The 106,928-nt window shown below is 37.4% G+C and overlaps 1 protein-coding gene and 2 long non-coding RNA genes across 3 annotated transcripts; 2 read left to right on the forward strand and 1 right to left on the reverse strand.

Moving 5' to 3' along the window:
• Window positions 1–16,331: 16,331 nt before the first annotated feature.
• Window positions 16,332–20,693, reverse strand: LOC129057679 (uncharacterized). The gene is made up of 3 exons (XR_008522384.1): window positions 20,183–20,693; window positions 18,678–18,726; window positions 16,332–18,315 (listed from the first exon to the last, which is right to left on the reverse strand). It is a non-coding gene; the product is annotated as an uncharacterized LOC129057679 (long non-coding RNA).
• An 11,605-nt stretch (window positions 20,694–32,298) lies between these two features.
• PPP3R1 (protein phosphatase 3 regulatory subunit B, alpha) lies at window positions 32,299–105,529 on the forward strand. Its single transcript, XM_009237235.4, has 6 exons — window positions 32,299–32,959; window positions 67,724–67,763; window positions 95,564–95,740; window positions 96,951–97,010; window positions 97,612–97,796; window positions 103,370–105,529. Exons 1-6 carry the CDS (start codon window positions 32,957–32,959, stop codon window positions 103,415–103,417), a joined length of 513 nt encoding a protein of 170 aa, XP_009235510.1. The 5' UTR covers window positions 32,299–32,956; the 3' UTR covers window positions 103,418–105,529.
• Window positions 63,040–66,264, forward strand: LOC129057680 (uncharacterized). Its single transcript, XR_008522385.2, has 2 exons — window positions 63,040–63,709; window positions 63,843–66,264. It is a non-coding gene; the product is annotated as an uncharacterized LOC129057680 (long non-coding RNA).
• Window positions 105,530–106,928: the final 1,399 nt, after the last annotated feature.

The following is a 106,928-nucleotide window of genomic DNA, read 5'->3' on the forward strand; positions in this document are numbered from 1 at the left end:
CTCTAATGAGTTGGCGTGAACTTGTGCTTGTTCCTGCCTCAGGGAAAAAGGGAAGACAGGCTTAAAGCTGCTAAAATGCTTGGAGAACATCCAAAGAGAAGCTTGACACAAATGCAATGTATTAGTGAAAACAGCTTGGGCCTGGCTAAATAGTGGCTATTTTAACAAAACAAACATATGGGAGTTGACGACAATTGTCCTTACAAAGAAACAATCTAGCCCTTTACACAGAGCTTGATGCTTCTTTATAGTCTTCACAGAATTCACTTCCCTGTTGTTTTCCTTTTTTTTTTTTTTTTTTTTTTTTTTTTTTTGAGACAGAGTCTCCCTCTGTCACTCAGGCTGGAGTGCAGTGGCACAATCTCAGCTCACTGCAACCTCTGCCTCCCAGCTTCAAGTGATTCTCCCGCCTCAGCCTCCCAAGTAGCTGGGACTACAGGTGCACCACTACCACAGCTGGCTAATTTTTGTATTTTTAGTAGAGATGGGGCTTCACCATGTTGGTCAGCTGGTCTCAAACTCCCGACCTCAAGAGATCCACCTGCCTTGGCCTCCTAAAGTGCTGGGATTACAGGCGTGAGTCACTGCACCCAGCCAACTGTGGTTTTCTCAAACTTATTCTGGTATCTATTTATTTTCAGGAGTGCCTGGAACAATGACCCCAAGAGATCTCTCTTACATGTGAATGTGAAGAATAAGCACATTCTTCAATGTGTGCCATCATGAGGAACAAATGTTCTTTTTTTTTTTTTCCAAATTATTTGCTTTGCATTCTAGGGGAGGGCTTCTCACAGGCCATCAGAATTATTGGGGATGCTTGTTAAAATGTAGATTCCTAAACTCTACCTTTTTAGACCTGTTAAACTGAGCAAACTCTCTGAGAGTAAATCCAAAGCAGCTGCATTTTATTAAGCACTTTAGGTGATTCTTAACATATTAAAGTTTGGAAAACACTACCCTAGGGTTTACTCACTGTACACCTTCTTATTAAAGTTCAGTTATTCATTCAATAAGCATTCATGTGCCAGGTCTCCTGGGGGCAGGAGATGGCAATAGGAGTGTGATAAGTAATCAAGTTGCTTATAGACAAATAATTACAATAAAATGAGGCAAGTGCTATACTAGAAAAAATAAAAAATACATCAAAGCATAGAGGAGGAGTCTGTGGGAATTGGAGGCAGCTTCATAGATGATATTTGAGCTGCTTTCAGGCACAGAGAAGGTACTGCAGGGTATTGGCATGTGAAAATACATGATCCACTCTGGAAGAAGAAACTCTGTGTGGCTGGAGCATAGGGAAGAGAGAGGCATGGGCTGGGGCGGGGCTATGAGGAGCCTTCTACACATGCTGAGCAGTTTAAGTTTATTTCTACAGAAAGTGGGAACCAGAGGAAGTTTTTAAATATTAAATGATAGAATGATATTTGAGTTATGAAGCAATATTCCTGGAGGCAGTTTGGAGGCAGGAGATAAGAACAGAGTCTTCTGCAGTGGTGAGGGGTGGGGAAGTTAAATGAGGATGATGGCAGCTGGGGTCTCTGAGGTGGAGTAACAAATGATGAGAGGACAGGAGGGAAGGAGGAGGTGGGAAGCTGACCATGTCTGATAAAGGGTAGTCTGAGTCAAGAACCTCATCCAGGGAAGGCATTTTCAATAGCCAGATAACTCTTCCAGCTCAGAATCTGAAAGCAGACCTGATACTTGAGCTTATGAGCAAATCCTAGTGTCTGGGCCCATTAGCAATAGTTTCTACTGTGCTAGAGAATACATTTAAAGATATTTGTTAAGTGAAAAACATCACCCATAAGATATATGATTAAATGATTCCATTTATGTTTTCAAAATGTTAAGCGCATGGAGAGAGAGAGAAAAAATGGGGGAGAGAGAGAGGCTGAAATTTGAGGAAATGCATAGGAAAGGCACTATTAATAAGGAAGAAGAGTGGGGTTGGGAGAGACTGGAATTGAAGGACCCTTGACAATTTACTCTGAATTCTTGTGCATGTTTCAATTGTTTTAAACAATGAGTTTTATTGATGCATTGCTTTTAAAATTTTTTAAAGCAATTTTTAAAAAGATGCTTACACATCTTCTTGGCTACCACTAGGTGGTACTAGTGGCAGGACAGATTGGACAGCTTTTAAGCTTCCTGTGTTCATCCATGACACCTGCATATCCATCGAATTTTAGACACTTGCATGTGGGTTTAACTTCTTAACTTTATAGAGTAAAACAAATACCTTTGCCAATTATTATTAGCATGTGTCTTCAGAGCTTAGGGGTCAAGGTCCACAGACTATTTTTCTTTCTCCTTCAGTATAACATATAGTATTTTCTGTATTTAATTTGTATCAAAACATTTGCAAGTGTAAAAAAGTGTTCTTTCTGCATCAATCTAAGCTGCACACAGTTTGGTTCACATATATCTAGATATTCCTCAGGCTCTCCACTTTACAATGATATTCCCAATCCAAATCTTAATCACATGCACAAAAAGAATGAAACTCTGTGCTGGCACCATTCACCTGTTTTCCCTAATTCCAAGACTGGCTTTTCTTTCCTACCACTTACTTTTAATTATTTTAGGCTGTCATGTTTTCCATCACCTCGGTTGACATGGCAGGAGACAAAAGTGTTGCCACAGCCTCTTTCTACACACACCCATGTTTATTGCAACCCATGATAATGCAGCATTTGTGATTTCACTTCTGGGGGCTTTTTTTCCTTTTAAGCAGGGTTTATTGCCTCTTATATCATGGAATAGTCTGAACTAGCTACCGTATTTTCCTTTGTATGAAAACAACACTTCATTCCAAAACGAGATTCCCAATACTAGAGTTTCCATAGTCTAAAAGGGACACAGTGACAACACTCACATGATCTACTAAGGATACCCACGGGGCCAGCCTGGCACACACAACGCTACTCAGTCCTAATAGGTGCAAAGCCAAGAGGTGCCTGCAGTGGCTCTGACTTGGCTAAGACATGCTCCTGGTTGTAATCCTCACTGAGTACAGCATGATTCTTCACCCCCTTACCCCACCCCACCCCCAAACCCCGTCACCTCCAGCAGGGGCAGTTTGCAGAGTCAGTCTTTGGATGGAACCCAAGAAGAAATTGACCAAGGTTATACAGTTGTATTTGACATTCCCTGAGTGGTCACTTGAGCCACCAACAAATACTAGAGAAGAAAGTCAGGAACATTCCATGCATAGGATATTAGCTATTAAATGGCTATTAGCCACTATCCATCATTAATAATAATGAAGACTATTTTTTGTTTGTTTATTTGTCTTTTGAGACAGAGTCTTGTGCTGTTGCCCAGGCTGGAGTGCAGTCGTGCCATCTCAGCTCACTGCAACCTCCGCCTCCTGGGTTCAAGAGATTTTCTCATGCCTCAGCCTACTGAGTAGCTGAGATTACAGACACCCACCACCATGCCCAGCTAATTTTTGCATTTTTAGGTAGAGATGGATTTTCACCATGTTGGCCAGGCTAGTTTCAAACTCGCAACCTCAGGTGATCTGCCCACCTCAGCCTCCCAAAGTGCTGGGATTACAGGCGTGAGCCACTGCACCTGGCCATGAAGACTACTGTTTACTTGAACTGTTGCTATTTGCCAAGCCCTGTGCTAAATTCTTCATATATTTTCTCTTACTCAATTTCTTCAACCGCCCTGAAAAGTAGCATTGTTGCTACCATTTTACAAATGTGAAAACACGGACTTGGAAAGGTTCAAGTGATAGGTTCAGGCTTATCTATTTTCAAACCTTGTCTTCTTAATTCCTATCCTATTCTGAAGACAGTTAAGGGCTCTAATTGTTCAGAGATTTTTGCGTATCCCCATTTAAAAGACTGCTGAGGACCTTACTTTCTTCCCCCTTATCCCCTAGTTCACTACTCTTTTCAAAGGACAGAGACAAGGTCAAAGCAAAAAAGTAAATGTAAACCTATCCATATGCTTTGTACTGACATTCAGCCTTAGTTATACATTTATTTGAACACAAGAACTATACTTTTCTATATTACATTTGTCTCCCTTCAGCACCTCCCATAATGTTCTGCCCACAGCAGTTTCTCAACACTCTGTTGCTTCAGTAACTGGCTGGCCCCTTGTTCACATTTGGGGTCGAGAAGGTTAGTGATGGGATATAAATCAAAATTTGTGTTTTTCTGTAGGTCAGATTATTTTGACCATCTGATTTCCCTTACCATGAATCCCTGAAAATTAAAAGTAAATTGATCTCCAAATTTAAATATTATTTTATTAGATGAGTCTAATTTTATTAGCTGAGTCTCATTTTATTGTTTTGAGAAAAATTAATCAAGAGTGCTTGGGGCTGAAAGTAGTAAACAAGAATAAATCTGTCACGACCTTCTCTTTTCTAAGAACTATGAGCTGGAACTTGTTTTCATGATATAATTAGGTAGGGATTTCTGTGACTTAATTTAAAAACCTGATTTATAATCACTTTTATTTTCAAAACAGTTTTTTTTCCACTTTCTCTCTCTCTCTGCCACCCCTGAATGAACCTGGCTCTGCTTCTCCAAATTCAATGATGTCACGTTAGCAGGGAGCAAATTTGAGACTGCACAATTCCCATCAGCTATTAGTTAGGGAGATCTTTTGATCTCCAAGGTCTAAGTTCAATTCTAAAGGCTATGTTTTCTTTTGGACCTATGTGGTAACTCCTATTAACAGTAATGGGTGTTACACATGAACGTACAGAAGACTGTATACCCCTAAGATTTGCCCAAGCATGAATTTCATGAGGCCAAAGTAAACACATTTTTTTACTTTGGCACCCTTCCCTTCCAGGTTAGGATAAATGTTGGCACTTGGATAAGATTCTAAATGATGAAATGCCAATGCATGTTGCTTCTGCATATGTCATCTAAAGTATGTGGCTTCTCAAAATGGATGCCCTTCTTCTCTGCTCAATGCTTGGCCTGGCAAGCCATTGTAACCCTGACAGAGGGGTAAAAAGACATTTCTAAACAAATATTTTCCCTTTCAGATATCATACAGCTTGTGTCAGTGAGTGAGATAAACCCAGTCCTAATGTGCTAGTCTCAAATGCTTGTATCCCAGTCTACTTTCCATTGATTTGATCAATATCAGATACTCTGACATCCTGAAATGAAAAACAGGTGTGAAAAAAAGAGGACTGAAATATGAATAACAAACTGTTCAAGACGAGACAGCCAGTTCTAGAGAGCTGGCCCCACTTGCCTAAGAGATGTGTACCAACGCCAAATAAGCCAAAGTAAGAGGCAGACTTGTTTGTATAGTATTTAATAGGCCCCAGAGGGAAAGGGAAGCCCGCTGAAACAATTTTTTTTTTTTTTTTTTTACTTTAAAAAAATACCTGGCACATAATATGTACAAATGAAACAATCTTGCCTAATTTGTTTTAGGTTCTTTATTTCACGTAACTCATGATTTAGAAAGGTCTCTAAAATGTGATGATTATAAGAACACTCATCTTCCAAGACTCTTAAAATACATTCTAACAGCTTTAATCCTGTTGCAGATAGAGCTATCAGTAGCAGCAATTAGCATGTATTTAAATTCAATAATTTCTGCATAAAAAGGACTTTACTGACATTTATAAATTCTTCCTCTGACAAAGTAGTGAGAAAGAATGTGATTAATAGTAAGATGAAGACTCTTTAATTTCTTCTGAAATTATTTTTAAGGACGTAAACAACTTGCCCTTTTCTCTGCTAGTATTAACCTACAAAACACAAAAAGTCAACTCATGGTTACCTTTTCAATACTGTTGGCCTCAATTCCTGACTCAGGAAATAATATAAAGCAGTTCAACTGGTTTTGTCTTGTTTGAGAAACTAAAATTAAAATCTGAGGAGTTATTTAACTTTAAACAGGAAAGAATGTGGTCTTTCAAAAATAGTCATACAGACAGTTTTCCAAATGTGTAAACCTTTTAAACTTAGTACCAATCTAAAAAAGAAAAGAAAAGGAAAAAAAGGTCCTTAAAAAAAGTGCATGTGTTTTGGGTTTTTTGTTTTTGTTTTTACATCTTTCTCTAGTTGCAACTGGAAACTGTAGGTTTTATTCTCATCTTTCAGATACTGGCATGTCATAATCTCCTCTAGTGAATGACTACCTAAATTACTATATCCATAAATACTCTAGTGGAAAAACATTTGCAAGGCTTATTTTCAGAAGTACACTGCAGTACCTCGATATTGGCCAAATTCAATTTTATTTTTCTGTATTATAACTAGCAATTTCAAGGTGTTATTTTATACATCAAAACTCCAAAAGTATGACAGAAAGGAGCTTATACATATGCTAAATAAACCAGTATTGCAGTGTAGTATGGAAAAAAAAAACTATCCAATGATGGTGAATTCTGTTTCTTTATGCTACCCAATAGTGGTAGTCAGGCAGCCTCTAGCATTTATTCTTGGCTAGGAAAAGTGATGTTTTGGAAAATAAAATTTGGGCAAATGTATGTTATACTGGCTCTTGACACACTCAATCTCTTTTTGTTTTTTAAAAATCATAAGTCATAGTCCAGTTATCAAATTATCAAATTTTTAGCCTCTAAAGAATTGCACTGGGTGGTTGTCAAAGTTAACTGAGTTGAAATCAACATGGCTAGTTCTGGTTTATTTCTTGGATTCTTCTAATCACAAATTATCTGATCAAATGTGTAAATGCACAATATTAACTGAATGCTAGAATGAGTAAATTGCTCAAACATTGTATTAACCATTATACAACATTCTATATTAGTCACTGATGAATGTATGACTGGGAGGAGTATTATGTTTCAGCCAATAAGTCCTTATTGAGTGCCCTCTATAAACTGAGGAGGTAGGACAGGAGAGGCGATCACAAAATAATTCCTAGACTACCTTAGCAGTAACAACTATTGAAAAAAATTATAAAAGTAAAATCACAATAAAGCAAATCTATTACCTGCATGGCCAGGCGTGATGGCTCACACCTGGCCATCACTTTGGCCTAACACTTTGGGAGGCCAAGGCAAGGGAATCGCTTGAGTCCAGGAGTTCGAGACCGGCCTGGGCAACATGGGAAAACCTTATCTCTACTAAAAATACAAAAAATTAGCCCAGCATTGTGGCACACCCCTGTAGTCCCAGCTTCCTAGGAGGCTGAGGTGGCAGGATCACTTAAGCCTAGGAGGTCAAGGCTGCAGGGAACCATGACTCCGCCACTGCACTCCAGGCTGGGCGACAGAGTGAGACCCTGTCCCAAAAAATAAAATATAAAAAAAGTACTTATCCGCTTAACGGAGAAATCTGTTTTATCTTCCTTGTTGCTTTCAGTCTTTATTGTTCTTATCAAATTCCATTTTCTAATCTATCTACAGGAACAATTTGACGCTTACTAAGTAAGTGTAGATCTAACTAATTGAAGTGTTAGCATTACCAACAAATTGTCATTGCACATCCTGGAAACAAAGAGCTAACATTTGGGAAGGGTGGGTGTCGCAGTAATATACACAATCCACTCTAACCTCACACATATATCAATCTAAAGGGAAGCAGAAGTGTTTTTATCCGTAAGGAATGAGACTCTTCATTTTTTTTTTTTTTGAGACGGAGCCTCGCTCTGCGGCCCAGGCTGGAGTGCAGTGGCGCGATTTCGGCTCACTGCAAGCTCCGCCTCCCGGGTTCACGCCATTCTTCTGCCTCAGCCTCCCGAGTAACTGGGACTACAGGCGCCCGCCACCACGCCCGGCTGATGTTTTGTATTTTTTTTAGTAGAGACGGGGTTTCACTGTGTTAGCCAGGATGGTCTTGATATCCTGACTTCGTGATCCGCCCGCCTCAGCCTCCCAAAGTGCTGGGATTACAGGCGTGAGCCACCGCGCCCGGCCGAGACTCTTTTTAAGTTGTAAATACATAGGGTTCAGATTCCAACCTCTTGGGTTCCTTTTTCTGGCTCAGCAACTTCTTCCACACATCCCCAGGGTGAGCTGCTTGGTCTCATGGAATCAGTGTCCCTGCCTGCTCAAAGGGGAGTGGGGGTAATAATGCGTTTACCACAGGAGTGTTGGTTAAATTAATTAGTATTTATTATGTGCTCCATTAAGGTCCTCAGGTGATATATAACTTGACAGTTATATGGCACCTGATCATTGCTTTAAGTTTTGAAAACAGTCCTTGGTTTTTAAACCCATGGAAGAAATATAACAAATCTTTAGGCTTCCAACAGTAGGATTAAGCATAGGAATATTTTAGCTTTTCTTTCTATTTTTCTTTTTGAGATGGAATTTCCCTCTTGTTGCCCAGGCTGCAGTGCAATGGCACGATCTCAGCTCACTGCAACCTCCGCCTCCCGGGTTCAAGCAATTCTCCTGACTCAGCCTCCCGAGTAGCTGAGATTACAGGCGCCTGCCAACACGCCCGGCTAATTTTTGTATTTTTAGTAGAGATGGGGTTTCACCATGATGGCCAGGCTGGTCTCAAACTCCTGACCTCAGGTGATCCACCTGCCTCCACCTCCCAAAGTGCTAGGATTACAGGCAACAGCCATGGTGCCCAGCCCATTTTAGCTTTTCTAAGAACAATTATTTTCCTGGGGTGAAAATATCAGCAGGTTACAAAAACTTATTTCCTTAGCTTTAGACTATGAATAGAATAGCTTTAATTTATAGTTGATGAAAGCAGAAGGAAGAAAGTTTTATAAAAGCCATTTTAATGGCTTATTCTGCCATCTTCAGTGGCATTTTAAAGTACTCACAATTGAAGGGAAATTGGTTCATCTTTTTTACAATTATTTAATTCTGGCATTTAAAAGAAACCCAAGAAGTTATTTAGTTGAACTCCTTTGCTTACTATAATAGTACTAAGCACCTGCTCTTCAAGACAACATTCTCGTTTTATAAATGAGGAAACCAAGATTCAGTGAACTTAAATCACAGTGCAGAGAATCAAACCTCAGACGCCATTCTCTCTCTGCCACTTCAGACACCACCAAGAAGTTATACTTAAAGCTGCCCTGTACAGAAAGGAATTTCTTCTCTTCTTTATTCCTATTCTGTCTCTCTCTCTTTGAACTTAAAAACTAAACCAATTTTTTTTTTTTTTTTTTTTTTTTTTTTTAAGAGAAGAGATCTCACCATGTTTCCCAGGCTGGTCTCGAACTTCTGGGCTCAAGCGATCCTCCTGCCTTGGCCTCTCAAAGTGCTGGGATTACAGGCAAGAGCCACTGTCCCCAACCTAAACAAAGATATTCTAATGGAATCTCAGTTTTATCCCCAGAGAGCTTATGAGTGCCCCCAAGTCATCAGTTAAAAGTTATCTTGAAAGACAAGTAGTTTAAAAACACTCTTAAAAGACACTTCTATACATTGTTATTGAAGAAACAAAAGCTACATATATCCTTTTTTTGAGAATTAGTTCACTCAGTTTTGGTGGTGTTTTAATATCAAATTAACATGAATACTCTATGGTCAGAGCCTTTTCAACTTTGTATTGAAGTATGTGGTTCCCCCTTACCCACGGGGGATATATTCCGAGACCCCCACTGGGTGCCTGAAACGGCAAATAGTAAAGAACCCTATAGATACTGTTTTCTCCTATACATGCATAAATTTTTGATAAAGTTTAATTTATAAACTAGGCCTAGTAAGAAGTTAACAATAACAATAACAAAATAGAACAATTCTAACAATATGCTGTAATAAAAGTTAATGTGGTCTCTCTCTCACAATATCTTATTGTATTGTAGGTTAGGCAACTGAAACCGTGAAAAGTGAAACCATGGGTAAGGGGGGGACTACTGTACAGACAGAAATAAAGTACACTTATTTTTTGAAATATCTAAAATCTATCCCATCTTCACTTTGTAATGAGTACATATCATTGCCATTTCATATCTCAGAGGAATGTACTATGTGTACTAAAATACTCTAATAATGAATAAATTAGCCTGCATATCTGAGTACTTTGAAAGTTTAAGCTCCATATTGAGATTAAAATATTATTAGTAAAGTATTATTACAGCTATGATTTCATTTTAAGAAATAATGATACATTTTTCTTATGGCTTTGGTCAGCAGGCAAAAAAGATAAAGATAATGTTTAAAATTGAACCTGGGCAACATAGTGAGACCCCATCTTGAAAAAAATAAAAAACAATTTATTGGTCATGTTGGCATGTGCATGTAGTCCCAGCTACTTGGGAGGCTGAGGAGGGAGAATTGATTGAGCCCAGCAGTTCAAGGTTGCAGTGAGCCAGGATCACGCCACTGCACTCCAGCCTGTGTGACAGAAACCCTGACTCTTTAAATAAAATCTCTGTAGGCACCTCTGTATGCTATCATTGTTTCTTAAAACAATGATTATAACTCACATATTGTATGGATGTGTATAAAATTTTGTCCATAAAATTTACCTCTAAATAAACTGCAAAAATCATCTGTCTTGCCCATTATAGAAAAAATATGGTCTTAAAGTCCAGAAGGACCCAAGAATTTGAATAATAATTCAGAGGAGTTCATGCCAAGTTGATATCCATCTTTTCCTTTAATTTTGACTCATTTATTTCTATTTAGCATTCACTGACAACCAAATAAATGGAGACACTTGGCTAATTCATACCACTGTTCTAAGATAGTAAATATCAGACACCCAACTGCAGAGGCTTTATGATGCTGCTGGCGGGAACATATAAGTTATTGAAACATTCTCCCTGAGCAAAGGTTTTTATTATTATTTTTGTTTAATTGTAGCTCATTGCACTACTCATCTCTAGACAGTGAATCAGCTCAGCCCTACCTTTAAATTGGACAGAAGGACATAGGCCACTAAATGTCCTGCTCTATACCAAGACCCTAATTAAACAAAAACATAATAGCCATTCCTCACATACCTCGAAAGACTAATGAGGCTTTAATCCCTATTCTCAGTGTCGATTGTAGCAGGAACAAGAGCTGAGCAGCCTTCTGAGTATTGAGTCTCAGCGGCGCAGTTCCCTCCTGGAACAGCAGAGAGCTCTGGCACCATAGGGCCATAGGGCTCTGGTACTACTAGCAGGAAACACCCTGAGAAGATTCCTGAGGGACCGAATTCAGGGTTTTTTTCTGCCTGGTGAAAAACATAATTCTTCTCCATCAATCCCCTTAGGATTTTTCCCCATGGAGTAACATATGACACCAAACTGACCCCACTGAAGAATGAGTTAGCTGAATGAGAAAGAAAAACAATGTCTCATAAAGTTACTGATTTTGCAACCTCAATAGTTTGAGTTTAATTTGCTATCAGAAGTTGATTAATTATAATCTTTCAGAGTCGATTCCCATTTTTACCAATATAGCACTGAAATGTGGCTCTAAGTTTTCAGGAAAAAAAGTCACATTTTTAAAGTGTATTAAATGTAAATGCAGATATTAACTAAAGAGGTCATAAAAACTTTCTTATCTAAGGTGTTTGTTGAGAATAACTCGTTTATGAAATTTACTATAACCCAATATGATGATTTATTTAAATCATTTGATTTTCTAATTTTTTTCTTTAGAGTTGAAATTTTTACACTGTCTCAGATCTAAAAAAAATATGTATTTACAAGGAAATACATTTCATATTTTAAAGATGAGGTCTTGCTATGTTGCCCAGGCTGATCTCAAATTCCTGGCCTCAAGTGATCCTCCTGCCTCAGCCTCCCAAATTGTTGGGATTACAAGGGCGAGCAACTGTTCCTGGCTTACATGGAAATATTTTTAAAGGTCTGCATCCTATAAACACTTTATGGTCCCAGAACTTAAACAAACAAACAAGCAAACAAAAAAAAATCAATTAAAAAAAGAAGATCACCTCCTTTGAGAATAAAAGTGAAAACAATTTTTTTTAAAAGAAGAAGGAGTGAAGGGTGGACAGAAATTGGAACTGATCTATTGGTCATGTAATACATTTTTCCTGCTAAATCAGACAAGAATTCTGTTAGGTTGGTACAAAAGTAATTGCAGTTTTGCCCTTACTTTCAATGGCAAAAACCGCAATTACTTTTTTACCAACATAATACGTCAGAAGATAAAAAGCTATTCCAATTTCCCTTAAAAATACATGCTGATACTTTAGCAACTCCCATGGTAAGAAAGTGTTTTAGTGTATCTAATAATAATAATAAAGAATAAAGGGTCATTATCTACACGGAAAACCCAAAAACTAAATTTATAGAGCAACTAAAAATAAGAAAACAGAACATCTGTATGAATCTATTTCAGAGATGAAGTCTCTTGACTATTTCAAAAGAATCGGTCTCTCACACACTCACTAGGTTTCTTTAACTTCCCTAGTTACATAACTGATTCTGTGACTTGTAAACAAACAGCCCCATTGCTTGACAATTCTGGATCTGTGGGTTTGTACTGCTGTTTCCCTGTGGAGGCTGAGAGCTGCATAATGATTTATTCTTTCCCCACTCCCTGCCTTCTTTTCCTATTTTGCACTCTCTTTTTCTTTTTTTCCTTTTTGTCAAAGTCAGTTTAAAAAAATCCCAGGGAACTAAATGTGAAAACAAACCCTGGTGTTATAAAATTGAGGCCACCAATTTAAACACCGTAGGCATAAGAAGTGCAAAACTTGAGGGTCTCATAGTCAGATGAGCTCCCCATAGCGACACTGTAAGTATGTATGCAGTGTTTTTCAGCATCCCCTGGCTTCCTAACTATATGCTTTTGTATAAGGTAGCTTTGATTCCCCTGATTTCCCACGCATGAAACACTTGCTGGCTTCAAAGAGAGCTCTGTATGCAAAAGACACATGGGGGTGTAGTTCAGGAGGAGAATGGGGATAGTAGGCAGAATGTGGGTGAACTAACATTTGAGTCTGTGTGTTAATTCCAGTGCTACCTTTTGCTGGTATGCCCCAGTTATAACTTTGACTGCTGGCAAACTGGAAGCTTTCTAAATTCGTTATTAAACCTAATCAATTACCTATAATTAAAATACATCTGATTCCTCCAACGAGAAGTTAGATTTCAGATTGGTTGTTAGGTTGTGAATTTATTTTTGATACTGTACATTAAGTATGATTTATAATATGAGGTCTTGCATTTACCATTACTGTGTTGCTGATGGAATCTTCAAGAAAATTATTATTACATAATAATTTAATGCATGTAAAGCACATATAGGATAAATTAAGTATTTTGAGTTTTAACAATTTAGAAAATAATTTGGTCATAAGTGAAGAAAGACAACAAAGCCTTTAAACATCTTCAACAATTATACAAAATTTACCACTAGTTCTCCTTTTGTGTTTGCTATTTTAGGAGATTTGTGTTTCTAAATATATCCAAACCATTTTCTCTCCCATTTGTCTTCTATTCCTCCATCATTCTGGGCATTGAAAATAATTTCTATGCCAAGGAATCTCTTGAAACATTAGAGTCTAATCTACTAGTGACCTTTCTTCTTCAAAGACAGAAAGAAAGAAAGAAAGAAAGAGAAACAAAGAAAAAGAAAGAAAGAAAGAAAAAAGGCCCTTGTACATATTCTATTAGCTGCATCATGGCAGAAATAAGGATCTTTTGAAATTGCAAAAGGCATCTTTGAATGCTGTCTTTGGAGGTTTGGAGGTTTGGTGGTTTCGTCTTATTCCGAGGAATAAAAGCAATTTGTGATTCAGAGATATCTGATGATCCTTTTTACAAAATATTATTATTTTTTTTTTTAGAGACAAGGTCTTGCTCTGTCACCCAGGCTGCAGCGCAGTCGCGCAGTCATAGCTCACTGCAGCCTTGAACTCCTGGGCTCAAATGATTCTCCTGTCTCAGCCTTCCAAGTAAATGGTGATCACAGGCATGCATGATGATCCATTTACCTGTCTTCCCTTTTAAAAATCATTTTGTGGCCAGGCGCGGTGGCTCACACCTGTAATCCCAGCACTTTGGGAGGCCAAGGTGGGTGGATCACAAGGTCAAGAGATCGAGACCATCCTGGCCAACATGCTGAAACCCTGTCTCTACTAAAAAAATACAAAAATTAGCTGGGCATGGTGGCATGTGCCTGTAGTCCCAGCTACTCGGGAGGCTGAGGCAGGAGAATCACTTGAACCTGGGACATGGAGCTGAGATTGTGCCACTGCAGTCCAGCCTGGTGACAGAGCGAGACTTCATCTCAAAAAAAAAAAAAAAAAAAAAAAAAAAAAAATTTTGTTCTGGGAACATTTTTATATTGGTATATTATTTAGATTTATTTTTAAAATATATGTTCACATGTGTATTTTGAATAAGAATGCCTGATTCACTCTGACATTGATCCATGTGATTCAGGTTGGAAATTCAGTTCTGTAGCCAGAAGACTAAAATGATATTCTGAAGTAAAACGGTTGCTGAGCCCAAGAAATTAAGAGGCTCTTCTGTGTTCCTCTTAGAGGCTGCAGTTGGACCTTGTCTGGTTTTGCCCTGCTAGGTTTCAAAAGGTCTGCTGGAAACAATAGAAGCATAGACCTTTAGAAGTGGAAGGGATGAAGCTTAGCCTTCATCTCTTCTAAGCTTCTCAGTTTAGAGATGAGAAAAATGCATCCCAGACAGGGACTGTGATTTTGAGAGGAGTGTTTTCTATTTTTTGCCCTTTTAGAAAAATTTTTTGGGCTGGGCGTGGTGGCTCACGCCTGTAATCCCAGCACTTTGGGAGGCCGAGGTGGGCAGATCACTTGAGGTCAGGAGTTCGAGACCAGTCTGGGCAACATGGTCAAACCCTGTCTCTACAAAAAGATACAAAAATTAGCTGGGCGTGGTGACATGCGCTGTAATCCCAACTACTTGGGAGGCTGAGGCATAAAAATCTCTTGAGCCTGGGAAGCGGAGGTTGCAGTGAGCCAAGATCATGCCACTGCACTCTAGCCTGGGCAGCAGAGTGAGACCCTGTCTCAAAAACAAAAGAAAAACTTTTTGTTAGAGTGGAGGTCTGGCTCTGTTGCCCACGCTAAAGTGCAGTGGCACGATCGTGGCTCACTGCAGCCTCAAACTTCTGGGCTCAAGAGATCCTCCAGCCTCAGCCTCTAGAGTCACTGGGATTATAGGCATAAGCCACTGCACTGGACTTTTTGCTCATTTTAAAAAGCCATTTTTAATTCAAGTTCACATTAACAATATTTACATCCGGCCGGGCGCAGTGGCTCACGCCTGTAATCCCAGCACTTTGGGAGGTCAAGGCGGGCGGATCATGAGGTCAGGAGATCGAGACCATCGTGGCTAACACGGTGAAACCCTGTCTCTACTAAAAATACAAAAAAAAATACAAAAAAATTAGCCAGGCATGGTGGCGGGCGCCTGTAGTCCCAGCTACTCGGGAGGCTGAGGCAGGAGAATTGCGTGAACCCGGGAGGCGGAGCTTGCAGTGAGCGGAGATCGCGCCACTGCACTCCAGTCTAGGCGACAGAGCGAGACTCCATCTCACAAAAAAAAAAAAAAATTATATCCTACCAATGGACTGGGACCCCAAAATGTGCTGTGATTGCTCTATCCACATGGTGGAGAAATTGGGGCAAAGTTTTAGTTTGTTCCCCTGAAAGGACTAAGAAAATGCAGAGCAAAATACAGAAAAAAACTTAAAGACCTGGATTTGATTCACCAACCTCTGTATTTATAAAACACATTATCTGATTTTAAGAATGCATTGATTACTTCCTTCCATAAGAAGTCTCTTATTTTTAAGAGACCAGATCTCACCATGTTGCCCATGTTCAAGTGCAGTGGCTATTCACATGCACCATCACAGCGCACTGCAGCCTTGAACTCCTGGGCTCAAGCATTCTTCCTGCCTTAGCCTCCCAGTTAACTGAGATTACACATCTGCACCACTGCACCCACCTCGGGACCCCCTTTCTCATTTTATAAGTCTGATAAACCAATGAGTGATCTAAATTCAAACACATTTGAAAAAGCTGAAGAGCAGAAATCAGATTCAAATACTGAATGTTAAAATACCAAAATAAGATTTAATGATGTTTAGGACTGATCTTCATCCAGCCTTTGTGAGCATTTCTGAGGCATTTGTCCTTCAAGTAAACATCCTATATTAACTGATGTTTGATAGATTTTAGGATGATGAAATACGCTAACTGCTTTGAATTCAGTTTTATACATCACTCCTCCTTAATTACAGGCCTGCCATCCTCCAACTGTGTTACTGTGAGAAGGACATCTATATGATGTTCTACTCAATCCATATATAGAAGCCACAACACCGCAAGCAAAAATGTTTCTTTTGAAAACTGTAAGCGACTTAAAATATATACACTTGATAATTTTGAAATATACAAATCAAAATAGAGATATATTCTTAGGATATCAAAGTCTGGTGTTCCAAATGCAGAGGCCCATTTTTTTATTCGTATAAATTTGGGGATACAAGTGTAGTTTTGATACACAGATATATTACATAGTAATGAAGTCTGGGCTTTTAGTGTAACCATCATCCAAATAGTGTATGTTGTACCCATTAAGTAATTTCTCATCCCTCACTCCCTTCCCAACCCTCCCATCCTCCCAAGTCTCCAGTGTCTGTTCTTCTACACTCTGTGTCAATGTGTACACATTTTTTAGCTCTCACAAATGAGAACATGTGGTATTTGACTTTCAGAGTTATTTCATTTACGATAATGGCCTCCAGTTCCATCCATGTTGCTTCAAAAAACATGATTTCATTCTTTTTTATGGCTAAGTATATATGGTATAGATATACACCATATTTTCTTTATCCAATCATCCATTGATGGAAACATGTTGAGTCTACATCTTTGCAATTGTGAATAGTGCCATAGATACCTACAAGTGCAGGTATCTTTTTGATATAATGATTTCTTTTCCTTTGGGTGGGATTGCTGGATCAAATGAGAGTTTTATTTTTAGTTTTCTGAGAAATCCCCATACTGTTTTCCATAGAGGTTGTACTAATTTACATTCCCACCAACAGTGTATAAGTGTTCCCTTTTCTAGCCAACATGTTTTTTTTTTTTTTTTTTAAATAATAGCCATTCTGACTGACATAAGATCTCATTGTGGTTTTAATTTGCATTTCTCTGATGATTAGTGATGCTGACCATTTATATGTCTCTTTCTGAAAAATGTCTGCTCATGTCTTTTGCCCCCTTCTTAATGTGGTTACTTGGTTTTTGTTGTTGAGTTTGAGTTCCTTGTAGATTCTGGATATTAGTCCCTTGTCTGGTGCATGGTTTGCAAATATTTTCTCCCATTGTTCAGGATGCCTGTTCACTCTGTTATTTATTTTGCAGTGCAAAAGTTTTTAGTTTAATCAAGTCCCATTTGTCTATTTTTGGTTTTGTAGCATTTGCTTTCGAGGTCTTAGTCATGAATTCTTTGCCAAGGCCAATGTCTGGCAAAGTTTTTGGTTAGGTTTTCTTCTAGTATTTTTATATTTTCAGGTCTTAGATTTAAGTATTTAATCAATCTTAATATTTGTATGTGGTGAGAGATAGGGGTCCAGTTTCATTCTGCATATGGCAATTCACATTTTCCCAGCACCATTTATTGAATAGAATGTCCCTTTCCCAATGTATGCTTTTGTCAATCTTGTCGAAGACCAGTTGGCTGTAGGTAATTGGCTTTATTTATTTCCAAATTCTCTATACTGTTACATTGATCTATGTGTCTATTTTTATACTAGTACCATCCTGTTTCGGTTACTCTTGCCTTGTAGTATAATTTGAAGTCCAGTAATGTGATGCCTCCAGCTTTGCTCTTTGTGCTCAGGATTACTTTGGCTATTTGGGATCTTTTTTGGTTAATACGAATCTTAGAATTGTTTTTTTCTAATTTTGTGAAAAATGAAGTTTGTATTTTGATAGGAATTGCATTGAATCTGTAGATTGCCCTGCTTTAGGCAATATGGCCTTTTTAACAATATTGATTCTTCCAATCCATGAGCATGGGATGTTTCCATTTGTTTGTGTCATTTACAATTTCTTTCATCAATGTTTTATAGTTTTCCTTGCAGAGAGCTTCCACCTTCTTGGTTAAATACATTCCTAGGCATCTTGTGTGGGTTTTTTTGTTTTGTTTTGTTTTTTGGAGCTATCCTAAATGGAATTGACTTCTTGATTTTGTTCTCAGCTTGGTTGTTATTGGTGTATAAAAATGCAACCGATTTGTGTACACTGATCTTGTATCTTGAAATGTTACTAAATCACTTATTAAATCTAGGAGTCTTTGGAGGAGTCTTTAAAGTTTTCTAGGTATAAGATCATATTGCTAGCAAATAATTTGACTTCCTCTTTTCAAATTTGGATGCCTTTTATTTTTTCTCTTGCCTGATTGATCTGGCTAGGATGTCATATGTATGTTGTTCTGTAAAAAAATTATGTCACAATTTAAGGCTGATTATAAGTACCCACATTGTCATTGTAAATAAATGAAAGCTTGCCATGCTAAGATTTTGATAATCAACTTCAGTCTGCTTCTATTTAGGAGCAAATTGTTTACCTTGATTTAAAAACTTCCCTTATCATTACAAATTAAGAACAACTTCAAAATGTGGATAGCACCTCAAGTAACAGAACCAACCTAATAAAAAGTTCCAAATACGAAATCTAAGTTTTAAATGAAATTTGTGTCGAAAACCAACATATCACCATAGTACAACTTATTATCATCTAGCCTTTAAAGAAAGACTTTCAAAAAGAATTAAAATGGACTTTCTGAATAGTTACCAGTTAAGGATAATGTTGTTTTCAGGAAGGAGGTATTTCTTTCAGCTTTCTGTATTGGAAAGAGTGAAATACAAATGATAATGTTAAATAGAAAGTAATGAAAAGTTTTATGAAAATCACTAAGATCTCTGGCTTTTGTTCAATAATGACCCTATTAATAATAAATAGTAAGTAAATAATTCCTTTAAAAATAAAGGCTTTAACTTATAACATGACCTCACCCACATCCCAAATGCTCTAGTAGCCTTTCCAGATAAGAGAAGAAGAGGTCTGTACAAAGGCCATTAAAAAAAAAAAAAAAAAAAACTCTCCCTATTCTGTTTTCTTATGTTTCCTTTTTTAGGCTCTTTCATTTATGAGCTGCTTATTGCCTCTTTTGATCTCTATAATGGGCTTCATGGATTTTATTAAAAGAGTAACAGTTAAACTTGTGAAACTGGAGATATGAGTAATAAAAATGGATTTTTAAAAACTTTTTCTTCTCAGATTTTCATTTCACTACCTTATTCTCAGATTTTCATTTCAATTACTTCTCAGATTTTTATTTCAATATCATATTTTATATATACAACCACCAACTTTGAAATAACAAAACAGTATTCAGCAGGATTACATGTTCAAGCAATGGGTCCAAAGCATGATTGTGGTTTAAACAAAAAAATGATAGTTTAAAAAATCATTTTCTTACTCCACATATCTGCTTCCCATATATCTTGGAAATACACTTATTTATTTATTGTATAAGCAATATTGTAACTCTTAAAAAATTTACTGTTGCATATTACCATCTAATGAGTAGAAACTTATTTGGAAACAATAGAGAAGATTGTATTTCTGCCATTTCTGCATAATAGCCCAAAATGTTCTAAATGAGAAAACGTTGATGAATTTGTGGTCATGAATGTCTTAAAATGTCTCCATGATTTGACTGTTTTGACAAAGGCAAAGAAATTGGACCATTATTTCTCTTCTCATGGCAACTTCTGGGCTTATTGGATGACAGACAAATTGCTCAAGTCACTGGTAGCTTTAGTATGGCCTTCTGGGACTGTTCTTTATGGAGGGAATTGGCTTTTATTTACACATGGTTCTTAGGCTTAGGTTCAGGTACCTTGAACCACTGTTACCAAAGCTCTCCAAAACTTAATGCGTTATGTGAACACAAGATTTGATGAGAGAAACAGTTACAAAACAGCATGATCCTATTTTATTTAAAAAAGAAAATGAAATATATAATGAAATGTATAATGCATGTGTACGCACACCTGCACCCCCCCACCCCATAGTTATGCACCAAATGGCAGTATAACATAGTGGTGAAAAGGTTGGGTTTTGGAGTCACACAGATCTAGGTTAAACTTTCAGCCCCAGAACTTAATCTTCACTCTTCTCAGACTCAATCAACTGAGAAGACTTAAAAATAGCACATGGTAGAGGCTTCAAAGTGCTTAAAATTGTGTCTTTATAAACTACAAATACTCATTCCCATGCTCTTCCAGCCATACCTGTGATTCTTCGTTCCACACTAACGAGCCAGGCTCAGACCTCTCAATGCTTCTGCACCAATGCTGGGTCCCGGAGTACGCTGTTGTGGTTCAAAGTTCTTAAACTCAGTATTCACAGTGTCTAACCTGCCTACCCATCACTATCTAAACATCCTGTAGATCTTTTTTAGCCAATGCCTATGTTACTCTATTATAAGAACATGCCTATCTCTATCACTCCTTGATTTGAGTCTTCTGAGACTCCTCTCATGACCTCAACTTCATAAATCCTTATTCTTAAACACATATCCTTTGAACACCAGGATCTTTTTGTTTGAGTCTCCAAAGACGAATCTTCTTCTCAAAGCATCTTCTAAAGGCAAATGATTCAACATCTTTGGTGTCCAGATTAATGCAGTTTTATTGTACACTAAGAATAACCATTACTAATTAGACACTGGATATTTACATATTTAGGTTTAATTTAAAATGAATACCATTATGCAATGTTTCATTTTATGCCATCTCTCTTTATGATATACCATTAAGAAGAGTTTCTTGTGTTGCTGTATAACTTAGACAGATAAAAATAAGCTGGGTGTGGTGGCTCATGTCTGTAATCCCAGCACTTTGGGAGGCTGAGGCGGGCAGATAACTTGAGATCAGAAATTCCAGACCAGCCTGGCCAACATGGTGAAACCCTGTCTCTACAAAAAATACATAAATTAGCCGGGTGTGGTGGCACGTGCCTGTAATCCCACCTACTGGGGAGGCTGAGGCACGAGAATCACTTGAACCCGGGAGGTGGAGGTTGCAGTGAGCTGAGATAGCACCACTGCACTCCAGCCTGGGTGACAGAGCGAGACCCTATCTCAAAAAAAAAAAAAGAAAGAAAGAAAGATAGATTAAAAATAGGAAATGTAGTCACATTTAAAGAAGGACCATAGGGTCTAATGCTTCTAAATTAGAAGAAGGGTCTTTTTTCTATAACATCAGTTTTTGTGATGAAAAGCAGATTACAAAATATCATGGTAGGCAGTACTCTTACTTTGCAATTTATCCAATTACATGACGGGGGAGGTTCTGTTCAGTCATATCAAATGCTTACACAGCATTGTAGACAGCACAATCAGTTTTAAAGTGCTTTCTGTTACCTGCTTTCTGCAAATAAAACCATCCTCTGGCTCTTGGGTGGATCCACTATAATTGCTAATTTCAGTGCTTTATAGGATCTCATAAAAAGAATCAAGGATAGAAGACTGGGTTGGAAACAGGTGTAGGTTGGGGATTTCAAACCTCAGGATTTGAGATTAGTGTAGGCAAGAAAGGGATGACGACCAGAAAGTATATATAGCTCGAGCATGAGTTTCTGGAAGGACCTGATCGCAATTGTTATGCTGGAGGCTCTACTGCTTCTTCACTCTTCACACTTCACTATTCCCCATTGCTTTTTGCCAAGTCTTTTTTTTTCTTGGCAAACCATGCTTATACAGATGCTGACAATGGGAAAGGACAGGTCCCTGCTAATTGTAAATACACTGATTTATAGTAAAAGTAAGAATCTTTTCTTCTTAGACAGGGTAACTAATGACTATAGTGATGTCTTGGAACTAAAATGAGCAGCAATTTTGATATATAATGGGAAAAACAAATTGAAACTAAGCAAAATCACCATTGACAAAATTTGTGCCTAAAATGGAATGGGCCCTGAAACTCTCTTGCTTTTGAATATAGGTAATTTGTTTACATGTTAATGCCTCTCTTCCTTCAGATTTGTCACTTGAGTGGTTAACAGAACTCTTTCTGATTTTGTGAGGAATTGAAAATGCTCTTTAAAATCAAAGAACACGTGGAATTCACTGAAAAAAAAACGTATTTACCAAACATTTCATTTTTATTCAAAAATATACAATTTTAAATATCTTCTTAGAAATGCAACCAACTTCCCCATTCTGATAAAATGCACCAAATGTATTTACAGTGCAATTTTCAGCTCTGACCTTGAGACTTTTAGCACTAGTGCAATTTGCCATTTATGCAAAAATAAATTCTTACAGTATTATAAATTTTATATATCTTATACAAATTTATAAATTATTTTCAAAAGAGTAGATTTTTTTAAAGCACACTGATTAATTGTAGTGATATAATTTTGAACAAGGAGGCATGGCTCATTTACTATATCTTAACAATTTACAATATCATATATATATAAATTATATCCTATGTATTTATTTCTACAAGTATATTTCTTTGAAATATACCTTTTTGATTACTTTCATTTTCCTGGAAATTGAAATTATAGATAATATGCTAGTGAATATTTTGAGTTTTGTTCCAACAAGTTTGCCCTAAAATAAAAAACAAATGCATATGACAAGTTTAATTATTACAAAGGGAACCGATATAAGCAGTCAATTCTTTTTTATAAAAGATATTTCTAATTTAGAATATGCACAAGGAATAATCTATTCTACCAGGAAAACAGAAGGAATTAACTACCTAAAATTTAAATCAGACTTGTAACTATATCTAGTTATGATGTTACCTTTGTTGAAGCAAATCCTTCTATTACATTGATAGAACATAGATATAGAGGAATAATGTTGCAGTTACCTTTAGGTACAAATAAGTGGCTGGTTTTATTTTCTGTCAATTACTTTACTTAGGGTGCCATAGAGAGAAAGAACAATATGATATAAAATTTTGCATAAAATTTTTTTTTTTTTTCAGATGGAGTCTTGCTCCGTCCCCCAGACTGGAGTGCAGTGGCACGATCTCGGCTCACTGCAAGCTCCATTTCCCGGGTTCACACCATTCTCCTGCCTCAGCCTCCCGAGTAGCTGGGATTACAGGCACCCACCACCATGCCCGGCTAATTTTTTGTATTTTTAGTAGAGACGGGGTTTCACTGTATTAGGCAGGATGGTCTCGATCTCCTGACCTTGTGATCCACTGGCCTCGGCCTCCCAAAAAAATTTTGCATAATTTTTAGAATGGTGTATGTGCTTGGATAGAGAAATGCTGTACAGCAATGTATATGACATAGAGAACATAACCAGATGCATATGTGGTTTATGTGTGTAATTGGTAGAAATTATAACAAAATAACACATGCAGTTGACCCTATATCATATGACATTTTCAGACCATATTATCTTCAGCTGTTTTTAAAAAAAATCTCTGAAGACTTCATTTGTCAGCTGTATGGGTAGCTCATTATGTGGTCTTAATGTAGTATTTGCATACATTACTTGACTCTTCATTGAAAAAATGATGGATACATTAGTTTTGCTTATTTTTAAGGTAAAAATGAAGTTTTCAATGAATTTGGTTATTCAATAGTAGATAAAGTAGCCAATGTCAAGTAAGACTTAATTAACCCATGTTCTGTAAGTAAAAGTTTTTTTAATTTACTATTTTACCTTCAAGTCTAGTCATTGAATATATATATGCAATTTTCAGCATAGAAGTCATAGATTAATAAGAAAAAATAGTTCTCAATTAACTATGATACCTATATATTAAGCATATGAGCTCTTTAGTTGTCATCTGTGTGTTGTATTTTCTCCCACATATAGGATGAAAAATAAACTTTAAAAATGCCACAAACAGAATCAAAAGTCAAACCATAAACTTGGTGGAATCATCCTAACAAATGTATGGGGATCATATCCTTCATATACAAAATGTATAGACAAATTTCCTCAAGAAAAGTGGGCACTGAACAGGTAAGTCACAGGGATATATTCTTAGTGGTTGATGTAAAAGATCAAAACTTTGGAAAAATGTTCAATATTACCATAAAACCAATAAATGCAAATTAAGATGAGATGCCACTTGTTTAAAAGCCTACATTTAAAGGAAATATCAACATATAGTTTGCATAGTTGTGGGAAAATGGGTGCTTCTTGTTTTTTGTAAATTCTTGGATAATAATTCATTTAGGCAGAAATCCTGTCAATGGGGGTAAGCCCCCTAGGGATAATAAAATTGATAAAATTATAGATATTAATCACGTTAGTTTGTTTCAGGCATGGGATAGTAATAGGGCTGTGGTGCTTGAATTCAGATTGAGTGCTAGGAATGCAGTAGCTGTTAGGATAAAATAAATAATTAGGTTAAAGATAGTAATGTTTGGGTTATATATTAGTACTGCTATTATTCAGCCTATATGGGTGCACAAATATATGGGGTCACAAACTTTAAAAAATGTTTATGCCCAGCCGGGTGCAGTGGCCCATACCTATAGCCCCAGCACTTTGGGAGGCCAAGGAAGGCTGATTTCTTGAGCTCAGGAGTTTGGGACCAGCCTGAGCAACATGGCAAAACCCCATCTCTACAAAAAAAGAATACAAAAGTTAGCCAGGTATGGTGGCATGCACCTGTGGTACCAGCTACTTGTGAGGCTGAGGGAGGATTGCTTGAGCCCAGGAAGCTGAGGCTGCAGTGAGTTGCAATTGTGTCACTGCACTCCAGCCTGGCCACAAAGTGGGACCTTGTCAAAGATATATATATCGGCCAGGCGCGGTGGCTCACACCTGTAATCTTAGCACTTTGGAAGGCCAAGGTGGGCGGATCACGAGGTCAGGAGATCAAGACCATCCTGGCTAACACGGTGAAACCCCGTCTCTAGTAAAAATACAAAAAATTAGCCAGGTGTGGTGGCGGGCGCCTGTAGTCCCAGCTACTCGGGAGGCTGAGGCAGGAGAATGGCGTGAACCCAGGAGGCAGAGCTTGCAGTGAGCCGAGATTGTGCCACTGCACTCCAGCCTGGGTGACAGAGTGAGACTCCGTCTCAAAAAAAAAAAAAAAAAAAAAAAAAAAAAAGATATATATATCATTGTCTATAATTGAAAACAACCAAAATCAAAATTTATAAGGGATTTGTTAAATAAATTAAGGCATATACTAACATAATTGGATATATAAAATCAAAAATATTCATAAAGAATATTGAAAGACGTGAGGAATATTCCCCAAATATTAACCGAAAAAGTATTTAATAAAACAGTACATCCCCAATTAACAAATACATCTCTACACATTATATAAATATATACATATATATTATTGGCTATACATCCAAACATAAATAATGATTACGGTGTTATGATTACAGATGGTTTTTCTTTCTTTACCCTTTTCTGTATTTAAAACATCTTCTATAATAACCATGTTAATGATCCAATACTGTTTTTCCTAAGGATCTTTTAGAATTAAGCTATTCCATTTATGCCACTAAACAATTATGCAGTGTCCAGAGTCAGGCAAAAGAGAGAACAGGCTTGCTCAAAAACAATAGAGCAACGTTCAGAGTATTTTCTTTTCGTGGAAACAACAGAAGTAAAGCACATGCAAACGCAGGTTACTAATGCCCAATATATGGCCTCAGTGTCCCCTGCTCTGTATATATCCCCACCTAGAAAATGCCACCCTAAGTTATGTTCTCGTCATTGTTTACTCACAACTGAATGGCATTGCAGTGGCATTGGCTCCTTATTCCCAAGAGGAGTCAGTGGGGACTTTTGAGGTCTGCCATCCAAAACCAATTAATCCCTAGTACATGTGAGTTATGGTTTGAAAATAATGTTCCCTTTTCTAGTGGTCAGCCTGATCCTGGAGTATATACCTTTTCAAGTATCAGATGAGTTAAGTTAATGAATGAATAATTCTATGCCAAACCAATCTTCTTTGACTAGTTTACTCATTTTCTTTTCTTCCAAAAATAGCTTGTACTCTTATTTTTTCTTTGGAAGCCACAGTCTACCATCAAAGTTCCCTGAGAAAAATTTTGACAATTGAAAGAACTGGATTCAGTATGTTCATGCACAAAGTCCTGATTCAGTACTATGAAATGTTGTTTTTTATATTTTTAGATAGAATATACAACTGAAATCCTAATCCTTTGTTAGAGCATCTTAAGAATTTTTGCGAGATGACCCAAATATCTCTTAACACATGCCCTCTGCATTTAAAAATTTTTCTTTTTTTTCTTTTTTTTTTTTTTGAGATGGAGTCTTGCTCTGTCATCAGGCTGGAGTGTGGTGGCACGATCTTGGCTCACTGCAAACTCTGCCTCCTGGGTTCAAGCAATTCCCTTGCCTCAGCCTCCCAAATAGCTGGGACTACAGGCGTGTGCCACCACACCCAGCTAATTTTTTGTATTTTAGTGGAGATGGGGTTTCACCATGTTGGCCAGGATGGTCTCAATCTCCTGACCTCGTGATCCATTCACCTCGGCCTCCCAAAGTGCTGGGATTACAAGCGTGTGCTACCGTGCCTGGCCATTAAAAATTTTTCTATAGTGTTCTGATTGCTACTTGAAATCTATCTTAAGGCTTTGGGTAAAATGTGAAAATTGGATTATAGGGAAAAACAAAAATCTTTCATGAAAACAAAGTACAATTTCTGAAGTAAATTAACTATTAATTTTACGCAGTTGCTAAAATATTTTTATAAATTAAAAATTTTCTATTGCATTAGTTGCGAAATATCTTTTTACATTGTAATATATTGTTTGACTGACACATTTTAATAAAGATATATGAATTGTGGTAAAAGTACTGACAACATTTATTTGTCTTCAGTCTCTCATATATACAAAATCTAATATATATATTCTGATATTAGTATGTTTTCATTTGCTTGAATATATATATATATATATTTTTTTGAGACGGAGTCTTGCTGTTGCCCAGGCTGGAGTGCAGTGGTGTGATATCAGGCTCACTGCAACCTCCGCCTCCCGGGTTCAAGCGATTCTCCTGCCTCAGCCTCCTGAGTAGCTGGGATTACAGGTGCGTGCCACCATGACTGGCTAATTTCTATATTTTTAATAGAGACGGGCTTTCACCATGTTGGTCAGGCTGGTCTCGAACTCCTGACCTCGTGATCTGCCCACCTTGGCCTCCCAAAGTGTTGGGATTACAGGCGTGAGCCATCACACCCGGCCTTTTTTTTTTTTTTTTTTTTTAAAGGGGGTTTTAATTGCATGTTTGTTCAAATTGTTAAGAGCACTTAAGGTAGTTTAAATTAACTCATTATATTTGAAATGTGCTTACCTTTATAATAAACAAGCATTATATCAGTGGTTGGTGATGAACACTTTGAGGCAAAGAACTTACATGAGTACTACCTAATAGAACTTTATTCAATGTCCAATACCATAGCCACTAGGTATGCAGCTACTGAGCACTTGAAGTGTAGTTAACAAGACAGAAGAACTGAATTTTTATTCATTTAAATTAATGTAAACCTCAATAGCTAAAAGTGGCTATTGACTATCATATTAGGCAACTTAGGCTAGATGACTATCCAAAATTCACACAGGAATGGCCTGGAACCAGAAGTGAGATTAGAACTAGGGTCTCACTCCAGTCTCACTGATTCATGTGTGGAGCTAAGCGTGCAGATATTTTTGAGTGCATACATGCATTAGTGAGTCAACAAGTACGACAGATAGGTATTCTCTAGTGCCATAACAGTTTTGTTTTACATTTACATTATATTTTCTGTTATGTTTAAGAAGATGGCATAAAGTACTCTTACTAAACTAGTAAAATGGAAATACTATCAAAGTCCAAATAACCAGGCTTTTTCTTGATATTCACTTTTATGTGCAAAAGACCAAATACATGAGACAGACTTTTAATTCAGATAAACGTCATGACATAATCTAGGATACCTCAATGGACACCTCCATCTGTCTTGGTCCTCTCTGACCACACTGCTGGACCCCCCAGCCACTAGATGACGTTGATCAACCTTTGATCTTGAATTCCTCCCTTTCAGCTTCCAGGGTATCCTTACTGGGTCTTCTGCCCTTCTGGTTTGTTCATCATCTTTCCTATCACTTCTTTTTCCTTCTGCCACTCAAATGTAGATGCTCCCTTTAGTTCTGCCTTGGCCCGGGTCTATACTGTTTAAACTCTCTGATCTCTGTCCTCTCTTTCTTGATTTCAAGTCATTTTTATGTAGATAATTACCCAACTGTAATGTACTCATATATGAAAAAATAATTAGCATAGAAAAAGAATAAAGCTCATTATTTAAAAAGTGTTAACAAACTGTGTTTAAAAACACTGTGGGCTTTTCTTCTAACACACAAAATTAGATGTGAATGCAAGAGGTTTAGGAATACATCTTTTGAAGTCTTTCTCTTTCCTTTTCTTTTTGTTCCAGTGCATAGTATAGAAAGAACTTATGTAACTAATTTATCATATAATTTTTTTATTAGGAAACTCCTAATTTAAAAACTGTCCTAATTTGTATTTCATCTAAAAAGTAAGTGATAGAAGGCTTAATTTTGAACAAATTCAATATTCTTAATCTCTTGTGGGAATTGGAAAAGTTATGCAAAGTCCATAATTTTAAAAGTAATTATATGTACAATTAAAGAAAAAAACCCATCTAGTACTTGGAATACATTTTTTTCCCAAATGCATTAATTCAAAAAGATACATATATTTAAGAGTATTATTTTCTACTATTGAACTTTTAGTAGCAAATATACAGAATTTCAGCTACATTATAATTTAAGTAGGCTTTTTGCAGGAAGGCCGTTGTTTACAGAACTCTTTGTGAAATGGTTTCTATGGAGAAATGAGTTTCCAAGATGGAATTTAGATCCTTGGCAAAAACCTCTGCTGCTTAGCAGGAAGGGAATGACCCACTTCTCTTGGCATCTCAGGTGCCTGGGAGCCCTTTCTCAACTACACCCTGGAGTAGGGGGCTACCTTGCATCCCTGCATTCTCCTCACTACAAAAAAGAATTCTGAGAAGGAAGGTGATCTATTCCCTATGCAACCTCAGTGTCCACTGAGAAGGGAATCTTGTGGTATGGAACTATGCAGCAAAAAGGTACAAAGTATTCTTTACACCTGGAATTCTTAACCTGGGGCATGCATTTTATCTAAGAGGAGAGGCTGAAGTTTCCTCCAACTTTCCATTCTAAAAAGGAACAGACATTGCTTTCAAGTGGTTTTAACTGACTTTCATTTTTGATTGGCATTTTCTTCCTATGTACAAGAAGAGTAGAAAAACCAAACATAGTTTCTAGTTGATGTTAGTAAATATAATCATTACTAAAAGTGGCCATTTGAGGAGTAATACTGTAAATACCTTAAACAACTACAGAAATGGTAATTTGTTTCTCCTGAAACCATTAAATATTATATATAAATTAATGGCAGTGATCAGTCCTTTAACAGTAAGGCAACTTTCTGGATGTCACTGTTATCTTAAAGGTCTATGGAGGAAATAATATCCTGTGACATTTCTAACTTCCTAATGGTAATTGTGGAGACACAGACACCTGAGGCTGCCTATGGTCAAACATGACTGTAAACATTACCCTTTTTTTTTTTGAGACAGAGTCTTGCTCTGCTGCCCAGGCTGGAGTGCAATGGTGGTGCGATGTTGGCTCACTGCAACCTCCATCCCCCAGGTTCAAGCAATTCTCCTGCCTCAGCCTCCCAAGTAGCTGGGATTACAGGTACGTGCTAAAACACCCAGCTAATTTTTGTATTTTTAGTAGAAACAGGGTTTCACCAGTTTGGCCAGGCTGATCTCGAACTCCTGACCTCAGGTGATCCACTCACCTTGGCCTCCCGAAGTGCTGGGATTACAGGTGTGAGCCACTTTGCTCGGTCTACCCTCTCTTTCTTAAAACTTTCTTTTCCTTTAATTTTCTACCTAGCAGCTTTATTATTATCTCTGGGTCTTTTCCTTCTCCTATCACTAATTAAATAAGGAAAAACTTGAAGATTTCATTTTAATCTTTTTTAAAGTTGATTCCCATATCTCTATTCCTTTCTAACCTGCACTTTCGCTTCTATTTGGGTGCTTCCACTGGGATAGCTCATCAGCAACTAAAACTTTGCACCTTTAAATCTAAACTCATCTCTTCTCATTCAATAGCCAAACTTTGGACCTCTCCAATTCTCTTAATGTTAACACTATTTCCCGTCATCAAAACGAAAACTGGTCACCTTTTATTTCTCCCTCTCTGTTCCATATATCCACTATGTTGCATAGTCAGTCCATTTTTGCTTCATGTTGTTCATACTCGCCTTTCCTTTCCTCTGCCATTGGTATCTCTTATCACCTCATGCCTACCTGTTACTAATTCTTGTAACTGGCATCCCTGTCTTAAGTGCTTCTCCCTTCAATTTATCTGACATAATTCTTTCTGATAATCATCTAAGAGCTTGTTAAGTTTTCTAGGAAAAATAAGCCACAAAGATATGTCCATTACCTCTTCATTTATCCAGTTATTTAAAAACATGTATGCTTTTAGCAGGGCTATTTGGTACATACATATTTAAAAACACATATGCTTCTGCAGGACTATTTGGTACCTGTTCCCACTCACACTAAGCTTTAAACCAAAATTTAATGGAAAGAGACAAAAAGGAGAATGACTACTTATCATACTTTTTCCCCCCAGCCTTTTGAGGAAAAACCTATTAAAAGTGCATTTTGGATTTACTTATCTTACTGAATTCAGACTAGTATAAATTGCCTCCAACACAACAAAATTATGGGTTATTTTAAATCCACTGTATTCCAAATAGCTCGAATTCCTTCTTAGTACATACCCCTTAGTTAAAATGATAATTTGATTTTTACTGAAAATGTCCAAGGGACACAAACAAATGCAGTTAGCCTGATTACCTCTGGTAAGTGGAGAGAGGAAGAATTTTGCATACAGTACTTTTTCTTAAAAAGCACGTCTTTTTATGATAAAAAACTAATTTCAAATAGTATACCTAGAAAAAGTTACACATACCTTAGGGACTTTTTCTTGTTCTGTAATATGTTAGTATCAAATAGCAACATATTTAAATCAAGAAACTTGTGGAAGAAAGTGTCCCTTCTTGGCCTTTCCTTGATACATTCACTGTGTGACACAGCTTGTTATGTCTAAGTTCTTTTCCTTATTCATCCTGACACAGAAGCAAAGTAGCTCCTGAAGGGGGAAGGGGAAGGATCGGGGGCGGGGAGGGGGGGGATTGAGAGAGAGAGAGACAGAGACAGGAACCATTTACTCCTAGGGCAAATCGCTGAGCGTTTATTAGAAAAAAATGCATGCTCATCATATGGAAAAACAATTAGCACAGAAAAAGAATAAAGTCCTCATGTAAGGAGCATTAAGACTTAAAAAAAAAAAAACCACACACTGGCTTTTTATAAAACGACTCAAAGGCTTTATCAATAAGGAGTTTCCGATCACTCAGAAAACATCCTTTCTCTCTCTCTCACACACACACACACACACACACGCTCTCACACACACACGAGCGCGGGCGATTATCAAGGCTTGTAAAGGAATAACTGGTTAAAATAGTTGCAAAATGTTTTCTTCGTTATCCTCATCACACCTCTCCAGACAGCTTTATTTCTTCTCTCGAACATAAATTTCCTCCTTATGCTTTTCTGGATGTAATTTCCTATTGTAATCTGAATTTTCTGGGAAGATAATTGCTACAAGAGTGGATATAGCTCTACTAAAAGGATAAGCGGGCAATCTACATTCGAGTTTTTTTTCTTTTTTAAACAAAGACTGATGGACTCCGCGAAAGGGGAGTCTGGACGGTTTATGGGAACGCAGAGCTGGGTGGAAAGTCTTTCTGCAAGTGGGAAGTATCCCTTCTCCTCGTTTGTCCAGGTTCTCCCCACGCCTCGAGCTGCGGCCAGCTTTGGCTCGCTTCCCTGTCTTTGCAACCTGGTTCCTGACTCTGCCAATTCATATTACAGATGGGCCTGCGGGTGCTGCACCGGGGTGACAGCAGTCCTGACCGACCGTGCAATTCTGTAGTGGATCCAAGTCGGTACATGGATGCACAGATACCTTTGACTGCCTGTCGCAGGACTTGGATTTTTCCTGTTCTTTTTTTGGTGCGGCATCCGGGTGGTTCTGACACCCTAAGACTGCTCCTCTGCTCCTCCTCTCCCGCAAGGGTTCAACTCCAGGGCCCATGTGCCCCTTTAGCTAGCATTCGCGCACCCCTCGCGCTTCCTCCCTCCCGGGTACCCTTGCATTTCCTCCTTCCCCTCCCAGCCTTGCCTTCTTCCCCGCCCGCCTCCAGCCACATGACAGGAAGGGCTCCGCCACGCGACGTCACCGACGTCCGCGCCCCCGCCCCTGGCCTCCCCACACCCTGCACGCAAGGGGCGGCCGGCTGAGGGGCGAGCGTGGTCCGCGCGCTCAGCGTTCCCCAACCAGAGCTCGCCAGAGCGCCGCGGCACCCGCCGCCGAGCGGGGCTCGCGGGTTCCCGGATGTGCGGCGCTCGCGGAAGCCCCGCCCCCGCCGCCGGCCCGCGCGCGCCCCCGCCTCCGCCCCGCGCGCTGCAGCGCTCTGCTCTCCCCTCCCTCTCCGCCCTCCCCCTTTTTCGTGCCTTGAGGTTGCGGGTCAGCGCGAGCCACTGCAGTGAGTCCGTCACGGCTCCGGCGCGAGCGCGAGGCTGCAGCCCTCGAGTCTCCCGGCCTTCTTCGCCCCCTCTCCCCCTCCTTTCTTCTTCTCTGCCTCTCCTGCCTCTCGCCGCTGCTGCTCCCGCGCTCTCCGGCTCTGAATCTCGACCTTAATTTGTTTCCCCCTACCCTGCCCGCTCCCTCGCGTGCCCAATCACCCGGCCGGCGCGGGCCCCGCGGCGCCGCCTCCCCTCCCCCACGCGCGCCCCCTCCCCGCCGGCGACCCGAGGGCCGCAGCTGGGCCGCCGTCGCCGCTTCCTGCGAGCCCGCCTGAGCGCAACACTTCTCCGAGCCAGCGAGCCGCCGACCCGCCGAGCAAAATGGTGAGACCTTGGCTTCCTCGATGCACCATCCTTCCCCCTACTGCCGCCGTCCGGGTCGGGTGCGGGGGCGAGCCCTGACGCCCTCGGTCGGCTGTACCCCGTGGAAAATTCCAGAGACCCGGGCCCGGCGGGTCCCGCGGCGATTGCGGGCGAGCCCGCGAGGGCGGCGGGGCGGCTGCTGACAGGACGGCGGCGGGGGCCCCCGCGCCCGCCCACGGCCTCTGCGGGGCGCCTCTCTGCCGCTCGGCCGCCGCCCCGCAGTCGCCCCACCCCCGCGCCGCCGGTCCCGCCCGGCATCGACCCCCGCGGGCACCCCTGGCCATCAGCCCGGCGCGCTCCCCTTCTCGCGACCCTCCACGTGGAGCCCCCCCTCCCCTCGACACTCACTCTGTTTTTCAAGTTCGAGGGTATTCTGAAATCCTATGGAAATAACAATATGTGGCAAATGGCGCTTTACGTAAGACCCACTTTCTCTCCAGAGCTGCTGCTTCTCCCACTCACTCCCTATTTCCCAGCAGTGAGTCTTGGCAGGGAACCCTGCCACTCACTTCCCTTCTCCTGCGAGCGTCGGTTTAGCTGCGGTGCGCAGCCTTGCGGGGTTTCCTTTCGCTGCTGCTTTGCTCGCTGCCCTGGCAAACCGGAAAGATCCAAGGTGTTTGTTCACGAAAACATACGCGAACTTGGTCTGGGAGAAATGGGGACGCTTAATTTTTCATGCTTCCCTTACTACCAAGGGTTTTTTCATTTTCTTTGCTGCCTTCTTGTGTCTCTCTCTTGGAGTGGTTGTTTTTGAATCATGGCGATTTAAATTTGTCTTTCCTTACCCTCACGTTAATCCCTAGGTAGAATTCGCTGCTGTAGTGTTTCAGACCGACGCTAGGGGTGTGTCTCCCGCCTCTGTCGCTGCAGCCAAGAAATCAACGACGCCCTTTTAGCCTGTTACCTTACCGGTTCTCTCGCTCGGGGAAGCCCTTGTCGTTAGTTTCCTCTTTGTAATCAAGAGTTGTATACACAGTAGAGAAAGTTCAGAGTGCTATTCCGCGTATATCAGATACTCCATCATGTGATTCAGTTGTGAGGCTTTCTCTAAAAGTCTTTGAACAGTTGTCAGAAGACTTAAACTGGTTGACGGTGGGTAATTTCTCGCATCTTTTCACTGTATGGTATCCCACCCTGTATGTAGAATTTAAGTGCTTCAGTATATGTGGTGGATTACTGAAGGGAGGAATGCTGTTGCTTACAACTTAAAATCGATTTGGTGAAATCGATTTTAAGGGAAGAATGTGAAATTAGAATGTTCAGGTAAGTCAGCTTTTATTTAAAATATAGGGCAAATGAGTAAGTGCTTACTGGTGCACTTAAAACCCAGATTAGGAGCAGACTTAAATGATTGCCGATTTTGATGTGTAGAGAAAGTTTTTCCTTGCCAACTTGCGAGGCAGCTCAGAGAGGCAACTTTGGCACCCGAAAGTCACAAAACAATTTAGGAAGATCATAGCCATTCATCATATAATCTTTTTGTTGGCATATAGTCTTTTGAAGTGAAAAATTGCATTTCAGTGCTTTAATAGAATTTCCTTATGCACATACTTTACTTGAAGGTCAGGATCTTGAAGATCTTTGTTCATTGCAGGGAATGTTTTTACTTAGCTTTATAAACAGCACATTTGAGGAACAATGATCTAGCCTTTTGTTGTTTATATATCATATAGCGAAGTGGTATGGTTTCCAGATAGTAACCTCTTTGCGGTGCACCCCCTCCTCTGTTTTTTGAACAACAGACTGAAATTGGGAAGTTCTCTTTTAGCTCTTAAATTTCTTATTTTCCTGTTACTCTGTTTTCTTGTCTTTTAAAATGTTTTACGGTGTATCAAACGATGTTGTTTCCTGCCAGGTCATTATGTTCCTTTTCTTCCCAGCTCCCTTTTCAGTATTTATTTCCTAATTCAACTGTTGGGTTTTTTTTTTTTTTCCTCTTTCATCCTCCCAATACCGTTTCAGGACCTACGTAATGTTGGCAGTGGCTTTCCAACTTTAGGGTTATTTTGGTCTGCTGAATACAATACTGGTTTGAAAATATCAAGACCATACCCATAACTTAACTTTGCCATATGGGATGTCGATTAACCCAAATAAATCAGGCTTTGGAGTGATCTGGTTACTTTTTCTGGTTAATTGAACATACAATTCTGAAAACTTTCACACCTTTGGAAAATCTCTGTTAGAACTCTTATTACTTACATTCTGTCAACAGCATTTACAGTATTTATGAAGTATCACTAGTTAATTCAAGTATGGAAAGTAAAAAGGCTTATAAGATTTAAATGAACTCTCAAGGATCTTTTCTGACAGGTACTAATTTTACTTGGTGCCTTAAACGTAGTTTATTTCTTTTTTTTCTGAAAGTTAAAGTCTTTCCCTCCCTTCACCCTTATTTGAGTTTTAAATTGTTAAGCGTCCAGGGAGAATGAAGGTTATATGTTAAAAAAAAAAAAAAAAATCTTGTAAATACTGAGCTCCTAGGAATTTCCCCTGATCGAGGTGTTTTATATACGTTTTTGTTGAAATAGATAATACAGATTTTGTTCTGGATACTTATATGAACATAATATAAAGGTAATTGTTTTACGTTTTGTTTCTTAAGGGAACTTTAAATTTTATAAAGGCCTTTTCTTGTCCTTGTGCTTTGAAACTTTTAAATTGTTTTTTTATCTCCATGATCTGCACCTAGAACTTAAAACAAATTTATTGCCGTCTATAACTGTATGTAGAGTTTTACACAACATATTCTAGTTCGGATTCTGTGGCGAAGGCCACTTTTTAGAAAAAAAACAACCTGTCTTATGACCAGCGGAATTAAAATTCACATCTGTTCTGAGAAAATTTATCCACTCATTTTGTCCCATAGTGAATGAGAAAATTAAATGGTTCAAGGTATAAAGTAAAGAAGCTGACTAAGGGTCAGTCAGCAATGAGAGGGACAGACAAGTATGGAAGGATCAGGTAACTGTTATAGGTAGGAAGGCGGTATAAGGAAGTCACCTTGGGCCAGGAGGATTAAGTAAGTCAGACAGTGGGCCCGGAGTCTGGGGCAAGCAACAGGGATTCATTCCTATCAACAAGTACTTGTAGATTTTGTCTGCCGTTTACTGGTTGTTGTGCTTTCTGTTGTGGAGGATATTACAATGATTGAGGCAGGTTTCCTACCTTCATTTAAGTAGAGAATGTAAGACAAATGCCAATAACCGTGAAGTAAGTTAGCATATGATGAGTGTCATATGAATAGTACACACAAAGCATGATAGAAATTTAGGAAATTTTCCTAATTCCTGGGATTAGGAAAAGTTTTATGAAGGAGGTGATAATTGAGCTAGGTGGGTCTAAAAAGATCAGGGTTGCAGTAGGCAGAGTTGGAGGCATCTAGAAGAAGGCACTTTAAATCCTAAAGGTAGGAAGAGACAATGTACATTTGGAGCACTGATAGTTCCCAAACCAACAGCAACAGCATCATCTGGAAACTTGTCAGGCCCCACCCTGGAACAACTGAATCCAAAATTCTGGAGATGAGCCAAGCAGTCTTAAGTTTTATAGGTCTTCCAGGTGATTGTGATGTAGGCTGAACTTTGAGAACCACTGTTCAGAGAATAGGAAGGAATGTGTTTATTTAAAGTTTAGTCAAGTGTCTCTTAATATACCTAGCACTAACTGTATGTACTTAAGACATGATTGTTATCTCCAAGGAAATTAATCAAGTAGGGTAAATAAGACAGTGATTATGCTATGTGCTATGTGCTATTAACAGACTGAACATGGGATGCTGTAAGAGCACATGGCAGGGAAGAGGCTTAATCCACACTGGGGATGAATGTCACTTAAAGCTCCTGGAAGAAACGGTGTCTGAACTGAGTCTTGAAAGGATGAGTATTTAGCCAGTGAGGAAGGGCACACCACATAGAGAGCTTCTGTTCGAAGTCATGGAAGCATGAGATATACAAGCCATCCAGAGAACTAAAGTATTAGTTTAGCATGGCTGGAGAGGAAGGAGATAGTGTCTGGTGGATTGACACTAGATCATAGAGGGATTTGCATATCATGAAGGAGTTAATCTTTTTTCTCCTAAAAGCAGTGGGAAGTTATTTTCAAGCAGGAGAATGACGTTGTCTCATTTACTTTTTTAAAGAGACCATTCTGATGGCCGTGTGGATAATAGGATAGATGAATCTAGACATGAGGATTCAGAAATTATTACAGTAAATTATATGAGACAGAAGAATGTGAAAGAATACAGTAACAATGCAGATGGATAGTAGGGATCCTACAGGAGATACATTTAGGCGGTAGAAGAAAACTTGGTAACTATTGGATTATGGGGAAGAAAAGAGGTGGTGAATTCTGCTTTGGTTTCTGGCTTTGGATAATGCTATCCACCCAGCAAATATTTATTGAGCACCTACTTGGTTAAGGTTAGGTTTCAGGAATACATGGGGAATACTGTTCCTGTCCTCAAGAAACTTCCAGTTTGCTGGGATGACTGTTGTTTCATCTCTAGGCTTCTATTATTTGGTAATTAGTGCTTGGGATGCTGTGTTGCAAGACTCCGAGTTCAATAGGATAGAGTGCTGTGAAATATTAACAGTGCCTGCTACATACATATCATGGCCTAGGAGATAGCAGAAATAACTTGATAGCCTGGAGGTAGAAAGAGGCACATGTGTTTGAACAGTGATTCTCAAGAAGTGGATCCTGGACTGGCAGCATCAGTAACATTTGGGACCTTGTTAGAAATGCACATTCTCCTAGGAGACGTAGGAGAAGAAGGTTTTGGGGGAGTGATGAGGATTTTTATTTTTGCACATGCTGAATTTAAAGGAATCATGGGTGAGCTAGGCACAGTGGCTCATCCCTACAATCCAAGCACTTTGGGAGGCCGAGGCAGGTGGATCTTGGGCTCAAGAGTTCCAGACCAGCCTGGGCAACATGGTGAAAGCCCATCTGTACAAAAATACAAAAATTAGGTGGGCACAGTGGCACACGCCTGTAGTTCCAGCTACTCGGGAGGCAGAGGTGGGAGGATGGCTTGAGCTTGGGAGGTGGAGGTTGTGGTAAGCCAAGATTGTTTGACTGCACTCCAGCCTGGGAGACAGAGCAAGACAGTTTTGGGGGGTGGGAGGTGGGGAGGGAATAGTAATCTTGGGTTATCTAGGTGATTATGGCCAACAGGTAATTGGCTACCTATATCTGGAGCTCAGAAGAGACATCTGGGGCTTGCATTAAAGATTTGAGCATTGTCTGTGCATTTATATTAGGTAGTAGTTGAAGCCATGAAACTGGATGAAATCCTGTGTAGAGAGAATATAAAATGAGATGTGAAGAGAGTGAACTCTAAAGATGATGCATGTTAAAAAGGCAGGTAGAGGATGAGGAGCCTGTGAAGTTTGTCATTGAATAGCCAGAGAGATAGTTGGGAAATGAGCAGCATTGCATGATGCCAGATTGAAGGGAGTCTTAAGGAGGAAGGAGTCAGCAGTGAATAGATTACTGCAGAGATCAAGAAAGAGAACTTAAAGATGTCTTTTGGAGGTAACAGGAGAGTTTTGATGACTTGATCAACAGTAGTTTGTTGTAATGGTGGCAAGGGAAGCCAGGAGGTAGTGAGACATTGAATTTAGATTGCTTTTTAAAGCTTTGAGTAGCAGAGAGGATGAAAGCTAGAGAATTTAGTTTTGAGGACGGATTTATCTTGGGGTTGAAAGAAAAAGTCAGAGACGGGCATGGTGGCTCACTCCTGTAATCCCAGCACTTTGGGAGGCCGAGGCAGGCGGATCATGAGGTCAGGAGTTCGAGACCAGCCTGACCAATATGGTGAAACCCTGTCTCTACTAAAAATACAAAAATTAGCGGGGTTTGGTGACGCATGCCTGTAATCCCAGCTACTTAGGAGGCTGAGGCAGGAGAATCACTTGAACCTGGGAGGCGGAGATTGCAGTGAGCTGAGATTGTGCCAGTGCACTCCAGCTTGGACGACAGAGCAAGACTCTGTCTCAAAAAAAAAAAAAGAAAGAAAGAAAAAGTCAGTAAAAAGGGAGAGATTATCTTTTGCATCTTTTCAAAGAGAAAGGACAGGATTATTGACAACTTAATTCTCCAAGGAGGTAGAAGGGAGTATATGACTCTCCTTAGACAAGAAGGGGAATTTTTCTCATCCTTTTAACATGAAAGAGAAGGGGAAAAAGATGAAAACTATTATGTAGGTCATATAAGAGTTTAGGCTGGAAAGGAAGTCATGTGTTAAGTTGTAAATGGTTTAACTGTTTGAGTTCAGTTTGGTCCCATTGGGGAACCATTGATTAATCTGGAAATAAGATGGTGGGTGACTTGGAAAGGGTGGAAACTAGATGAGGTGAGCTCCACAAAGGAATACTGTTTTATAGTATTACAAGTATGAAGTTATAAGGATTTGAAAGCAAATAAAAATGGAGGCATTTTAAATATAGAGTTGAAAAGAGTTAGAAACTGATGATGAGGAAACAGTCATGAAGGATGACCCAACCTAGTGATTAGATATAAAGATAGCACATTACAAATAAAACCAGGAAAGTAGGAGTGAGTTGCTGGTTAAAAGTAGTGTTAGAAGAAGGTGAGCTTGGTTTTAGATAGTTAATTTGATAGGCTTGAGACATTATACTGTAATTATTTAACATATGTGATAATGTACTTGGAAAATAAACAGAATAATTTTTTTTTCTTTTTGGAGACAGGATCTTGCTATTTTGCCGAGGCTGGAGTGCAGTGGTGCGATCTCAGCTTATTGCAGCCTCCACCTCCCAGGCTCAAGCCATCCTCTCACCTCAGCCTCCCAAGTAGCTGAGACTACAGGTGCACACCACTACACCCACCTAATTTTTGTGGAGACAGGGTCTTGCCGTGTTGCCCAGGCTGGTCTCAAACTCCTGAGCTCAAGCAGTCTGCCCACCTCAGCCTCCCAGAGTGCTGGGATTACAGGCGTGAACCACCAGGCCTGGCCTAGAAGTAGAATATTTAAATCAGGGTAATAGCTGATTGGATAGTTGTAAAGATGAAGATTAAGAAAATACTGATGGAATTGGTCATTAGAAAAATATTGATAATTTTTAAGACTAACTTCAGTCATGTCCTAGGTGACAAACATAAGATTGCAGGAGAATGTAAACTCTGTGAATGCAGAAGCCTTGTCTTTGTCTTTTCATTCTTGTATTCCAGATACTTGGTATATGGTAGATGTGAAGTATTATTTGAAGGAGTATGTGAAGTGGAATAAAGGAATAGGTGCTTATCGGACATTGAAGGCAGTGAGTGTCAGTTTCTTTCTTTTTTTTTTTTTTTTTGAGACATTTATGAAAGAAAGACAAAGGATAATTAACTTCAGTGGTTTACAGTTGGAGTAAGCTCTTTTTTGGTAAGAGAAGTATGTGGATATTCTTGAGAATTAGAAAAGCCAGGAGAGGGAGCTGTAAGAGCGTGATTAATGGAATGAGCTCTAGAAAAGTTAAAAAGAGGATAAAAGGGAAGGATAGACATTAAAAGAGAGAGAAAAAATCAGAGTGAAGAGAAATAGGCCATGGCAACAGATGTGTTTTAATAATGGAGTTCATACCAGGTGGCCTAAATCATCTTAGTATCTCAGGATAATTTGAGGCAAGTTAATTTGCTGAGGTTGACATTGAGGCTGAGGGAACTGGGGTGGTTTTGAGGGGTGAGGACTGTGGAAGAGGATTGTGTTATCCAGTTTGGGGAATTGTTAGGCAGTTAACAAGGTAATAAATAAATATAACTAAATAGTAGCTAGGACCTAGGAGAAAGCAACAGTGGGTCAGTGACCTAGGAAATAAATCTAGAAAACAGGGGTTTTAACCAGAAAAGAGCTTAATACTTTGGCAGTCTTTGCTTTGGTAACTCAGATTTATTTGTTCTTCTGATCAATTTACATAGGTCTAAAAGGAACCATTTTTTGAGTTCAGCTTTTAAGGAAGGGGGAACATGTTTTAGATCCGTATGTTAATTTTTTTTCCCAAAGTTCTAAAGACACTACATTAATATAGTCACTTAATTCAAATGATATTGAAAGATCTAAAACGGAAAGTAAGTCTTCCCTGGCCACCCCTCCCCCAGTATTAAGTTTCTTGTTTATATATTCTTCGAAGAGTTTTTTGTGGGGTTTTTTTCTTCCTTTTTTTTTTTCCGCCTGTGGCAACATATGGATTTTATTATAATTTAGTTCTTATTAAAAAGATTGATTGTGAAAGTTTTAATGATATGCTACTTATTACAAACGATGAGTAAACTCATAGTTTACTCATTACGATCAGTTTTAGTCCAAAGTTTTAATGGTATTTTAAATGTAAACAATGAGTCAGAAATAATTGATAAATCTAATTAGGTAGCAATTTTATAATGATAGAGGTTGTTACTATAATGAGGGTCTGAACTATGACCATGTTCTTAAGAAATTATTCTGGGGAAAATAACATTTTATTAGAACTTTTTTTTGTACTTATTTCTACCTAATATCTTATTAAACATCACATGGATAACAAATTATTAAAAGAGAAAATGACTCCTGAAGTATAATGGATAAAGCATCTTTTTTAACTCAAGCTTGATTGATTAAAATTTATTCCTCATTTTTACCCTTCCAAATAAGCCTTTTCTCCAGTAGCCCTCATCTATTCTTCCCTTTCTGAATTTTCTCCATAGACTCCATAATAAAGGAAACTCATGGTCAACATCTCCTCAGTGTTTGTGAGTTGACAGTATAATTCTGACTAATTTATAGGTCTGGCTCAGGAATAACATTTTGATAAATGTGTTCCTGGGTTTGTCTTTGGATTTTATAGACTTGTACTATGAAATATTTAAAATGTTTGAAGATTTCTGTAGGAAATCTTTTGAAATTTAGCACTAATAATTTAAACAATTCATAGATTTCTATACCGTTCTTCCTCATAGAGTTTTGGTTTTTTTTTAAAATATTCTTGTAAGTAGTAGAAAGAAGGCCAAATTGGTAGCCCTGTTGGTATCCCAAAAAAACATTCCTGTAGATGAGATGTCACATTGACTTGTTTTTCTGGTGTTGGTAAAATCACTGGTGCATTGGCCAGCTCTTTTTGTAAAGAACACAGAGTATTCGTTTTTATTTTTATGTTAGAATTAGGTATGCATTTTAAAACCTAGTTACAATAGAATGAAGCATAGCAGCCTACAGAAAGGATGTTACCCTTGGCCTTTACTAGCACTATCCATTAGTACTTTATTTTTAATCTGTCTAGATTCAGGGATGGTTTTCTTTCATATCCTCCTGAGTGTAATGCCATAAGCAAGCCCCTATTTTAGGCATGCAATAGGCTGGCATTGTCTAGTATTTCTTGTAAGGCAATCTTTAATAAAAATTGGAATCTCAGGAAAAACGCGTGATAATGGGCAATAAGATAAATCTGTACTTACATATTTGTTCATGGTGCACCTATGTTCCCTAACAAATAGATTTCATGAATTATAAACTAACTTATACTCTTTCTCAAGTAAAGAGTGAGCTTATAAACAGAGGAATACTTCAGCTGCATCTTGCTGTCTGGCAGTCACGCTGCTTTTACCTTGCTTCTGGACTGTTAATGTCTGTTCATACATTTCTTGTTTTTCTTTTTCTTTTTCTTTTTCTTTTTTTTTTTTTAAGACGGAGTCTTGCTATGTCGTCCAGGCTGGAGTGCAGTGGCGCAGTCTTGGCTTACCGCAACCTCAGCCTCCTGGGTTCAAGCGATTCCCCTGCCTCAGCTTCCTAGTAGCTGTGATTGCGGGCGCGCACCACCATGCCCAGCTAATTTTTGTTATTTTTAGTAGAGACAGGGTTTCACCATGTTGGTCAGGCTAGTCTCAAACTCCTGAGCTCATGATTCGCCTGCTTTGGCCTCCCAAATTGCTGGGATTACAGGTGTGAGCCACCGCGCCTGGTGCATTTCTTGTTTTTCAGTCTACCACAGTTCAGTGATGTTTAATTCAGTAGACAGTAGCTGTATGTGGTTGTTTAAATTTTAAAGTTAAGTAAAAGTATAAATTCAGTTCTTCATTCACAATATCTACGAGTACACAATAACTACATGTAGCTAGTGGCTACTGTGTTAGTGTAGATAAAGAATGTATCCATTGTGGCAGAAATTTCCATTAGATACTGCTTGTCTACAATGATTTTGCACCTGCATGTCATGAAACTTACATTAGTAGTAATCTTTTTTTTTTTTGAGTTGGAGTTTTACTCTGTGGGCCAAACTGGAGTACAGTGGTGCAATCTTGGTTAACTGCAATCTCCGCCTTCGATGTTCAAGTGATTCTCCTGCTTCAGCCTCCTGAGTAGCTGGGATTACAGGCATGTGCCACCGTGCCTGGCTAATTTTTGTATTTTTAGTAGAGACGGGATTTCACCATGTTGGTCAGGTTGGCCAGCTCCTGACCTTGTGATCCGCCCACCTTGGCCTCCCAAAGCGCTGGGATTATAGGCGCGAGCCACCGTGCCCGGCCACATTGTCGGTAATCTTCTAATTACCAGCATGAGAGTTGGAGTTGGGAAGATCTGAATTTAGATTCTGGCCCCGCCATTTATTAGCAATGTGACCTTGAAGAAATATCATAAGCTCTCTAGACCTTATTTAGTGCAGTACATATGTATATAAAGTGGGAATAACAGCACCTTAAATTGCGACATACACAGTTGGCCTTCCGTGCCCATGAGTTCTGGATCCATGGATTGAAAATATTTGGGGAAAAAAAAAAATAACAATGAAAAATAATACAAATAAAAATTTAGTATAAATGCTGTTTACATTGTATTAGATATTGCAAGTAATCCAGAGGTGATTTAAAGTATACAGGAGGATGTGCATAGATTACATTCAAATACTGTGCCATTTTATATCAGGGACTGGAGCATCTGTGGAGTTTGGTTTCTAAGGGGTGGGGGTGGGGAAATGGGACCAGTTCCCAGTGGATACTGAGGGACCACTGTAGGGCGTCTGGAGATCCCATAGGTATTCATTAAATGCATTTGGTTTAACATTTTTCTTTATAATGTTGGACCTTGTCGGGAACTCTTGAAATTCTCCTCTTTTGGCTTCTGTGACCTTTTCTACTATTGCTAGTTGCTATTTCTACCTCTCTGACCATTTTTAGTCTGTTTCCAGCCTTTGATCTAGGTTTGGTCCAAGACTCTCAAATATGATTGTATTACTTTCCCGTTTAAAATTCCGGCATTATAAAGACTGAAATCTTTAACATAGCCTATAAGACTCCATAAATTCTACATCTTCTTACTTCTGTCCCTTCCACCATGTTCCTACTTGTTTTCTGTGCTCTAGCCATTTGGCCTTGTGTCATTCACCCAGTATCGTTTGCTATGTTTATTCCACCATCCGAACCTTTGCATATGGCTACTGGAATGCCTCAAAAGTCCCTCAGTTAACTGAGTGGGAGCCACACACTCCCAGAGCAGGTCAGGTCATGTTCTATGTTACACTCTTTTAGTACCTTTAATGTTTCCTTTGTAGCACATAATTGATTAGTTTTGAGGTGTTTGGTCACTTTCTGTCTCCCCATGATTTAATGTGAACTCTGTGAGAATGGGCATCTTGTCTGTCTTGTTTTTCATCTGTTAAAAGGAAAACATCTTCATACAAGTTCAATTTAGCAGAGTTTGAGAAAGAAAACTCTGCGTATGGGATAGCTCTCAGAATCAGAACAGATCTAAGAACTCCAACCAGCAACATGGTCAAGTAGTATTTATAGATAGAAAATAGAAGTGAAGTATAAGACAGAAGTGAGGTACAGAGCTTAATTGGTTACAGGTCGTTTGTCTTATTTGAGTCATTGGTTGCCTGCGATTGACTGAAGCTCAGCTGCTGTGATTGGCTGAGACTCAGTTGTGTTATAAAATTACAAATGCTCCTTGATTTACGTTGGGTTACATCCTGATAAACCCATTGTAAGTTGAAAATGCATTGAATACACCTAATGTACATCTTAGTCTAGCCTACCTTAAATGTGCTTAGAATACTTACATTAGCCTACAGTTGGTAAAATAACACAAAGCCTATTTTGTAATACTTACATAATTTATTGAAAACTGTACTGAAAGTGAAAAACAGAATGGTTGTATGGGTACCATCGAAAGTTGAAAATCAACCGCTTTAAGTTAGCGACCATCTGTGTACTCTTAGGTTTTCAATTGGTTTACTGAGCTAGGCTGTGGTTGTGTAAGGACTCAAATGCAGAGGCATCCTGACGCCAAATTTAGGCTAATTTAACAACTTTTATATACTGCCGCTGCCAGCATAGGACCCTATACATTATAGAAATTCAGTAAATATTTCTTGAGTGAATGCACAAATTCCTTGTTCCCCCCGCCCCACCCACAAAGTTTCATCTATTTCTTGTGTACTGATGATTCATTCGTATTTTTCAGCCCACATCGTTCTCTTCTCCAATCCATATTTCTGCTTACTGGATACTATTTAGATAAGGATGTTTCTAAGACACCTCAAACTCAACTAAATGTAACCAAAACCACATTCATTTATCTTCATGTTGATGCTTCATTATTCTCTGTTTTTTTTCTTAATGGAAACAGTGTCTATCCATGCACTTTTACCTGGAAACCTTGTACAGTCATGCTTTTTTACTGTTTTCACTACTAAGTCTTAAGGCAGTTTTCAGTGGCACTTCATATATTATTTATTTCTGTAACACAAATTGACTTATATTCTGTCAGTAAACAGGGAAACATAATATTCCCAGCATATTAATGCTTTGTGCCACCAAGTGGTGGTAGATGAATTCAAAATATAGGAACACAGCTGAAAGCAGCAAGCTACAGAATACGGTACTGTATACTGTCCGTTTAGTTCACATCCTTCCTCTTGACTCATATTGGCTATTTATCTCTGTTGGAACAATTTATTGCACAACTCTTCTAGATCTTTATGCATTTTTCCTTGTTTTAATAACTTTGCTTCAAATAATCCTTACACCTTTTTCTGTTACTTTCGTCTGTACCTTTAAAAGTCTTTTATTATGTTGATTATTCACATCTTTGTTAATATTTTTATTAGGATTTGTATTGTTTTTGTACTACTGTGGTTACAAAGTTGCATAGGTTTTAAGTGTCTGTTCCGGACTGAATTTTCCTTAAGCCATGTTATTTTTAATGGGTGGTTTTAAGAACATGAGGTTTTTTTCAGGGACATAAATATCATGTTATATAGCAAACATGTCTTTTCATTTAGATCCCCCATTTAGATCTGCTACTTCTTCATCCCCATTGCCATTGACATCATTGTGCTTCCATTTATTTCTCAGGTGGGCTATTTTGATAGCCCACGTAATACTTTTTTCTTTTTGCCTGTGGTTTCTTCCTTCATTCTGCCTTACCTATTGCCATGAGAGTTTTCCTTTGGATGAGAATGTCTTATGTCATTGCTTTCATTTGAAAGTCAAGGCTACGTCTTCGAGAATTAAAAATCTAAACTGTTTTGCATGACACTCAGTCTCTGACCCTTATTTCTAGCCATCCTTATGCTGTAATTGGTTCAAACTGCTGCTTTCTCAGATTCCTTATCCTTTTTCACTTATTGATGCCTTTGTACTCTTTCTTCTGTTGGCAATGTCTCTCCCGTTTCTCTGTCTGGCAAACGTCAAGATCCACAGTGGCATTCTGTGAAAATGTTCCCAACTCTCCCAGGCAGTTAATGGCCATTTGTAAGTAACTCACTGTAGTACATTCCATATTTCATTATGTTTAATTGCCTGCCCTCTTAAGCTGTTGGCTCCTCGAGGGCAGTGGATGCATTTTTTTTTTTCATCTTTGTAAATCTAATCCCTGTTGTGGTATCTGTCACTTAATGCAGAGGTGCAATGGAGCTAAGTTATGTTAGTCGTCTAGGACTAGGGAGACCTTTGCAAGTCCTGTGGATAAATGTTTAGAAAACCCCCAGTGTGTTAGGCACAAATAGGAGAGCTACCAGAAAGGAAACTGCTATTGATTGTAAAAGAGAGCTTCTTTTATGCTTCAAAATTCTTGTTACATATCTGAGTAGAGACTTATATGTCAGGTTGTTAACTTTCATTTGTAAAGGGTAAGTAAACATTTTCATAAATAAAGGAAACTCAAAATTTATGAACAGTGTTTACCTTTGTTTACCTAAGCTGATTTATTGTAACCTTTTTTTGTTGCTGTTCTGGAGATTGTAGAACAGCTAATAAAGCGTTAGTGCAAGTCTGCATCTTTGATATTCTTCACTTAGCAAACATTTAATGTTCACTTACTAGATATATCAAACATAGTTTCAGGTATAAAGATGAATGAAAAAAAGATACAGCTCCAGAAACTGTGGAGGGAAATATTATAGTAAGTGCTTCAGTAGCGCTACTATGAAGTGCTAGATTTCTTCTGGCTACTCTGCTTGTCCAGTTTGAACTTAACATGTAGCAGCTGTTTTGGTATTTTATTATTCATTCTCGTCACATTACTCATGGAGTTGTATAATGTCCAGTAATTGTTCAAGTGCTGAAAGAATACTATAATTTTGTTGTTGATTACATTGCTTATCAGTAAATTTAATTTGATATTATGAGAAGTAACATGATATGGTAGAGCAAGATTGGGCTATGGAATTGGAAAGCCTGTTTTGGAGTACTCAAAATTAAAAAAAAGTTATATTTGTAAAATAACCACAAGATTGCCCGATTCACGGTTTTTCTGAGTATTGGTGTAGGTAATTATTTAAGACGTTTGATAAATTGTAAAATGCTTTTTACATTTTTTAAAGAATCAATTGAACTACTGGAAACCAGTATGTAGTATTCTTGGCAGGTCTAGGTTTCATAATCCTAATTTCTTTGTAGCCCACTATTCAGAAATGTAGTGATTAACAAAGTCAAGAATGTATCAGGGTATTTTTGGCTACAAATAACAATAGCTAACTAAAAGTGACTTAAATAATAAGCAGTTTGTTACTTCACAGGATGAGAAGCTCAGAGCCAGAGAGTTACAGGGTTGGTTCAGCAGTTCAGTTTCATCAAGAACATAAGACTACATAAGACCTGCTTACTTTAAAGCTCCTCTGCATGTCAGCAGAGGGCTGCCCCAATTTTAGATACCAACATCTGGCCGAAGAAGAGCAGGGAATGCTTCTTTAAGTATTTATTAGAGAGCAAAACTTTCTTAAAAGTCTCATAGGTTTTTCCTTAGGTCTCATTGTATTCTCAATGGCTCTTCCATACTAGAAAAAGGCCACATTCCTTACTCTGGCATTTAAGTTTTTATAACCTGGCCCTAGGTTACTTTCCATCACCAGAGTCTAGGCCATATGATAGTAAAAACAACCTCATCAGTATTTTATTAGGTACTCTGAATAATGGTCCCAGATTACTGATGGGATTTTAAATAGTAAAAGCTATATCTGGCTTCTGATGTTATACTGACCTCTTCCCTCACCAGTACATAGCTATCCCCTCATGTTGTCATTCTCCTCACCAAAAATTTTGTCTAGTTACTGTAACCAAAATTCTACTTCCTCTCTGAAGGTTATCGTCTCCCCTGAAGCTCTTTCAAGTGGAGCATAGCTGTTCATTTTAGGTTAGGGGTAATTAGGAGTTGTTGACATTGTTTTAGATCATGAGTTGGAAAACTCTTTCTGCAAAGGACCAGATAATAAATATTTGAGGCTTGCGAGACATACAGTCTGTTGCAGCATTTCAACTCTGCCATTGTAGTGTGAAGCAGCTATAGACAGTACATAAATGAATGAGCGTGGCAGTATGCCAATAAAACTTTACAAAGGCAGGTTCACATAGTTTCTTCATATATATGATACCAAAACCACAAGCAATGAAAGAAAAAAAAAGATAAATTGTATATCTTCAAAATTAACAAATCTAAGCTTCAAAGGACAAGAAAATAAGACAATTCTCAGAAAGGGGGAGTTTCTCAAAATCATATCTGATAAGAAACTTCTATTCAGGATATATAAACAATTCTTACAACTCAGCAATAAAAAGACAACTCAATTTAAAAATGGGCAAAGGTTCTGAGTAGATATTTCTCCAGAGAAGATATGAAGATGTCAGTAGTGCATACAAAGATGCTCAACATCATTAGTCATTAGAGAATTGCAAATCAAAATGTCGAGATAACACTTCACACCCACTAGGATGATTATAATCAAAAAAGACTGATAAGTATTGTCAAGGATGTGGATAAACTGGAACCCTCAAACCTTGCTGGTGGGAATGTAAATGTTTATAACTGCGTTAGAAAATAATTCTTCAAAATGTCAAACATAAAGTTACCATACGACGTAGTAATTCCATTCCTGGGTATATACCTAAAAGAAATGAAACATGTGAAATGAAGTGAAAAACTTGGACATGAATATTCATAATAACATTATTCATAATGGCCAAAAATGGAAACAGTCTGAATGTTTATTAACTGATGAATAGATAAATATGGTATGTTCATACAAATGAAATGTTCATTAGTAAAAAGAAGTATTGATACTTGTTACAACACATTAGATTAACCTTGAAAATACTCGACTAAGTAGCCAGTCATACAGGATCATATATTGTATTTCATTTGTATTTAATATCCAGAATAGGCAAATATGTAGAGCCAGAAAGTAGATTTGTGATTACTTAGGGCTGGCCTGAGGGGGAGTTGGGGAATGACTGCCAGTAGATACAGGCTTTTGGGGGTAATAAATATGGTCTAAATTTGATTGTGGTGATGGCTGCACAATGGTATGAATGTACTAAAACCATTGAGTTGTATACTTTAGATGGATGATTTGTATGGTATATAAATTATATCTCAATAAAGCGGTAATAAAACAAAACAGGTGGTAGGCTTATTGACCAGCAAGCCAAAGCTTGCTGACCCATAATAGATTATTCTTCATTTTCCTGCTAAGCCATTTCTTTATCTGTTCTCATTGCTAACTCAAATCTTTCTTGTTACTCAATTTTTCATTCAAAATTTAAGTACCTCTCTCACATTTTCCCTCTGTGTTCCACCATCAGTTTACATCTTTATGGACATTCTAGCCTTAGTGTTTGTTGACCACCTCCATTTTACTAACCTTTAGTTTTCTCTGTACTTCAGCTATTTCCTGTGGCCGTAGTCAATATAGTATCTTATCATTATCCGAACTGTCCCATTGCCAGGACTTTATTTCCTGTTTTGAGATTACTTTCTCAATTATAATTATTGAAAATGCCATACATATGTTATTTTCTGGTTTTTGAGGGGGTTATTATATGTTTTTATATTAGAAAGTAGTACCAAATTATTGTTGCTACCTGCAAGAAGTTGTTGGAAAGTTTCCATGTAATAGTATTTCACATTTTTCATCCATTTACTCCCCAGCTGTCTTCACCTGACACCCTCTCACTGTCATGTTTCTGCAATTGTGACTGCTGTTTTAGATATATGGAAGACATTTAAAATTGCTATGCCAGTGTGAGTTGGCAGTAACCAGCCACTTGAATTTAAGTGCTCTAAGATGAGAAGAAAATGGCTGCAATAACTTCTTGCTCCTCTTGTATAATACAGAAAGGCTGTGGCTTTATTGTATGTTGGTAAGAATGTTATGGGATTTATATTAGCTTGAGTTCAAATTTGGTCTCTACCACTACCAGCTGTGTGACCTTGTGCAAGCTGCTTAAGCTTCTTTTTTTTTTTTTTTTTTGAGACGGAGTCTCACTCTGTCCCCCAGGCTGGAGTGCAGTGGTGCAATCTCGGCTCACTGCAAGTTCCGCCTCCCAGGTTCACACCATTCTCCTGCCTTAGCCTCCCGAGTAGCTGGGACTACAGGTGTCTACCACCACGCCCGGCTAATTTTTTGTGTTTTTTAGTAGAGATGGGGTTTCACCGTGTTAGCCAGGATGGTCTTGATCTCCTGACCTCGTGATCTGCCCTCCTCGGCCTCCCAGAGTGCTGGGATTACAGGCGTGAGCCACCGTGCCGGCCTTAAGCTTCTTTATAACCTCTATTTACCCAGGGGATTGTTTGGGAGGATAAATGAGATAATGTATGTAAAGTCTCCAATAGAGTGCTCAGCATGTAAATGTTATTTTTCTGTTTTTTTTGTATTCAGTAAATGTTAACTTTCTTTTTTCCATCCCTGTTTATAGTCACAGAGTTAACTTTTAACTTTTAAGGATTACTTTCTAGATCCATTAGTTTCTACCTACAAAAAAAATTTTGAAACTCGAGAAAGCAACATTTATTCTATGTTCAGTTTGAAAAAAGTCATTGAAATGTAAATTAGTTTATCTGAGGTATCTGAAGGGTTTTAAAACTTAAAGAATAGTAGCAAAGAAATTCCATGGTTAGAAGAAAACCAGAAGAAAAAAGCTATCAGATTTTTTTTTGTTTGTAGACTTAAAAAAAAATTACTGCGATTTGGGAGATACACCTTTGGGAGTGAGGTGTTAATTTTGAATATTTGGATTTATTAATTGATTGCTTACAGTATACTAAGCAGTTTGTAAAATATTATTTTTGCCTTTTTGGACATAATACTCAGTATTTTGAGAATTTGCCTAAATGTTAGAAGTCTCATTCCTAGAAAAATTGAGGTTGGCATGCAGAGGAAGATCCACTTGCAAGTGGACTATATCTAAAGCTAAAACTCCAGTTGTTTTGGAGTCAATATATTTTCCCAAAGAAATAAAAGGGATTTACTTAATAAGTACTTATAAAAGCATATTTAATGATAATTCAAAAATATTTATTATTTTCTCTGTATCATGAACTGAAGAGTAAACAAAACACGCAAGTGCTTTGCTGTCATGGAGCTTGCAGTATAGTGAGTTAATGAGAAACTGATGCCATGTGTGGAAACATCTCTCTGCATTTAATTTAGGTCTTAGTTAAGATAGAATCTTGTCTCATTCGTAGCCAAAGTAATTGTGTGGTAACTGAGAAAATATTTTTCTACAAGAGAGAGACTCAGAATAATGTGGTCTGCTTTTGTGTGAATAAGAAATAAGAAAGAAAGAATAAGTAAATAAGAAAGTATTTGTGATTGCATATTATAGTAGATTATAGTAGATAGTAGCCTGGCTAGGATATCTTTGTGGTATGTATTATAGGATAATATAGATTATTATAGAAATATAATAGAGACCAGGCATGGTGGCTCAGGCCTGTAATCCCAGCATTTTGGGAGGCTGAGGTGGGTGGATCACCTGAGATCAAGTGTTGGAGACCAGCCTGGCCAGCATGGCAAAACCCCGTCTCTATTGAAAATACAAAAATTAGCTGGGCAAAGTGGTGCATGCCTGTAATCCCAGCTACTCAAGAGGCTGAGGCAGGAGAGTTGCTTGAACCTGTGAGGTGGAGATTGCAGTGAGCTGAGATCGCGCCACTGCACTCCAGCCTGGGTGACAGAGCAAGACTCTGTCTCAAAAACAACAACAACAACAACAAAAACACTGTAATAGAATATTAGGACAAATAGAGTAGATCCATAGTCCACTGGTTCTGTCGCTGTATGGGTTTTCTTTTTCTTTGATACATTTCTCTTTCAGTTCTTTACATGTTGATACTCCCTAATGGCAAAATCTAAATAAGATTTTTTTTTTTTTTGAGACAGAGTTTCACTCTTGCCCAGGCTGGAGTGCAGTGGTGTGATCTTGGCTCACTGCAACCTCCACCTCCCAGGTTCGAGTGATTCTCCTGTGTCAGCCTCCCGAGTGGCTGGGATTACAGATGCTTGCCATCATGCCTGGCTAATTTTTGTGTGTGTGTGTATATATATATATATATTTTTTTTTTTTTTTTTTTTTTTTAGTAGATACGGGGTATTCCCATGTTGTCCTGGCTGGTCTTGAACTCCTGACCTCAGGTGATCTGCCTGCCTTGGCCTCCCAAAGTGCTGGGATTACAGGCGTGAGCCACGGCGCCCGGCCTAAATAAGATCTTAAGATTAGATTGGCAGTTTTCAGAGTGGTTCATGGATACTTGGGGATCTCCAAGACACTTTCTAGGGAGCACATGAGGTCAAAATTGTTTTCATAATAACACTAAAACATTACTTGTCTTTACTGTGTTTATATTTATACTGATGGTGCAAAAGCAATCATTAGTAAAACTTGATGGTACCTTAGCATGAATCAAAACAGAAGCAGCCTACTTTACTAGAGTTGTATTCTTTATTACTGCAGTTTTAAAAAACACAACTTTTGCTTAAGAATATCACTGATAAAGCAGTATTTTGTTAAATCTCAACCAATAACTACACATATTTTAAATATTCTCCATGATAAAATGATAGAAGTGTAAAGCACTACTTGTAAATGTGAAATTGTAATAGTAGTTTTGAGGAAAAACAAGCACTTGTGTGATTTGTAAGCTGAACTAGCTGCTTTTTTTCATAGAATACCAAAACTACTAGCGAGAACAACTAATAAAATCTATTATTCACACTTGAGTATTTGGCACACATTTTCTCCAGAATGAACAAGCCTGTCACTCAAAGAAAAAACTGACGTACATGAAACAGGAAAAAAAAAAAGGAAACTTCAGCAAAGAAATAGAAGACATAAAGAAAGACCAAATAGTAATTTTAGAACTGAAAAATATAATAACCAATACAATAGCCCAGTGAGTAGGCTTAATAGCAAATAGAGCAGACTGAGGAAAGATCAGTGAACTAGCAGGCAGAAGTAGTTACCCAATCTGAACAACAGTAAACAGACTGAAAAAAAAAAAAAAATGTGCAGAGCCTCAGGGAACCATAAGACTATAAAAAGATTTAACACTTGTGTCGTTAGAGTCACAGAAGGAGAGGAAGAGAGAGGGCAGGATTGAAAAAGTACTTAAGGAAATAATGGCTGAAAATTTTGCAAATTTGGCAAAAGACATTAAGCTACAGTTTTAAAAAGCCAAGTGAATGTTCAACAGGATAAACCTGTAGACATCCAGACCAGGATATCTCAAAGTCAAACTTATAAAAACAAGACAAGTCTTTAAATCAGCAGGAGAGAAATTACACTTCATGTAGATGTGGAAAACAGTTCAAATGATAGCAGGTTTCTCATCAGAAGGAAATTTCACATTTTTCAAGTGCTGAAAGAAAAGGACTGTCAACTCAGAAACCTATATCTAGAGAAAACATCCTTCTGGAATGAAAGGGAAATCAAGACATATGAAGGAAAACTAAGAGAATATGTCACCAGCAGACTTACCCTAGAAAGATAACAAAAGACATTCTGAAAACAGAAGGGGTATGATGAAAGAATCTTGGGACATCAGGAAAGAGGAAGGAACAATTCAAAGTGTAAAAGTATGGGTAAATACAATAGACATTCTCCTTCTGAGTTTTTAAATTATGTTTGAGTGTTGAAGCAAAAATTACAATACTGATGTGGTTCTAAAGGTATGTAGAGGAAATATTTAAGATAGCTGTAAGCAGGGGGAGGGTAAAATGATGACACCAATAAGATTGTGAAAAGTTATCTGTATAATGTACATAGAGCAACCACTAAGGAAGCTCTACAGATACATGCAAAAGCATTATAGATAAATCAAAATGGAATTTAAAAAATGTTTAACCCACCAAGAGACAGGATAAAGAAAACAGAAATGAAGGCCGGGCATGGTGGCTTACGCCTGTAATCCCAGCACTTTGGAAGGTTGAGGCATGTGGATTGCCTGAGCTCAGGAGTTTGAGACCAGCCTGGGCAACGTGGTGAAACCTGTCTCAACCAAAAATACAAAAAATTAGCTGGGCATGGTGGCGAGTGCCTGTGGTCCCAGCTACTCAGGAGGCTGAGATGGGGGCATTGCTTAAGCCTGGGAGGTGGAGGATGCAATGAACCAAGATTGTGCCACTACACTCCAGAGTGACAGCCTGTCTCCAAATGTGTGTGTGTGTGTGTGTGTGTGTATGTGTATATATATGTGTGTATGTATATATGTGTATATATGTGTGTGTGTATATATATACACACACACCAATTAAACATACTGGCAGAATGAATTAAAGACATTACCCAATCATGTGATTTCTGTAAGAAATTTACTTTAAATGTAACAATATAGGCATGTTGAAAGTAAAACGAAGGAGAAAGATATATCATGCAAACATTAATCCAAAGAAAGCGGGTATGGTTATATTTAATATTAGATAAAGTAGACCTCATAACAAAGCAGTTACCAGAGACAGTGACTAGGCATTATATGATAAAAGGGTTAATCCACTAAGAAGACATAGCAGTTTTAAATGTGTTAGCAGTAGAACTGCAAAATGTATGAAAAAAGACTGATGGAACTAAAAAGAGAGATAGACAAGTCCAAAATTATACTTGGAGACGTCAACACCTATTTCTCAATAAATGATGGAATAACCAAGCAAGAAAATCAGCAAGGATATAGAAAGATACTCAACATATGTAATCAACCAGTACTATGTAATTTATAGAATGCTTCATCTTTTCAAGTGACCAGAGAACATATACCAAGGAGAATTATGTCCTAGGCCATAAAAGTAAACCTCATCTGGGCATGGTGGTTCATGCCTATAATCCTAAATGCTTGGGGCGGCTAAGGTGGGAGGATTGCATGAGGTCAGGAGTTTGAGATGAGCCTGGGCAATGTAGCAAGACTCAGTCTCCATGAAAAAAAGATAATAATAATTAGCTGAGCATGATGGCATATGCCTGTAGTTGAGTGGCTGAGATGGGAGAGGATCACTTGAGCCCAGGAGTTTGGGGCTGCAGTGAGCCGTGTGATACCACTACACTCAAGCTGAGTGACAGTGAGACCCTGTCTCAGAAAACCCCCCAGAAAACATAAACACATTTTAAGGAATTGAAATCAAAGAATGTGTTCTCCTACCAAAGTGGAATCAAACTAGAAATGAATAATAGATAACTGGAAAATCTCTAAACACTTCCAAATAATCTATGAGTGAAAGAGGAAGTCTCCAGGGAAATTTTAAAAAATACATTGAGCTTCATGAAAAATAAGAATACAACATACCAAAAGTTGTGGGATACAACTAAAGCAGTTCAGAGAGGGAAATTTATACCACTAAATGCACACATTTGAGAAGAGGAAAAGAAAAACCCTCTCAAATCACTAATCTAAGCTCCCACTTCAAGAACCTAGAAAAAAAGATGAGAAAAATGTACGTGAAGCAAGCAGAAGGAAGGAAATAGTAAATGAAATAAAAAACAGAAACAATAGAGAAAAAACCTTTGAAACAAAAAGCTCATTCTTCAAAAACATCAATAAGACTGACAAGTAATAAGACACAAATTACCATTATCGGGAATGAAATAGGGGACATCACTGTGGACCCTGCAGATGTGAAAAAAGGTAAGGGGTTACTATGACCAGTTCTATACACATAAATTTGACAACTTTGAAGTAATGAACAAGTTCCTTAAACACAAACTATCACACCTCTTCCAGTGTCAAATAGAATTTGAGTAGCCCTGTTTCCTTGATACCAAAATCCAAAAAAGATAACTATGGACCAACATCCTCATGTCAGTGTAGATGCAGAAATCCTTAAAACATTAACAAAAGAGTTAATACTTTTAAAAGATTATACACCATAATCAGTTATGGTGGTTTTATGGGCGCAAGGCTGATTCACTGTTTGAAACTTAGTCTGTATAATTATATTAATAGGCTAAAGAATAAAACCCAAGACAAAACAAAAACTTAGAAAAATATAGAGGGAAATGTTCTCGGTTGAATAAAGAACATCTATGAAAACCTACAGCTGACATTATACTTAATGGCAAAAGACTGAGTACTTTCTCTGTAAGATCTGTAACAAAGCAAGGATTTCTGCCCTTTTTAGCATAGTGCTGAAAGTTCTAGCCAGTGCACTAATGCAGGAAGAGAATATAAAGGCATACAGATTGGAAAGAAGAAAAACGGATCCTGTTTGCAGATGGTATGACTATCTACATAGAAAATTTTCAAGAAATCTACAAAAAATAAAAGTACTAATGAATAAGTTCAGTGAAATTGTGCACAATACAAGATAAACAAAAATTTTTGTTAACATTAAATAGCAGAAGGAAAAACAGGAATGGGGGTAATTTAGGTGTCATTTAATAGGGAAATATATTTTAACTGTCAAAGTGAGTAATAGGATCTTTAAAATAGTTAACATATATTATGCGCCTTCAAACATTTGCTGGATGGATTCAAGCAAGTTATAGATGGTAATTATGGCAGCATTTATCAGACTAGAAATTTTAAGGTTTTTTTTTTTTCCTCGTAAAATCATTAAAGAAGCTTGGATCTGTCATTGGTATGATTGGTTTTTATCTTGTTTCTGTCTTTTGATCTTTTCTGTCCCTGACATTCATGCATCCATGGTTTTACGCCTTTTGCTTTGTATTTCTTAAGAATAAGGAGAATCTGTTCTAGAACAGTTACTAAGATGGTCAGTGACTTTACCCTAGAAAAAATTAATTTCGTTATAATAATTACATTAATTGTGCAGTCGTCAAGCTTTCAGCAGGTAAAGACATTTGGATTGATTTCTAAGATAACTTACTTTTCAAGTTCATGTTATTCAACATTTAAAAAAATATTCTACTACGATTGTCAGTTTTGGGATCAAATCAGTAGGAATCAGGAAAATATTATCTAAAGAAATTTTCTGGCAAAGAAATGAAAAAAACTTGGTTCTCTTTGGTTTAGAGTTACTTTGATCTTAAAGTGACAAGGTTTGAAAGAATAAAAATAAATTTTATAGATGCATTCTGTAAAGCTTTGAATATTTCAGAGAATATGCAGTCAGAATATTTAGACATTTATCTTTATCTAGTAGACTTTAAGAGATGACAACATTTCCTTATTTGGTTATAGACTCTTTGTGAACTATAAATATTACTTCAGTATTAGAGTACTGTTTGCTTATTTAAAATGTATGCAGATCCAAATGCTTAATACTCATCATAAAAAGTGAGCATCAAAAGGAAAGAGAAAATCTAAAGTGCTTTAATAACTGGCCTTTTAAGAATTCAGGTCTTCTAATGCCCTTAATCTAACCTTGTACTTTAACGCATTGATGCTTAAATAGGACTTAAATTGTTCCAGACTTTTACTATGCACCTAATCAAATTCTTCCTTTAAAGTAAATTTAGGACAATGTTAAATCTGGCAAAGGATATCAAAAGGTAATAAGACAGTTGGTGCCTTCATAGAGTTTAAAATCAGGGAAGGAGGCTAAGGGATGAATTATAAATGTCAAGATTACTGTAAGTGTAAATAGTTTTTGGTTTCTCATGATTCTGTAAGATTAATCTGGAAAATGTTATTTGCTGTGAACACATTACCTTGAAATGTGTCTTATAAAAATAAATCCATATAGTTTGAATTTTGAATAATATGACAGCTGTGAAACTTTATTGTTTTAAAGAAAGTGATGAGATTGTTTAACTGGAGATTTAAATTATGTATTAAGCAATTCCATTATATTTGGGACTAAGGTCCTTAATATATTGAGTTATAAAAATCAGCTTTATTGAGGTACAACTTACCTGTGGTAAAAACTAACCAGTTTTAAGTGCATAATGTGCCTTGATAAATGTATATAGTTTTGTAATCACCACAGTCAAGATGTAGAGTAGGTCTGTCACCCTAAAATGTTACCTGGTACCCTTTTGTATTCACTCCCTGCTCTCCCCCTCTACCCCACAACACCTGAACTTTCAGTTACTGTAGTTTGTTTTTTTGTAGCATTTATAAATGGAACCATACAGCACATAGCTTTTTGTGTCTGGTTTCTTTCACTTAGCATATTGCTTTTGAGATTCATTATGTTATTGGGTATATTAGTACTCTTTTCCTATTCATTACTGAATAGTACTCCATTGTCTGGATATAACAGTTTGTCTGTTCACCAGTTGAAGACATTTAGGTTGTTTCCAGATTGGTCTATTAAGAATAAAGCTGAATAAAGCTGCTGTGGACATGTGAGTACAAATTTTTGTGTGGACACGTTTTCATTTCTGGTTACACTAAGAGTCCAACGCACTGTTTTTTGAAATAGCGGTACAATTTTGAGTTCCCACTAGCAAGATATAAAATTTTCATTTGCTCTACATCTTCACCAACACTTTGGTATGTCAGTGTTTTTACTTTTAGCCACATACACTGTAAGTTTGGATATTAGTTTTCTGTTGCTGTGTAACAAATTCCCATAAACATAGTAGTTTAAAACAGCACTCGTATTATTTCATAGTTCTGTAAATCAGAAGCTCACCACTGCATGACTGGATTCTCTTCAGAGTATCACAAGGCTGAAATCAAGGTGCCATCCAGACCAAGTTCTCCTGTGGAGGTTCTGGGGAAGTCTGCTTTCCAAGCTCTTCACGTTATTGGCAGAATTCAGTCAGCTCTTTGCCCTTATGAGATGGAGCACTCTGTTTCCTTGCTTCTGTTCGCTAGAGGTCACTCTTATCCCCGTCAGGCTGCCTGCATTCAATGTCATGTGGCCCCTCCACTTCTTTTGTGTTGAATTCCTCTCCTGCTTTGACTCTTTCATTTTCACTTTCTTAGACCACACAGGGAAAATTGCTTTTAAAGGGCTCTTACAGGTCAGAGCCACCTGGATAAATCTTATCCAGAGGTAGTTGATTTGGGACCTTAATTACATGTGCAAAATCCTTCTGCAGCAGCAACTAGATGAGTGTTTGATTTAGTAATTGGGAGAAAATGTATGTATACAAGGGGTTCAGAATTTCAAAGGGCTAGCTAAGAATTCTGTTCACCACATAATCATTTATTCCACATCTTCAGTAACACTTTGTATGTCCATTTTTAAATTGTAGCCATATTTATTATGCCAGTTGCCTGTATAGTAATATCTCACTTTGGTTTTAACTTGCATTTCTCTGATGTCTAGTGATATTAAACGTCTTTTCATGTGTTTATTTGATGTTAATCATATCTTTTGTTGTGAAATATCTATTCAAGTCTTCATGTCATTTTTTTAATTGCATATTGCTATTCAGTTGTTGTAGCATCATTTGTGCAAAGATTTTTTTTCCCTACTTAATTACCTGGAAACCTTTCTTGAAAATTGTGTGTGTGTTTACTTTATTCTGTCCAATTGATATTTGTCTGTTCTTACACCAGTACCACTCTTTTGATGACTAGCTTTATAACTTTTTTTTTTTTTTCCCCTGAGACGAGTCTTGCTCCGCCACCCAGGCTGGAGTGCAGTGGTGCGAATTCAGCTCACTGCAACCTCTGCTTCCCAGGTTCAAGTGATTCTCCTGCCTCAGCCTCCCTAGTAGCTGGGATTGCAGGCGCCTGCCACCACACCCTGCTAATTTTTTTTGTATTTTCAGTAGAGACAGGGTTTCACCATGTTGGTCAGGCTGGTTTCAAACTCCTGACCTCAAGTGATCCACCCGCCTCGGCCTCCCAAAGTGCTGGGATTACAGGTGTGAGCTACCGCACCCAGCCCTTCATAGCCCTTTAAGTCAGATATTGTAAGTCCTTCACCATTGTTCTTTTTCATTCAGATCCGTTGGCTGTTAGGTTCTTTGCATCTCCATATGAATCTTAGAATTAGTTTATTGATTTCTATAAAATATTCTGCTGGGATTTTTATTGGGATTGTCTTCTATATGCATATCATTATGGGAAGAATTGCCATCTTAACAACATTGAGCCTTCTGATCTATGAACAAATATAGCTGGGTTTTCTTAGATGTCTTTCTTAGCTATGTCTTATAGTCTTCATGTGTACTCCCTGCACATCTCTTATTAACTGTTTCTAAGTATTTTGTATTTTTGATGATTTTGTAAATGGAACTGTATTCTTAATTTCATTTTCCTTATGTTTCCAGAATATGAAATACATTTAACTTTTGTATATTGACCTTTTATCTTGCCGTCTTGCTTAATTCATTTATTAGCTTTGATAGCTTTTTAGTAATTTGCTTAGGATTTATGTACGTACACAATTATGTCATCTGCAACGAAAGGCAATTTATTCCTTTCCAATCTGTATACCTTTTGGGTTTTTTTTTTGTCTTCCCTTTTGGATGCGTGCAGATGTCTTTATCTTGTTCTAATCTTAGGGAGAATCTTACTACATATGACAGTTTTTGAAGAATTTTTGTAGATAACCTTTTATAGATAGAGAAATAGTCCTAGTTTGCTGAGTTACTCTTGTTTTATCCAAAATGGATGTTGGAATTTGTCAGATGCTTTTGTTGCGTCTGTTTGGTTGACCATGTGTTTTTTTTTTTTCTTTTCTCTGTTAATGTTGTGAATCACGTTGGTTTTGAATATTAAACCAACCTTCCATTGCTGGAATAATCCTCAGTTGGTCATGATGTTTATTTTTGGATTCAATTTGCTAAGATATTTTTAAGGATTTTTACATTATTGGTCATAGAGAAACATTAGATACAGTTTTCTTTTGTTGTTGTTGTTTTGAGACGGAGTCTCGCACTGTCGCTTAGGCTAGAGTGTAGTGGCCTGATCTCAGCTCACTGCAACTTCCACCTCTCCCAGGTTCAAGCGATTCTTCTGCCTCAGCGTCCCAAGTAGCTGGGATTGTACAGGTGCCTATCATCATGCTCAGCTGATTTTTGTGTTCTTAGTAGAGACGGGTTTCACCATGTTGGCCAGGCTGGTCTTGAACTCCTGACCTTAAGTGATACTCCTGCCTCGGCCCCCCAGTTGTTAGGATTATAGGTGTGAGCCACTGCGCCTGGCCATAGTTTTCTTTTTTTGTGATACTGTCTGATTTTGGCATCACAGTAATGCTGGCTTCATAAAATGAGTTCAGGACAGTACCCTTCCTTTCTGCTTTCTGAAATAATTTGTGTAGGATTGGTATGTTTTTGGACTTCATCTTTCTGATGAATTGGCTCTTTTTTAGCATTTTGAAATGTATAATTCTCAAAATGTTTGCTTTTAAATCTGCCTTCTTACTATTTACTTTCTTTTTTTTCTCATTTGCTGCTTCTTTGTACCTATTTGGCTGCCTTTCGTGGGATTGAGTATTCTTTCTGATTGTATTAGTCAGGGTTCTCCAGAGAAATAACCAGTAGGAGATACATATGTCTAGAAAGAGATTTATTATATGATATTGCCTCACATGATTATGGAGGCTAAGAAGTTCTGTTCCTGCTGTCTTTAAGCTAGAGACCCAGGAAAGCTGGTGCTGTAGCTTGAAGGCCTGAGAGCTAAAGAACTGATGGTATAAATTCTAGTCTGAGTCTGAAGGCCTGAGAACCAGGGGCATTGAGGGAAGGAAAAGCTTGATTTTGCAGCTCAGGCAGTGAGGCAGAGAACTAATTCAATCTTCTGCCTTTTTGTTCTATTTAGGTGCTGGACAGATAGGATGTTATCCAATCAGTTTTACTTAGTTCACCAGTTCAGATGCTAATCTCTTCCACAAACACCCTAGCAGACTCTCACTCAGAAATAATGTTTAGCTGGATATCTGAGCATCCCTTGGCCCAGTTAGGTTGACACAAAATTAACCATCACAATGATACCATTTTATTTCGTCTCCTTTTTTAAGTTATTCTAGAGTTTATAATATACATCTTTAATACACCATGCTCTACCTTCAAATAGTGATAGTGTTTCTCTTACCAGTATAAGATCCTGACAACAGCATACATCCATTTTTTCTCTACCCTTTTGTGCTGTTGTCATATGTTCACTTTATATACCCCACAACACATTATTTTTGCTTTTAAATAATCATTTTAAAGACATTTAAAAGTGAGAAAAATGTATTTTATTTTATTTTATTTACCATTTCTGATATTTTTCATTTCTTTGTCTAGATCCAGTTTTCCATCTGGTATCATTTTTCTTCTGCCTGAAGAATTTTCTTTTGACTTTTTTTTTGTAGTGAACATATATTGTAGCCTAATCTTTCCTTTCAGTTTTTGTTATCTGGAGAAAGCATTTGCCATAATATTTGAAAGATTTTTTTTGCTGGATATAAAAACTGATAGTTTTTTTTTTTTTTTTTTTAACACTTTAAACAGATTCCGTTGTTTCCTGTCCTTGGTGTATCTAAGAAGAAATATGTTGTAGTAATTTTGTTTATGTAGTTTATCTTTTTTCCTCTCTGATTATATTTAAGATTTTCTGTGTCACAGGAATTTATTATGTGGTTTTTTTTTTTCCATGTTTCTTCTACTTAGAGTTCATTGAACTTCTTGAATTTGGGGATTTAAAGTTTTCATCAAATTTGGAAGATTTGGGGCCATTATTTCTTTAAACAGCATATAAAACGTTTTATTGACGTGAAATTCACATAACAAAGTCATTTTAAAAATGAACCGTTCAGTAACATTTGTTTGTTTATTTATTTACAAAGTCTCGCTTGGTTGCCCAGGCTGGAGTGCAGTGGTACGCTCAAGGCTCACTGCACCGTTGACCTATCAGGCTCAAGCAGTCATCCCATATCACCCTCCTGAGTAGCTGAGACTACAGGCATATGCCGACATGCCTGGCTCATGTTTTTGTTTTTGTTTTTGAGGTGGAGTCTCGCTCTGTTGCCCAGGCTGGAGTGCAGTGGTGCAATCTCTGCTTACTGCAGTCTCCACCTTCGGGTTCAAGAGATTCTCTTGCCCCAGCCTCTTGAGTAGCTGGGATTACAGGCACCCGCCACCATGCCTAGCTAATTTTTGTATTTTTTGTAGAGACAGGTTTCACCATGTTGACCAGGCTGGTCTTGAACTCCTGACCTCAAGTGATCTGCCCGCCTCGGCCTCCCAATGTGGTGGGATTACAGGCGTGAGCCACCATGTCCGGCCTTTTTTGTATTTTTTGTAGAGACAGTGTTTTGCCATGTTGCCCAGGCTGGCATTTAGTACATTTATAATGTAGTAGAACCACCACCTCTGTGTCGTTCGAAAATATTTTCATCACCCTAAAAGGAAACTCCATAGCCAAAAAGTAATTGTTCACCATTCCTCCTCCCCCTGCAACTGGCACCCACCAGTCTCTACATTCTGTTTCTGTGTATTTTCTTTATCAGTATATTTCATATAAATGGAATCATAAAATATGTGGCCTTTTGTTTTTGGCTTCTTTTACTTAACCATGATTTTGAGGTTCATCCATTTTGTAGCGCCCTATTATGTTTTATATTGGATGTCATACATTGTGAATCTTATGCTGTTGTGCTAGATTTTGTTTTGTTCCTTTAAAGAATGTAAGAGTTTGTTTTGTCATCCGCTTAAGTTACTGAGACCCAAATTTGATCTGAGACTTGTTTTCTATCTTTCTTAAGGTAAGTAAAGAACAGCCTTTAATTCATGGCCAATGTAGTCGTTCTGAGGACTGGACCCAATTCCCTGTGTATTTACAAGTTTCTCCAGTTTGGCCCATGGGATCATGAACTATTCCTAGCTCTGTGCAAACTCCCAAAAGTTATTCAACCTGCTACTAGTTCTGTTCCTGGACTTGGGGAGTTTCCTCTCAAACTTGTGCAGAGACTGGAGGAGACTTTTATGCAGATCTCCAAAGGTCTCTCATGTGTCTCCCGTTTCTAAAGTACTCTTCCTCACAAGTCTAACCTCCTTGGCCATACGAACTTCATGTATCTCTGACTTCTCAATTCGGTGATGTCTCGGGACTGTGTTTCTGTTCCCTGTTCCTGTGCTGCAACCTGGAAACTTTCTCCAGACAGTAAGCTGGGGCATAGATCCTAAGGGCTTTACCTCTTTTGTTTTCTTATATAGGTGATCACAGATAATGCCTGATAAATATTGTTTGATAAAATTTTTCTGATTTACTAGTTTTGTTTTTTTTTTAACACTGGTCGAGTGGTTCATATAGCATTTCTCCTTCATGGGCAGATGTTACTGAATTTTTAAATCAGTATAGTGTAAGGGAAGTCTATCTTGAACTTCAGGCAAATGGATTTATTTAAGGACCTCATCATCAAGTGATCTTGTTAGTAACTTGGTCATGTGGCATGATGTTTGAATTCTTCAAGCTTTCTTATATAAACTTAAAACATGTTAGCTTTAGAACTTTTTTATATTTAGATATAATTTTATGGTTTTGTTTAGTTGAGTGGTTCTCTTAGAAGTAAATGTCAGTACGTTATTGATTATGTCTCTCACAGTATCTATCATTATTTTAGTATTTCCCAACCCTAGACTGGAGCTATCGGCTAGAAATTCACTGCAGAATTAATTTACCTTCAGAAATGCTATTTTGTCCAGTTAAGTCTGATATAATAATTTACAAACTGATGTGTATTTTTTGTTTAAATGTAATTATGCATTAGGTTCAGGGATCAATAAACTATAGCCCACACACCAAACCTGAATGAAACAATTACTGATAAATGTAATACTCCCAGGTAGTAGCTTAAGAAGCTGAAAGTGAGGGGGTGTGGAGAGGAGTATAAAGGGGAATCTCCCAAACTCCTGTTTTTACTAATGACTAAGCATGAGGAAGACTGAACGTGGAACAAAATTATATTGACCATATTAACAAAATTATCTTTATATTGCCATGTTTTGCTTTGGTTTCCTTTTTTAAGTGGAAGGTAAACTATGAAGACATTCTTGCTGTAAAAGTTCAAACGATACAGAATATGAAGTAAAAAGTGAGGAGTGTAGGGTAGAGATGGTGGTGCTGCTTGGGAGAGTGACTACAGAGATACGAGTTCACTTAATTAAAGGACTTTACTTAGCTTTCTAAAGAGTGTTGGTTTTTATTCTGAAGGCAGGTGGGAGCTATTGAATTTTAGCAGGGATGTGATGTGGTCAATTTGGGACAGATTGTGGTTGCAGTAGAGTTTTGGATATATGGATTCCAAGTTTAGGAGCAAGATGAGTTATTCCTTGTTAATGGGAAAGTCCTTAGGAGCCGTGGACTGGTTGGTTCTTAGGTCTTGTGGACGTTGTCTAGTTGGGAATGATACAGATAAATAGGTGAGATAGATGGTATCATTTATAAAGAATTGATAACACTGTAAAGGTCAGTGAACTGGAGAAACAAGGACGTAGTTTTAAAATCCTGCTTGAAACCACCACATAACTACTTTTTACCTTCACTTATAAAACAGTAATGATACTTATTTAAAAAAAAACAAAAACCTCACAGTGACAGTGCAAATTTTAGTAAATAAAATACCAGTATGCTCTTGAGAGTCTTGCAAGAAATATACTTAACTTTAAGGTAGAGTGGAATAAAGAAAAAAAAAAAAACATTAAAAAAATTAAGACAAGCGAGAATATGTAAGGCAGTGAAGATAAGAATCATGGTAAGAATATTAAGATCAATTAAGTAATGTGCAAAGTAAGCAGAAATCCATCTCTATTCATTAATATCAAGCTTTATTAATGTTTGCTTTCTTTTATCCTCACTTTAACATATATTTGATATTTAAAGTGACCTAATATTAAATTAACCAGTTCTGGAAAATTGCAATTATCTGCTATAACTTGCAAGAAAAAGACTAGCTATTGGCAACATGTCAGTTAATTGAATGTGGTAATTTCCTGATTAGCCTTTAAGTTTACATAGGATTAAAGGTACGTTGAGGAGTTTAAAAGCCACCCAGTCAAACTAAAAAAAAAAATTCAGGTTTTCAGTAGCTTCTGAAGATATATATTTAAATATGCCAATGTTAATTGTACATTTAAATTAATAACAACTGTATACTTATTGCTATTTAATTGCTAGGCAGGATCAAGTTTAGATAAATAGAATGTAGGATGCTTGGTATTCAATTTACCACTGAACTTTAAAAACTTAATTTATATTACTTTAAATTCTGTAGACGTTTTTAAAGATCTTAATGATTCTACCTCTGAGTCTGTTATACTACTTGAGATATTACTGTTTTAGATTTAGAAGTACTTTTGATTCCACTGCTAATCAAATGGTGTGATCTTCCAGCAGATATTTGACCTCCCTGGGCCTAGTTCTCAGAGTTGTTAAATGTAGGCATTGACCCAGGTCTCTAAGTTTTTCTAGAACACTTTTTTTCTTAAATATATTTCACATAAAATCCTAGTATAGAAAACGGATAGTTTTACTTTTTTTATATATAAATTAGGAGCTCAGATAAATTATGTTAAGTTAGGGTCTATTCATGAAATAAGACTTTGTATGAAAAGAAAAATTTGAAATGGTTTTCAAGTGGCTGGCTGTCAAGTTAGACTCTCCTTTCCATTAATATTTTTGTTATTTTAGTTGCTCAGCATATAGAAAATTATGTTTCAATGCAGGGAAAAATGGTGACAGGTTTCTGTTTTTTTGTTTTTAACAGCTCATTTTGCAATCTCAGGAAACTCTTCAGTTAGAGTTGGCAAGGGAATCTTTGTTCTAATCTCTACCGCAAAATCAGTTCACCCAGCAAGACATGTTGGAGCATTGACAGTCCCTAATGTGTTAAAATTTGGCATATAACTTATTTAGGGTGTTAGAAAATATTTGAAATATATTGCAATCAAATATTTGCATAAATCCTAAGTGACAGAGCCATAAGTCAGAACAGTTTGATTCAAGAACTCTTTCTACAGTATTATCGTTTGTTTTCTTACTTATTTTTTAAAAAAAAAAATGTAATTTATAGATGTCATATTATTAGTTTATGGCTTATTTCCTTATGTTTTTTGACTTAAAATATTTAGATTTAATATTTTAAACAAATTTGTGCCGATTTTATGGCTAATTATTTCTTTTTTTCCCCCCAGGGAAATGAGGCAAGTTATCCTTTGGAAATGTGCTCACACTGTAAGTCATATTCTTGTTACCAAAAGTTACTTTTATTCACTCATCTCTCTCTGCGCGTTTGTGTGTGTGTGTGTGTGTGTGTGTGTGTATCATACCTCTGTAATGTATATTTACACCTTTGTAGCAATGTTAGCCCTTAACTATTTAAAATGGATAGTGAATTTGACTACAGTCTTTTTATGTTACCAGAGTAGGAACATTTTTTTAAATAGACTTCTTTATTACTCATATCTACACTGTGCTATAGTTATAATTAAACCCTGAAATCTCAGTGTGTTAACCTAACAGAAGTTTTTCAAGTGAAGTTTCAAAGTGGATTTGTAAGAACTCTTTTCTCTTTGGTGACTCAGTGATCCAGGCTCCCTTGTCTTGGAATGCCACCATCTCTAATGCATGTTCCCAAGATCACTGAGGAAGAGGGAAATCCAAGGACCTGTAGGCAGCGCTTTTATCTGCCTTGGCCCAGAGGTGATTTATATCACTGGTGCTCATATTTCATATTTATGGGCCAGAGCTAGTTATGCAGCCACTGTTTGGGGCTGAAAAGTACAGCTTTCCGTATTTTCTGGAAGAAGAGACAGACAAGGCACACAGCATTCATTAAGTCCTTTTTTTTTTTTTTTTTTTTTGCTTTTTATTTTTTGAACAAATAGAATCACCAAGTTTTTTGTTTTTCACATTTTAGGGGGAGGGGTAGGGGTCATTCTCTGACTGAACAGCAAACTTTCAGAATAAAATTCTGTTGTCTAAAGCCTTTTTCTAATGTTTAAAATGTCTTATTTTTAAGTTTGAAAAAGGTCTTTAATGTATACCTTTGATAGAAGCTTAATGTTTGAAAGATTGGATGTTAATTTAGAATTGATTTGCTTGTATTAATATCCCAGTAAGCTTTTTTTCTTTTTTTTTTTTAAGACTTAGGTTAGACCAGTGGTCTGGTCACTTACCATATCCAATTTGATGGTACCCGTTAATGGGATGTTGTATCAAGGGCATGTTCATTTTGCCGTCCCTTTAAAAAATACAGGATCGTCCCTCTATGGTTTTCCATTACAATATAAATTTTAGTTTTCTTTGGTTACTGTTAGCTCTTCGGGTTAAGAATTAAGTCTAAAAAACAACTAATTGATGTATAAAATAACATTTATTCTTATAGTGTGTTTTATTTATAATTTAGTATTTACTAATACAAGACAAGGACTTAGTAGTTCTTAAGTCCTTGTTTACACTGTTCATATACATTGTAGTTTTATTTATTTAGCCCTATCTACTCTACTCTTTCCCCACTCACTTTCCCCTCCATCTTCAAATCCTAATTTTTTTTATATCCTCTGAGCAACTTCATTCCCTTAATTTGGTTGTCTTCTATACTCTCCCATTGTAGTATGTTTGTTGGTGTGGAAACCACAGTTTCATGTTATATTACCAAAGGTATCCAATACTATTCAAACTTTCTGGTATGTAGAAACTGTAAAACTCACAAATACATATCTCAGATTCCTTTGCAGTCAGAGTTCTTAATGTTACTTTATTTCTGCCACAGATATACTTGTGAGATTTGGAAGGTAGAAGTGAGTCAGAATTTGTTCTTTTCCTATTTTTACTGTTTTTGCTGGTAGGATTCTGGTTGTGATTTGGATTTGTGTGGTGTGTGCAATACTCTGGAGCCAGAAGCTTTCAAATTTACTATGCAGCTTCCTTATGGACAGGGAATACAGGTTGAGTATCCCTTATCCAAAAATCTTGAGACCAGAAATGTTTTGGGTTTTGAATTTTGGGGGGTTTTGGAATACAGGTGTACCTCATTTTTTTTTTTTTTTTAACTTTTATTTTAGGTTCATGGGTATGTGCAGGTTTGTTATATGGATAAATTGTGTGTCACGGGGCTTTGGTATACAGATTATTTTGCCATCCAGGTAATAAGCATAGTAGCTGATAGATCGTTTTTTGATCCTCTCCCTCCTCCCACCCTCCACCGTCAAGTAGGCCTTGATGTCTGTTGTTCCCATTTTTGTGTCCACGTGTTCTTGTTTAGATCCCACTTACAAGTGAGAACATGCAGTATTTGGTTTTCTGTTCATGTGTTTGCTTAGGATAATGGTTTCCAGCTGCATCCATGTTGCTGCAAAAGACACGATCTCGTATTTTTATGGCTGTGTAGTATACCATGGTGTATATGTACCTCATTTTCTTTATCCAGTCTACTGTTCATGGGTATTTAGGTTTATTCCATGTCTTTGCTATTGTGAATAATAATATTGTGAATAATGTAAATATATGTGTCCATGTGTCTTTATGGTAGAATGATTTATATTCATTAGGATATATACCCAGTAATGGATTGCTGGGTCAGATGGTAATTGTTTTAAGTTCTTTGAGGAATAGCTACACTGCTTCCCACAACGGCTGAACTAATTTACATTCTCACCAGCAGTGTATAAGCGTTCCCTTTTCTCTGCATCTTCACCAGCATCTGTTATTTTTAGACGTTTTAGTAATAGCCATTCTGACTGGTGTGAGACAGTATCTAATTGTGGTTTTGATTTGCATTTCTCTAATGATCAGTGATGTTGAGAATTTTTTTCATATGATTGTTGGCTGCATGTATGCCTTCTTTTGAAAAGTGTCTGTTCGTGTCCTTTACCCACTTTTTAATGGGGTTTTTTTTTTGCTTTTAGGTTTAAGTTCCTTAGAGATTCTGGATGTTAGACCTTTGACAGATGTGTAGTTAGCAGATGTTTTCTCCCATTCTGTAGGTTGTCTGTTTTACTCTGTTGATAGTTTCTTTGGGAGAAGCTCTTTAGTTTAATTAGGTCTGATTTGTCAGTTTTTGTCTCTGTTGCAATTGCTTTTGGCATCTTTGTCATGAAATCTTTGCCAGATCCTTTATCTAGACTGGTATTTTCTAGCTTATCTTACAGGATTTTTATAGTTTTAGGTTTTACATTTAAGTCTTTTATCTATCTTGAGTTGATTTTTGTATATGGTATAAGGAAGGGGGTCCAATTTCAGTCTTCTGCATATAGTTAGTTATCCCAGCATCACTTATTGAATTACAGAGTCCTTTCCACATTGCTTGTTTTTGTCAAATTTGTTGTAGGTGTGCAACATTATTTCTGGGCTCTCTATTCTGTTCCATTGGTCTGTATATCTGTTTTTGTACCAGTACCATGCTGTTTTAGTTACTGTAGCCTTTGTAGTATAGCTTGAAGTCAGGTCTTGTGATGTCTCCAGCTTTATTCTTTTTGCTTAGCATTGCCTTGGCTATTTTGGTTCCATACGGATTTTAAAATAGTTTTTCTAATTCTGTGAAGAATGTCATTGGTAGTTAAATAGAAATAGCATTGAATTTGTAAATTGCTTTGGGTAGTATGCAGGTGTATCTCATTTTATTATGCTTTGATTTATTGTACTTTGCAGATAATTGTGTTTCTTACAAATTGAAGGTTTGTGGTAACCCTATGCCAAGCAAGTCTGTCTCTGCCATTTTCCCAGCAGCATGTTTTCACTTCCTGTCTGTGTCACATTTTGGTAATTCTTGCAGTATTTCATACGTTTTCATTATTATATCTGTATGGTGGTCTGTGGTTAGTGATCTTTGATGTTACTATTGTAATCATTTTGGGTCATAAACGGTGTCCATGTAAGATGGTGAACTTAGTCCAGTTGTCTGTGTTCTGACTGCTGCACTGACTGGCCATTCCCACAACTCTCTCCTTTTCCTCAGACCTCCCTATTCCCTAAGACAACAGTATTGAAATTAGGCTAGTTAATAACCCTAATTGTTCAAGTGAGAAAGAATTACACATCTTTAATTTTACATCAGAAGTTAGAAATGATGAAGTTTATTGAGGAAGGTGTGTCAAAAGCCCAGATAGGCCAAAAGCTAGGCCTCCTGTGCCACACAATTAGCCAAGATATGAATGCAAAGGAAAAGTTCTTAAAGGAAATTAATAGTGCTAACTCCAGTGAACAAACAAATGATAAGAAAATGAAACAGACTTATTGCTTATATGGGTAAATTTTTATGGTCTGGATAGCAGGTCAAACCAGCCACAAAATTCCCTTAAGCCAAAGCCTAGTGCAGAGCAAAGCCCTAACTCTTCAATTCTCTGAAGGCTGAGAGAGATCGGGAAGCTGCAGAAGAAAAGTTTGAAGCTAGTGGAGGTTGGTTCTTCAAGTATAAGGAGATAAGCCATCTCCATAACTTGCAAGTTGAAGCAGCAAGTGCTGATGCAGAAGCTGCAACAAGTTATCTAGAAGATGAAGGCGGCACTGACTCTCCTCTTGGGGACCAATGCAGCTGGTGACTTTAAGTTACAGTCAGTGCTCATTTATCATTCTGTAAATCATAGGACCTTAAGAATTATGCTAAATCTCATCTGCCTGTGCTCTATAAATGGAACAACAAAGCCTAAATGGCAGCACAGCTGTTTCCAGCATGGTTTACTGAATATTTTAAGCCCACTGTTGACACTTACCTCTCAGAAAAAAAGATTTCTTTCAAAATATTGTTGCTCATTGACAATGCAGGTAGTCACCCAAGAGGTTTGATGGAAATGTACACAGAGAGTAACGTTTTCATGCCTGCTAACACGACATCCATTCTGTAGCCCATGGAGTAAAGAGTAATTTCGACTTTCAAGTCTCATTACTTAAATACATTTTGTAAGGCTGTAGCTGCCTTTGATAGTCATTCCTCTGATGGATCTGGGCAAAGTACATTAAAAACATTCTGGAAAGGGCCAGGCACAGTGGCTCACACCTGGAATCCTAGCACTTTGGGAGGCCAAGGTAGGTGGATCACCTGAGGTCAGGCATTTGAGACCAGCCTGCCCAACATAGTGAAACCCCATCTCTACCAAAAATATGAAAATTAGCCAGGCATGCTGGCACATGCCTGTAATCCCAGCTACTCAGGTGGCTGAGGCATGATAATGGCTTGAACTCCTGAGGTGGAGGTTGCAGTGAGCAGGGATCACAGTACTGCACTCCAGCCTGGGCGACAGAGCAAGACCCTGTCTCCAAAAAAAAAAACCTGGAAAGGATTCACTATTACAGATTTGCCATTAAGTACATTCTTGATTCATGGGAAGTCAAAATATCAGTATAAACAAGAGTTTGAAAGAAGTCGATTACAGTCCTCATAAATGATTTTGAGGGGTTCAGAGCTTTCATGGAGGAAATAACTGCAGATGTGATAGAAGGAGCAAAAGAACTAGAATTAGGAGTGGAGCCTGAAAATGTGGCTGATTTGCTGCAATCTCATGATAGAACTTGAACAGATGAGGAGTTGCTTTTTATGGGTGAGTGAAGAAAGTGGTTTCTTGGTATGGAATCCACTAGTGAAGATGCTGTGAACATTATTGAAATGACAACAAAGAATTTAGAATATTCCATAAACTTGGCTGATAAAGCAGCAGCAGGGTTTGAAAAGATTGACTCCAATTTTGAAAGAAGCTCTACTGTGGGCAGAATGCTGTCAAACAGCATTGCATGTTACAGAGAAATCTTTTATGAAAGGAATTGCCAGATGATGTGGCAAAACTAATTATTGCTGTCTTATTTTAAGAAATTGTCACAGCCACCCCGATCAGTCCGTGGCCATCAACATTGAACTGAGACCTATCAACAGCAAAACAATTACAACTCACTGAAGGCTCAGGTGATCCTTAGCATTTTTTAGCAATAGAATATTTTTTTGTTGTTGTTGGAGACAGAGTCTCGCTCAGTCGCCCAGGCTGGAGTGCAGTGGCGCAGTCTCGGCTCACTGCACACTCCGCCTCCCGGGTTCATGCCATTCTCCTGCCTCAGCCTCCTGAGTAGCTGGGACTACAGGCGCCCGCCACCACGCCTGGCTAATTTTTTTGTATTTTTAGTAGAGACAGGGTTTCATCGTGTTAGCCAGGATGGTCTCAATCTCCTGACCTCGTGATCCGCCTGTCTCAACCTCCCAAAGTGCTGGGATTACAGGCGTGAGCCACCGCACCCAGCCGCAATAGAGTATTTTTAAATTAAGGTATACGTGTTGTTTTTTAGGCATAATGTTATTGCACAGTTTGTAGACAACAGTAATACGTAAACATAACTTTTAAATGCACTGGAAAACAAAAAAATTCATGTCGTTCGCTTTATTCACTTTATTGTGGTGGTCTGGAAGCAAACTTAAAATGTCTGTGAGGTATGCCTGTATTTGCATTATATATACTGACTGAGCATCCCAAATCTAAAAATTTGAAATCCAAAATGCTCCAAAAAGCATTTCTTTTGCATGCCATGTCAACACTCAAAAAGTTTCATATTTCAGAACATTGTGGATTTTGGATTTTTGGATTTGGGGTGGTCAAACTGTATGTTTTTTGATGGCCTAATTCTGTAGTGTGGTTTTGTGAATTGTTCCTAAAAGTTCAACCCAGACTCATTTTTTAGCCTCCTAACAATTTTTAACATTGAAAAACAACCTTTGCTTCAACTACCTAGAGTTAGATTTTGTTGTCTGTTGAACCCTCGAAAAATATAATTCCAGGAATGCTGTAGTCTGCACACTCTCGAAGTAATAGAAATCTAGATTGGTTGTCTGACTTAGTTGGATTTGAAGATAATAATGATCCCATTATCATGAACAAATTGGAACATTAACTTATTTTATGGTTGCATAAAATAAAGTTCTTATTGAAGGCAGAACTTTGGTAGACCAAATTGCTATTGTAAAATATTTGCCGGGGAGAATGAGGAGTATAAGGAGTGTGGATGGGCTGGTTACTTTTGGCTGTATTGGAGAACTTAAAGAAAATTACGTGCTTAGAAGTTCTTGAATGAAGGACCAGTTAAGATGACCAGGGAGCTTATGTTAATTGAGAAAAATAATAAGATCTTTTGTGTGAAAGGACAATGGTTGGGAAAGAGGAGATTGTAAGAATTGGAATAGAGGCCAATAGATTAAGATATGAGGTTCTGGAACTGCCACAACCATTCTGAACCTTGCTTGCAAGCAGACATAGCCTCTTCAGCCCCTGTTTCATGAGGCTGGGCTTGCCTTGCTTGAGGAGACCTCTTATCTTGAGATGAGGTGTCACTTCTGTTTTATATTGTTAAGACCACTTTCCCCATTGCTCATTATGTTTCAGCAATCTTCTTTTTTTTCCCCCCAAACACTTGTCAATTTCTTTCATTCCTATTACCACCTTTGCTTGTTTATGAGTTTGGGTAGAGTGGTCTTTGGTCAGCTCTTTATTTGACTAACTTCATTCTCCTTCAACTCTCAGGTATTAATAAGTACCTTGAGTTGTTTTTGTTGGGGCTTTTTTGTTGTTGTGTCTTGCAAACTTGGATAGAGGGAGTTTAAAACTCGACAGAGGGAGGCAAAGTCAGCCTCTGTTGCCCAGGCTGGAGTGCAGTAGCATTACCATGGTTTGGTGCAGCCTGCCTCACTGGGGCCCAAGCGATTCTCCTACCTCAGCCTCTGGAGTAGCAGGGACCACAGGCATGTACCACCACTCCTGGCTAAGGTTTTTAAAAATTTTTTTTAGAGTCTGGGTTTTACTATGTTGCCAGGCTTGTCTCAAACTTCTGGGCTCAAACAATCCATGCACCTCAGCCTCTGAAAGTATTGGGATTACAGGCATGAGCTACTGTACCTGGCCTTTATTTTTCTTTAATAGCAGTTGACATAAACCCAAATTATTTATTAATTTATCTGCTATTTTGTAACTTCCACAGTTTTTTAAACTTAAAAAAAAAGGTGATACCTATGACCAGTTATCCATAATCTTTCCATCTCAATCACTGTTTACATTTTATTTTGCTATTTCCTCCCACAATTTTTTAATGATTTTTTTTAAATTAAAAAAAAAATTTTTTTTTAGAGTCTTGCTTTGTCACGCAGGCTGGAGAGCAGTGGTACGATCTCGGCTCACTGCAGCCTCCACCTCCTGGGTTCAAGCAATTCTTGTGTCTCAGCCTCCCAGGAAGCTGGGATTACAGGTGAGCGCCACCACACCCGGCTAATTTTGTATTTTTAGTAGAAACATGTTGGTCAGGCTGGTCTTGAACTCCTGGCCTCAAACAGTCCACCTGCCTTGGCCTCCCAAAGTGCTGGGATTACAGGCATGAGCCACTGTACCCAGCCTTTTTATGAATTTTTAATATAATTAGGATCATATGAAGGCATGTATGTTTCTATTTTAAAACATGAAATAAAATGTTACATCTAGAATAGTGTTAGAATTGACCAAAACTAGACCTAATTACTACCCTCTAGACCAGGAATACTGGTAAACTGCTGCTTGCCAGCAGTTTTTATTAATAAAACATAGCCATTGGTACATAGCCATGCCCATTTTTCTGTTTTCTGTGCTGCAGTGGCAGAGTTGAGTAATTGCAGCAGAGGCCATATGGTCAACAAAGCCTGAAATATTTACCACCTGGCCTTTTAGAAAAAAACTTACTGAACCCTCTTGTAGACTATGGTGGCCTTCTGGACTTGAGAACTATTATTTGAGTCATTACTGCACAGTTAACTTACCTACAGAATATGGTCTAGACAGAAGTTACAGACTGGTGCTTTGGGTGTTATGTAGATCTATAATACTTGTCTCTGGTAAAGTCAGTGAGTCAGGCGTTTTTTGAGACAGAGTTTTGCTCTTGTTGCCCAGGCTGGAGTGCAATGGCGCGGTCTCGGCTCACTGCAACCTCCACCTCCTGGGTTTAAGCAATTCTTCTCTCTCAGTCTCCCAAGTAGCTGGGATTACAGGCACCCACCACCAGGCCTGGCTAATTTTTGTATTTTTAGTAGAGATGAGGTTTCACCATGTTGGCAAGGCTTGTCTTGAACTCCTGATCCCAGGCGAGCTGCCTGCCTCAGCCTCCTGAAGTGCTGGCATTGCAGGCGTGAACCACTGCGCCCTGCAATCAGTCTGTTTTATAGTTTCTCTAGAATTGAAAGGGTTCTACTCAAAATGGAGCTTCTGTTTGCCGTTTAGTTTGAGCATGTGACATGAATTATTCTTCCACTTGATAGTGGAAAGCAAGAGGTGCAGAGGTCTGTAATTAGGCTTTAGGCTGCATTAGAGTTGGGATTGATTGTTGCTAGCATAAACTCCAATGGGGATGAGGTACTAGGACATTAATTTTTTATTTCTCAGTCAAGGAACAGAGAGGTCTTGAGGGAACCATAGTTCCCAGATTCTTTTCTGCTGCTCATTCTTTAAATCTGGGACTGAGGGCCAGAGAAAAATGTCCTAGGGCAAAAGGCAGATGGATGTTCCTTACGTACATCTGGGATGGCAAAAGTCATGGATTTTTATTTGTGTGGCAAGCATTTGAAATAGATTTCATACATTGTTAAAGCTGTCCTTTTCAGTTAATCCTCAGAACTTAGTAGTAAGTCTTCTTTCTTATCACTTTAATCTACACTTTGATTAAACTGTTGAGCCTTGTCACTAAAGATCTATACTTGTCATTGTTCAGCCAGCTGTGAATCTATCTAAATTATTTTGTCTGTTATATAGTTCTTTTTTCCTGCTTGGTTCACTAGAATCTTATATGCTTTTTTTTTTAAATCATATTTTACTTACGATTTGGATCAATTTCCCCAAAATGACCTTCTCCACATTAAAACTGCCACTTTTTTTGTTCACCCACACATTGTAGTAATTTTTTTTTGGTTTTTTTTCAAAACCTCTTTACTATTGGAAGAGCTTAGTTTTATCTGTGAATAGTACTTTCATTTTATAAGATTGTTGAAATCAGTCCTTGACACACTTCACTATTTATACTTCCCTATTTAGGTTAATTCCTGTCGTGCCTTCTCATCCCTTCCATACGTAGCTCAAGCCAGTGTTCTCTGTTTGGCCTTATTTAATTGCCCCAGCCCCAGTGTCCTCTCAGCTTTTCTTCTTTCAGTGTAAAGTTGTGCTACTTTTTAAAAAAGTTTAACAGGACTCTAAATTATATGCTGTAACATACTGTATTCTTTCCTGTGCCACACAGATAAGTAAGCACCTACCAAGTACTTACGGATTAGCCACTGGGAAAAAGGGAAATACATAGATTATTACAGTATGAGTAAACTATTATGAGAAATAAAAACACAGGTTCCAAGGAGGAAAAATTACCTTCGGTTAAGGAAATTAAGAAAAGCCTCATGGAAGGGATGACATTTGAAAGCTGTGTAGGATTAGAATGTGGATTAATTCTTTGACCTGTGTAGTTATTTCTCTCAGTCTCCTTATATGTTATCCACATCATCAACATTCTACCCAAACTTGCCTGCATTACCTGGTTTTAATAAATGATTTTGCTCCTAATGCTTGAGAAAACTAGGGACTGAGAAAACTTGGGGATGATTTAAGTGTTGGCCTCATTCCCCCCTCACCTCTGCCTGCCTGATCTCACATTTAATCTTAACCTCCTTTCCTTCAGTATCAGGCCTCCCTTTTTCATGGTTAGCCCTTCCCCTGTGCTTTTGATCTTGTGCCATCTCATCTCTAGGATCTTACTTCGTTAAATTTCTCTTTATTTTCTCATATGTCTTCAGCTTCTTCCTCTCTTGAGTTTATAAACACAGTTGACTTCTCTTTGATTTTGATCCTGCATGTACCTTGAAGTTTCTCTCTGTTCTTTCACATATTTGAACCTCTTAAAGAAGAGCCGCCGGGCGCGGTGGCTCACGCCTGTAATCCCAGCACTTTGGGAGGCCAAGGCAGGCGGATCACCTGAGGTCCGGAGCTCCAGACCAGCCTGACCAACATGGAGAAACCCCGTCTCTACTAAAAATACAAAATTAGCCGAGCGTGGTGGTGCATGCCTGTAATCCTAGCTACTCAGGAGACTGAGGCGGGAGAATGGCTTGAACCCAGGAGGCGGAGGTTGCTGTGAGCCGAGATCGCGCCATTGCACTCCGGCCTGGGCAACAAGAGCGAAACTCCCTCTCAAAAAAAAAAAAAAAAAGCCTACACAATTACCTTTATTTCCTTATTTCTGCTAATTTCGTGGCCTACTGCAGTCTGGCTTTCAGCTGCTATAACTCCACTGACACTGCTATCAAGGTCATCTTCATTTTATCAACACATTGTCTAATTGCCACATCTGGATTGATTTAAAAAAATCTACAAAATCACTTGTGACCTTTAGGGAAATTTGAACACTGATTATTTGATGCCAAATAATTAATTTTTAGGTGTGATAATGTTACGATGTGTTAAAGAGTTTTTATCTTTTAGAGATAATACTGTTTAGGCTGGGTGCGGTGGCTCACCCCTGTAATCCCAGCACTTTGGGAGGCCGAGGTGGATGGATCACCTGAGTTCAAGACCAGCCTGACCGACATGGTGAAACCCCATCTCTACTAAAAATATAAAAAGTTAGCAGGGCATGGTGGTGCATGCCTGTAGACCCAGCTACTTGGGAGGCTGAGGCAGGAGAATCGCTTGAACCCAGGAGGCGGAGGTGGCAATGAGCTGAGATTGTGCCATTGCACTGCAGCCTAGGCAACAAGAGTGAAACGCCGTCTCAAAAAAAAAACAAAAGATAATACTGATTAGTTACAAGGAAATGATATGTCTGGGATTTGCTCTAAAATAACTGGGGTGGGATATAGATAACATTTTTCTTATGTTTAATGGTTGAAACTGGATGATGAGCATATAGAATTCATTATACTCTTTTTTTCAACCTTTGTGTGTGTTTCAAATTTTCTGTTCTTGAAAAGTTGGGGCTTTTTAAATAATGGAAAAGGGGAGAAGGAAGTAACCAAGAATAAAATCACTAAGAAATAATTATTTAATTACAATTCAGAATGGCATGCAGACTGTAAGCTTTAATAATAAGTGGCTGTTTAAACTAATTTTCACCAGTAAAAGAATTGGGACTTTGACAGTGGAAGCGTAATGCCTGGCATAAAGCAGATGCTGAGTAAATATTGGTTGACTGAATCAGCTAGCAAGAGCTCAGAGCTGGATTACATAGACAACTCGTTGGATAATTTTAAAGGCTGTGTATACCTTTGGGAAAACCTGGTAGTTACTAGTCACCCCATTTGTTTTCATAAATTATAACAACCCATAATGGTATGGTGCTTACCATCACCCCATTTGTTTTAATAAATTATAACACCCCATAATGGTATGGTGCTTACCATGTCCCCGGAACTATTCTAAGCACTTTACATATGTTAATTCTTTTAATCCTCGTATTAGCCTCAGGGGAGGGGCACAATTACTTTCCCCATTGTACAGATGAGGAAATAGAAGCAAAGAGACTTTAAATAACTGGCTTAAGTCACACAGCAGGTGAAGTAACAAAGCCATGATTTGATCTTAGGCCATCATGCTTCATAGTCAGTATTTTTAATCATAGTATTATATAGTCTGTCTTTAGTAAATCTTACAAAATTAATGTTACAATTGTCTACATGAATAATTCTAGGCAAGACTAGATTTGTCTAAGACATAGGTATTCTGATATATATCAGAATATATATAGTGTGTGTGTGTGTATATATATATGTATATGTCATTCAATTCAGTGTTGGATTTTTATTGAATTTATTCTAGGCCGTTGTGACTTTATTTCTGTCTGTTGGCTAACCTCTCTGGACTAGGAAATGTATACTCTGTTGAGGTGATTTGCTCAAAGTGGAAGCCTTAGTTCTAACTTGGCATGATAACTTGGAAAAGTGACTGAGTGCAAGATATTACTTTAGATAATTTAAGCAGAAGACTATATTGGGGCACAATTGAAAGTAAGAGTGGAAAATCAGATTCAGCTAATTGTTGATAAAGCCAGTATAATTCTGAATGGTTTAGATAAAATTAGTAAACACAAGGGCTGTTTTGTAGACTAAAGTAGGTGAAAGATTAATTTTATCTAAAAAGATTTCTCATCTCTCTTTTGTTAGAAGGTCCCCTAAGAAGAGCTTGGCAGACTCTGAAGGAACCTCTCCCTTTGCATAATGAACTGCCAGTAGAAACCTCTCTAGCCATTAGAACACTGTTTCTGTTTTTAGTAAACAGTTTCACATTCAAGCAGTTTTGTTTCTGGTTTGAGTATTTACAGGTGATGTGAAAGTTTAAGGATAATAACTTTGCTGTTAATGTCTGCTCTTAATCACATTCGTCTCAGGGAGGTTTGCTGTTTTGAAAACAGTGTTTTCAGAGAAAAAGATTATCTGTAGTTAATTTGATTTCCTCCTTCATTTCAGCATTTTTTTTTTTTTTTTTGAGACGGAGTTTCTTGTTGCCCAGGCTGGAGTGCAGTGGCGCCATCTCGGCACACTGCAACCTCTGCCTCCTGGGTTCAAGCGATTCTCCGGCCTCAGCCTCCCAAGTAGCTGTGATTACAACAGGCGTGTGCCACCACACCTGGTTAATTTTGTATTTTTATTAGGGACAGGGTTTCACCATGTTGGTCAGGCTGGTCTCGAACTCCTGACCTTAGATGATCCACCCGCCTTGGCCTCCCAAAGTGGTGGGATTACAGGTGTGAGCCACTGTGCCTGGCCCTAAAATGCCATTTATTGTTAAAACATTGTATGCCATTAATTTTGAAATTGACTTGTGCAGTTGTTGCTTTAGATTAACATCTTCATAAATTTATTATACAGTTAATGTTTCTTAGACAGTTTACCAGCTGTCATTTATCATTTACTTGGTAATTTAGTGATCTGAATTCTAATTTATTTCACCTAGTCACTGAGAATTACTTATGCTTTGCCTGCTCTCAGTAAAGCATTAGAATTAAGTAATGACGAGAAGAACAAAGGATTTTCTTAAGTATAGTACATGAACTTAAATACTTTGGGTTACCTTGTTTTAGTGTTACAGACGGTTTTTAATAATCCCTGGATTCAAATTAGCTGGGTGTGGTGGCGGGTGCCTGTAGTCCCAGCTACTCGGGAGGCTGAGGCAGGAGAATGGCGTGAACCTGGGAGGCGAAGCTTGCAGTGAGCTGAGATTGTGCCACTGCACTCCAGCGTGGGCGACAGAGCGAGACTCTGTCTCAAAAAAAAAAAAAAAAATTCCCTGAACTCTCTAGTATATATTAAATATTTCAAGTTTTTAAACAAGTAGTCTCAAGTAAAGGACTGGCCGGGCGCAGTGGCTCACACCTGTAATCCCAGCACTTTGGGAGGCCCAGTATGGGAGCGAGTGGATTACCTGAGGTCGGGAGTTCGTGACCAGCCTGGCCAACATGGTGAAACCTCGTCTCTACTGAAAATAGAAAAATTAGCCGAGCATGGTTGTGGGTGCCCGTAATCCCAGCTACTTGGAAGGCTGAGACAGAATCACTTGAACCTGGGAGGCAGAGGTTGCAATGAGCCGAGACTGCGCCATTGCACTCCAGCTTGGGAGACAGAGCGAGACTCCATCTGAAAAAATAAAAACAAAAAACAGAAAGAAAAAAGAAAAGGAAGGACTAGCTTTATTTTCTTTATCCACACTGTCAAATTTTGGTATTGTGGCAGTACTAAGAAATTTGTAGTTTTGGTAATGAGGTTCATGACGTATAGTAATCTGGTTATCTGGCACAAATTTGAGTAATTTGAAGAAGTCAGTCACTTTAGCTAGTGAAAAAGTCTAGCTATCTGCCTAACAAAAATAAGACTTCTTGGATCTTTCTCAGAACGTTAGAGCAAAAGATAAAAGATAAGGAAAAATGTGCAAGGAAAGAATGATTTGGAGAACACAGAGTGATAGCGTCTGACTAAAAGAAATTTCAGGAGCTGTGTTATATAAAATAGAAGGGGAAATAATCAGTGAAATAAAAGGAGAAATTTATCTTTCTTGAAAAATTGAATCTTTTGGTTAAAAGCATTCTGATTGCCAAGATTAGATGAAGGAACATCTATGTTTAGTTTCAACTTCTTTTGTAATTTTAAAATTTCAAGAGTGAAAAAACCCTAAAAGCCTCCAGACATAGAAGTTGTTACCTAGAAAGAATAGCAGTCCACTGGCATTGGACTTCTTCACAGCAGCAGTAGTTGGTAGAAGGCAGTGGAGTAATACATTCAAAGTTCTGAGTTTCTAACCCAGAATTTGATAACAGCCAAATGATCACTCAAATGTGAGAACAAAAAAAGACATTTTCAGAAATTTAAGGACTTGGGAAGGTTAACTTAAACGAGTTCTTGGATATGTACCCAGCAAAATGAAATAGAAGTTCAAGAAAGAGGATGAAATGAGACCCCAGAAACGGAATTCCTAACACACCAGTGAAAATCTCAGGATAACAACTATGCCATAGGCCTAGAAAGCAGTTGGTTCAAATTAGAACGAAATGGCAGAGTTGTCTGTGAAGAATGTCTTCAAGAAGAAAGTAAAAGCCATTATATGAATTATGTGGTTGAATTTTTTAATGTTAAGATAAAGTCAACGAGAGAAAAAAAGAAACTGGGGGATGCAGTATGACATTCTTGGCAGTAAACCACATTAAGCTTTGGAGGAGCCATACGTGTAAGTAAGTCTTGAATAATGGAGGCTGAAAGTAAAAGAAGACTCTTAAATATGCATTCTTTTGTGGAAATATGATTTTTTTTAAAGGAAAATAGGGTGGGGAGCGGAGTGTGGTACAAAGCTAAAGAAAGGTGCAGCTAACATTCAAATGCAACATCACATAGGAACAGTAGATAAAATAAGAGGAAGATCTGGAAAATGTGATGTAATGGGATGGGATTGGACTTAATATATAGAACAAAGAAATGCTTTAGGAGCCAGATCTTTTGAATAAGATGTATCATTGAACTAAACAATATACATTTTAGTTTAAAAAAATAAACAGTATATCTTTAAGCAGGGTTATTAATAACAGAATACTTGAAGGTATATTTGTATGATATTATGAATACATGCTTTTCATTAACTTACTGCCTGTATTGATTTGAACCATAATGTGGATAAACCAAAAGAAGAAAAACAGTAATACACAGGCCTTCAGTAGGAAAAACAGTAATATACATGTTGAGAGAAGGGTTGGAAAGGACGTCTTAGTAAAACATGGTCTGATTTTTATCAACCTGGAATGGGAAGATTCTTACTGTCTTTTCTCCACATTTAGCCCAGAAATGCAGGTTGGGGGAATAGCAATGATGCATAGTATCTCTTAGCCTAAGGCTCCTTGCTGACTCTTCAGATGGAACTAACATAGGAAAAGAAATTAGATCAGAAAGTATTTCAAGAAATCCCAGTCACCTGACTTTGTCATCAAGCTTTATAACACTGAGCAGCTTACCTAACTCCTTGGGTTTGTTTCCTCATCTTGAGTTTGTCGTCTTCAAGGTTTCTTGTGACTGCTTACGTTACATGGCTTTTCTATGCTAGATTTTCTCGTGAAGCTCACTGAGCTCTGAAAACAATTCTAAGAATGTATTTTTAGGATTGTTATAAGTGTTCAGCTTCTTTTGTGACATCTTTGGACATCATTCATTGGGTGAATGAGTTCTAGTGTGTTGGTCATTTTTAGTCATTTTTTTAATATAAGGAAGGAGGAAGTCAGTGGTATGTGGTATTTATATTTTGAAGGAGCAATCTAGAAAGCAAAACACAATCACAGTATCAGTAATGAAAGCACTGAAATCATTGCAGATCCTTACAGATGTTAAAAGGATAACAAAAGAATGTTATAAGCAATTTTATACCAATAAGTTCCATACCTTAGATGAAATGGACAAATTCCTTGCAAAACAAATTACTACAACTGACAATAAAAGGAAATAGTAAATCTTAATAGCCTTTTATTAGTTAATAAAATTGAATTCATATTTCAAAATCTTTCTACAAAGAAAATACTAAGGTCAAACGGCTTTACTGGTAAGTTCTATCACATTTAATGAAAAGAGAGAAAGAAACCCAGTCTTATCTAGACTCTTAGAAAATAGAAGCTAGCATTACCTTGATGGTAATACCAAAGACATTATAATAAAATCAATATGGAATATAAACCAACATTATTTGAGAATATATGTGCAAAAAATCATTTAGTATTTGCAAGTCAAATTCAGTGGTGTGTAAAAAGGATGATAGAACACAACCAAGGGGATTTTTATACCAGGAATGCGATTTTAACATTCAAAAATTAATGTAATTTACTGTTTTGACAAAAGAGAAAAAAATGATCTTCTCAGTAATTACAGCAAAGTGTTTGGCAAAATGTAATATCTATTCATGATATTAGCGAATTAGGAATAGAAGGGAACTTCCTCAGCCTGATATTGGGCATCTACTAAAAAACCTTTATTTGGTCATACTCATATCTCATGGTGAAAGGCTGAATGGTTTCCACCTAAGACTGGGGAAGAAAGCAAGATTTTCCACTCTTGACCACTTCTAATCAATGTTGTATTAGAAGTCCTAGTCGTAACGTGGTCAAGAAAAAGAAAAACACATTGAGATTGGAAAGGAAGGAGTAAAATTGTTTTTATTCTCAGATGACATGGTTTTATATATATAGCAAATGTTAAGTTACTAGGACTGATGTGAATTTGGCAAGATTGTAGGATACAAGGATAGTATACCCAAACAATGTAATTTCTATATAATAGTAAAGAACAATTAAAAATGAAATGGGGCTGGGAGCGATGGCTCACGCCTGTAATCCTAGCACTTTGGGAGACTAAGGTGGGCAGATCACGAGGTCAGGAGATCAAGACCATCCTGGCCAACATGGTGAAATCCCATCTCTACTAAAAATACAAAAATTAGCTGGGCATGGTGGCACATGCCTGTACTCTCAGCTATTCGGGAGGCTGAGGCAGGAGAATGGCGTGAACCCGGGAGGCGGAGGTGGCCATGAGCCAAGATCATGCCACTGCACTCCAGCCTGGGTGACAGAGCAAAACTCCATCTTAAAAAAATAATCAAATAAAAATGAAATGGACAAGTACCATGCATAATAGAGTAAAATTGTAAAATATTCAGGTGTAAGTTTAACCAGATATGTGTAAAATCTGTACTCCAAATTACAGAAAATTATTGGAACGTAAAAAGACCTACACAAATGAAGATATGTACCACATTCATAGATTAGAAGACTTGTTACAAAGATGTCAGTTCTACTCAGACTTATCTATAGCTTCTTCAAGACCTTCCCAATCAAATTCTTAACAAGATTTTAAAAAATTAACCAAACTGATGGTTAATTCCATGTGGAAATGCACGGGTCTTAGAAGAGTCAGCGTTTTTAAACAGAACAAAGTAAAAGGACAGCTCCTTGATTTAAAGATTTACCATAAAACAACACTGTGGTACTGGCATAAGGTAGACTAAAATCAATGAAACAGAATAGAGGGTCCAGACTCATTCATTCATATATATATACATACATATATACATATATATGTTTATATATATGTGTGTGTATATATGTTTACACATATATATGTAAATATATATAATATATATACGTATAATATGTAAATATATATGTAAACATATAATACATATATATTTACATATATATATATTCTTTTTTTTTTTTTTTTTTTTTGTGCCAAAGGTGCCGTTGTAAAGGGAGCCTTTTCAACAAAACAGCTATATTTCTGTATGGAATAAAAAGTCATCTATCTTTCTATATATATCGTATATTTAAAAGGCATATAACATAGATCATAGATTTAAACATAAAACAATGGAACATCTAGAAGAAAACATAGGAGAAAATCTTCATGATCAAGGATGGGCAAAGACTTTCAGTACACACAAAACAGGAATCATAAAGGGAAAAAATTCGATTTCATTAATATTGAAAGGTTTTGGTTTTAAAAATACACCTATGAAAAGGCAAGCTCACAGACTGGGAGAAAATACTATTAGAAAATACCTAACAAAGGACTTGGATCAGTATATAGAGAATTTCACAAATCTTTTAGATAATGCTTTTTTTTTAAAAGCACAATTCACTAGTAAAAATATATGAAAAAATAGGCAATACCACATGTTAGCAAGAATGTGGAGCTACTGAAATAATCATATTGCTGATGGGAGAGTAAAATGGTACATTACATTGGAAAACTGACCTTTTCTGAAAACTTAACCCTGTGACCCAGCAATTCCAGGAAAACATTTGTTTACAGAACTACACATTAATATTTATAGTAGCTTTACAGGAATGTCTATCAACAGATGAATGCATAAACAAATTGTGGTATATCCATATAGTGGACTATACTGCTCTGCAGTATAAAGGAACGAACTGACACATGCAACAACATGGATTAGTGTCAAAAACTTGGTAAGTAAAAGAGATAGACATGAGTACCTACTGTATGATCCTGTAGACATGAAATTCTAGATAGAATTTAGTTATAGAAAGAACAGTAGCTGCCTAGGGTGGTAAGAAAAGGGTGATTAACCGCAGAAGGGCTCAAGGGAGTGTTTAGGGGTCATGGAATGTTCTTTTATCTTGATTTTAGTGATGCTTCTGTAGGTTTATGCATTTGTCAAAACCTATAGAACCATATACTTAATATGCATCATTTGAAGGTAGTTATTTCTCAAAGTTGGCTTAAATTATTTTAGCATTTTTAGGCCAGGCGTTGTGCCTCACACCTGTAATCCCAGCACTTTGGGAGGCCAAGGTGGGCAGATCACCTGAGGTCAGAAGTTCAAGACCAGACTGGCCAACATGGTGAAATTCCGTCTCTACCAAAAATACAAAAATCAGCAAGGGCGTGGTGGCGCATGCCTGTAATCTCAGCTACTCCGGAGGCTGAGGCACAAGAATTGCTTGAACGCAGGAGGCAGAGGTTACAGTGAGCTGAGATCACACCACTGCACTCCTGCCTGGGTGACAGAGTGAGTCTCCATTTAAAAAAAAAAAAAAAAAAAAATTAGCATTTTTATTAAAATTTGATACTTCTTTTGTTGGTGGTGATACTGAGTTTTCGCATATTTGACAATTGCATGATAATCTTTAAAGTATGTAAGAAATCTAGGAGCTCCAAAAAGACTCATTACTTTTTGCAGTCTAAGATTATGTTTCTCAAATACAGACCTTTTAAGTGGATTAATTTTTCATGTATTTAAGAAAAGGTACAACACATACATGTATGACTGTGTTCATGTTTATTTCATAATATACTATTTCAAGTCTGTCATAATATTGGTAGGGTGCTCTCTTTGCTTTGTTCATTTGGTAGTCAAACTGTGCAGAATATAAATGTTAAACTTCTGCTTGGTATACCACAAGATCATTATAAAACTGGAGAATTTTTTTGGAGCTTTTTGAAGGTTTTATCTGCTGCGCCCCCTGGTGGATTTTACTTCTCATTGGGGTCACATGAAAATACAGCTATTTACCTTCGTAGGAGGTGTCTTTATAAAAAACTATAAAGCTTTTAAGTTAATCTTTATGTTGAAAAACTTCTCAGTAACTTCTGTTGATAACACTATGAGGTTTTTTTTTTTTTTTGTGATCTTCACAAGAGTTATTCAGTACAAGCTTTTCCGTAGATAATTTTGCCATGTCTGATGGCTTTTTTTCCAAAATACCTCTAAGAGATTCCGGGATCCTGTATTGGAGTAGTAGTTTCTAATAGTTCTCATTCTATAATATGGTTCTAAATTTCTTGCTGTACAAAAGAGATTGGAGAATCGTGTCTTAGAAATAGTACGTATAGTTGGGATAAGCCTTGAACATATTATGGTGCCAGAAATTAAGGAAGTACTAAAAAAAAAAAAAAAAAAGAGGTTGTTGAAAGGCCACATAGGAGCCAACCTGAAGATCTAATAAAGACCAAAGCTGGAACAATTTTACTAACAAAATGATAGTATTGGATTTTAACTCATGTACTAAAATACTCATGAGTCCATGCCATGTAAGTATTTTAATAAATAAACGATGAAGAAGGCACTGGTTTTGGTTTTGTATTTTTTTTACAGGAGCATCCCAATTAATGTAGAAAGAAAGAGGAGAAAAGAAATTTATTATTAGGCAAATACCGCGGTAATAAATGTGGCAGACAGGACCTGCTGATGGATGCCAAAATTAGGTCAGAGTTTGAGGAGAAAAGAGTATTTGCACAGTCTCAAAGTATTCCCTACCCCCTCTCCTCCTAGGATATTTTTTTAACTGCAAAGGAAAAGATAGTAGATTTATAGTGGAGAAATCTGGCAGCCACTACCTTGGCCAAGTGATCAAAGTTAACATCACTAGTAATAAGACATATTGACGTCATGAGTCCCTTGATACAGTGTACTGGAGGACACAATATCATTTCTGTGGTATTCTTACCCCAAATGCCTAAATGCATTCTAATCACGAGAAAACAGGAAGCTCAAACTGAGGGAAGTTTTACAAAATACTGGATCAAAAGTTTCAAGGTCATGAAAGACAATCAAGAGTTGTCACAAATTGGAGCCAAGACTCAGGAGAAATTACAAAAAAGTTACAAAGATAATAGAGTTCTTGAATACCCCTCAGCCAAATGGGGATGTTAATATCTCACAGAATTATAGTACAGTTATCAACATCAAGAAATTAACATTGGCTAAAAAATGGTGAAACTTGCAGAGTGTTCTTTTTCTTTTCCAGGCTTCTCTTCTGGATCCCACATTACATATAGTTGTTTCTTTCAAAATATTATTGTTAGAATTTAGAGATACTTGCTTTGTTTTAAATCAGTTGGTATATTAATAGGTAATAAGTTATTTATAAAGTAGCTATTAAAAGAATTTCCTGATGAAGCAATAGTCTTGTTGCTTTTTTCTACTACACAATTATTGGGAATTGGCTAAAATTTGAGGAAAGTTTTGTTTTTCTACCATTCTGTTTATTTCATTTTCTTTTCATTCCGAAAAATTTTAGCATCACCTAAAACAGTTTACACTTCTTTAAGTTGTCTTTACTTTTAATCCCAACAGTTGAATAGCAGCTTGGTGTGTATGTATTAATAGGAATGCTTTCAGAACCGGAAGACTGTGGTCTCTTCCTTACTATTTTGAAATTTCTTGTATTCCTTTTTTTCTAAATGAGAGAAATATATAAAGGAGATGATTTATGTTTCATCATCTGAAAGTGTGATGAATGAATATGTAACCTATTTCTGTTAGTATTATATTGCCACAGTATTAATATGTCCAGTTGAAAATACTAAAATTTAGTGTAGCAACATGAGCTGTCTAAAAGCAAGTTCTTAATACTTTTATGTAGTAACATTAACAAGATTCTTGAAGTCACTTTTTAAAATGAGTTACTATCTGAATTTTACATTTATCCGTGAGAACTGTCAGTGCATTGATCGAGGTTAAGTCTCAACAGTCTGTTTTCTATATAAACAATCTACCAATTCCTTATTAGTAACTTTATATTTTATAAACTCTGACTAAAATATCTTGTTTTTGCCACCTTGCTTAAATTTTAGGTAACAGTATATGACTTGAAGATTATTTTAATTTTTTGTCTAATATAATGTCAATTGAATATGTAGGCATTTTCAACTGTTAAGGCATTCCTCCCAAAATTGTCCTTCCAAAAAGGAGAAAAATAACATGAGTTTCAACCTGGCAAAACATATGAAAAAGAGTCTCTCTGAGTCACAAGATGAGTCAAGAGGGTGAGGTTTGTTTTTCCTTGTCCATCTCTTTTAAGGGAATATGATCCTAAGCAGTAGGAAAAAAAATATTTAATGAAAAGTGGCACCAAAAGTTAGAATTTGTTCTTCAATATTTAACTGGTGCTAAGTGCAGATCTTCTATAAATATACTGAAACTAAATTTAATGGTGCTAACAGGATGGGTTTGATCTGCTTTAGAGATCTGTTCCTAATTTGTAGGTGATTGCTAATGCCGATATTTCAAGAATTAAAACTCTGTTTCATACTCTAATATCCTACTGCAACTCAGCAACACTGCTGGCAAGTGGAAGTGCTTAAATAACTGCCCCTCAGGTGCCAGTAATGCCCAAATAAATCATTTTGTTTGATACCTAAAATAACTATTTTTACCATTTGTTTTTGAAAGCTAACTTTCTTAGATCTTGGCTTTAAAAATTTTTTCCTGGCTTTGCTTTCCAAGCTGGCCATTTAAAAATATTCTGGATATTTAGGTATGGATTCCTCTAGTTGCTTAGCCTCAACTAGATTGTAAATACTGAGTATTTAGTCCGTCATACTCATCATTGTAATCCTAGCTGAAAGGAGGGGAGGGAGATGAGGAAATAAATGAGTGGTTGGGGAAAAGATACTGCCTCCATACACACTGCACTGGCTTCTTAGCTCAAGATCAGTTTTAGCTACATAGGGTATGTGGGAATGATGAAGAATGGAAAAATTAGATAGAGCTTGTTCCCTCCTAGTCATATTAAAGGGGCTTTTTAAGAAGTCGTTTATTGTCAAGGTAAAATGTGATCACTGGCACATTGCTTTGCCTTTGAGGAAAGTTTTGACTACTCATCCAGAGCAGATCAACTACTTTATAATGTTTCACAAGATATTAAAACAAGTAAATAAAATTTAACTACTCCTTCTAAGGGCTTTTGCCAGGGAGTGAGATAATGATACAACTATAAGATAAATCATTAGTAACAAACCCCTTTCTTTTATCAGAGAAAAATTGATAGGTGTCTCATAAATGGAGAATTCAGGCAAGGACATTCCAGCAGGAGGTTTATAAGGAAATGGAGGTATAAAATCTATACTTTAGCAGAGATGTGCCAAGAGCATTGTAGCCAAAGGAAAGGAAATGGGGAAAGAGATAAGATGGAAATTTAAATTTGAGGCTAAGTATTGTCAAGGACTTTAGACTTTTTGTATTAGAAAGCCACTAGAAAATGTAAAGCACAGGAGCTAGCCATTTGGCTGAATTTGCCTTTTAGAAAGATTACTGTTGGCAATGTAAAGAAGATGGATTGAACCACATATGTTTATTTGATTTATGATTATTATTTTCAAGTATTAATAGTTTTTATTAAGACTGGAATGCTATCTTCTTGATTAGAGGAGTTTTCTGAGTAGCTAAAACAAACCTTTAAGTGCCTCAATTTCAGTTTCTTGATAAACAACTTTCTAAACTATAATTAATGTCCCCACTTCAATAAATAGACTCTAATAAATAGTTTGCATAAATATTACGATACTACATTTCTGCTTTTCCTCTTCCCATTAATCATACAGCCTAGAAGAAATGATCCTGATTTGTCCACTGAAAGTTTGTGGAGACATTGTCTTTTCTTATCCACTCATAATAGATCACCTTTGTGATCTGTTATGTTTAAATTCCCTGTCACCTTTCCTAGTCTGTGGTTGTAAACTAAGGCAAAACTAAAGATGGGAAGAAGAAAATAATTAACTAATCCTTGGTATATGTGTAAAAAATTAAGGCAAGCGTGGAGAGGGTAGCTCTTCAGCAAAATCTATGAACTTTGAGACACTGTTCTGAATGGTTTGCTGATGGTACCTGGTTAGCTAGTAGTTTTAAATACTGATGGCATTTTAATCAATAAGTTTTACATTTGAAATACTTATTAATACTCACTTAAAACATTATTAAAACCATAATTAAGCACCTGTTATATGTGATGCTCAGAGCACCAATGAAAAAGTCATGGACTCTGCCCTGAGGTGGAGTAGACATGTAAATAAATAAGCAAAAAGCATTTGTAGGACTTTCATTATGTTTTTTCTCTTTCAAGAGTAAGGGTGTGTCATTTTATAGATAGAAAATGGGGAAATAAGGTTTATTTGAACAGTTTGCATTTATGTCACATATTCCATTAACGAAGGAATACTCTTTAATAGAGGGATAAAATGCTTATGTAGTTGATGTGCTGATGAAGTGCTTATATGAACTTTTTTATCAGATTATGTATGTACATTAATGTGCTACATAATAATTTTCGGTCAGTGGCTGACCACATATACACAGTGGTTCCGTAAGATTCTAATGGAGCTGAAAATACATATACAGTCATGTGTCACTTAACGATGGGTTGCATTGAGAAATGCATTAGTGTAGCCTAAGTGTACAGAGTTTATAAAGTCTACAGTAATGTCCTAGGCCCTTATATTAAGTCGCCACTCACTCACTGACTCACCCAGAGCAGCTTCCTGTCCCACAAGCTCCTTTCATGGTAAGTGCCCTATACAGGTGTACCATTTAAGTAAAATTTTCATACTATACTATTACTGTACCTTTTGAATGTTTAGATATGTTCAGATATACAGATATTTAGCATTGTGTTACAGTTGTCTACAGTATTCAGTACAGTAAGATGCTGTACAGATTTTGTAGCCTAGGAGCAATAGGCTGGACCATATAGCCTAGATGTGTAGTAGGCTGTACCACATAGGTTTGTGTAAGTACACTCTGATGTTCATACAATGATGAAATCTAATGATGTGTTTCTCAGTGTAACCCCATCGTTAAGTGACACATGACTGTATGTGTATTTTGCTGTTTGCAGCAGTATTTAGATAAATTTTTCATCACAGCATTTCTGACACATGTATTCTAGAAAACCTCACATGCCATGAAATCACATCTGGGAAAAATATGGATAGAGTAGACCATTCAAATTATGCAGCTTTGTTTGTAACAGAGTATTAACATAAACAGTAATGATCTTAAAAATACAAGTACAAATTAACTGTAAAAATGAAACACCATAGCCCATCACTTATGAACCTTAAACGGGGACTTGTGCTTCTTTTAAAGTATGGTTACAGGTTCTTGAAGTTATTTGCTTTAGTAGAAACTACTTTTCTAAATTCAGTAGTGAGCCAATGTATGGCTACCTTTATTAATAGTTTTGGGGGTGAGGGGGAGCATAAAAACAAAAGAAATTGTCTTCACAACTTCATCTGTGTCCTTAGCTTTCACCAGACAACATAACAATGTTAGAAAGACTTGAGGTTCTTAAAGCCCCTAAACTTGTTTTCTCTAAAGGAAGGCACCTCTTCACTATTGTTTTCTTAAGGTCTTCATATATTGAGGTTTTTTTTTTTTTGGTTTTTTTTTTTGAGACGAAGTTTCCCTCTTGTCGCCCAGGCTAGAGTGCAATGGCGCGATCTCAGCTCACTGCAACCTCCGCCTCCCAGGTTCAGGCGCTTCTCCTGCCTCAGCCTCCCAAGTATCTGGGATTACAGGCACCCTGCCATCACTCCCGGCTAATTTTTATATTTTTAGTAGAGACGAGGTTTCACCACGTTGGCCAGGCTGGCCTGGAACTCCTGACCTCAGGTGATCCACCCGCCTTGGCCTCCCAAAGTGCTGGGATTACAGGCGTGAGCCACCGTGCCCAGCTTTTTTTTTTTTTTTTTTAAAAGAAACTTGCCCCAATCCTTTACTTGAAAAATCCCCGTGAACCAATGAAATTTCCATGATTACTGACGATACTACTCTCCTTCCTCTTTACCAATTATGTGTGAACTAATTCATATTAGAACACCATCTTGTAGCTGTAGTTTTTTCTTTGATAGTATATAGTTCTATTTTAATGTATATTTAAAATATATGCTTTAATTTTTAAGTTCTTACAGTGAGGATGCCATATATTTAAGCTGTCAAAACAGCTTGTATTTGTACTCTTTTCTAGCGTTGTGGGCTATAATACATATATACTCATGGGCAGTATAACATTTGCCTTCTTAATTTTCTTTTTAAAAGTTGTTGTATTTAATTTACTTTTATTTTTAATTTTTTGAGACGGAGTCTCACTCTGTCACTCAGGCTGGAAAGCGGTGACGTGATCTCAGCTTACTGCAACCTCCGCCTCCTGGGTTCAAGCGATTCTCCTGCTTCAGCCTCCTGAGTATCGGTGATTAGAAGTGCGTGCCACCATGCCCGGCTTATTTTTGTATTTTTAGTAGAAGTGGGGTTTTACCATGTTGGCCAGGCTGGTCTGTAACTCCTGACCTCTAGTAATCTGCCCATGTTGGCCTCCCAAAGTGCTGGGATTACAAGCGTGAGCCATTGCGCCTGACCCGTTGTATTTAATTTAAAAAATACATTTGTAATTATTTCTATAAAGTCATGATCAGAATTACTTATGTGTATTAGTCAGATATTTTAAAGGAATGAAAATGATGTAATTTAGAAGAAAATAGCTTAAACCTGTTTTTTCAAGAACTTATATAAGAGACCTGACACTGAATTTTTATGGAGTACTTACAAACTTAATGTAAACATTTCTTTTTAGTTATTCTTTCTCTTTTGAAGTGTTGACAAGTGAATTTTGTTAGCTAATTGGTTGTTAAGTAAAAACTGGCTTATTTGCTCAAACTTGCAAAGTATCTCTGGAAGAATATTCAGGAAATTGGCAACATTGCTTTCAGAGAAAGGAAATGGATATCTCGGGGTGGGAAGGGAGGGAAACTTTGAATTTTGAATACCCTTTGAATTTTTGAGTCATGAACTATTAGAAATAAAGTAAATTAAAATTTAACAAGAAAAATGAAAATGAAAGTACTTCAGTGTACAGAACAGAGGTTGATTGAACCTGTCTGGTAGAACCTCCGTGATCAGCTTAGCATTGTCAGTCCTGAAATAATCTTTTGTGACCTCCATGATCAGCTTAGCATTATCAGGCCTGGAATATCTTGAGACTCAGCATACAGCAGATGTATGTAATGGCAGGTGCAAACAAACAGAAAGGTAACCAAATACAAGTATTTTTGTTGTACTTACTCTATTAGAATAAATTAGTTAACATTATAACCTCTTTTTATCAAATTGGAAATTAAACTATTGGATAACTGTTGGATTTTTTCCCCCCTATAACTATTACAAAATTTTTCAAAATCTTGCTACTGCCCATTAGAAAGGATTTGGGAACATTTTAAAAAAATTCTTGCTACCTTTTTTGTTTGCTTTTAGTTGATGCGGATGAAATTAAAAGGCTAGGAAAGAGATTTAAGAAGCTTGATTTGGACAATTCTGGTTCTTTGAGTGTGGAAGAGTTCATGTCTCTGCCTGAGTTACAACAGAATCCTTTAGTACAGCGAGTAATAGATATATTCGACACAGATGGGAATGGAGAAGTAGACTTTAAAGGTAAGAAAGTAGTTATTTTTTATAATCACAAGTTAGATAACCTATTTGTATTCTTACAGCTCTGTGTAAAAAAAAAAACAAAAAAGTGTTTATATTCCTGTGACCTTAGAATAATAGATTACGTTAAAACCTCAGCATCTGTGGCATATGCACCTTAATGAACTAGGACCTTTTACTTTGTGGTTCATAAATGATTAAGTCGTTCTTTAGGATAATCTACCAAAAAGCAGGGGAGACTCAGTATTTCCTTTCTTTTTAGAAAATTAATCTCACTTTAGGGCAATACTGTATATTCTTATATACATTAGAAGCTGCAATTCCTTTTTTTTATTTTTTATTTTTTTGAGATGGAGTCTCGTTCTTTTGCCCAGGCTGGAATGCGGTGGTATAATCTTGGCTCACTGCAGCCTCTGCCTCCTGGGTTCAAGCAATTCTCCTGTCTCAGCCTCCTGAGTAGCTGGGATTACAGGCGTGTGCCACCACACCTGGCTAATTTTTGTATTTTTAGTAAAGACGAGATTTCACCATGTTGGCCAGGGTGTGGTCTCGAACTCCTGACCTCAAGTGATCCACGTGCTGCAACCTCCCAAAATGCTGGGATTACAGGCATGAGCCACCGCGCCAAGCCAGTTTTTTTTTGTTTGTTTTAACAAGTAAGTAAACATTTCACAAAGGGATTTGTCAATAGATTTTATTTTAGTTTGGAGAACAGAATTATAAGTGGAGGGATATAAAACTGATTATACTTCAGTGCTTATCAGGCAGTGAAGAAAAATGGTCATTTGTCATGAAACTTCTAACAGCATATTTAAGTGATTCACAATTTTGAAACAGAAGTCTAAAGTTTTTTTTGTGTGTGTCAGAACAATTTATAGTGGTTTTTTTTTTAAAGCCCCTTGTTACAGTCATATTCTAAGAGGAAAGAGTTAAACAACTTAAAGAATATGTTTTGAGTGTTCTTTTATCTTGCACTTAACAAATGTTTGTTCAAATTGATTGACCTTAGAGAACTCCAAGTTCAAATAAAAAAAATACAGAGAGACCTTGTTTGTTGAGGTTTCAAATTTGGCAATTTTATTTTTAAACGTTTGCTAGTAGTAGTTTGGTTTTGCAGCAAGGAAATATCCTTTTGTGGGTATGTAAGGTAAATAGGTTTTTTGTGTAAAAAATTGGAAGTTCTGATTTGTGAACATTTTTAACTCTTATTCAGAATTCATTGAGGGCGTCTCTCAGTTCAGTGTCAAAGGAGATAAGGAGCAGAAGTTGAGGTGTAAGTATTTTTCTTCACTGACTTCATTCCCTTACACTACCATCATTTCATACTTTATTATAGAATGCTTTTTAAAATAATGAAAAAGATGTCTTTTATTCCAGATCCTTAGACATAACTGAAATTTTACATTCTGGTGAAAATCTTTTTAGGACATTTGCAACTACTATATTTGAATAATGTGTTATTGCTGCTTTTAGTTGGATAGAAGGAAAACAGTTTCTTTCTACTGAAAACAGCCATGTAAACTACATATGTAATTTAGAGAAGAGATTTTTTTAGTGAAAGTGGGAAGAAATGTTCTGAAGAACCGAGGAGGTTGGAGTTGTTACTATATCCAGTTTTTTCTGTGCAGAAACTGAAGCTTAGCAGGGATAGTTAACTTACTCTAAGCTCCACTAAATCTGCCTAGGCAATCTCAAAAGCCCATACTTTTAACCAACTATGTTAAACTGTGCCTAAGGACAACTCTATTTTAAGGAAGGAGACATCCTTATAGTCATAATTTTGATGTTTGTCAGTTTACTATTTTTTGTCTTACTGAAAGCATTTACTTATGATTGCTTTGTAATTGGAATTGATTTTCCTTCCCTTTTTTTAGTTGCTTTCCGTATCTATGACATGGATAAAGATGGCTATATTTCCAATGGGGAACTCTTCCAGGTATTGAAGATGATGGTGGGGAACAATCTGAAAGATACACAGTTACAGCAAATTGTAGACAAAACCATAATAAATGCAGATAAGGATGGAGATGGAAGAATATCCTTTGAAGAATTCTGTGCTGTAAGTACAAAAGAGCTGGTTCTTCCATTAGTTATGTTTCAGCAACATATTTTAAAAACCACTTAATAGAGAATTTCCATATTTTGTCCTAAAAACTTAAATATTTGATTTTTCCTAATTGCCCATATTGTTTTGAAATGTGTTCTTCGTTGTAATTATTAATTAACAATTATTATTCTCAAGAATTAACATTCTCAGTGATCCTCTGATCAAATGCCACAAGGAGACTACTTTACTTATTGTTGGTAGCCTCTCAAATTACAACTAGGTTATACTCTTAAGATTCATTTAATCACTCATTGCTTCTGAACAGAAGCACAACCACAACGACTTAGCTTCTCTTCTCTACTTATGCCCTAAAAACATAGAGAGTAGGCTTTTTGATGTGTTACAAGGATTTTAAACTGCAAGCTAGAGATACTAGAGAAAACTAGAGCATCCAGAGTAGAGGCAAAGATAAAAAAGTTTGAAATTTTTCTGTCAGTAATGATTGGATGCTTCCATAGAAAGGTTTTCTTCCTCCTCTTTATTTTTAAATGTAAATCATATAAGGAAAAACAAGTGATTTTGATAGTTGTGTGTTATGCAAGAAGTGAAGTGTAGCTACTTTGACCTTTAAGTAGAAGTTCATATTATCCTTAAGCAAAAACCATCTTTTAATTTTGTTTTCAAAAAGTGGGGTGGCACTGTAAAGAATAGACTGCATCTTTTTGGAAGAGTTAGATGGGTTTGAGACTTTTAAGACACTGAACTACTCCCAGGGGGCGCTACCGCAAGCCTTTTCTGTCCCTTCCGTTTCACCTCCTTCACCATTGCCAAGGATCACTGTGAACTAGCATATGGTTGAGTGTGACATGAGACCAGGCTGGTCGTGCCATCATAAATAGCAGCCAGTTTTCAAAAGAAGGAAAGAAGAGAAATTCTAAGCCTTAGGGGAATAAAATAAATGGAAAATTCTTGGCTTCAATGGTATTGGAAGAGGGGGGAGAGAGAAAGAGAGAGATATATAATAAATATATAATATATAATATATATTATATATCATATATATCTTATGTATATTTTACATATATAATATGTAAATTATAAATAATATAAATATAAATAAATACAATATAAATATAATGTATAAATATATATAAATGAAGACTACTTGCATTTAGCAAATACAAAATGTAATAAGTATATCACTTATCAGTGGAAGGAAATTAAAATATATCTTTTATATATAGAAATAATGCTGTTATCTATATTGAAGACATAAGCTAAATTTCGAATTTATTTTCCAATATTTATTTTAGTTTATTTTTAAGTTTTCTTTCTTTTTTTTTTTGAAACGGAGTCTCACTCTGTCGCCAGGCTGGAGTGAAATGGCACAGTCTTGGCTCACTGCAACCTCTAACTCCCTGGTTTGAGTGATTCTCCTGCCTCAGCCTCCTGAGTAGCTGGGATTACAGGCACACGCCACCACGCCCAGCTAATTTTTGTATTTTTAATAGAGACGGAGTTTCACCATGTTGGCCAGGATGGTCTTGATCTTCTGACCTTGTGATCTGCCTGCCTTGGCCTCCCAAAGTGCTGGGATTATAGGCGTGAGCCACTGCACCCGGCCTGTTTTTAAGTTTTTGTAGACAGGGGTCTCGCTATGTTGCCCAGGCTGGTCTCCAGCTCCTAGCTTCAAGCGATTGTCCCATTTCAGCCTTCCAAAGCATTGGGATTACAGGCACGAGCCACTGTGTCTGGCTACCAGTATTTGTAATCAGTTGCCTTTTGCTTGTATTTTTAAGGGGCATAGTTTACGAGTGGAGAAAAATGTTCGTAGTGTTTTTAAAACCAACTTTTCTAAACATTGATCAAGCGCTTGTAACTTTGGCTTCATTGAGTTCTTTTTTATGTTGACTTCTGAAGCTGTAACAGTGAAAGATTGGAAGTTATTTTAAAAGATTGCATACTATATATGTACTTTAAAATTTTCAGAGTACTTAATGTATACAAATAATTCTTACAAATGATTAGTGACAGGCTTAAAGTTGGTGTATTGAACCCATGTATAATTTATTTTTACCTCCTCCCCAAACTCCAATAAAATGCAATGAATTAAAAAGAAAGGGTTATGAACTCACAAGGACAAAAATAAAGAGCAGAGAAGAGACAGCATCTAAATTTGGTAATTTAGAACGTTTAGAAAGTTGAATGGTTAACTAATCTAGCAGAATGATTCTAAGCTTTATCAGCTTGGAAATCTGAGAAACAAGCTGGGTTATAATGGAGAATCCATGAAAGGCTCAGAAATTGGTGGCACAAGCAACTGGAAGTGAGGATGAAAGTGAGGCTAAAAACAGAAAGATTGGTTAAAATCTGTTTTAAGAAGGAATTGGAACACACAAGATCGCCTTCCCTACTCTGTTCCCCTGGACAGCTATCTCTCCTGCACCCTATCAAGAGATTGGGGAGAGTCTCTAGGCTGGGAAACATGAGGCAGAGATGGGGTATATGTGTTGGGGAACTAAGTGACAGTAAGCATATTTGCATATTGGCATCTGTGCCCTTCTTCTGTACCTGACTTCCTGACCCCCAGCAGCTGGACTTACACTGTCTAGGTAAGAGATGGGAAAGAGCCCTCTTTAGGAAATCTTATCTCCCCAAAGAAATGGTGCTACCAGATCACGCAAAATATAGCTCTCACTCAACAGCCCCATCATTCACCCAGAGTTCCAGTGCCCTTTCTACAGAAGCAAAGCCAAGGATCTCACCAAACACTGAAGGAAACCTCTATGTATGGAATATAAAGATGAAACCAGGTCCAAAAAAATAAGTTGAAAACAAACAGATTAGACAAGACCAGTGTAAAAACTTTAAAAGGAAAACCGAAACCTGTCATTATCCTCGGGGATATTGTATATTGAATTTTTGAAACAAAAGTTGGATAATATATAAAAGAGCTCTTGGGAATGTAATTTTACATACCTATTTTCGGAGTTGTAACACCCGAATGCCAGGATTCCAGAAGGAAAATGGAGGGAAATAAATCATGAAAAATGAATCAAGAAAATACTCCAAAGCCAAAAATAATATGTTTTCTGAGAGGGCTTATGGAGCATCCAGCATAGTCTGTAAAAATAATCTGGACCTGGGCACACTGTCGTGAAATTTTGAGACAGTGGGAACAAATAACTGGTTCTGCAGATTTCCAAAGAGCTGGGGTGGTAGGGTGGAGTGCTGGGAGAAGGGCTTCATATAAACAACCAAGAGTCATAATGGCACCAGATTTCTTAGTAGCAGTGTGGGAAACCCACAAGAACATGGAGCATTTTGCCTTTGCAATTCTGAGGGACAGTTATTTCCAACTTAAAATTCTCTATAAACTCAAATGGTAGTAGACACTTTTAGGTATGTAAGGCCTTCTCATTTTGGAAACTACTGGAGGATGTGCTGCCACTGCAATAAGGTCGTAAATCAAAAAAGTAGAGAGTGTAGGATCCAGGAAGCAGAGGGTCCAGCATGAGAGGGAGGATCCCCAGTATGATGAAGAGTCCCAGAGATGACAGACCTGGAGACAAAAAGTCTAGAGTGCAACAGGTTGGAAGGCTCAAAGAGTGCTTTCAAGACAATAAAATTGATAGAATTACATAATATTTTTAGTTGAGTGTATTTAGAACAAAAGTTAGGGGTTGAATTATAATTACATAGACCATCCAGCAAAGGAATTAACTGTGTACCAAACAAATGTGCAGGAAAGAAGAAGTAATCATAATACATAGTTCTGTTTATCTGTATTGTATAGTTATAACAATGAAAAATGCAGATTTTTTTTTTTTTTTTTTTTCTGAGAGGGAGTGTTGCCTCAGTTTGTTGCCCAGGCTGGAGTCATGCCGGCTAATCTTTTTTTTTTTTTTTTTTTTTTTTTTTTTAAGTATTAGAGACCTGGTTTCACCATGTTGGTCAGGCCGGTCTTGAATTCCTGACCTCAAGTGATCTGCCCACCTCAGCCTCCCAAAGTGCTGGGATTACAGGCGTGAGCCACCGCACCTGGCTGAAAAATGCTGAATTTCTGATGAAAATAAAGCCATTGGAATGGTACAGAGTTTGTGAAGTGTGTAGGGTAGGAGATAGGGGGAAGAGAAGTATGTGAAAGCTAAAAATCTTAGAGACCTGGAGGTAAATAGTGCAAGTCAGCTGAAAACTTTAAATTATTGCCACTGCATAAAAGCAAATAGAGAATGAGGGCAGGATGACAAACTGCGTTTTTTTTCCACAGCAGGAGTTGTAGAATTCGTTGGCACTTTATGCTTTACTTTTCAAATAAAGGGACTATTTTTTTAGTTTGAATTTTAAAATAATACAGATACAAGTATACGTAACAACATGGATTAATCTCACAAGTGTAAAGTTGAGAGAAGCCAGACACGAAAGAGATTCCCTTTATAAAATGTACAGAAACAGAAAATAGTAGCTAGTAGGGTCTTGTGTGTGTGTGTGTGTGTGTGTTGGGTGGGAGGAGGGGAGATGTCTGGTGACTGGAAGATCTGGGTGCTGGTTATTGGGTGTTCACTTTGTGAAAATTCATCAAACTGTGGACATTTATGACCTATGCATTCTCTTTATGTAGATTAAATGTAATAAAACATTCCCCCCAAATGATACAGATACTACACTTATACATTACCATGTCAGTATTCACTGAGATGTGTATACCTACATGTATTTGACTCTACAGAAAAATAATATGCAGAAATGTTTATTCACTTGGTACTTTTTAAATTGTCTAGAACAGACTGAGAGTGACGTGCATATTTGATTGTGAGGACAGTTTTTGTCATAATATCTGGTTATCGTGTAATATTAAACTACTGAAGTAGGGGCCAACAAACTACAGAGCAAACCAGATCCTGCCCATGGCCTGTTTATGTCTGTCTTTGAACTAAGAATCGTTTTTACCTGAAGTGTTGTTTTGAAAAAAAAAAAAAAAGAAAAGAAAATGTGAAAGAAACTACATGTAGCCTACAAAACTTAAAATATTTACTATCTGGCCCTTGTACAAGAACACCCAAAAAGTAATGCCTGTTATCCTAGGAGAAAGAAACCATGAAAATTCTAACTGGAGGTCACTCAAGTTTTGTTGTTTTGGTTTTTTGTGTGTCTTTAAATTCACCTTCTGAATATAGCTAAAGTAATTTTTTTTTTTTTTTGAGATGGAGTCTCGCTCTGTCGCCCAGTCTGGAGTGCAGTGGCGTGATATTGGCTCACTGCAGCCTCCACCTCTCGGGTTCAAGCAGTTCTCCTGCATCAGCCTGCCCAGTAGCTGGGACTAGAGGCACATGCCACCACACCTGGCTGATATTTTGTATTTTTTTTAGTAGAGACGAGGTTTCACCGTGTTAGCCAGGATGGTCTCGATCTCCTGACTTTGTGATCCACCTGCCTCAGCCTTCCAAAGTGCTAGGATTACAGGTGTAAGCCACCACGCCCAGCCCCCTAGTAATATTTTTTAAAATTGTAATTTGATGAAGTAGTTAGACCACAAATGAGTTTCTCAGACACTGTGAAGCTTGATTTGTTCCTGTCTGTTGCAGGTTGTAGGTGGCCTAGATATCCACAAAAAGATGGTGGTAGATGTGTGACTCTTACCAGAGAGTACCACCCAACACTTTTGCTTTCTTCTCCATCTCTGAAGATCTGCTCAAGACGTCCAGCAATGCTCTCTGTGTATTTAAATGGAAGTATTTTTCTCTGTGAAGCCACATTTTCCAACATGAGCCTCATGAAGCCAACTAAGTGTTATTGAACTGTAATTCTCTCAATAACTCAGTGTAGCACTTTAAAGTCTGAAGGACAGCAACATGAAAAGAGCATATCAATGTGGTGGAGAAAGGGAAGGGGTTGGCTTTTTAATTTATTTTTCTTCATCTTTTATAACAAGAAAGTATCTATATATACATATGTAAATATTTATATATAGATATATGTAGCTTTCTATATATGTAGTAGGTTGGCTTTAATTTAATATACTTGATTCAGAAACAAAACAATAGAGTACAAAAGTGCCAAGCAGAACATAAAACATCCTTACTTTTATTTCACACAGTTTTATATATAGATAGAAGACTGTACAATTTGAGCCGGGTGTTAGGCCAGCTATTTTCCTTTTCCTGTGCTTTCTCCTTTGAGAGATTGACAAAGCATTTGTTAACGTCCTATTATTTACCTTAATTACATTTTTGTAACAAAGGAGTCTGTAACTTTATTTATACTTATGAATATATCCAGGGACTACTTCTCATTGCTGAGCAGCTTTTAATACACCTCTGCTTGAGGAGAAAGTCTAGTTCATTGCTACTGCCAAGAGCTAGTTCTTGTGTTCATATAGTAACTGCACAGTGCTTATAGCTGGTTCATTCTGTTACTTTGTAACTAGGAGCCATTGCATTTATTAAATGTCCCTCAGTAACGTAAGTGCTAGTTGTGATTTTATACATAAAGGCCAGAAGCTGTCTGAGGCAATCATGATTTATTGTATGTATCACTTACTGAAGAATACCTGAAGTGATCATGTAACTACTTATAAGGGATATCCATTTGTTTGATTACATGGGTAAATAATTTGTCATTAAACTTGTGTTTGAATCATGAATTCCCTTCGTTTCAAAAGACTTGCAGCTAATCTAAAAAACTGGTGATATTTAATATGCATGTATGTATCTAAACACCCACATATATTTGTGGTTTAAGTGTGAGAAATCTTGCTAATCTATATGCCACAGAAGAGCAAAATTGTATCCAAATTTATACCACTTAAATTTCTTTACCACGAGGGATAGAGCATGCATAATGGTTTTTTTCTTGATTTGCCCATATAATTGGTAATGGATAACTTAATAAATTTGTGTGATATAAAAGTAGTGTATCATGTTCTACCATTTGATCTTATCCCTTCCCATTTCTGCAAAGGTACTATTGGCTGGAAGAAAAACATTTTGGTTAGCTTTGTATGACAGTAGTCTTTCCCTTTAGAGTTTCTCTATAAAAACTGGTTTTAAAATCAGTGGAAAAGGGCAGGTTGAATCAAGGTGAATCAGTCTGAAATTGAGCACACCTGCCTGCCATCGCTGTTCCTTCAACTGAGTGCTGCACATCATGGGCTCTGTCTGTGAGAGAAAAATCCCGGTGCTTGGTGTCCTTGCATGACATGGAGTTTTGCATGTAGATCAATTTAAAATGTACCTCTTGTTTACATAATTTGCATAATTTTAAAAGATAATGTTGCCAAACTTTGGAAATGTTAATGTTCAGACTGAAAATCTCCACTACATGTAACTTCTTCCTCTGGATCAGTGGCATGGCTTATAATCCCAGCCAGTGGTTTGAACTGTTCCAGTGTCAACTGCCATGTGCTCTGCTTCAAGGGGGAACTAGTCTTTTGTGAATTTTTTGTACATAAGTATTTGTTACAAATATTTTAGCAAATGCTTTCTATTTCTCTTGCTTGTGCATATCTTGGCTGGCGTTACAGAAAAATAGTGTAAACATTATTTCCTTACTGGGGAATGAGGGTTTTTTCTTTTTCTTTTTTTTTTTTTTTTTTTTAGTTTGTGTGTGGGGGTGGGTAGGGGAGGGGATGGTTTATGTTGAATGTTTAGTTTTTCTTCTGCATGATACGTCATGTTGTGGGATCTTTAGAAAACTTCATACTGTATGAATAAGAAAATAAAATATTTGAAACTTGCTTGAATGTATTCAGTGGTCTTTGATGGCTTTCCATAGCTATGAGAATTTTTTTTCCTCTCAGTCTTTTAAATTCTTAAAAACAGTCTGGTAAAGTGACATTTAATCTCTATAAAAACCTACAAATTCCTGTAGTACTCTCCCATCACCTCCCACCATGACTTCCCCTACTACTACCCCTCTCTCTACTCCAGCCATGTTAGCCTCCTGTGGTACCTGGAGTCTTGGGTTTGTGTCTCTTAGGCCCTTGCGCTATCAGTCCCTTTTTGCCCCTTTCCCCTCCCAATATCTCATAGCTAATGCCTTCAGGTGTTTGTTCAGTTACAGCCTAGCTCAAAAGGAACTGTCCTGGCTACCCTATTAAAAAAATACAGATATACCTGGCTCTCCTTTCGTCCTCTATATTTTTCCTTCTTCGATGGCATTTATCCTTTTCTGACACAGTTTACTTATGTATTTTGTATTCCCTGACTACTGAATAAAATGAATGAAAGCTCCAAAAGGGTAGTATTTGTCTCTTGTTCACTGATAGCCCCAACCCAGTTGTCCAGAGTATTACCTAGCTCTTAGTGTTTACCCAATAAATAATCAGTTAATGTGATACCCTGTTTATGCAGGTTGTGATTTTATAATAAATGCTATTCAGTATTTTTAAAAGGTAAAATTGGCATTTGAGATTACATTTATTTGGTAACTTTGCTTTCATTTATTCAACTTTACAGTCCCTACTACATGTCCATCACTGTAATAGGCACTTGAGATGCTCCAGCAAATGACATCCCTGGGTCAGATAAGTTGGGGATGTTTTATATCCAGAACACCTGTATTGCCAGATGTGCACTAGTTAGAATGGGTTCCGTGACTTGTTAAAACATCCCAGGAGTAAAGGTTTGTTAAGCCTAAGCAAGTAGATGGATTTAAGCCCCAGAGCTCCTTTTTTTCTTTGAAACAGGGTCTTGTTCTGTTCTTCTGGGCTGGAGTGCAGTGGGATGATCAAGGCTCACTGCAGTCTCAGTCTTCTGGGGTCAAGCAATCCTCCCACCTCAGCCTCCAGAGTAGCTGGAACCACAGATGCATGCCAGTGCCTGGCTGTTTTTGTTTTGTTAAGACAGGGTGTTGCTATGTTGCCAGGCTGGTCTTGAACTCCTGGGCTCAAGCGATCCTCCCACGTTGGCCTCCCAGTGTTGGGATTACAGGCTTAAGCCACCACACCCGGCCCTTTTTTTTTTTTTAACCTACTTCTAACAGTCTTAAAAGTAGACAAGATGAATATCCAAGGAGCATGAGCTTTCTTGCATACCATCCTAGTTCTAGGTGGCATGAGAGTTGGAGCCCAGCTCTTCTAGAGCGAGTGACTAGGAGGAAACCCCATGGGTCTTCCTTGCCAACCACGAATACCTAAGAAAATGC

Source organism: Pongo abelii, chromosome 12 (assembly GCF_028885655.2).
Source record: "Pongo abelii isolate AG06213 chromosome 12, NHGRI_mPonAbe1-v2.0_pri, whole genome shotgun sequence".
NCBI lineage: Eukaryota > Metazoa > Chordata > Mammalia > Primates > Hominidae > Pongo > Pongo abelii.

Bases quoted from the DNA above. Each gene is read 5' to 3' on its own strand.
- PPP3R1 (XM_009237235.4), top strand. The intron at 97,011-97,611 runs GTAAGTATTTTT...CCCTTTTTTTAG, and splicing joins TAAGGAGCAGAAGTTGAGGT to TTGCTTTCCGTATCTATGAC. The intron at 97,797-103,369 runs GTAAGTACAAAA...TGTCTGTTGCAG, and splicing joins CCTTTGAAGAATTCTGTGCT to GTTGTAGGTGGCCTAGATAT.